Source organism: Nyctereutes procyonoides, unplaced genomic scaffold, assembly GCF_905146905.1.
Source record: "Nyctereutes procyonoides isolate TBG_1078 unplaced genomic scaffold, NYPRO_anot_genome, whole genome shotgun sequence".
Classification (NCBI taxonomy): domain Eukaryota; kingdom Metazoa; phylum Chordata; class Mammalia; order Carnivora; family Canidae; genus Nyctereutes; species Nyctereutes procyonoides.
Genome location: NW_026575140.1, coordinates 33,701,902 through 33,843,836, shown reverse-complemented (window position 1 = coordinate 33,843,836; position 141,935 = coordinate 33,701,902). Strand labels below are relative to the sequence as shown.

At 48.9% G+C, this 141,935-nt stretch overlaps 3 protein-coding genes and 1 long non-coding RNA gene across 8 annotated transcripts; 1 reads left to right on the top strand and 3 right to left on the bottom strand.

Annotated features, from left to right (window-relative positions):
• Nucleotides 1–2,832: 2,832 nt before the first annotated feature.
• Nucleotides 2,833–35,395, bottom strand: CPT2 (carnitine palmitoyltransferase 2). Of its 2 annotated transcripts, XM_055306553.1 has the most exons (6): nucleotides 35,110–35,395; nucleotides 24,023–24,103; nucleotides 22,406–22,512; nucleotides 17,267–18,571; nucleotides 16,714–16,822; nucleotides 3,335–3,468 (listed from the first exon to the last, which is right to left on the bottom strand). In XM_055306553.1, the coding sequence occupies exons 1-5, from the start codon at nucleotides 35,262–35,264 to the stop codon at nucleotides 16,716–16,718; spliced, it is 1,755 nt and encodes a 584-aa protein (XP_055162528.1). In that variant the 5' UTR covers nucleotides 35,265–35,395; the 3' UTR covers nucleotides 3,335–3,468; nucleotides 16,714–16,715. The 2 variants fall into 2 exon arrangements, with proteins under 2 accessions (XP_055162527.1, XP_055162528.1); XM_055306552.1 differs by lacking the exon at nucleotides 16,714–16,822 and having other exon boundaries at nucleotides 2,833–3,468.
• A 37,664-nt stretch (nucleotides 35,396–73,059) lies between these two features.
• SLC1A7 (solute carrier family 1 member 7) lies at nucleotides 73,060–115,768 on the top strand. Its single transcript, XM_055307142.1, has 11 exons — nucleotides 73,060–73,209; nucleotides 78,669–78,748; nucleotides 96,936–97,151; nucleotides 104,750–104,792; nucleotides 106,943–107,165; nucleotides 110,242–110,341; nucleotides 111,017–111,250; nucleotides 113,143–113,337; nucleotides 114,082–114,216; nucleotides 114,605–114,707; nucleotides 115,319–115,768. The coding sequence occupies exons 1-11, from the start codon at nucleotides 73,075–73,077 to the stop codon at nucleotides 115,535–115,537; spliced, it is 1,683 nt and encodes a 560-aa protein (XP_055163117.1). The 5' UTR covers nucleotides 73,060–73,074; the 3' UTR covers nucleotides 115,538–115,768.
• On the bottom strand, nucleotides 78,593–84,733 carry LOC129497903 (uncharacterized). Its single transcript, XR_008662008.1, has 3 exons — nucleotides 84,443–84,733; nucleotides 80,925–81,184; nucleotides 78,593–79,184 (listed from the first exon to the last, which is right to left on the bottom strand). It is a non-coding gene; the product is annotated as an uncharacterized LOC129497903 (long non-coding RNA).
• A 2,191-nt stretch (nucleotides 115,769–117,959) lies between the features above and the next one.
• Nucleotides 117,960–141,464, bottom strand: PODN (podocan). Of its 4 annotated transcripts, XM_055306537.1 has the most exons (12): nucleotides 140,997–141,127; nucleotides 138,028–138,100; nucleotides 134,123–134,439; nucleotides 132,143–132,236; nucleotides 130,752–130,816; nucleotides 128,962–129,071; nucleotides 127,691–127,847; nucleotides 127,292–127,407; nucleotides 126,084–126,741; nucleotides 122,920–123,068; nucleotides 121,348–121,558; nucleotides 117,960–118,911 (listed from the first exon to the last, which is right to left on the bottom strand). In XM_055306537.1, exons 3-11 carry the CDS (start codon nucleotides 134,432–134,434, stop codon nucleotides 121,375–121,377), a joined length of 1,845 nt encoding a protein of 614 aa, XP_055162512.1. In that variant the 5' UTR covers nucleotides 134,435–134,439; nucleotides 138,028–138,100; nucleotides 140,997–141,127; the 3' UTR covers nucleotides 117,960–118,911; nucleotides 121,348–121,374. The 4 variants fall into 4 exon arrangements, with proteins under 4 accessions (XP_055162512.1, XP_055162514.1, XP_055162513.1 ...); XM_055306539.1 differs by lacking the exons at nucleotides 138,028–138,100; nucleotides 140,997–141,127 and adding an exon at nucleotides 141,408–141,464; XM_055306538.1 differs by lacking the exons at nucleotides 138,028–138,100; nucleotides 140,997–141,127 and adding an exon at nucleotides 141,155–141,220.
• Between the last annotated feature and the right edge of the window lie 471 nt (nucleotides 141,465–141,935).

The window sequence follows — 141,935 nt, the reverse complement described above, 5'->3', positions numbered from 1 at the left end:
TTACATAAGTGGAATGTATAATATATGAAGTATATCTCAATAAAGCTTTCTTTTTTAAAAAACCATAAGCTACATGGTATCCATAAAACTCTCTTTGGGGGTCCTGGGGGCACCTCAATGAGAAGCAAATGATTTCCAGAGAGGCTGGTATGGCTGTGAATCTGGAGGTGTGCTACACTCGTTCTGGGGTTATGGACAGAGAAAGCCACCTGGACAAAACTTGCCGACTTCCCAAAGCCCACTCCTCACATGGGAGTCTCCATATGGGAGCTGCTTTAGGGTCAGGAGCAGCATGGATTCATTTAGCAAAGTCTGTTCTCCTGAGTTGGGAGGCCAGCTAGTTTAAGATGTAATTACTGGGGGCACCTGGGTGGCTCAGTGGTTGAGCCTTCGCCTTCAGCTCAGGTCATGATCCTGAGGTCCTGGAATCAAGTCCTGCATCACGCTCCCCACTGGGAGCCTGCCCCCCCCCCCCATCAATAAATAGATAAAGTCTTAAAAAAAAAAAAAAAAAGATGTAATTACTGGAAGCCTAGATGAACAGAAACATAATAGAGCCCTGGACAAGGAATCAAAAGAGCCTGTCCTGATCCTACCACTTACCAAGTGACCTCCCCAACTATCCATCTTCTGTAGATAAACTGGAAATAACTTCTGTGCATTCCAGAGTTGAGGGTATCAAATCAGCTGAATGCTTTACAAAGGTGCAAGACTTGAGTATGAGCCTCAAGTGGGTTGAGACTTCAGTGTTTTTGCCTTCCCAGGTACCACCGTAGAATCCTTCGCAGCAGGCATCCGGGACCAGGAGGAAGGGTGGGCAAGGTGTAAACAGGGATGTGGAACGCAGAGACAGACCACAGAAGAGATGCCTTTAAAGAACTTCATGTCCCCAGGGTGTACTGCCCGAGGGCACATTCACCCTGAAACATAGGCATGAAATATGACATCTTAGCCCTGCAAGTTTCCCTCAAGGCTTTCGTCTTAAGAGCTCATACTAGGGGAGATCCCTGGGTGGCGCAGCGGTTTGGCGCCTGCCTTTGGCCCAGGGCGCGATCCTGGAGACCCGGGATCGAGTCCCACGTCGGGCTCCCGGTGCATGGAGCCTGCTTCTCCCTCTGCTTGTGTCTCTGCCTCTCTCTCTTTCTGTGACTATCATAAATTAAAAAAAAAAAAAAAAAAAAAAAGAGCTCATACTAGGGGGCACTGGCTCTTCAAGTGAGGTCAGCGTTTCCATAAGCAATGGAACAGCCCCCGCACGGACATGTCCAGCAGCAAGAGAACACGGACTGAGCTTCAACTGCTTGCCAGGTGCTTTACCTACATCATCACAGCTACATCCCCATGTAGAGGCGCTGTCCTGGATTCCGGAGAGGAGCTCACACACCGGAGAGGGAATAACTGGCCTTTGGGTCATACAGGGAGGACATGACAGAACCAGGACACCAGGCGAGCTCGGGTATGGGGGGTCGGGGGGGGGGAGGGTTGTAAATAGTAATCACTATTTATGACAAATATATATTTTTTAAGATTTTACTTATTTATTCATGAGAGACTCAGAGAGAGAGAGGCAGAGAGACAGGCAGAGGGAGGAGCAGGCCTCACGCAGGGAGCCTGACGTGGGACTCGATCCCGGGACTCCAGGATCACGCCCTGGACTGAAGGTGGAACTAAACCGCTGAGCCACCCGGGCTGCCCTATTTATGACAAATATTGCACATCCACGATCCTCTCCTGTCCTAAGTTCTCTGAAATGATGCCATCGGCTTTGGCCAGAGACGCGGTCAGCTGACTCACCACGCAGCAAACAGCGCCACACATAGCATAGGTTTTACACTTGCTTTTGAACTTACCTGTCGCCCTGTCAACCATTTCCTCAGCCAGCACAGGTGCACGAACCCCCTGGTGCGACGCCCTTCCGCGGCCCGAGGCCGAGCACAGAGCACAAAGCGGCTACCACAAAGCGCCGGAGCCCAGGAAGCGACCCCGGTGGGGCGGGGCCTCCGCTAGTGCTTCCGGGTGACCTGCGCACGCGCACAGTTCACGTTTTCTTGGTGTTTTCGGAGAGAACGACATGATGTTCACGTGCGCTGGCAGTGATCAAGGTGTCACTCTCTGATCAAACCAAGGGCTGTAGGGGACCTGGTACCTGTTGGGGAGTCACTGAATGATGACTGAGTGAAGGACGGGGGAGTCCACTGAGAATATGTGGACTGTTCAGGAGAATGAAGGGGGATAATGCATTGGAAGTGGTTCGTGACTGGCTCCTCCCAGAATTCAAATCCCAGCTGTCCAGTAAGTCGCTGGGCAATCCACCGGGAATGCAGCTAAAATCAAACACAAACAAAACCCCTTCCTTTTCAAAACACAAGACAGAACAGGGCAAAATACCCTTCCTTTCATGTGATAGCAGTATTCTAACAATAGATTGTTAACAAAAAATGCTGTGTTCACTCAAAACCAGAGATTTCAAGTGCAAAATGTACAGAGTAGTCACATGTACATTAGGCCACAGGTAGCAGGCAAGATTCAACTGATTAAATACATACCAATTATAAATCGTCATTTGGCTGAAACAGCCAAATAATACTCCCCAAATCCATAGCAGCCCAGACTATCAGAATCAAGCAGACCACTTTCTAGAAAAATGAAGAAGATTTTTAAAGAGATGTCTCAGGAGACATATAAGTTTATAGGGAGGATGAAACAGCACTTCCCACCTCACCTGAAGAACCAGGAGGCAGTGGGAACTTACTGTTACTGAACTTAGTGTTGGAAAGTTCTTTGTGGAGATTAGGAAATTAAGTTCAACAACAACAACTAAAAAGAACCATCTCCAAGCAATAATTTTATTTCTCCTTCAACAATAAATACACCTAAGTTATCCTTCCAAATCCCATCTCCTGATTAAATGCCCTTAATATTGAAACTTCTCATTATCTTTACCTGTGATTTAGTCCCACTTGGCAATTATAAGGTTAGCTTTAAAACCATGACTTTGAAGCTCAAGCCTTACAGCACTGGCTGCTTAGGCACCTCGCAATTAGTTTCCTTTGTATACAGAATAGCACCTTTTGGCTACATACACCCCCAATTTTCATGTCAATGAAGCAATGGAGGCTTTTCACCCATCCAGAAGCTATGTTTTGATGCGTTTGCCTTCTATGGCATCAAATATGTCCTCTAAGGCCTTCTCCACACACTGGAGAAACTCCCGGGCATTGCGGCCTGGATAGGAGGAGACGTTGCAGCCTATCCACTTGTCATGAACAGCATACCCAATGCCAAAGCCATCAGGGACCACAGGGGCAAAGCCGCCAATGTTCACTGTTGAGCTGCTCAGTGTACTTGTGGACAGGATGTTGTGGTTTATCTGTCTGTATGCAGGGTCCAGGAAGAGCTCAGGCAGAGCAATCCCCTTGGCTGCTGCCAGGTACCGCAGAGCAAATAAGTGTCGGTCAAAGCCCTGGCCTGTTAGAGACAAAAGAGAAAACCAGTCTCAGAATCCCAGAACTAACTGAAAAGGGCCTTAGTAAAAACCCCCACCTGTGGTAGGAGGCCCCTTCACAGCATCTTTGAGAGTGGAAGAAGCGTCTGCCTGCTTATGCATGCACACCTCCAACTCACTAACCTCTACAGTTGAGCCTAAAATGAAAGCATGACTTTTTAAAAATTTTGACAATGGAGGAGAGAGGGGGCAAGATCGTGGAAGAGTAGGAGTCCTTGATTCATATGGTTCCCCAAACTTACCTGGAAAACTTTCAAAACATCCTGGACACCTATGAATTCAACCTGAGATGTAAAGAGAGAACAGCTGGAATGCTACAGAGAGAAAAGTGATGGCTTCTGACAAGGTAGGACGGCAGAAAAGAGGAAAGGTGGGGGCGGGGAGCCTCGGAAAGCCAGGGCAGGAAGGCAGAGCAGAGGAAAGCTGCAGAAGGAAAGCGGTACAACAGACAATCAGGAATGTCAGAAATCTGCACCTGAAAGAGCCTTCCCTGACTGAAAAGTGCTCAGTGGGGAAATAGGACAGAATCACAGGAGGGGCAGTGAAGTCTCAATATTCCTGGAGACACAATAAGGATAGGGGTGCCCAGGAGAAAGCTCACCACAAACCATAGTCATATCCGATAAAGGGCTGGAACCCTGCAACCCTCCTGGAGCATCTAGGAGAAGCTAGCCAGGGATGTGGGCCAGCTCCTGAGCTTCTTTACCCTAAAGCCCGGCAACAGATGGAGGCAGGCTGTCCTCCATTCCCTTTGGGAGAGGCAGACCCTGGGAGCGCAGGTCCTCAATCCAAGGGTGCTCCAGAGGACAATGCTGGCTATCTTCTCTTCCCTCTGGGACAGGCAGAACTGGGGAGGACCCAGGATGGCGAGAACTCTCCTGCTGCTGGGCGCCCTTCAATCTGTGCTCAGTGCCCCCACGCCTGCCCCTGGGAGCATGTAGGCCAGTGTGCACTGGGAGACTACAGTTTGGTACATGTGTGGAGCTCTGGGCTCTGGGGCTGGAGATCTGGCCACTGCCATTTTTATTTTCTTCTTTTCGCCTTTCACCTGGGTGAGGTGGCAGCCTCTAGGGAACAAAGGCCTCACAGGATAAACAGCTCACACTGAGCCAGGCCACCAGGCAAGGGGTGGGGCATCTCCCGCCAGGCATGGACACCTAAGAATCAGCCCAGCAGGCCACCCCCATCCCCCCAGAAGACCAGCTGGAAGAACAGGGGAAGAGCAAGTGTACTGAGCAAGTAGCACTGGAAAGCTCCAGGACTCAGGGAAAATAGTATATAGAACTTGAAGTTTTTTTTCTGATTCATGTATCTTTCAGGTTAAAAATTTCCAATATTTTTTCTCTTTTCCTGCCTTAACTACAATATTTTACCAACTCTTTGTTTTTAAGTTTTTTCCTTTTTGACTTTCATATTTCCATAATTATATGTCTTGGATATAGTCTTCATTTTTGGATTCCTTTCAATGAATTCAATTTAATTTTGGTAGATATATGAATTATGGGTTTTTGTTTTTTGTTTCTTGTTTTTTATAAAAGATTTTATTTATTCAGGAGAGACACACACAGATAGAGGAAGAGACACAGGCAGAGGGAGAAGCAGGCTCCCCACAGGGGACTCAATCCCCGGACTGGGATCACTCCCTGAGCCAAAGGCAGATGCTCAACTGCTAAGCCACTCAGGCATCCCTTGTTTTGTTTTACAGTGGTGGAAATTAGTGCTTTCTAACACAGAGACCAAAATACACCCAGAACCAAGTGGAACACCATGCTGATTCATTCTGTGAGACTATATTCTTTCTTCTTTCCCATTCTGCCCCCCTCTCTTATCTTGTTTCTGTTTTTGTGGTTGATGTTGGGTCTCTATATAAGTTTTGCTGGTTATGTAAATTTGGAATTTAGCATCTTCTAACATACAGAATAAAATACACCCAGAACCAAAAGGATCACCCTCACTCTGTGAGACTATATTCTCTCTCCACCACCACTTCCTCCCCACCCCAACCCCCTTTTAAAATTCTTACTATTTTTTTTATTTGTTTTTCACTTTCATGGTCCTTTTGTTTTATTTTGTTCTGTTTTTATTTTTATTTTATTTTCTAGTCGCTGACCTCTTTGGAATTGTCTAGGGTGTATTTTACTTAGGTCGTGGCTGATATTTTTGACTCTGCTCACTCATACAGCCATTCTACACTGGGCAAAATGTCTAGAAAGAAGAATTCACCACAGAAGAAGGAACCAGAAGTAATACTCTGTCACAGACCTACTTGATATGGATTTAAGTAGTATGTCAGAGATATAATTCAGAAATACAATTATAAAATTACTGATGGCTCTGGGAAAAAAAGCATAAAGGACTCTAGAGATTCTCTTACTGCAGAACTGAGATCTAATTGGGTTGAAATAAAAAATACTTTAACTGAGATGCACTCTAAACTGGATGCTCTAACTGCTAGGGTTAATGAGGTAGAAGAGAGAGTGAGTGACATAGAAGACAAGTTGATGGAAAGGAAGGAAGCTGAGGAAAAAAGAGAAAAACAATTAAGAGCCCACGAGGAATGCTTACGGAAATAAACAATAGCTTGAGAAGGAATAATATCTGTCTTATTGGAATCCCAGAAGAGAGAGAAAGAGAACTGGAATATATTTGAACAAATCATAGCTGAGAACTTCCCTAATCTGGGAAAGAAGACAGGCACTCAGATCCAAGAGACAGAGAGGGACCCCCCACTTCCAATCAACAAAAACTCATCAACACCCTGACATATAATAGTGAAGCTTGCAAATTTCAAAGATAAAGAGAATATTCTAAAAGCAGCTCAAGACAAGAGATTGTTAACTTATATGGGGAGAAATATCAGATTAACAGCAGACCTATCTATCCACAGAGACCTGGCAGGCCAGAAAGAGCTGGCATGATATATTCAGGGTACTAAATGAGAAAAACATGCAGCCATGAATATTTATCCAGCAAGGCTGTCATTCAGAATAGAAGGAGAGATGAAGAGCTTCTAGGATAGACAGAAACTGACAGAATATGTGACCACTAAACCCGCTCTGCAAGAAATATTAAAGGGGACCCTGTAAGAAAAAGAGGGAGCCCAAAGAAACAATCTGCAGAAATGGACTGTATAGGTAATACTATGACACTAAAGTCATATCTTTCAACAGTTACTCTGAAAGTGAATGGGCTAAATGATCCCATCAAAAGATGCAGGGTATCGGACTGGATAAAAAAGGAAGACCCATCTATATGCTGTCTACAAGAGACTCATTTTTGACCTAAGGACACCTCCAAACTGAAAATGAAGGAATGGAAAACCATTTACCATTCAAATGGCCCTCAAAAGAAAGCTGGGGTAGCAATCTTCATATCAGATAAATTAGATTTTAAACCAAATACTGGGGACACCTGGATGGCTCAGAGATTAAGCTCTGCTTTTGGTTCAGGGCACGATCCTGGAGTTCAGGGATCGAGTCCCACATCAGGCTCCCCTCAGGAAGCCTGCTTCTCCCTCTGCCTATGTCTCTGCCTTTCTCTCTCTCTCTCTCTCTCTCTCTCTCTCTGTCTCTCATGAACAAATAAAATCTTTTAAAAAATAAAAACACTGTACTAAGAGATGAAGAGGGACACTATAACATACTTAGAGGGTCTATCCCACAAGAAGACCTAACAATTATGAATATTTATGCTCCAATGTGGGAGCAGCCAAGTATATCAATCAACTAATAACCAAAGTCAAGAGATACATAGATAATAATACATTAGTAGTAGGAGACTTCAACACAGCACTCTCAGCAAAAGACAGATATAAGCAGAACATCACCAAAGAAAGAAGGGCCTTGAATGATACACTGGACCAAATAGATTTCACACACACACACACACACACACACACACACACACACACACACACACAGAATATGCAACTGAATCCTAATGAAACTGAATACACATTCTTCTCAAGTGCATGTGGAACTTTCTCCAGAATAGACCACATACTGGGTCACAAATCAGGTCTCAGCCAATACCAAAAGATTGGGATTATTCTCTGCATATTTTCAGACCACAATGCTTTGAACTCAATCACAAGAAGAAATTTGGAAGAAACTTAAACATTTGGAGGTTAAAGAGCACCCTACTAAAAGATGAATGGGTCAACCAGGAAATTAGAGAATTAACAAGATTCATGGAAACTAATGAAAATACAACCGTTCAAAATCTTTGGGATGGGCAGTCCGGGTGGCTCAGCGGCTTAGCACCGCCTTCAGCCCAGGGCATGATCCTGGAGACCCGGGATCGAGTCCCACGTCGGGCTCCCTGCATGGAGTCTGCTTCTCCCTCTGCCTGTGTCTCTGCCTCTCTCTCTCTGTGTTTTCATGAGTAAATACACAAAATCTTTAAAAAAAAAAATCTTTGGGATACTGCAAAAGTGGTCCTAAGAGGGAAATACATAGCAACACAAGCCTCCCTCAAAAAATTGGAAAAACTTCAAATATACAAGCTAACCTTGCTACCTAGAGGAACTGGAGAAAGAACAGAAAATAAAGCCTAAACCAACCAGATGAAGAAAGATAATAAAGTTTAGAGCAGAACTCAATGAAATAGAGACCAAAAGAACAGTAGAACAGATCAATAAAACTAGGAGCTGGTTCTTTAAAAGAATTAATTAGCTAAATCCCTAGCCAGTCTTATTAAAAAGAAAGACTCAAATTAATAAAATCACAAATAAAAGAGGAGAGATCACAACCAATACCAAGGAAGTACAAACAATTTAAAAAACATAAGCAACTATATGCCAACAAATTAGGTAATCTGGAAGAAATGGATGCATTTCTGGAAACCTATAAATTACCAAAACTGGAACAGGAAGAAATAGAAAACCTGAACCGGCCAATAACTGACGAGGAAATTGAAGCAGTTATCAAAAACCTCCCAAGACATGAAAGTCCAGGGCCAGATTCTATCAAACATTTTAAGAAGAAATAATACCGGGGGAGGGGCAAGATGGCGAGAGAGTAGGGTCCCCAAATCACCTGTCCCCACCAAATTACCTAGATAACCTTCAAATCATCCTGAAAATCTACGAATTCGGCCTGAGGTTTAAAGAGAGACCAGCTGGAACGCTACAGTGAGAAGAGTTCGCGCTTCTATCAAGGTAGGAAGACGGGGAAAAAGAAATAAAGAAGCAAAAGGCCTCCGAGGGGGAGGGGCCCCGCGAGGAGCCGGGCTGAGGCCGGGGCGAGTGTCCCCAGGACAGGAGAGCCCCGTCCCGGAGAAGCAGGAGCTGCACCAACCTTCCCGGGCGGCAAGGGGCCCGCAGGGAGTTGGAGCAGGACCCAGGAGGGCGGGGATGCCCTCGGGCTCCCGGGGACACTAACAGACACCTGCGCCCCGGGAGAGTGCGCCGAGCTCCCTAAGGGCTGCAGCGCGCACGGCGGGACCCCGAGCAGCTCGGAGGGGCTCGGGCGGCGGCTCCGCGGAGGGGGCTGCGGGGCGGGAGCGCGAATCCAACAGCGCAGGCCCCGGAGCACAGGGCGCCGGACACAGCCCAGGATCCGGCCTCCCCCGGGACAGGCAGAGGCCGGGAGGGCCCAGGACAGCAAGGACGCTCCTGCCCCGAGCTGAGCAGATCAGCGGCCCCGCCCCGGAGCCTCCAGGCCCTGCAGACGAGAGCCCCATAGTTCCTGCCGAGGCTGAATCCAGGCTTCCAGAGTTGCCATAGCAACTGCGGCAGTTCCTCCTGGGGCCTCACGGGGTAAATACCCCCCGCTGAGCCCCGCAGCAGGCAGGGGCAGAGCAGCTCCCCCAAGTGCTAACACCTGAAAATCAGCACAACAGGCCCCTCCCCCAGAAGACCAGCTGGATGGACCAGTTCCAGGGGAAGTCAAGGGACTTAAAGTCTACAGATTCAGAAGATACTCCCCCGTGGTTTTTTTTTTTTCTTTTTTCTTTTCTTTTTGATTTCTGATTGCTTCCCCCACCCCCCCTTTTTTTTTACCTTTCTTTTTCTTCTCTTTTTTTTTCCTTTTTTTTTTCTTCTTTTTCTTTTTTCTTTTTCTCTTTTCTTTCCTTCTCTCTCTTTCTCTCCTTTTCCCAATACAACTTGTTTTTGGCCACTCTGCACTGAGCAAAATGACTAGAAGGAAAACCTCACCTCAAAAGAAAGAATCAGAAACAGCCCTCTCTCCCACAGAGTTACAAAATCTGGATTACAATTCAATGTCAGAAAGCCAATTCAGAAGCACTATTCTACAGCTACTGGTGGCTCTAGAAAAAAGCATTAAGGACTCACGAGACTTCATGACTGCAGAATTTAGATCCAATCAAGCAGAAATTAAAAATCAATTGAATGAGATGCAATCCAAACTAGAAGTCCTAACGACGAGGGTTAACGAGGTGGAAGAACGAGTGAGTGACATAGAAGACAAGTTAATGGCAAAGAGGGAAACTGAGGAAAAAAGAGACAGACAATTAAAAGACCATGAAGACAGATTAAGGGAAATAAATGACAGCCTAAGGAAGAAAAACCTACATTTAATTGGGGTTCCCGAGGGCGCCGAAAGGGACAGAGGGCCAGAATATGTATTTGAACAAATCCTAGCTGAAAACTTTCCCAATCTGGGAAGGGAAACAGGCATTCAGATCCAGGAAATAGAGAGATCCCCCCCTAAAATCAATAAAAAACCGTTCAACACCTCGACATTTAATAGTGAAGCTTGCAAATTCCAAAGATAAAGAGAAGATCCTTAAAGCAGCAAGAGACAAGAAATCCCTGACTTTCATGGGGAGGAATATTAGGGTAACAGCAGACCTCTCCACAGAGACGTGGCAGGCCAGAAAGGGCTGGCAGGATATATTCAGGGTCCTAAATGAGAAGAACATGCAACCAAGAATACTTTATCCAGCAAGGCTCTCATTCAAAATGGAAGGAGAGATAAAGAGCTTCCAAGATAGGCAGGAACTGAAAGAATATGTGACCTCCAAACCAGCTCTGCAAGAAATTTTAAGGGGGACTCTTAAAATTCCCCTTTAAAGAAGTTCAGTGGAACAATCCACAAAAACAAGGACTAAATAGATATCATGATGACACTAAACTCATATCTGTCAATAGTAACTCTGAACGTGAACGGGCTTAATGACCCCATCAAAAGGCGCAGGGTTTCAGACTGGATAAAAAAGCAGGACCCATCTATTTGCTGTCTACAAGAGACTCATTTTAGACAGAAGGACACCTACAACCTGAAAATAAAAGGTTGGAGAACCATTTACCATTCAAATGGTTCTCAAAAGAAAGCAGGGGTAGCCATCCTTATATCAGATAAACTAAAATTTACCCCGAAGACTGTAGTGAGAGACGAAGAGGGACACTATATCATACTTAAAGGATCTATCCAGCAAGAGGACTTAACAATCCTCAATATATATGCCCCGAATGTGGGAGCTGCCAAATACTTAAACGAATTATTAACCAAAGTGAAGAAATACTTAGATAATAATACACTTATACTTGGTGACTTCAATCTAGCTCTTTCTACCCTCGATAGGTCTTCTAAGCACAACATCTCCAAAGAAACGAGAGCTTTAAATGATACACTGGACCAGATAGATTTCACAGATATCTACAGAACTTTACATCCAAACTCAACTGAATACACATTCTTCTCAAGTGCACATGGAACTTTCTCCAGAATAGACCACATACTGGGTCACAAATCGGGTCTGAACCGATACCAAAAGATTGGGATCGTCCCCTGCATATTCTCAGACCATAACGCCTTGAAATTAGAACTCAATCACAAGAAGAAGTTTGGAAGGACATCAAACACGTGGAGGTTAAGGACCATCCTGCTAAAAGATAAAAGGGTCAACCAGGAAATTAAGGAAGAATTAAAAAGATTCATGGAAACTAATGAGAATGAAGATACAACCGTTCAAAATCTTTGGGATGCAGCAAAAGCAGTCCTGAGGGGGAAATACATCGCAATATAAGCATCCATTCAAAAACTGGAAAGAACTCAAATACAAAAGCTAACCTTACACATAAAGGAGCTAGAGAAGAAGCAGCAAATCGACCCGACACCCAGCAGAAGAAGAGAGTTAATTAAAATTCGAGCGGAACTCAACGAAATTGAGACCAGAAGAACTGTGGAACAGATCAACAGAACCAGGAGTTGGTTCTTTGAAAGAATTAAAAGATAGATAAACCATTAGCCAACCTTATTAAAAAGAAGAGAGAGAAGACTCAAATTAATAAAATCATGAATGAGAAAGGAGAGATCACTACCAACACCAAGGAAATACAAACAATTTTTAAAACATATTATGAACAGCTCTATGCCAATAAATTAGGCAATCTAGAAGAAATGGACGCATTCCTGGAAAGCCACAAACTACCAAAACTGGAACAGGAAGAAATAGAAAACCTGAACAGGCCAATAACCAGGGAGGAAATTGAAGAAGTCATCAAAAACCTCCCAAGACACAAGAGTCCAGGGCCAGATGGCTTCCCAGGGGAATTCTATCAAACGTTTAAAGAAGAAATCATACCTATTCTACTAAAGCTGTTTGGAAAGATAGAAAGAGATGGAGTACTTCCAAATTCATTCTATGAGGCCAGCATCACCTTAATTCCAAAACCAGACAAAGACCCCACCAAAAAGGAGAATTACAGACCAATATCCCTGATGAACATGGATGCAAAAATTCTCAAGATACTAGCCAATAGGATCCAACAACACATTAAGAAAATTATTCACCATGACCAAGTAGGATTTATCCCGGGACACAAGGCTGGTTCAACACTCGTAAAACAATCAATGTGATTCATCATATCAGCAAGAGAAAAACCAGAACCATATGATCCTCTCATTAGATGCAGAGAAAGCATTTGACAAAATACAGCATCCATTCCTGATCAAAACTCTTCAGAGTGTAGGGATAGAGGGAACTTTCCTCGACATCTTAAAAGCCATCTACGAAAAGCCCACAGCAAATATCATTCTCAATGGGGAAGCACTGGGAGCCTTTCCCCTAAGATCAGGAACCAGACAGGGATGTCCACTCTCACCACTGCTATTCAACATAGTATTGGAAGTCCTAGCCTCAGCAATCAGACAACAAAAAGACATTAAAGGCATTCAAATTGGCAAAGAAGAAGTCAAACTCTCCCTCTTCGCCGATGACATGATACTCTACATAGAAAACCCAAAAGCCTCCACCCCAAGATTGCTAGAACTCATACAGCAATTTGGTAGCGTGGCAGGATACAAAATCAATGCCCAGAAATCAATGGCATTTCTATACACTAACAATGAGACTGAAGAAAGAGAAATTAAGGAGTCAATCCCATTTACAATTGCACCCAAAAGCATAAGATACCTAGGAATAAACCTAACCAAAGAGGTAAAGGATCTATACCCTAAAAACTAGAGAACACTTCTGAAAGAAACTGAGGAAGACACAAAGAGATGGAAAAATATTCCATGCTCGTGGATTGGCAGAATTAATATTGTGAAAATGTCAATGTTACCCAGGGCAATCTACACGTTTAATGCAATCCCTATCAAAATACCATGGACTTTCTTCAGAGAGTTAGAACAAATTATTTTAAGATTTGTGTGGAATCAGAAAAGTCCCCGAATAGCCAGGGGAATTTTAAAAAAGAAAACCATATCTGGGGGCATCACAATGCCAGATTTCAGGTTGTACTACAAAGCTGTGGTCATCAAGACAGTGTGGTACTGGCACAAAAACAGACACATAGATCAATGGAACAGAATAGAGAACCCAGAAGTGGACCCTGAACTTTATGGTCAACTAATATTCGATAAAGGAGGAAAGACGATCCACTGGAAGAAAGACAGTCTCTTCAATAAATGGTGCTGGGAAAATTGGACATCCACATGCAGAAGAATGAAACTAGACCACTCTCTTACACAAAGATAAACTCAAAATGGATGAAAGATCTAAAGGTGAGACAAGATTCCATCAAAATCCTAGAGGAGAACAAAGGCAACCACCCTTTTTGAACTTGGCCACAGTAACTTCTTGCAAGATACATCCACGAAAGCAAAAGAAACAAAAGCAAAAATGAACTATTGGGACTTCATCAAGATAAGAAGCTTTTGCACAGCAAAGGATACAGTCAACAGAACTAAAAGACAACCTACAGAATGGGAGAAGATATTTGCAAATAACATATCAGATAAAGGGCTAGTTTCCAAAATCTATAAAGAACTTATTAAACTCAACAGCAAAGAAACAAACAATCCAATCATGAAATGGGCAAAAGACATGAAGAGAAATCTCACAGAGGAAGACATAGACATGGCCAACATGCACATGAGAAAATGCTCTGCATCACTTGCCATCAGGGAAATACAAATCAAAACCACAATGAGATACCACCTCGCACCAGTGAGAATGGGGAAAATTAACAAGGCAGGAAACAACAAATGTTGGAGAGGATGAGGAGAAAAGGGAACACTCTTACACTGTTGGTGGGAATGTGAACTGGTGCAGCCACTCTGGAAAACTGTGTGGAGGTTCCTCAAAGAGTTAAAAATAGACCTGCCCTATGACCCAGTAATTGCACTGCTGGGTATTTACCCCAAAGATTCAGATGCAATGAAACGCCGGGACACCTGCACCCCGATGTTTCTAGCAGCAATGTCCACAATAGCCAAACTGTGGAAGGAGCCTCGGTGTCCATCGAAAGATGAATGGATAAAGAAGATGTGGTTTATGTATACAATGGAGTATTACTCAGCCATTAGAAACGACAAATACCCACCATTTGCTTCAGCGTGGATGGAACTGGAGGGTATTGTGCTGAGTGAAGTAGGTCAATCGGAGAAAGACAAACAGTGTATGTTCTCATTCATTTGGGGAATATGAATAATAGTGAGAGAGAATATAAGGGAAGGGAGAAGAAATGTGTGGGAAATATCAGAAGGGGACACAGAACATAAAGACTCCTAACTCTGGGAAACGAGCTGGGGTGGTGGAGGGGGAGGAGGGTGGGGGGTGGGGGTGAATGGGTGACGGGCACTGAGGGGGACACTTGACAGGATGAGCACTGGGTGTTATTCTGTATGTTGGTAAATTGAACACCAATAAAAATTAATTTATAAAAAAAAAAGAAGAAGGAATAATACCGACTCTACTAAAGTTGTTTCAAAGGATAGAAATAGAGGGAATACTTCCAAACTTGTTCTATGAGGCCAGCATTACCTCAATCCCAAAACTAAAGACCCCACCAAAAAGGAAAATTACAGATCAATATCCCTGACGAAAATGGATATAAAAATTCTCACCAAGATACTAGCCAATAGGATCCAACAGTACATTAAGAGGATTATTTACCATGACCAAGTAGGATTTAACCCCAGGATGCAAGGGCGGTTAAACATTTATAAAACAATCAACATGATAGATCACATCAATAAAAGAAAAGACAAAAACCATATGATCCTCTCAACAGATGCAGAGAAAGCATTGGACAAAATATAGCATCCATTCTTGATTAAAACTCTTCAAAGTGTAGGGATAGAGGGAACATTCCTCAATATCATGAAAGCCATGTATGAAAAGCCCACAGCAAATATCATTCTCAATGGGGAAAAACTGAGAGTCTTTCCTCTAAGATCAGGAACACAACAGGGATGTTTCCTCTCACCACTGTTATTCAACATAGCACTGGAAGTCCTAGCCTCAGCAATCAGACAACAAAAAGAAATAAAAGGCATTCATACTGGCAAAGAAATCAAATGCTCCCTCTTTGCAGATGACATGATATTGTATATAGAAAACCCAAAAGACTCCACCCCAAGATTGCTAGAACTCATACAGCAGTTCAGCAATGTGACAGGATACAAAATCAATGCACAGGTATCAGTGGCATTTTTGTAGACTAACAATGAGACTGAAGAAAGAGAAATAAGCAATCAATTCCATTTAGAACTGCACCCAAAACCGTAAGATATCTAGGAATAAACCTAGAACTACACTCTAGTATAGTTTGGAACTACACTCCAAAAAATTATAGAATGCTTATGAAAGAAATGGAAGAAGACATAAAAAGATGGAAAAACATCCTACGCTCATGGATGGGAAGAATAAATATTGTGAAAATGCCTATGCTACCCAGGACAATCTATATTCAGTGCAATCCCTATCAAAATACCATGGACTTTCTCCACAGAGTTGGAACAAATAAGCTTAAGATTTGTATGAAATCAGAAAAGACCCCAAATAGCCAGAGGAATGTTGAAAAAGAAAACCAAAGCTGGGGGCATCACAATGCCTGACTTTAAGCTGTATCACAAAGCTGTGATTATTAAGACAGCCACTCTGGAAAACAGTATGGAGGTTCCTTAAGAGATTAAAAACAGAACTACCCTATGACCCAGCAATTGCACTACTGGATATTTACCCCAAAGATACTGATGTAGTGAAACACCGGGACACCTGCACCCCAATGTTGACAGCAGCAATGTCCACAATAGCCAAACTGTGGAAGGAGCCACGATGTCCTTCGACAGATGAATGGATGAAGATGTGGTGTGTATACACACACACACACACACACACATACACAATAGAACATTACTCGGCCATCAGAAAGGACAAATACCATTTACACTGACATGGATGGAACTGGAAGGTATTATGCTGAGTGAAATAAGTCAATCAGAGAAGGATAATCATCATATGGTTTCACTTATATGTGGAATATAAGAAATAATGAAAGGGACTATAAGGGAAAGGAGAAAAACTGAGTGGGGAAAAATTCGAGAGAAAAACAAACCATGAGAGACTCTTAAAACTGGGAAACAAAGGGTTGTGAAAGGGGAGGCAGGTGGCGGGATAGGGTGACTGGGTGACAGGCACTAAGGAGGGCATGTGATGGGATGAGCACTGAGTGTTATACTATATGTTGGCAAATTGAATTTAAACAAAAGGAAAAAATAAAAATAAAAAAGTAAAAAATTCTGACAATGAATCAGTCTAGTCAAACAGTCCAGAAAAATACATGAAGAGAGCTATGGATTCAAAACCAAAAATAAAACCCAAAGTCTAAGTCCAGTGTAAAAGACAAGATTGAGGCCCTGGAACAAAATGGAAAAGGTCTTGACCAGGGTTCTGATCTCAGCTCTTCTTCTCATGTGTTGTGTAATGCTGAGTCAGTGGCCGCAGTTTCTTACCCCTAAAATGGTGAGTGAGACCAGAATGTCTTGGAGATCTCTTTTACTTCCAGGACTTTTGGCTGCATGAAAGGACAGAACTGTGTGATCCTCCAGGTCCTTTCCAGGTCTAGAATTTTACCACAGAGAGGCAAAGGAAGGGTGATGTTTAGATTTGCGAAGAGTTTTTGAGATGGCTTATTTATAGGAACCCAACATACTATACTGCAAGTGAGGTAAAGTAAGAGGGGGCTGCAGGATTAGAAATCCTGAACTGTCAAAAGTCAGTCAGATGACCGATAAATAACAGAAAGAGAATTGTGTGTCACAGCTGAAAGTGGCCTTAAATGAGGATGAAGTTAGACCCATTTCTCCATCCCTGCTAAGGAGGAATGAACATCCTGATCCCTAGTGGCTGATCTGGCTGTTCAGACTGCTAGGGCAGAAAATTAATAACCATCCAGGAATTGACAGATGGATTAAACAATGTGAAAATCACATGGAGCAGGATGTTTCTGAGGCTTAGCCCAGGGCTGAGGGCAACAAGGCCCAAGGGCCCCACCCCCCATCTCACCCATTGCTGCTTCCTTGGTCAGCTGGCCATGATACGTGGAGCACTCGACCATCATCTGGCAAAGCTCTCCAGCACTGTGTCTGGAGGGCTCCCTGACAAAAGCCTCGGAACACTTCTTTGTGAAGATGGAGGCTGGGCGGATGGTCTCAGTGCGGCCGTGCTTGAATGCTGCAGTGCTACACGACTCGTAGGTGGCCACTGTCCGCCCATACTGCCTCAGGAAGGCCATCTGGAAGGCCAACTGAGCTACTGCGTCAGGGCTCAGCTTCTGATTTTTCAAAAACTCTTTACCCCCTCTCTGAAATTGGATGAAGTCGATGGTGAGGGTTTTCACGATGGCATCAAACTTGTCCTTAGCAGCACCAATGCTGGCCTTCATGGCATCATCCAGCTTGAAGTTAAGTCTCCGCACGGCAGCAGAAGAGTCAGTGTGGGCCGGCTGGCTCTGTGGGGTGATAGCAGGGGCCTGAGTGCTATCTTTAAACACTTCATTAAAAAACCTGAGCACTGCCACACCATCACCCCAGGCATGCTCAAAGTGGACAGCCGCAGTGCCATCCTTGGCTAGAATGAGGTTAAAGGACTTATCAAACCAGCGGTTTGTGCCGTCACTGTGCAGCATGGTGTGAGACAGGTGGACAAGGTCCTTAATGGGGAAGTCATCTAGGCAGAGACAGAACACAGCAGTGTCCACTTTCCTCAGGGCCTCCTCATTGCCACCACTCACCAGCCTCTCCCTGAGCTCTGCCCAGACGTCTCGGTTCTCAGTGGTCAGATAGGCCAGGGGAAAGTCAGGGGTGGCGCTGCTGTCTGAGAGAATGTACTTCAGATGAGCCTGGATTTCAGAGGCGCTCACAATGTTTCCATCTTGATCTAGGACATCAAAAACATAGAAATGTCCTTTCCTTAGGACCAGAAGGTGCCTAGCGCTCTCATCAGTGACAAGTTCATCACGAACAGGCCTGGGTAAACGAGTTGAATTGAAAAGCCGAAAATACTGAGACATATCCAGGGGGTATGCGTTAACCAAGTAGGCGCCATACCAGGACAGAGAGGAAGGCACAAAGCGTATGAGTCTCTTGAAGGTGTCAGTGTCACTTTTGGCAGGGTTCAAATGGAAAACCTCTGGTTCCAAGAGACCGGTCCGGAGCGTCTTCAGAAACCGGATGGCCGAAATGGTCATGTTGGTCGCCCTGGTGAGCTGGTCATTATACTCCGACTTTGGGTCAGGGTGGAATGCCACGAATGGATTAAAGTTCAAGACGACGGGATCTCGAGCGGTTAGGTACATATCAAACCAGGGACCTGAAAGATAAAAGTGAACAAGAACATCACAAAAAGTTAATGTAGTCCCTAAAAATAAAATTTGAGAAGGAAAAATCATCAAGCATATGCAGGAAAAAATGATGTCAACCTCCAGAGGGTGAAAAGTCCCAATTATTTTTTCCATCTGCAGTAATTTGTGACATATAAATGGGATCACACAATATGTGGTATTTTGTATCTGGCTTCTATTACTATGTTTTTAAGGTTCAGCCATGTTGTAGCACATAAAAGACCACATATTGTGTCACTCTTTTGTATTGCTGAATAATGTTCCATTACATGGATAGACCACATTTTGTTTATGTATTCTTCCATTGGTAGACCTTTGGTTGTTTCCACTTTTTAGTTATTATGAATAATGCTGGTGTATATAGGTTTGTGTGTGGATGGTATTCTCAATTCTCTTGGAGAAACAGCTAGAAGTGGAATTGCTAGGTCATATGGGAAGTCTAAGTTTAGGCTTTTGGGGAACTGCAAGGTTGTCTTCCAAAGTGGCTGCACCATTACCACTGGCAGTGTGTGAGGGTTCTAATTTTTTGGCAACATTTATTATTGTTACAGTCTGTCTTTTTGACTGGAGCCATTCTGGTAGGTATATCATTGTGGTTTGGATTTGCATTTCCCTAAGTATATTTCTTTTTCTTTCTCATTCTGTTTCCTTTCTTGATTCTTAAAGAAGTACAGTAACACCTCACTTGCATTCCTGCTCGAACAAAACAGTTGTTAATTCCCACCCAATTTCCTTACGTTTTTCTTGTTTCATCTCCTTTCAGGGACAACATTCACATTTGGCTGTCTCCCTAACATGGGGGAAAGCATTCATCATCATTCTGTGTACTCTGTACATTTGCCCACTCACTTTTTAAAGAAATGTTTGAAAAGCAATTAGAAATAACAGTGCAGGGGATCCCTGGGTGGCTCAGCAGTTTACACCTGCCTTTGGCCCAGGGCGCAATCCTGGAGTCCCGGGATTGAGTCCCACGTCAGGCTCCCGGCATGGAGCCTGCTTCTCCCTCCTCCTGTGTCTCTGCCTCTCTCTCTCTCTGTCTATGATAAATAAATAAATCTAAAAAAAAAAAAAAAGAAAGAAAAAGAAATAACAGTGCATGTGGATCATCCAAACTAGCCTTCTAAATTCCTGGCTATTTTACCTGTAAAAATTCCAGAAGCAATGTTTTATCAGAAAATGTGTCTTCCAGGGAAGTTCCTGTTGAGATTAGCAAGTGTGGATAAAGTCTACAACTAAAAACCATTGCCCACTGGAGGGAATAATTTTCACATGTAAAGCACTGGAGGAAGGATTAGTCTATTATTCCTTTGTTGGTCCATTCACTCTATGTCATTCCTTGAGAACATGCTGCGCCATGCCCTGCCTAGTCTGGGGGTAGAGAGAGAAATGGGATGTGGACTCTGATCCAGATGAACTCTGGTGAAGGACACCAACAGAATTATAACAAGATGTGACACACTGAAATGGTAAGAGAAAAAGTATTATGGGTAAGATCCATTTGATGAAAGAAGACATGGATTTGTCTCTGATCCCTTCAATAAAAGAATTTTAAAGAGTACATAACCCAATAAGGCAAAGAGAATGAAACAGGAAACAAGAGAAATACTGAAAGTTGGAAAGCATTGAGACAACTGGTAATGACCAAAGCAGACTCAAGAATGCCAACTGTAAGCTGGTGGCTGAGAAAGCCAAGGGATAACATGACGTGCACAGCAGAACCCCCAGAGTGCTCAGTAATTGGCAGCCTTGATGTATCTGATTGAAACAATGTTTTTAATTGGACCCCATCTCCTACCCCCCAGATTCCCTCCCTGCTCTAGTAGATTTAAGATTTCCTCTCAGGAGAAAGTAAAACTGGGGAGCTGAAGTCACAGCTAAGATCTCAAGCCTTCTTCCCTGATCCTACTCCTTCAACAGTAGCAGCTGGACACATCCCTTTTGGCAGTTTAATGGAAAAGCCTTTTCGGGGAGTCTAACCCAGAGATATTAACATTAGGGGCCCCCCAAGGAAATGGTTTAGCCTGTGAAGTGAAGCTGTGAAGCTGTGATGGACCAGCTCCACCCTTATCCACAGAGCTTCCAACAGCTTTTTATTATCTCGCTTGAATCTAAGACAACAAAGATGGAATATGAAAGATCTGAAGAAAGGAAAGAGGGCAAAACAAACAGGAAAAAAGCACCTTGGAGACAGACTATGAAGGAAGATGAGAGGATAAAAAAAACTTCCCCAATAAATTATTAAACACATAGAAAACTAAACAAACGCATAAGAAATTATCAATGTCAGGAAAAAAACGTTCATACAGGAATAGGAACAATAATTTCAATATGCTCCACAACTCAGCTGACGATAGTGTTCATATGGTCCTAACAGTATAAACAGTAAGTATTGAGCAAACTAAAATGACAAGCACAGTGGTAACCATGGAATGGAATGTGTGCCTGTACACTTGGGCATGTGGAAGGGATATAGACACTGCCCAAATCTGGTCTTCCAGCTGAAAAAGTGAAGATGTAGGAGGATGGGGATATGGGTCAAAAGAAGGACTGGCTGAAAGTGAGGAGCAGGAAACTTAGAGGAGGGTCAGGAACTTGCTGTTTTTCCAAAGAAGCCCGGCACAACTATTTGATTCTTTAAACTATGTGCATGTATAACCTTATTAAAATATAAACTGAATTATAGGACGCCTGGGTGGCTCAGTGGTTTGGCGCCTGCCTTGCGCCCAGGGTGTGATCCTGGAGACCTGGGATCGAGTCCCACAACGGGCTCCCTGCATGGAGCCTGCTTCTCCCTCTGCCTGTGTCTCTGCCTCTCTCTCTCTGTATCTCTCATGAATAAATAAATAAAATCTTTAAAAATATATACATATATATAAACTGAATTAAAAGAAGTGCTGTGGGAACAGAGGTGGAAACAATCAACTGAATGGAGAGGGAGGAGGACTGCAAGTTTCCCTGGAAAAATCATGCCCACCTGTTTGTTTTTTTTCTTTTTGTTTTAAATTGAGATGTAACTGACAATGAAACATGATATTGCTTTCAGGTGTACAACCCAATGATTTGGTATCTGTATATATTGTATAATGATCAACACAATAGGTCTAGGTAACATGCATTACCCACTACTGTCACAAAATTGTCTTTTCTTGTGATGATAATTCTTAGGATCTATACTCTTAATGACTTTCAAATATACAATGGTATTATTAATTACAGTCACGATGCTATACATTATACCCCATGACTTCTTTCTTTTATAACTGGAAGTTAGTACCTTTCGACCCCCTTCAGTTTCCCCACCACCACCACCACCCCAACCCCCACCAACATTTATGGCAACCACATACTTGGGTCTTAAAGAAAGAATTTGCTAGGTTAAAAAATGGTAGTGGGAACAACATGGATAAAGACATAGAAGAACGAAAGACAAAAGGGTGAGAGAACAGTGAGCTGCCAAGTTTCGTTGAGGCATGAGAGTGTGGGTAACAAAAGAGATGAGGCTGGAAAGATCAGTTATGCCACATTGTGAAGGATCTAGGATGATATACACAGGGCATAGGACTTAATCCTGCATCCTTTTCACAGAATCAATGATTAGGCTCTTCAGCACAAACTCCAGGTGAGATCTTAGTAAAGGAGGAACTCATTTGGCCTTAATGTTACCTCAGAAAGAGTGGATGAGACATTACTCTGGTAAGCTGGTCTTACCAAAAATATTTTAAGACCAAAACAGGAGGAAAGATGCCTTACTTTCCATTGTGGAGGGCTCAGGGAATATCACACCCACAGTCCAGTCCACCTACCTGAAATGTAGCTCGTATGTTTATTCTGCTTGTCCTGAGCAACCAGCTGCTCATGCAGTTCTTTTCCAATCCCATTTTCAAAACTCTTGCAAAACTGTTCTGTTTTCCTGAAATGTTCAAGAAAAGACAGAATCAGTCCATGGCAGGGAATATGTGATTTCTGGACTCATGGCCAAGAACTCTTACAATGAAATTGGGTTCCTGGTAGTATATCCCTAGGCTAAGACCAGAAAATCTCTCTGATCAGAAGAATAGCAGTCAATCCAAAACAGATAAATTTAGGAAAGCTTCTTAAAATGACTGGTTGGGAAGATCAATCAACATCTCATAAAACAACCTGTAATCTAGGAGCTGAGCATCTCCAGTCAGCATGGAGAAAAGGACATAAGTAGGCTTTAGAGTCAAGAAGAGCTGAGTTTTTAATTCTAGCTTTGTCACTGTCAAACTAAGTGACCTTGGACATGTCACTTGATCTCTCTGAGTCTCAGTTTCTTTATGTGTAAAACTGAGATAATATACTACTTTATGAGAATAAAAAATATTTTTAAAGCTAAGGATTCAGGATAGTTTAAAACATAATACTTAGTAATTGGTAGCTATTAAATCATTACCATATCAAGAGAGGCTTCAAAAGTGACTAATATGAAATATTTAAAAGCAGAGGAATACATTGTGAACGATTCATCTACATCCTCCACCATTGTTCAGGGAAGGACTCCGGGATTCTAATGATAGTGCCAGTTATCTGCACAAAACCTTCCAATATGGAAAAGTGAACTGCACTGGGATACAAGAACTTAACACAACCCACTTTTGACAATATCCAGTATTATCATCCAATTCCATGCTGAAGTAACTTCCTAGGACTGCCACAACATCCACAAACTGCATGGCTTAAAACAATAGAAATTTATTCTCTCATAGTTCTTTGAAGTCCAAAATGTTGACAGAACCATGTTCTCAGGACTCTAGGGGAGACTCTGGTCTTTCTGGTGTTACCAGCTATCCTTGTCATTCCTTGGTTTATTTATTGATGCATTCCAATCTGCCTCTGTCATCAAGGTCTGTGTCTGTATCTCTTCTCCTCTTCTTATAAGGATACCAGATTAAGGACCAGTCATACCAGATTAAGGACCCATTCTACTCCAGTATGACCTTACCTTAACTAATTACACCTGCAACAATCCTATGTCCAAATAAAGTCACATACTAAGGTTCCAAGAAGGGAATGAATCTGGGGGGCATACTACCCAACTCATTACACATGCTCACCAAGCAAAATTCTGGCCTGCCATATGCTCTCCTCAAAGAACTTCCTATAGAGAGTACATGTACCAGCTGGCCTCCAGGCCCACCTGACAGGATATAGTACAAATTTGGCATTCTGGCTTACAAGCCATTGCCTGTTGAGTCTAGTCAGAGAGACTCTCGCTTCAGGGCTGGCTCAGCCCTTCCTGGGTGAAAATCTATTTCCTGAACTTGAAAATGTAAGGACTAGGTCCCAGGTTCCCAGAGATTCAACTAAATCACAGACATTTCCTGAAGCTAGGTCCACTACTAATTGCCAGCCTCTTTTGAACCACCCAACTATGGTCATTCATGGTTCTCAGCATATACCTGAACTGGCCATCGTCTAAGAGAGGTTTCTGTGCACGCAGGTATCTCTTAATGGTGTCTTCAAGTTTGGGAATAGGCAGCCTGGGAAGAAAATACGTTAAGTGTAAGGGTGACAATATGTGAAAGAAATCAGTTAGCTTCATAAACCCAAACTAATAAATAATTACTGGATAATTAATTTCCTTCCCCAAAAAACCAATAATGGAAAGCCACAGGCAAATCAGAATAGAAGGATTTACTAATGCAAGTGTCAATGGTAACTTTTTAAAAAGTATAATTAGAATTTTTTAATGTCTTAATGATGAATTTTATAAGCAAGCTAAATATTCAAATAATAGATTCAAAATGGTGAAATAGAAGCTATCCAAAGCATTCCTGTTTTCTGGTCACAATTCTGATACCTGTGCTAACCCTGTACTGGCAGTTTTTATTCTATCATTAGTTTGGACAACTGCTTTTTTCTCCCCTGAGATGGAGAAAAGAAAGTTCTATTTTTTAAAATTTCTTGTGCATTTTATGACAGAGAATCATACAGAAATGAAACACGGGTCTGTCCAAGGGCCAGCCAAATATGGAATGAGCATGAAGTCATGCCGAGCCGCCAAGAGTCCTATGCAGAGAATCAGATCTTCCTGTTGCCTCCTTACTCATTCTCTACCAGTGCATTCCCAATGACAGCTATGGTGATGAAGCTACTGGTTCACCGTGAAAGGAAAACACACAGACAGCACAGTGAGGTGTATCTGCTTTTTCATGTCAGTAATTTTATTGAATGATATATCCTGTAGTACCAAAACTTACTCATAGTTTGCCAAGTTAGCACTGCCAACTTAAAATTAATACTGATATATTCAAAATATCTAAATACAGCAGTCATTTAGGAAAACTGGAAAGTTATCCATCCATAAAACATAGTTTATGTTTAAAACCTTACTATAAGATACACTGTGATTCTTCAGTTTCTCTTTCAATGCATGTTTATCAAAAACATGATGTCAAAATTAACCTGAATAATTTAGAGCCATTATGGACTTAGGCTTCACTGAGTAATGATTCACACTTTAACACTGTGGAGTATGGTCTTTTTATTCATGAACTTACACAGAAAATCCCAAATACTACCTCAGATACCTCATAATTATAGTTACCTACTTACTTTTCTCAAGACTTTGTTTTAATATGGTAGGGACATTAACAAAAGTTCTTCACGTTAAACAAAATTCTAAATTCAAAGCAAAGGCAGTTTTATAAAAATAGTCCTTATTAAAAGCTCAAGTGTTAACTCTAGCCTGAACTTGTTCTAGTGGGGAAAAGCAAGTTTTTGGAATGATGATTTATTTGGAGGTTATTAATACAACAGAAACGGAATTTTCTCAATTTCCCTTCAGAACTAAATTAAGGAAGTATGGATAAAAAAATCATAAACTTTTTATCATGGATACCAGTTTTCTGTAAATTGCCTGTTTTTTATATAAAAATTTTAAAGATTTTATTTATTTAACAGAGTGAATGAGAGGGAGAGTGAGAGAGATTCTAAAGCAGAAGCTGCCCTGAGCACAGAGTCTGAAGCAGGGCTTGATCCCACAACCAAAGGTCATAACTTGAGCCGAAATCAAGTCAGATGCTTAACTGAGTGAGCCATCTAGGTGTTCCTCCATATAAAATTTGGTTTAAAAGACAATGATATGCCAAATTTACCAGGTGTTTTTTTTTTTTTTTGCCTTATATAAAATGCTTTCAGTGTAAATGCCAAATAGCAATATAGTCCACATCACCGGATTATCTAATACTTTAGCAAATGATGGCCATGGTTATGAAGTTACTGGTTCTCAGTGAAATGAAAAAACCAACAGTATAGTGAGCTTTCCACAAAGCTAAATGTGTTTCATTTAAAAGTCTGCCCTTGTGTGATGAGTACTGGGTGTTATACTGTATGTTGCCAAATTGGATTTAAGTAAAACTAAATAAAAGTCTGCCCTTAGTTCTGAGATTTTTTTGGTTGGGGGACAGAAGTCACTAAAAGTCCTTTAAAAAAAAGATTTTATATATTTGATAGCTCGAGAGAGAGAGAAAGAGACAGACAGAGAGAGTGCACATGCAGGGTGAGCTGCAGGCAGAGGGAGAGGACGAAGCAGACACCCTGCTGAGCAGGGAGCCTGATGTGGGGCTCCATCATCATGACCTGAGCTGAAGGTGGCCACCCAGAGGCCTCATAAAGATCCTTTCTTTTAGGAAATAATGTCAACAACAATATTTTTCCCCATAATTTTAATGATCTGTGAAATGTAAAAGTGTAAGAACTACTGCCACAGTGGAAAGAGAATGAGATGTAGAAGGAGACCTTGGCTTAAGTCCCAGCTCTGCTACTTCATTTCTAGTTATATGGTTACAGGTGGCAAATTTCTTGCTGTCCCTCAGATTCCATCCCCTGCCTATGGGTTAGAGGGAGGAACTGCCTCACAGAGAGGTCTAGAATGCTATCAAGTTCCAGCTCCATTTAGCCCATGTTTATCATCAACATGTCTAGTATACGGAGAGGTGAAGTTCGCAGTCTTTGGAATCCCACAGATCTGGGTTTGCCCCCTGGACTGTCACCTACTATTCATGTAATCTTTGGGAAATTTCTTATCTCTTTGCTCCCTCTTTCTCTATTTGTTAAATAATAGCTCACTGGCTACTATGAGGATCAAATGAAATAATATCAAGTACTTAGCAACATATTATCTATTTCTTTCCATCTACTCAGTGACATCCAGTTTGGCCCCAGCTAACTGTTATTCTTCATTGACTACTCCCACTAGATCTTCTAGGTATTTATTTTTAAAATTTTTTAAAGATTTATTTATTTATTTATTCAGAGAGAGAGAGAGAGAGGGAAGCAGGCCCCATGCAGGAAGCCCAACGTGGGACTAGATCCCGGGTCTCCAGGATCAGACTCCGGGCTGAAGGCGGCGCTAAACTGCTGTGCCACGGGGGCTGCCCTATTTTTTAATTAAAAAAAAAAATTGTTTAAGTAATCTCTACACCCAACATGGGGCTCAAATTCACAACCCCAAGATCAAGGGTCACATGCTCTTTAAACTCAGACAGCCTGGTGCCCCTCCACTAGATTTTAGAACCCTCATTCCAGGGGTACCAGGGTGGCTCAGTCAGTTAAGCATCTGCCTTTGGTTGAGGTCATGATCTCAGGGTCCTGAGATTGAGCCCCATATCTGGCTCTCTGCTCAGTGGGGAGTCTGCTTCTCCCTCTCCCTCTGTGATCTCTCTGGCTCTTTCTCTCAAATAAATAAATAAAACCTTAAAAAAAAAAAAAAAAAAAAGAACCCCCATTGCATTCTGAATAAACTACCCTATCTTCTATAACTTTTTCAGGACTTCTCTTACCTCCTCACCTTTCTTAAAATCTGACTATTTTGAAAATACCATTTGCTTTCAGATTTCTCTCCAAAGAAAGCCACTCCCCAACTTCTAGGAAGGACCGGGACCCTCCTTACCCCCACCAGCTGCCATCAACATTAAACAAGTCTCTTTCCTCTCAAAGCCAACTGTACCACCCCATCCTCATCTGTTTGCTACTCCAAGGGGTGGTGCGTTAGTAAACAAGCCCTTGGGTGGGCAGGGGGTGATGCCCTGATCTGTAGTATTTACCACTTTCTGAAAATCTCCTACCAGGCTAACTTCAAGGTGCCAACACGTCACTGAATGTGGAGCTGGGAAGAACTGGCTCTTATGATTACAGTGATACACACAGAGGGGAGCTTGCCACTAAGATCCTTCCTCGAAACCTCTTCTCTGACCTCCACTGGCATGTGGGCTGACAGAGAACAGACACTGATGACTTCTTCCCTTGCCCTCTATCCATCCCTGATTCTTCTCTTGCACCCTTAGTGGGTTATGTGTTATGTCCCTCTCACCATCAGATTGCAAACTGTGAGATCCTTAAGGATGTCAAAGATGGAGTTAGAAATTCTCCCTTCCTAGATGCCTGGAGGGCTCAGTGGTTGAGCGTCTGTCTTTGGCTCAGGTTGTGATCCTGGGGTCCTGGGATCGAATCCCTCATTGGGCTCCCAGAAGGGAGCCTGCTTCTCCCTCCGTGTCTCTCATGAATGAATAAGTAAAATCTTTAAAAAAAAAAAAAAAAAAGGAAAGGAAAGGAAGAAAAGAAATTCTCTCTTCCTGCCTGGTTGGTTTTTTTCATCATCTTTTTCTGAGTCTCTTTCCAAAATCTCATCATGTCCTCTTGCCCTTAAAGTGCAAGTTTAAAGTTTTCTCAAGATTTGGTCCTCTGCCCTCTCCTCACAGACTATATACTCTGTCACTAAGCCCCTCTGCTCAGATACTTTCATCTCTGACACTTACGCAGGCTCCTCTAAGCAGGTCCTGAGGGATAAAATGGAAGGTATGCAAGGGAGCATAACCCTGCCAACTGCAGATACATTCTGCCTAGGGTCAGTGTGGTATGCTGGCAAAGCATAAGCATCAAAGCCAGACAAAACTTTTAGTTACAAATAAGTCGCTTTTCAGAAGGTATGTCAATTGGGGTTGGAGGGGATGGGGAGTGACTGCTAATGTGTATGGGTGATTGGGGGCAGGGGTGGAGAAGGGACTGACATGAACTAGACAGTGGTGATAGTCACACAACTCTGGGATTATACAAAAAAATCTCTGAATTTGTACACTTTTATTTATTTTTAAAGATTTTATTTGTTTATTCATGAGAGACACAGAGAGAGGGAGAGATACAGGCAGGGGGAAAAGCTGGCTCCCTCTGGGGATCCCGATGCAGGACTCGATCCCAGGACCCCAGGATCACAACCCGAGCTGAAGGCAGATGCTTAACCACTGAGCCACCCAGGTGCCCCAATTTGTACACTTTAAAAAAGTGAACAATATCTCAATAAAGCTGTTAAAATTTTTTAAAAACAAGTTCCTTTTCATCTCTGGTGATCAGTTTTGTCTTCAGTGAGATGAAGGAACTGAAAGAGGTGGTCTCTAAGGCCTCTCCACAATTCTGTGACTGCTAACTCAGGAGTCACGTTGATTCCTCCCCCTGCAAGCCAGCACACTGCACAGTGGTTAATCTGGGTTCATCATTCACGACCATATGACTTTGGGCACACTACCCAGCCTACATCTAATTTCCCTCACCTATAAAATGGGGATACTATTAATATGTACCTCCAAGGGTTCTGTGCAGATTAAATGAGGCAATCTTTGTCAATGACTTAGAACAGTGCCTAAGACGTAGTAAGCACTTGATAAATATGAAGTTTTATTATCTACTCAGTCCTCAAATCTTATAGATCCAAACTCTGCCACTAGACTGTTCACGTCCCCAAGGAACTAGCACAGCGCCGGTCCCTCACAGCCTAGCAGAACATTTCACCAGTTCTGTTGTTCTGTCTGCCTTCCATGTATTCCTGCTGTTCTGGTAACAGCGCCCCTTCCTACTCAAGTCCCTTTGGTTCAGGTGGAGTGACTGACCAGTGGCCTTGGAGTTTACTGGTTCAGACCCAGTGAGACCCAGGAAGAACCTATAAAACTAAATTACAGGATTTTTTTTTTAACTGTTAGGGGAAATCCCTACTAGCTGAGGTCACTGAGAGATTAGAGTGTAAACGATGTTGTGATGGTGCCATTTTGTCACCATAAGGAGAAAGCCTGCCTAAGAATGGAATTACACAAATGCAAAGGGATGAGTGGAAAGGCAAAAGAGTCTCGATGACATCATTTGATTCCCCCCCCCTTTTTAAAGATTTTATTTATTTATTCATGAAAAACAGAGAGAGAGACAGAGAGAGAAGCACAGGCAGAGGGAGAAGCAGGCTCCATGTAGGGAGCCTGATATGGGACTTGATCCTGGAACCCCAGGATCACACCCTGGGCCAGGGCAGGCGCTCAACCACTGAGCTACACAGGTGTCCCTCATTTGAGCCCCTTAATCCAACCTGGATTTTTCAGGTCTGAGTCCCTATATTCCTGGTTGCATAAGCCAATTTAACTGGGGTCTCTATAACTTGTTACCACAAAGGCCAGTTACTGCTTTCCAATAAGTGTTCACTTACAGTCAACATTTATTCTCTATATTAGAAATCAAGTTGTGAGGTCACCCCTAGTCTCTCTGCAGTTCCTTAAAGAACAAGGGCAGCCCCGGTGGCGCAGCAGTTTAGCGCCGCCTGCAGCCCAAGGAGTGATCCTCGAGACCATGGATGAGTCCCACGTCAGGCTCTCTGTATGATGCCTGTTTCTCCCTCTGCCTGTGTCTCTGCCTCTCTCTCTGTCTCTATGAATAAATAAATAAAATCTTAAAAAAAACCAAAAAACACCAAAAGTGGTTCTGCATACACTACACTTCCTTGTGCCCCTGTAATGTGACTCACCAGGGGCCTTGAAAGAAGTAGAGTTAGGGCCTTGTGGGGTGCCTGGCAGGTCCATCCTAACCACGTGGGTTCCTCCCCACCTGCTATCTAGAAAATCCCTATCTAAACATGATCTGCTATAATAAAGGTGGAAGAAAAGTCAGCACCAAGCAGATTTATCTCCCTACTCATTCCCTCTGTTTAAGTATCATGCTACTTAAGTATCTTACTACTTAAGTATCATGCTACTTATTACCCAGAGCTGCCATGCAGCAGGCATATACTTCACTGTTCCTCCTGCCAAGAACACATCTAAACAGCCTTTCATATTTTTATACAATCTAGTTATCATTGGGATAAAGCTAATCTAAGGACATGCCTCTAGGGCCCTGTTATCCTTCAGACTCAGGAACTTCTGGCCTCACAAAACTAGTCTCCCATTTGAATTCTAGAGAACCTGCCCATTATGTCTGGATCACCAATTATAATCTAAAGTGATTAGGGATTAAAAGAAAAAAACAGATTGACATTTATTGAAAATCAATTATAGGCCTAAAATGGTGACCAATTTTTTTTTTAAAGACACATGGAGGGGGCGCCTGGGTGGCTCAGCTGATTGACTGTCTGCCTATGGCTCAGGTCATAATCCCGGGATCCTGGGATGGACCCTCTGTCAGGCTCTCTGCTCAGTGGGGAGCCTGCTTCTCCTTCTCCCTACCACTCCTCCTGCTTGTGTGTGCACTCTTTCCCTGTTAAATAAGTAAATAAAATCTTAAAAAAAAAAAAGACAAAATGGGTCTTCCCTAATTGCTATCTTAACACACACACACAGACACACACACACACACACACACACACACACACACACTCAGCCCAACTAATAACTTACAGCCCAAAACTTTGAGCTGGACCCTCCATAAACTTCTCAATATTTCTGAACATGCCATGTATTTTCAGGTTTCAGTTCCTGGGCACAAGCTGCTCTACCCTTTCCTCACTCCTCTCACTTGGTGATCTTCAAAGTCCTCAAATGCCACCTCCTCTATGAAGTTTTTCTTATTCAACCAGGCATTGTCACTCCGACCTCCACACAGACACAACACAATAATTGTCACCAACTATATCCTACACAGGCAACACATTTGCAGCTGTAGTACTTGTGAATATCTACTGAGTACTTGTTACTCTGTGCCAGATTCCTACTAAGTGCTTCATATCAGAGTATTTAATTCTAACAATCCTGAGGGAAAGAGAATATTATCGTTCCAGTGTTTAGGTTAGATGACCTGCTCACAGCCATGCAGCTAGTATGAAGGGGTGCTGAATTAAAAAATCAGACCTGACTCTTGCCTCATGATCTTGTGGAAAACTGACAGGACTAGAGCCATTTTAAAAGGGAGTTGGAGCAGCCATGGTAGAGAAACTGCCTTACTTGATTTTTTTTGAACTGGCCAAACCTTTTGGACAAAATGTCATTGTCTTAAACAATTGTTTGAAAAGTCAACAGAAGAACAGACACCCTGATCACATGACTGATGGTTATGGATTTTCTGGAAAAAAAAAAAAGTCAGCAGTTAATGTATAACTTGGAGTAGTTTGGCTTGTAAACATGCATAGGAACTGTTTTTTCCCCTCTTTTATTCAACTCAGCTGTCTCCTTCCTGTTCCTCATAAAAATCTGTTGCTTTCACCCTACAAGCAGGAATCCTATTTGGGTTTATTTACTTGAATCTGTGCTCCCCACAATGCAGTCCTTTCATCCCAAATAAACATTCATTTGGATCTCATTGCAGCTCTTTATTTTCAGGTTGACAATCTTAGCCACTACGAAATGCTGCTTCCCATTTATCACATTCTTATTTTAACTATCTGTCTACCTGTCAAATCTCCCCCACTGTATGGTATGCTCCCCACCATGGCTGATTGGTCTCCAAATCCATACCAATAAATGTTTCTCAAATTAATAATGTGAGTACATCAGGCTGATCCACTTTGTCCCCTTGAGACTTAGTTTGATATTCTGAGGCTAACTGTTCAGTGTATATAAATATGGAACTTAAAAATAACACCTAATGGGACGCCTGGGTGGCTCAGCGGTTGAGCATCTGCCTTCAGCTCAGGGCATGATCCCGAGGTCCTGGGATCAAGTCCCTCATTGGGCTCCCTGCATGGAGGCTGCTTCTCCCTCTGCTTATGTCTCTGCCTCTCTCTCTGCATCTCTCATGAATAAATAAACAAATAAAATCTTAAACAACAACAACAGCAAAAACTTTGGTTAAAATGTTAAATTTTATGTGATACATATTTGAGCACACTAAAAAGGAGCAAAGAAAAAATCATAACACCTAAATAAAAAACAAATGGCAGTGCAAAGGTACCTAGAGGAAAGTGGTCAGAAGGCAGCAATGATGGGGCACCTGGGTGGCTGTAGGTGAAGCGTCTGCCTTCGGCTCAGGTCATGATCTCAGGGTCCTGGGATCAAGCCCAGAGTTAAGCTCCCTGTTCAGCGGGGAGCCTGCTTCTCCCTCTACCTCTGCTGCCTCCACCCCTACTCCTGCTCTCTCTCTCTCAAATAAATAAATAAAATCTTAAAAAGAAAAAAAGGCAGCAGTGATATGACAGGGACAGGAAGAGAGAGGGAGACCCAGTTGGACTACCACAAAGGGACTTCCCCAGGAAAACTAATTAGGATATTTTTGGCATCTTACTTCACTCTGCCCTCACAATAACCCTCTGAAGCCTGTGTTCATTCCTACCTTGCACGTAAGAACTGTGGCTCAAAGAATTTAATGGAATTGCCTGAAGTTACAAAGTGTCACATCTAGAATCTGAAATCAAATTCTACCAGACTTCAAAGGTAGGGTTTTTCACCAAGGGGAACATCAAAATGAGTGCCAAAGATAATACATTTTACCAGTCTAGAATCTGAGATAAAAGGAATCTCATCTCATCTAACCACCCACTTACAGCGAAGGTACTGGAGGCCTGGTGGTCCTTGCTGGAAGTTATACATGGGTGATGACTCAGTGCTACTCTTTGTAACTCAATTCCTATAGATGTTTGCTCTGTAGGTTGGAGGAAATGATCTCAAGTGTTACTCCCAGCTTTCCAATTTGAAAAGGGAGAAAATCCCTTTGATCTTAGATCTGAGCGGAGCCCAGGCTTACAGAAAAGTCAAGTGCTACTGGGCCTGGCAAGTGAAGACAGGCTCTGTCATTCTTCACCTTTCCCCCACATATCGGCTCAGCTCACACACAGGAAGTTAAGGAGGAGGTTCTGTCCCAGGCTTCGCCCATGGGCATAAAGGCCATGTTTTCTTTTTCCCTTTCTCCTGACAAATTTAAGCAGTGGGGCTGGGGCTAGATAGTTTCATTTCAGTTTGCTTTAAATGTCTGCACACTGCTATTTCACAAGAACCACCTCAGATGCTATTCTTGAGAGCGTGGGGGAGGGAAAAGATAACAGTGGGTGATAAGGTTGCTGGATATGGAGAAAAACAGCAACCCAGTAGTTGGGGGTGACACCTGGGATACAATCTCTGTTTAAGGGGTGGGGAGACCTGGCCTCCAATCCCTGGGCTGGGAAGATCCCAGGTGGCAGTTTGGTGAGAAAGGAAGTGAGAAGGGTTTTTGAGACAAATTTGGGACTTGGCACCAAGAACTAACTGGTGAGTGAGCAGAGAAGTTAAAGTCTGGTCTTTGAGGGTAAATGAATTTCAGGAAATTTCTAACATTGGAAAAGGAGCCCTAGCAGGTCAGATTAAGGCTGGGAGTTCAAAGACTGGAAAAACTGGAAGTTGAATTAAAGAAAATACTGGGTGAAAAAAAAAAAGGCAAGAAAATAAATACTGGATGAGGGAAAGGGAGAGGTAGGTTTATTGGCATTGTTTTCATAGGGTAAGTAGACTCTGGGTGAAGTGTTTTAGAAGGTGGAGGGGGTAAGCTAAGGTGAGGAGGAACACAAAAATTTGGGTGTGTTCTAGATTTAAGCTGAATAAGAGTTTAAGATGGGCACTGAGGGTGTTGTCTAGAATTCTTCGAGGGTGCTAAAGCTGCAGAGGGTAATGTGGGTTAGGGAGGACATCTTAGGGAAAGAAACCTAGCAGGTAATCGAGGTCTGGAAGGGGTGAAGTCAGACTTAAAGGCTGAGGTTGGAGGAGAGTAGGTGAGCACGCGAGGAGTGTGCTGGGTGAAGATGGGCAGAGGACTGGAGGCATGCAGAGCCAGGGCTGAGCAACAGGCCTGAAGAAGGTGGAGCGCTGGGAAAAGTTGAGGAGGGTAACTATTATGTATCAGGAACTGGCCTGTCCATATTCTGGGCAGGAATACAGGGCAGTCGTGAAAGTACTTCAGGGGACACCCTAGTTGGAGGGGTAAGGGTGGTACTGGAGATATGCAGGGTGGACGTTTTTCAGGAAGAAATGTGAGGGACTCTTGGGTATCTGGATGGAAGCTGGGTTCCTGGAGAAGAGAATCAGAGAAGGGCTCAAAATGGAGAATCTGAGCGAGCAATGGGGGGAGGGGGGTGTCCTGGTAAGGAATGCGAACGTTCCGAGGGTCCGGTGCCAGGAGATTCTCAAAGTGACAGGATTTCCACATTTCGGGTTGCGACAGCGTCCCAGGTAGGAGTCTGGGGGTGGGAGCAGGTTAAGCAGAAGAGTCGTGAGTGACTGGAGCGAAGGCTGGGGCCGACCCCAGCGGGCGGCGGGGACCGGGAGGCCGGGCTCACCTGGGCAGGCTGTCCTGGAAGTGCATAGTGGGCACGATGCTGCGCTGCAGGTACTCGCGGGACCCCGAGCCTGCGCTAAGGCGCCGACGCACGGGTCCTGGGCCCCCTGCAGGGCGCCGCGGCCGGGCGCGCAGCAGTAGCAGGCGGGCCACCATCGTCCCGGGAGGCTGCGGCGGCGAGAAGGCGGAGGATGGGGAGTCCGCGAGGACTGGGGTGACGCCGCCACCCCCGGGGTAGCCGGGTCACTGAGTCAGCAGAGGCTCCCGTCCGCCCGCCGTCCGCCCGCCGAGCCACTTCCGGGCCCCGGCCCCGCCCACCGAAGCGCGCGCCCACCGAAGGCCCCGCCCACCGGCGCGCCCGGCGCGGGGGGGATGGCGCCACCGCCTCCGGGCTCTGAGGTCTCCCTGCGGGTGTCCCTTCAGCAACCAGGGCAGCCGGGGAGACGGGGATCCGAAGCTGCTCCTTGCTCCTGTTTCGGAGCAAATAGAAACCGGAGCTGAAGGAAAAGCAAAGCTGAAAACAGTGTTTAGAAATACGTGAGCTGGAGATCCCTGCGTGGCTTAGCGGTTTAGCGCCTGCTTTTGGCTCAGGGTGTGACCCTGGGGACCCCGGATCGAGTCCCACATCCGGCTCCCGGCATGGACCCTGGTTCTGTGTCTCTCACGAATAAACAAACAAACAAACAAAATCTGCTAAACCTAAATCTGGTGGAGGCTCCGTCCGTCCCTACGAGGTCCCTACGAGATCGTGGGCAGAACTTCTAAGCCTCTGTTTCCTCGTCTAAGAAATAGAGGTCTACGACCGATCAAAGTACTTTTCTCGATCCTAGATATGAAATAAGGTGATTTGGTTGGTACAGTGCCTGGCAGGAAATGGTGGCGACGGGGGTGGTTGTAACTGGTGACCCGTGACGTCTGCCCTATGAAGATGTCGCACGTAACCGCGGTCATCGCCGCCCAGCCGCCCTGCGGCCGCCCGCGAGGTGGTGGTAGAGAAAATGTGTGCAGGAGCGGGAGCCGGGGAGATGCCCGGCCGGCCTCCGGCTCCGGCTCGGGGGAGGTCTGCCGCTGGTTCTAGGGAGTCTTCCGTGCTCTGTGGACTACACGAAGCTGCCCGTCACCACACAGCACCCCCAAGTTTCCTTCCAACTCGGACTCTAAGAGCTTAGGCCTGGGACAGAGATCTGTTGGCTCTCACCCATCACAAAGCAAATAACCCCACCACACTCGGGTCCCTGCTCTCTGCTCCCATGTCATAGAAGAAAGAGAAGTTATCAAAAGACATAAAACCACGTTGGCTGGCTTGAGGTACAGAATTCCATTCTGGGAACTTGGATTTTTCTTAGCTTCAGCTCTCTTCGTCATGGCCCTCTGTGATGGAGGTACTGGGTGCATTTGGTCTGTCCCCTGGCTGGCCAAGCAGTGGCGGAAGCAGGAGCACATCAGAAAGTGCACTGGCCGGAAAGTCAGAAGACCTGAGTTTTGGTCTCTGCTCTGTCTTTAATCTAGTTAGGTACCCCTGGCTGAGCAGAAAGATCACAGACCAGCTCTGACACTTATACAGTGGTAACTACAAACCCTTAAGAACTGAACATAAAACTTAAAAATACTGAATATCTAATCTGCCTTCCCTGAGGGGAAAACAGACAAAGCTGACCCAAACCTAACAACATCAGTGCCATTTGCCTACAGTGTATAGGGCCAGAGAGAGAGAGTATGAAATCTTTCCTTAAATAGATTATTCCACCAGCGGTGCTTGGGTGGTTTGTTCGGCTAAACTACTGACTCTTGATCTCAGGTCAGGTCTTGATCTCAGGGTTGTGAATTCAAGCCCTGTGTTGGGCTCCAAGCTCACTATGGAGGCTACTTAAAAATTTAAAAAAAATCATTCCACCCAATTCAGACAGCTTTCAAAACCTTGAAGCCTGAAGCAAACGTTAGGAGCTATATAGAGCTAAGGGGATCAGAGGACACAGAGAAAACAGCAGACCCAGTAGAAGAACAGTATTATTTCTAGAAACAGAAGGCTAAGGAATAGTACTAATCCATCCAATATAACAGCTGGAAAAAGGGCTCAAAAGCCTTCCATGGGTGCATGACTGATAGGAACAAATCCAGCCCCTCATACCAGTGGCCAAGACCTTCCAATTCTGGCCCTCCTCTGCCTTTCCAATCCTCACTGTAGGGTTGAAGGCAGGCCACGCTGAGATAGGCCACTCTGACTTGAAGATTCTTTTGAGTTGAAAGCAGTCAAGACCCTGCAAGCTGGAGAGAAACTTTTGCCCATCCTTTAATTACATAAAAGAATCTAAATTGGGGGGGGGGGTGTTTCCCAGAATAAGGATTATTAGCAGAGATAAATTTTATCTGAGTGACCCACATGTATTGCAGGGCAAACATCTCATTTACCAAACATCTGCTCTTCTTCTTCTTCTTCTTCTTTTTTTTTTTTAAGATTTTATTTATTCATGAGAGACACAGAGAGGCAGAGACCTAGGCAGAGGGAGAAGCAGGCTCCCTACAGGGAGCCCAACACGGGACTCAATCCCAGGACCCCAGGATCACGACCTGAGTGGAAGACAGACACTTAACCACTGAGCCAGCCAGGCATCCCACCAAACATCTGCTCTTCTTACTGACCTATGAATTGTATTCCTTCCCTCTGAAGTCCCAGACTCCTATACCACTGCCCCTTAGTTCAGCATGATGCATATGCCTCATTTTGCTTGACTATCTTTGGAATGCCCATGTCCATATGGATTCCCTGTATGTACACTACTAAATCTGATTTTCCTCTGTTCCTCTGTCTCCTGTCAATTTGGTGTTTAGTCCAGCTAGAAGGACTCTTGCTCATCAACACCACCATGTCACCCCAGGGACCTATGCTGTAACACTGAACTACTCAGTATTCCCAGAAATTGTCCTTACTCCATGCCTTTTGTTTAGATGTGCATCCACCAAGAATGCTCTTTCCTTGCATCTCTGCCTTGTACACTCCAACATCCTTCAAACCCCACCTCAAAACCCACAACCTTGAGGAAGTCTTCCTCAGTCTTGTCTTTCCTCTTTCCCACAAGGACACATCTCCCCCTCTATGGCTCCACAGCACTCTGTCCTCCAATGTAAACTGTAAATAGATTATGATTGATTTAATTTATAATTCATATCACACAATGAACGTTAAGGTCCTCCGAGGCAGAGATCTTGTTTTTATTTATGTGCCCAGGTGTCTAACACAAGGTCTGTCATGGATAGCTGCTTTCCTTCTTTTTCTTTGGGATGGCCTTGGTGCCTGTATCACTTGGTTGGTAACCATGAGCAGGAAGACTGGAAACACCAACTTTTGCTGTGTAAAGGTCAAGAAAGCTCCTCTACTTAGAGAAAAATCCTGAAGAATACATTGTTTGTATCAAAGTAATCCCAGAATTCTGCTCTGCTACAAGTTCATATGAAAAAGCAGAACATGGTGATCAGGTTGTCAGGTTAAAGTTTTATATATATATATGTAGAGAGAGAGTCCCAGGATCTATATATAGTCCCGGGATCTATCTATCTATCTATCTATCTATCTATCTATCTATCTATCTATCTATAAATGTGTATATATACATATGTACATATATATATGTATTTTTTTTGAGAGAGAGAGTATGCACAGGGGAGAGAGGGGATAGGGAGAGAGAGAATCTTTTTTTAATATTTTTTTAATCTTTTTATTTATTTATGATAGTCACACACAGAGAGAGAGAGAGAGAGAGAGAGAGAGAGGCAGAGACATAGGCAGAGGGAGAAGCAGGCTCCATGCACCGGGAGCCCGATGTGGGATTCGATCCCGGGTCTCCAGGATCGCGCCCTGGGCCAAAGGCAGGCGCCAAACCATTGCGCCACCCAGGGATCTCAGGGAGAGAGAGAGAATCTTAAGCAGACTCTGTGCTGAGGCTGACTGAGCATGGAGCCTGACACAGAGCTCGATTCCATAGACTGAGATCATGACCTGAGCCAAAATCACGAGTCAGATGCTTAACTGACTGAGCCACCCAGATGCCCCTTACAGTAATGTTCTCATTCAAAACCAAAGTTCTTAGGGAAAATAAACTTCAAATAAACATCAGAAAATTTCACATTTCAATGAAAAAGAGACCCAGGTGTTTGAAGAAATTACAGGAACTAGCACATAGTATTGGCTTGGCAATCTCAAGTTCTTTGGTTCTATCAGCTCTTACCTGGATCAAATATTGCTTAAAATAAGGAAACTCATAGACCAGGACTCAAAAACTGATTTAGTGGGATTTGTTATATCAAACTCCAAATCTTTAAAGAGAAACAGCATGTGATAAAGTATGTAAATACAAAAAATTGAAACCCAAGTATAAAAAAATGTGCTCCCTGTCCCATTGTGATGGTTAATTTTATGCATCAGCTTGACTGGGCTAAGGGATGCTCAGGCTGGTGGTAAAAACATTACTTCTGGTGTGTCGGTGAGGGTGTTTTGGAAGAGATTGGCATTTGAATTGATAGACGAAGTAGAGAAGATTACCCTCACCAGTGCAGGGGGGCATCATCCAATCCACTGAGGATCTGGATAAAATGATAAGGCAGAGGAAGGGTAAACTTGTTCTCTGCTTGAACTGGACATCCATCATCTACTGCCCAACAACACCCATACCCCTGGTTCTCAGGCCTTCCGGTTTGGACTGGACCTACCTCACCAGCTCTCCTGGGTTTCCAGCTTGCAGACAGATTTCTCAGCCTCCGTAATCTTGTGAGCCAATTCCCCCTAATCAATCTCTTTCTTTACATCTATATATATTCTTTTGCTTTTGTTTCTCCAGGGAACCCTGACTGATACGCTGTTTAAAAAACTTTTTAAACTCATGTGTGGATACACTAGATATTTGATTAAACCAATGAATAAAGAATTTATGGTATGTGAAAAAAATCTGTCATTTTAACTTATAACTAATCTGACATTCACTTTTTTAAAAAAATTTATTTATTTATTTATTTATTTATTTATTTATTTATTCATGAGAGACAGAGACACAGGCAGAGGGAGAAGCAGGCTCCATGCAGGAAGCCTGATGTGGGACTCAACCCCGGGACTCTAGGATCACGCCCTGGGCCAAAGGCAGGCACCAAACCTCTGAGCCACCCAGGGATCCCAGTGACATTCACTTTCTGAAGCATTGTTCAGACCCTATGTGAAATGCTGGGATTTGGGAGTGAATGGTCAAGAAAGAATTCTTGAGGCATCTTTGGTGTTAAAGGGTGGTCTTATTAAAGCATGGGGACAGGACCCATGGGCGGAAAGAGCTGCACTGGGGTTGAGGAGTGACTGATTATATACTTTCAGGTTGGGAGGGGGTTAGGGATAGTGTACTCTCCAAGGAATTTGGAAACAAGGTTTCCAGGACTTGGAGGGGTCAGCTGTTGTTAGGAAAAGGTCATTTACTACTATCTAGTAAATGTTTAGTCATGAGACCCTTCAGATGTATCAGTGGGCCGTATGCTTGGGGGATGATTGCTAACATGTACCTTGGAGGGTGGGGGTGGAGATAAAGGAAGTTCCCAAGAGGATTTTTTACAGGATCCTGGCGGTGGGCTAATGTCAAGCTAATGAGCAAAGTGTTAACATCGAGGCAGCTAAACTCCTTGAGGAAGATCACTGTGCCTGTCTCCAGTACTTGGGAATAGGCTGTAAGTTATAAGGAAGTTTAATTTTTCCCTTTTGCCTTTGTTTTCCACACCAGAACTACTGGAGAAAGAGAACAGAGAGTCAGCACATAAAGATCTTACAGGGTCTCCAGGTGGTTTAGAAGGCGTACCTTCTGAGGTGTCCAGAGGACCCAGGTCAGGCAGCTCAGACAGGGGTTCTGGTCAGCTGAGCTGCCAGGCCGCTGGGTCCCTGGTTACCAGGAAGCAATGGACAAGGGGCTGTGAAGGCATCTATGCTGGGCTGGGGCGAGGGGAAACTGCACCCATAGTTGAGCACACCTCTGAGGAAGGCTCTGCCCCTCTCTGGACCCTGTGACAGTGGATTCCTGACTTCTGTTGTACCCCTGTGTGCACTGAGCTCTTCCAACATCAGAAAGGTTAAACTCACCTCCAGCCTCCTCCAAATGTGGCCATTTTTCCTTGTGGACTTCTCTGGGAGGAGCAGCCTCTCTGCCCATCGTCCCAAGTCAGCACCGGGCAGAAGGAGAGAAGGGACTCTCAAGACACGAAAATAATGGCTTTGTCCCACCAAGGTGTGATGGGATTATAATAAAAGACAATTTTCAGGGGTGCCTGGTGGCTCCTGGGATCAAGCCCTGCCTCAGGCTTTCTGCTTAGCATCGAGTTCTCTTCTCCCTCTGACTCTCCCTCTGTGATCTCTCTGGCTCTCACTTTCAAATAAATAATGTCGGGATCCCTGGGTGGCGCGGCAGTTTGGCGCCTGCCTTTGGCCCAGGGCGCGATCCTGGAGACCCGGGATCGAATCCCACGTCGGGCTACCGGTGCATGGAGCCTGCTTCTCCCTCTGCCTGTGTCTCTGCCTCTCTCTCTCTCTCTCTCTCTCTGTGACTATCATAAATAAATAAAAATTAAAAAAAAATCTCAAATAAATAATGTCTTTCCTAAAAAGAGAGAGGGAGAGACTATTTTCCAATGGAAAACTTTGTCCTCACTGGGTCCTTAGGCCCCTGTTCTTTTGTGCCCCTTTGCCAATTTCAGTGGGCAAGAACCTAAATGGGAGAGTGTGTGTATGTGTGTGTGTGTGTGTGTGTGTGCCTGCACATGCTCTGGCTTAAAAAACCTCACAGAATTTAACCACATAGAAACCTCCATCAGATGTTTTAAAAATTATATGAGAAAAGAACAAATAATGACAAATAATCCCGTCAGCTCATGTCAAGAATTTGGCATTTAAAAAGTCACACGCGACTTCCAGGTCTATGGTGAGATCAGTGCTTCCCAAGGGTGACCCAGAGGCAATGCAAAGGTGCCCATCAAAGATGATGAGTATCTGCAGACAGGCCAATAAAATGAAGGCCTCTAGAACAATTTAGGCTTGAATTGAAGAAAGAAATGACTGGCCAATATTCACATTCTATTGTTCACAGCTAACAGAGTTATCTGAGCTATAGACAGCTATTAGGATATGTGGGTGGATGACTGACAGATGGAGAGGGATGTGATATGCACAGAGTAATGCCACATGGAAGCTAAATGGTGGAGGCATTGGGTAGACAGATAAATGCAGATGCAGAGAATCAGAGAATGCATTTTGAAAAGAGCTCCAGGGGAGTCATAGGGACATTAGTGCTTGAGAAACGCTGGTCTCTTCTGTTGGACCCATACCACCTACCTCATTCTAACAGGGAACAATTGTCAATAATATTTGTATATTTATCACTTTGTAATTCACAAAGCACACTTCAAGTAGTAAAAGGAAAGGCAACACAAAAGCATTTACTGCATCCTGTGCTGTGCACTGTAGCTATATGATCTCATTAACCCTTACGACCATCCTTCAAGATAGGCAAGGTTCCCAACAGGTGCTCCCAGAACTCAAAGAGTTTGACCGATGAAATCCATCCAGCATGGATTCCCCAAATCAGACTTATTTAAAGACACCCTACTGAGCCAGAGCAAGCCTGTGACTATGACGAAATCCACATGATTAACATGTATCCCCTAAAGGGTCACAGTATTATCCAACACATTCTTGTTGGCCCAGAGATCCTAAAGTTCTTCGGTTTAATTTCAGAATGCTACTTTAAATCAATTTGTTTCCATATTTTTGAGGACCTTTCAGATGGGATGCAACCAAAGCCTCTCTCTGATGCACCGAATGTCAGGTTATCAGAATTTCCATCTATCTCATACAGTTTCTTTAATTAGCTGAACATGGCAGGAGGAACAATTTTGAACTGTGCTCTATGGGTCATCCACATTGTACTCTATCGGGTTCCTGATAATTTGAAATAGTGTAATATGAGATAACAATAAAGCCTGACTTTCTGTATACAACTTTAAAATAACGCAACTCACTGGAATTAAGAAAAAAAAATCAATCAGGACAGATTTCAAAGCTGGGGTAAACTGTGGCTGGTGTTCATATTCCTGCCACACGGTGGTGCCACTGTAGCTAGTGAACAGAAATCCCCACAGGGTCCTGTCAGTGCCACCTAACCAGTCTGTGGTTCACAGTCTTCTAGCAATCGTGTTGGTGGCTTTTATTTCATTTTTGTGGTTTAAATTCTCTTTAAGTATCTTTTAACGATGTCATCCAGACCTGCCATGAGCGGCAGTGCTCCTGAGAGAGCTGGAAAATCGATTATAATCAAGGGAGATCAGCTGTGTGTAACCCCCTGATACCCTCTGCTGTTCATTAGCAGAGACCACGCCACAAGATATTTGAGATAATATTGAGACTAGACAAAGCAAAAGTACGCTTCAGGGGCTGTTGACTGATGATTTCCTAGAATGCATTTCCCTAAGAAATACACTTAAGTGAAAATGAGCAGTGAGTGACGGGCACTTGGATTCCCACCCTGAGTTGACGGGTTTGTTTATTGCACGTTCTTACCCATATGCAGGCAGATCCCTGGTGACCAGAGTCTGGCTTGGCTGCTGGCTTCTCTAGCAGTTAGGCCCATGGACCATGGAGAGACAATCTGGGTTCAAGTCCTGCTCCCACTACTTCCCAGCAGCTTGTTTGGGGACAACTCGTTAACTCTGCATCTCATCAGAAAAATGGGCACTTGAGGTGCCCAGCTCACAGGGTTGCTGTGTGAGAACTAAATGTCCCAGTGCCTGGGACAGAGTACGTGCTCATTACATGTTAGCCCCGGCTCCGGCTCAGGGCTACTCCACATCCCCCAGAGAAGGAGAGTTTCCATCAGAGACAGGACTCTTCTTCATCTCTATTCATATCTGACACGAAACTAACCACACTCTTCTCGGAAAATCAGTGTGTTATTCAGCTCCCTGCCAATCTCATTTTGGAATCCGTGGGAAAACTGCTGAGTTTTCCTGAAACCGTAGGAGAGGCTGTGATAGCTTCATGAATCGATGCTGGCAAGATGTTGGCAGAGTCTTCAGGGACCCGTTCCTCCCTTTTGCCCTGTCCCCCGCTCCCACTTCTCTGGGCTTCTCTGGCCACTTCCTCACATCCCTGGACACAGCACCCCACCAGCCAGGCCCAGAGGTCTCCTGCCCCTCCCTCGAATCTCAGAGAGCTGCACTCCATTAGAAACATCCTTACTCCTCCTCTGGAGGCCTTCCTGCCATCTCTAGGGAACAGGCTACTTTAGGGACAAGTGCAACGGTGAGAAAGGAAAGAAGGGGGTGACAAGGACACTTCTCTCCCTCCTTCAGAATGGCATTTAGGTAGGAAGATTTAAAGGGGCCAATTTTGAGGGCTGGGAGTGGAGGTTGTTTCTGTTAGGGAGACTCTGACCCAGGACCCTCTAATGCAGCTGCAAAGGTCTGGAAAAGGGAGAGCAGGAGGGGATCCTTGGAGCTCCATCCCTGCCAGGGTTCAGAAGCTTTCTATTTTTTTCTCCATAGACCTGAAAGATTTTAGTTACCAAACTGTATTTGCATTTTTAAAAGAGTCTACTCACTTTTCCATTACACACACACACACATACTGAGTGTATAAACAAAAGAGGGGCCTCAGGGAGGATTGTTGGGATAAAAGCTAGAACAAGAGATACAAGCCTTCCAATGGTCTAGGATTCAGAGGTCCTCACTTTGATAAAGCTCTGGAAAGAGCCCCAGAGACCTGGACAATTGCCCTTAACTCAGCCACTAATTTGCTGTGTGACCTTGGGAAAGTCACTTTTTTCAGCCTTAGTTTCAAAAGTGAGGGCATCTGACAGCATGATCTCTGTGATCCTAGATGAGGGCTCCCCTCTCCATACCAGGCTCTAGTCCCTGAGAAATACCCAGTCTTTGTTTCTGCCATAGCTCCTTGCACAACTTCCAGCACAATATAGGTATTTGGTACATTAGATGTTTGATGAGTGAATAATAAAATCAGCTGTCATTGCTGGACATCTCCCATGTGCCCAGCACTGTACCAGGGACCTTTATGGATATTTGTATAATTCTGACAACACTTTGAGAGGGGGGATTTCTTTTTAGCTTCTGATGCAGGAAGTTGAGTTGGTCATGCCTCTTGGCTATAGGCCTGTTGTTGTCATTGGTCTGTGCAATGCTCTTTCTGCTTTAATCCCCCACTCCACCCCCACCCCCGCCACTAATCTCCACTCCTGTCCATCTCCTCTCATGGGCGTCTATTCTAACACCTTTGATACATCTGTAAATATGCATATATTCTTGTAAAATATGTTCTCTTTGTTTTGTGCATGCTTGTGTTTTGTGTTTATGTCCACAGTATTGTAATACATGTGCTCTGCTTCTTGTGTTTTTACCCAACACTGTTTTAAAGAGTTGCCCACATTGTGGTACGTGTCTAGTCCACGGCCTCTGCCTGCTGTCAGAATCCTCCAACTGCAGCCCCACAGCTTCCTTGTTCATTCCTCTGGCGGGGAAACCCTTCAGTGCCTTTGTGGTCTGCTACCTCAACACCTCCTTGACTATCCTCCTACACATCCCCTTCTGTGTCCCTTGTAAGTGAATTTCCCTGGGATATAATTCCCCCCCCCCCGCCCAGAAACCCCTATGGTCCCAATTTTAGAGCTGAAAAACAATGCTCACATCACACAAACAGAAATTGGGGATCTAAGATTAATTTCCAGAATTTCTGCCTCCAGATCCTGGTCTAGTTCCAAGGTGCCTCTATAAATAACTGGTCCAATCAGCTCAACAAGTAGTTCTCTGTTATGTGGATCTCAGTAATGAACTCAGATAAACTGACTGGGTTGTCTAGACATCTTGGCATTTGCTATTAAGGGCGTACTCCCCATGGTGGGTACATCGCCCTGAGACTGTGGCTTGAGGAACTCAGGCTTCTTTGAATTATGATCTCTTGTGCATTACAGCAAAAAGCAGTCAAAAGCATGTCCCACATGTATCGTCTTACTTCTCATAACAACCCTGTGAGGTAGGAACAGTCATTTCCATTTTATAGTGAAAGAAACTGAGGTTCAGCATCATTGAGCTGTACAGGGGCAGGGCTGAGAACCAACTCTAAGCCTCTGGGCCTGAGTCTAGTGTAATTTCTACCACCACTCCCACCACCACTGCCCCCTCACCCCACCATCCACCCCTGGAGCTGCTAGCCTAGGGAAACAAGCCTGCCCCCCACAGTCAGGCATTTGGATGAGATCACAAAAGCCCAGAACCTTGAGCCAGTTGTTTGCAAATCCTGTCTGCAGATGTCTGGCATCTAGCAGCGCCAGCTCCAGCCAGGAGAGACCCCAACTGGCACACAGAAGGGAGAGGGACAAGGCGCCAGGCAAAACTTCTTGCCTGGGCGATTCCGGAACTGCGGAGCTCTCCACAATTTGGGCTGGTGGCAGCAAGGGGCTGACCTGAACCAATGAGGGGACAATCCGGCTTCTCTCTCCTGCCCAAACCCCACCCTGCCCAGACAGTGAGAATGTTAGCTATGGCAGAAGAAAAACTAATAGCCTCTGCTTTCAAAGTCTTTCCTGATAAATATCTCCAGTTTACTTGATTCCATTCCATTCAGTTTGCAAAGCCGTGCACTTTGAAAAATGTACTGTAGGGATCCCTGGATGGCTCAGTGGTTGAGCATCAGCCTTCGGCCCAGGGTGTGATCCTGGAGTCCTGGGATCGAGTCCCACGTCAGGCTTCCTGCATGGAGCCTGCTTCTGTTTCTGCCTGTATCTCTTCCTCTCTCTCTCTGCATCTCTCATGAATAAATAAATAAAATCTTAAAAAGAGAGAGAGAGAGAGAGAAATGTGCTGTAGCTCCATCTGACAAACATTTGCCATCTACTCTGTGCCAGGAAGGGTGCTGAACACTGAGGTTTTAAATGATTAAGCTCATGAGTTATGGGACACTGAGCAAGGAACCTCACCCCTGTGAGGGGTCAGTGATTCACTAGTCCCTGTGACACAGGGTGGTTGCAGGGCGAGTGCCACTCAGCACAGAGTGAACACTTGACGAGTGGGTTTTGGTGGTGTTATTACTCCACGTGGTAAGTGAGGAAGGTGGTAAATATGAAATATTAGGGAGCCTTGGAGAGGAAGAGTGAATGCCCTCTGGAAAGAGCAGTGAGGCCACAGTGGGCTCTTCTGGGCAGAGATGATATGTAGCTGATACTGAACTGTGGGGCATCTTCCCTGGGGAAGAGGCATAGGCAGCAGAGGGAAGTGTGGGTGACATTATGATGTTCCTGCCCTCTGTGAAGTACCTATAGCCTGTGCGGGTCTCTTCCAGGCACCACAGGCAACCACAGGCCTGTGGTTGCATCTATGTCCTTCCAAGCCTGTCTTCCCCGAGACTAGAGTGCCTGAGGCCTGGACCTACGTGGTCAACCCTTAGCATGGGGGCATCCACAAGGGCAGTCCCCATTAGAGATTTGTTAGGTGACTGAAAAACACAGGAGCATAAAAAAGCATGAGCCATACAAGCAGTGGTAAAGATTTCTGCTAGCTGGCATATTGAGCAAACATTGGGAATGGCAGGGATCTAAGCTGGAAGTTAGCAGTGGTTAGGCTGTCAAGTGCCCTGTGTGGTGGGCAGGGGATTCCTCTGGATGGCTCAGACTAGAGTGATAGAAATGAGAGAGATGGAATGCAAAAGGGAAAAAAAAAAAAAAGATCAGTCCCTAAATGGATTTGTAGGGGTGAGGGGCGAGTGGAAAAAGTCAGAGATGGCATTCGGCTTCATCTTGAACTGGCTTCCTGCTTTGGAATAATTTACCATGTTTGGTAAATTTATCATGTTTAGTATATTTGCCAAGAGTTGACAAATATTTATTCAAATGGGGCCTCTGACATTTTGCTGTGGTTGGTTCCCATCTGGACTTCCTGGCAGGAAAGGTACTTGAATTGGTCAGGGTTCTTCAGAGAAACAGAACCAACAGGCTATGTATATACCACATGTATATATAGATATGGGTGTGTGTTTGTGTGTGTGTGTGTGTGTGTACAGAGAGGGATAGACAGAGAGACAGAAAGAGAGAGAGAGACAGAGACAGAGGAGACAGAGAGAGATGTATTTTAAGGAGTTGGCTCATATGATTATGGAGGTGCAAGTCTGAAATCTGCAGGGTAGACCAGCAGGCTGGAAACCCAGGCAAGAGTTACAGTTCAAGCCCAAAGGCCATCTGCTGGTAGAACTCCTTGATCAGGGGAGATCAGTCTTTCTTCTATTCAGGCCTTCAACTTATTAGATGAAGCTCACTCCCATTATGGAGGGCAATCTGCTTTACTCAAGTCCACCAATTTAAATGTTATTCTCATCCCAAAACACAGAAACATCCAGGATAATGTTTCAGCAAATATCTGGGCACCATGGCCTAGAAAAGTTGATGCACTAAATTAACCATCAGTACTCTAGGAATCAGCCATGTTCTTGACATGGGAAGGCCATCTACAGCAGTGATACTTTCTCTCTCTGTCTCTGTCTCTGTCTCTCTGTCTCTCTCTGTTATTTTCACTCCAACAGGGTCACTTTGGGGAAAATTTCAGGGGATGTCTCCAGCCCTGTTTTCCCACATAGGCTACGCCATCCATTATTATTCTCCCCTCAACCTAGAGGCCAGGATATATCTGTAAGGAAGCAATTTCTGTTGTCCTATCTTCAAGTTCACTTAACCTTTCTTCCACCTGCTCAAATCTGCCTTTGCATCCCTCTAGTGAATTTTTCATTTCAGTTGTTGCTTTTTGCAGCTCCAGACTTTCTTTTTGCTTGATTTTCAAGTTTTCTCTCTCTTTACTGACATTTTCATTTCATCCATCAGTTTCTTCACTTTCTCCACATCTTCCTTTAGTTCTTTGAGCATCTTTAAGACAGTTGTGTTAAAGTCTTTGTCCAGTATATTTACCATTAGGTCTTTCTCAGGAATTTATTTTTCTATTGATTTATTTTTTCCCCTTTGAAATGGCCATACTTTCTTTCCTTCAAATGCCTTGTGATTTTTTTTTTGTTGTTGTTGTTGAAAATTCGACATTTGAATCTAATAATCTGGTAGATTCTCAGATTCTCCTCCTTCCCCGGGGTTTGCTGGGTTTTGTTATTGCTTCTATTTACTGGTTTTGTTGTCTTGATTATTGTAGGCTATCTTTGTGCTGAGGATCAGCCTGAGGTATAAACTTAACATCTTCTCAGGTCTCCTCTGGGCATATGCTTTCATTTTCTAATTTCCCTTGAAAAAAGTTTTTTTTAACATCCTAGTCATTAATGTCTGTTTCCCAAAAGGGAAAATAAAAAGAGAGAAAAAGGAAGGGCAGTGGGAACCAGCCCAGAAAATTCCCAGCAAGTCACTTCAGCTGGAGGGGGAGGGGCTTGCAACAATGGCAGGAGGTGTGACAACAATGGCAGCCACCTCTTTGCACCTTCTGGGATCAGAAGCAGCAGTGTCAGAGCACAGATATTTGGAGGACGAGATTCTTTTTGCCTGCTCTGGTTCTTGCAAGTTGTGTGCAGTCTCCTCCAGGAACACATGCACAGCTGCCTGCCATGTGGCTGGGATAGGGGATGGGCAGCCGCTACTGTGCTAAGAACTAAAATTGATCAAAATTCACTACAATTTACTGTCCAAGTCTTCCCCCTTGGAATTTGCAAGCCTTAAACAGACTCCAGAGTTCCAAGATAGTTATATCAGACAGATTCTTCCAGTGCAATTGTTGCCTAGGTGGGAAGACAGATTCCTGGTGCTTCCTACCGCTCCATCTTCCCAGAATCCCCTCTTGTGTTTGGTCTTAAAGGATTGTTTGGCTCATTAGATGAGCTGAAAGAAGAGGGCATTCCAGGCGTTGGGAATAGCATGTGCAAAGACTGTGACAAGAATGAGTATGAGTCTGCTGGGGAAATGAAAAGAATTTTAGTATACACATGGGACAATGGGAAGATGGGGAAGGGGAGGGGAAGTAAAGAGAGATGGAAACGAGCAGTCTTTGGCTTTTGTGGTAAATAAATCCTCATGGCAGAGTTCCTGCTGATGTGAAATTCAAAATTGTATTCAAAACATAGGATATACAGTGATCAACCAAAAGCCCTGCATTTGAAGTGTTAAGTAAATTTAATTTGTTCAGCTTTTCTAAACACAGCTATAAACAGAAATAAACAGAGCTTGAAAAGGATGTTTTGAATTTTTTTTCTAAAGAGGGCAGAGTCAGAAAACTTTTCACTATTTTCAAGGAAATTGTCTTCTCTGTGCTTTGGAAATGGTGCCTACTACCTTGCATAGTTAACAGAAGTGGAGGGTCCTGTGGTCCCAGCATCTCATATATACAACAATCTCTTGGAAGCCTCTTCTGAGGCTTCTTCCTGCAGGCCCTCCGCTTTCCTCACCTTTGCTGCCTCCAACATTTCTCCTCAGTGACAACCAATAGCCTGTTTACCTACCATCTAAACAACCAAGAGAATCAAGGAACCCCATGGGGAAGGGGGGCAGTGGGTAATGAGAGCAGTTTGCATTCCATTTTACTGGCAATAAATGAGAACACAAGCTCCAGTTGGGCATTTAGTTCAACAAAAGTCTCCAAAGTGAGTGTAGCCCCACAGCCAGCACCATCCAACTTCTGCTCATTCTGTGTGGCACTTGAGACTTTTCACAGCGCTATCAATAAAACAATAGCATGCCAACTGCATCTTCATATTCAAGGAACATATTCAAGGGAATTTAGACCCTCTGATTTGGTCAACCAGAAAATTCTATTAACTAGAAAATTCCATTTTTCAAAGAATTCAGAGTAACCAAGAGTTCATTGGAATCTCCCTAAAATAAGTCTTCTGGATTTACTCCCCTAAACTTAATCTAAGGACTTGGGAGTTGTGGGGCACCTGGGTGGCTCAGTGGTTGAGCATCTGCCTTTGGCTTAGGTCATAATCCTGGGATCCTGGGATCGAGTCCCACATCAGGCTCCCCACAGCCTGGTTCTCTCTCTTCCTATGTCTCTGCCTCTCTCTCTGTGTCTCTTATGAATAAATAAATAACACTTAAAGAAAAGAAAAGAAAAGAAAAGAACTTGGAGTTGTAGCAATGCATTTCATCTTAACCTAGAGGGCTATTCATTCATTTGACAATAATTTATTTAGCATCTACTATGTGCTAGGCATTGTACTGGTTGTAGTGGTTTAACTTCATAGGGAATGCTCCATAATGAAGGAGTACGAGCCTACATGTCCTCAGTTGAGCAGATGGGGAGACTGCCCAATGGAAATAAAGACCCAAATGATAACAAACGGGGGCTATGGATTGAGAGCTTGCTGGAGTAGTTATCCCCCATCACTTGCATTTGGCAAAGACTCAAAGGCAGGCACTGGAGCCAGAAAGTTTTATAGTTAAATAAAGAGCCCCCAGGCTTCATGGGTCCTCTGCCTAGGTGCTGTTGCCAAAGAGAAGCCAGAAACAGCTGACTGGAAGCAGGGTGACTATGTGATTGGCTTGGGATGTCTTTGCTTTTCTCTGCCTAGTCCTGAATTAGAAGTGGTGGCAAAAAAAAAAAAAAAAAAAAGGAAAGTTGACTGCCATTGACCAAGTCCTGACTGTTTTGGGCTGATTACTGTAGAGGTTTGTGGTTTTCCTTCCCAAGCTGGTTGTTGCAGAGGTTGTGGGTCCGAGTTCCATTGTCATTATGGTCTGGCTGTTGTCTGTTTTTATATTAGGTGTCTCAGGACATACACATCCCTGATTTTCATTTTCAGATTACTTGAGATGTTCATCAGACAGGACACAAGCCAGAAGCAGAACTGGGTTAAAAAGTGAGGAGTAGGGATGCCTGGGTGGCTCAGTAGGTTAAGCATCTGCCTTCAGCTCAGGTCATGATCCTGGAGTCCCGGAATAGAGTCCTACATGGGGCTCCTTGCTCAGCAGGGAGTCTGCTTCTCCCTCTGCCCCTCCCCCTGCTCGTTCTCTCTCCCTTTCTCAAATAAATAAATGAAATATTAAAAATAAAAGAAGTGAGGATCAGAGTTGAGCAGTGATGGACAGACAGCAGACACGGGAGCCCATGGTGCTATCAGTGCAGCTGGGAGACAGTTCTGGGATGTTGGACTTCTATGATGGCTCATCCTCAGTTCCTTTCTATTCACTCTGTTTGCTCAACAAATATTTCTTTTTTTTAAATTTTTATTTATTTATGATAGTCACACACACAGAGAGAGAGAGAGAGGCAGAGACACAGGTAGAGGGAGAAGCAGGCTCCATGCACCGGGAGCCCGACATGGGATTCGATCCCGGGTCTCCAGGATCGCGCCCTGGGCCAAAGGCAGGCACTAAACCGCTGAGCCACCCAGGGATCCCTCAACAAATATTTCTATTTGTTATTTCTATGTGAAAGGTTGTCTTCTGTTTTCTCCATGATGCTTCCCTCAGTAACCACCACCTATTCTAATGTGTCAGCAGGCCTCCTTCCCTCAAGTTTCTGAATCTCCCTTCTTCCAGTTTCTGAATTCTCTTAAATGGGTTGAATGGTGTCCTCTAGACCACACACACACATAAAAAACAAAAAAAAAAGATATGTCTACATCCTAATCCCTGGCATCTGTGACTGTGACCTTATTTGGTAAAAGGGTCTTTGCAAATGTAATTAAGGATCTTAGGATGGGACCATTCTTAATTATCTGGGCAGGCCCTAAATCCAGTGACAAGAGTGTCCTTGTAAGAATGAGTCAGAGGGAGACCACACAGACACGAGGGAGAAAGTAATATGAATATGGAGGCAGAGACTGGAGGAATGAGGCCACAGAGTAAGGAGCACCAAAGATTGCTGTTAGTCACCAGAAGCTGGGAGAGAGGCATGAAATGGATTCCCCAGCAGAACCTCCGGAGGACTGTGGCCCTGCTGACACCCTTACTTAGGATTTCTGGCTTCCAGAACTGTGAGTGGCTAGATTTCTGTTGGTTTAAGCCACTGTGGTGATTTATTACAACAGCCACAGGAAAAGAATAGTCACCCATAGGAAAGAGTTACTTTTGTTCAGGTCACATAACTGTATGATTTTCAATGCTTAGTTTATAGAAACACAGTTAAAATCACCTAAATTTTTTTTCAAAAGAAACCAGCAATATAGCCATGATCCTCACCAGGCATACTGCTTATTTCTATTCATGTTCTCTTGCATTCATTATACTAATAAGTATTGTAGAGCTAGCATTTGCCGTGCTTCCTTTTCATGCAACTTTACAATGGAGATGTTGTCCCATGCAGCTTCCTTGTCTCCACTGTGATAGTCATGGTTGTGGCTCTAGAGCAGGACAGCAAGCTTTGATTATTTAATCACTTCTCTGTTGTTAGGTATCTAGGCTATTGTCAAACTTTTTTGTTACAGATAATGTTACAATGAAAAAATCAAAACAGTAATAACCACCATTGGTGGTGTGCCCACGATGCCTCATGCTCAGACATTTCACCTTATAAGGTTTTATTTAAGCCTCTCAATAAAGAATTATTTGAAGCAAAAACAGAAAAAGCTTCTTCGAGGGGGAGACAGGTATTACAGATTAAGAAAATGGGGCTCTGATAGGTCAATCCACAGGCCCCCAAGTCCCATAGAGCTAAGAAGCAATTTGATCTTTCTGACTCCAAAGCCCACATTTTGTCATTAGGCTATATTGCCTCCCAAAATTTAGCACAAATAAAAATTTTAACTTGCATCATATCTTCAAATTACATTTCCAAGAGTGAGATGAGAAAGTCAGAAGTTAAACACCTATCAGGTTCTGAATGTGCATCATTCAGATGGGCTGGGTATTTGCCATGGTGCCACCCCAGCTGCATCCATTCTGCATCCTTCTCTGCCCTGCTCTGTGACCCAGGAGGCCGACTCCTATAAACGCATCATGCAAGTGGCTTCAGGTTGTGTGGGAGGAGAGAGCGGTTGGATATTTCTTGCTCTGCCTCCTCTGCTTCTGAGGTTTGGACAGTGGCTGCGACCTTCACCCTCTAACCCACCCAGAGACTTTAGTCCTCTCTGTTTTCAGCAATGACAACTTCTTGCGTCTCCCCCTCCAGGCCCACGTAGGACTTGTTCTCCTGTTCTCCTGTTCTCCTGTTGCTGGTCCCAGAGTGCTTCACCATAACTAGTTGGCTCCCTTAACTCTGTCCACTCCTGCCTGAGCATCCTTATTCTCTCCCTTGAGTTAACCTTCTAAGTATACCATTCTTCCTGCAGAATGGTTATACTGTTCACAAATTTCTTGACAGTGAATGAGCCCATTGAAGCCTGAGATCTGGAAGTGGAAGAAAGAGTTGCAGGACAGGTATGGAATCCCTTTGGATGAACTTTCCTGTCAAGTCCTCTGGCCATGACTTCTGCATGAGGAGTGTGGGCTCAGCTTCCCTGACTCTTTCCCCAGGTAGACACCTTTTCTATATAGAGCCACCTTCTAGGAATTTGGAATTGTGACCCAGAGACTACTACTATTCCTCATGGTAGTGCTGTAGCAGAAAGTTCAGGTAGGTACTGCTGGGTCTGGGACCAGTGGTCCACCATGGCATATTGTAACCTGGCCTATACAGAAAGAGAAAAGATCTGAGACTCAGATCTACTGGGGGGAGTGTAGGTGGTAGAAGGCATGTAACCTGAGATTCAGATCTGCTGGGGGGAGTGTGGTGGGGGTGGATAATCCTAAAAGAATGACTTCACTTCTCTGTGACTTAAGTTCCTCATTAAATTGGAATGGTAATCTCTGACCACTTTACAGGATTATTGTGGGAGAAAATGAAAAAACGGATAATGAAAAGATGGAAGGAAAGGAGGGAGGGAAGGAGGAAGAAAGAGAGGGGAAAGGATGACAATGGAAAGAGATGGGGAGGGAGGGAAGCGAAGGAGGATGATGGACAAGAAAGGGAAAGGAGAAAGGGTTACAGACAATGCTAGGCGACCAGCTTTTTATAGAGCCAACTCCAGGGCACAACAATATCAGAAAAACAGAACAAAAACAAAAACAAAAGGCCAGAAGTCTACAGTCCTTGCCTGCATTCTCCAGAAACCCTCTAGGGGAAACAGTGGTAGAAATTAGTTTGATCAAGCATGTTAAACTTCACTGTCTCTGTTGGATCCCAGTGAGCCTATCCTAGCAACATAGGAGTATTGTAGCAGGAGATGCTTTCAAAGAGCTTTTTGTCTTGGGTTTTCATTGCAAAACTATTCCAAACTTCGGGTCTTTCAGTCTCATGCACCTAGTTTCACCATTGAAAATATAAACTCTAAAGAAAATTAGCATGATAGCCTTTATTGGGAATTGATCATTTTGAAGGGGGAAGGTAACTTTCTTGGCGAGTGACATGTCCATGTATATCCTGTATCTGAATTTTATTTGTCAGTGTTTTTCACCTCCACTTGAGCTACTCAAGAGCAAGGAACCCATCATATGCCCACATAGTAGATCCTCATCTCTATGCTAATTAGTTAACCAGTTAACAGACACCGAGAGTACTAGAAGTTGATAATGGATAATGAATGCCTCTATTGCCATATTCTTCCAATATTTCTTAGACGTCTGCCACCTGCCAGGCATTGTTCTAAGTGATGGGAGTACAGCAGGGCACAAATACTACAAAATGTAACCCCTCTGCCCCCCCACTATAAACTTGCAAAATCTTACCAGAAGCTGGGGCCATAGATTTACCAATTAGTAAAAAAAAAAAAGAAAGAAAGAAAGAAAGAAAGAAAGAAAGAAAGAAAGAAAGAAAGAAAGAAAAGGAGGAAGCAAGGAAAGACTGCACTGCCTTATAATGCAGATTAGGATGCAGAAGATGGGTTCATTTTGAGCTTTTAGTGGTATAACCTTGGTAGAGTCACTTGACCTCTCTGTCTCACTGTCCTCATCTGTAAAATAGGGATAACAGAAATATCTAATAAAATTGTTGTGAGGATTAAATTAATGAAGACATGTAATGTGCTTAGAATAATTCCTGGCACATGTTAAATACCCAATAAACGCTGGCCGTTTACTGCTGTTGCTGGTTTAACAACCCTGAATAGGTCATCACAGCTCTGCTTCAGTTCTTCCTCTATAAGATGGGGGATGATATTAACATCTCCCTCAAGGGTAAAATTCAGGTAAGAGAAGAAAGTGGAAGCACTTTATAAATGAGGGGTTTGAGCTAGGGACTCAAAGCCTCTAGTGGCTGGTTGGCCAGGCCAATGAGGGGTGACGAGGTGGAAAGTGGTAGAGAGTCATGGGGACTATGAGCCAGCACGACGCCAACACCAAGCTCCAGCGATTGTGGTCATGCAGATGTTTCCAATGAAGCCACAAATCCAGATTTTTATGTAAGATTCCTAGTTTCTAAATGTTGGCAATTAAGTCAGATTTTTGTTAAACACTTTGAGAGCCAATCAAAACAAAGGTGCAGGCTGCCAATCTGTGACTTGTTATAAACTTTTACAAATATTACTTAATAAACCAAGGAAGGGGGGACAACTCTGAAAACAGCTGATGCAATAAACCAGCTGAAAAGCCAAGAAATAATAACATTAATTGGGTGCCACGTGTTGTGCACATGGTAGCATTTGATTCTCTTAGCAATCCCAAGAGCTAGGCATAAGCATCCCCATTCTACAGTTGGGGAAACTGAGGGCCAGAGATCCCTAAGGTCACAGGCCTTATGAGTAGGGTTGGATGCCATATCTCTGTGACCCCCAAACCCAACTTCTTTCCACTCTGACAGTGTGGCAAGATATGCAGCACATCTCACCTGAGCCCACAAGTCCCCATCATGACTGCAGAACTAAAATGCTGAAGGGAAACCTACATGAAGATATTAAAGTTAACCATTTTCTAACATTTGGCACCTGAATTGACCCTCATCTAGAAGAGGGTCTTGGACATTAGGGTACCCATTCAGTGAGGCATCCGGTCTAGTATATACTGAGAGAACTAAGCAGATATTTCACTCATCCAACAACTATTCCTTGAGCACCTACTCTGTGCCAGGCATAATATTAGTGTTGGAAATATAGTAATCAATGGAAAAGCAACACCCTTACCCTAGTCTAGTGAGGGGAGAAAAAAGTAAACACAATAACATCATTTTAGATATAATTGTCAGAAAGAAAAATGAAACAGGTTAAGAGGATAGACAGTGAGGAACACATTATTTTATTGTACACATTTTTTTCATTAAGATTTTTTTGAGTAGGTAGTACATTCACATGTTTAAAATAATCAAAATGATTAAAAAAAAAAAAGATATACCTGGAGGGGCGCCTGGGTGGCTCAGTTGGTTAAGTGCCCAACTCTTGGTTTCAGTTCAGGTCATGATCTTGGGGCCATGGAATAGAGCCCCAAGTCAGACTCTGGGTTCAGTGTGGATCCTACTGGAGATCCTCCCTCTGAGTCTGCCCCTCCCCCTGCTCATGCGCTAAATAAATAAATAAATAAATAAATAAATAAATAAATAAATTCCTAAAAAAAAATACTGTATTTCTCCTATTTTGAACGAATTGACCGTCTTTGCATATGTTTAAGGGTCATTTGTGGCTTACCCATTCTGGTATTTTGCTCAGCTTTATCTGTTAGATTGATGGTCTTTTTCTCCTCTATTTCTAGAAGCTTTGCAAATATTAGGGGGATTCCAAACCACTGAGCCACCCAGGGATCCCCTCATTTCTAATTTTTAAAAGTAAACCTAACATTTAGCTTTTGAAAGTCTGAATTTTGTAACTCATCCAGAATCAATTACAAAACTCACTAGTGCCTGTCAGAAGCAGGTGACCAAGTCCTGATGAAGACAACTGAGATTCAGAAAAGATTAGTCCTTTGTCTACAACATTTGTATACAAACATTTACGTAGTATATATTCTGTGTCAGGACAAATAAAATGGTTTACTTTTTTCAGTTGTATTTTTTTCCTACATCATTTAATTACAAATATTTGCTGCTGTTTATACTAAGAGCCAATAAGATCCAACTGCTTAGCGGTTTAGCTCTGCCTTCCACCCAGGGTGTGATCCTGGAGACCCAAGATCCAGTCCCAAGTCAGGCTCCCTACATGGAGCCTGCTTCTCCCTCTGCCTGTGTCTCTGCCTCTCTCTCTCTCTCTGTGACTATCATAAATAAATAAAAATTAAAAAAAAAATATACAATACAGGGTAGAATTTTTTTATTCCCCCAAAGAACAATTGTTATTGTAAGAACGAAGCACTGATTTACAACTGAAATTCTGGAATGCAGCCCATTTGCAGTTTCCAAAAAAGTGGTTTGGTACATTTTATGTCTGCAACTCAATACTAAGCTTTGTGAAGGCAGAGACCAGGTTCCCCACAGTGCTCACTAAATACTTCTAAGGACAGCTTACTAATTGATTGATTATGGAAAAAGTGGCCTGGGTGCATCAGGTCTGTAAGGGCCCACACCTGTGTACAAGCTGTTCTTGGGGCCTGGAGTCCTTCTGTATACCTGTTCTCCAAAGCCTAGGCCTTGGGAAGTGGGGCCCTTGTCACTTCTGGGTCATGTCCCGCGCCCCCCCACCCCCGGACTGTTGGGCCTGGGAGGGACCATTTCCTGAAGTTGAGAAGTAGACAATTGGCCAGAGCCTGAGAACCAGTCTTGGAGTGCAGGGTTCATCACAATCTCGGTCAGCCCAGACCCTGAGGCTAGGAGGCCCCCTATGACCACAAACCCCCCTGTGAGCTCAAGATAACTCTTCTCTCAGGGAGCTTCTAGAAAGAGACAGAGGCAGAGAAAGAGAAAATAAACTAATATTTACTTTTTACATATTTGGTCTTCAAAACCATCTCACTGAAATTGTAGTATCAGTGAATCCCCATTGGTAGCCTAAGGAAACAGGCTAAGAAAGGAAACAGGCTCAGAAACAAGCTTGTTTATGGTCACAGAACTAATAGACACCTGGTCTAGAATAATGACATTATCAGTAACAGCTAACAGTTATTGGAAGTTTGCCCCAGACCTGAAACTGCCAAGCTGTTCTAAGAATGCGCATGTTGGATGCGGTTCTGGTAAAGTTGGTGTGGCCACAGCAGGAAACAACAGGACGTGAAAGTAAAACATTTTCCTCACAGATCCCAGAAGGAGGTCAGTGCCTGTCATGGGGCAGAGCCACAGGGGAAAGCACCAGTGCTGGTCAGGAGAGAGAAAAGAGTGAGGGAAAGTCTAGGCCAGAGCCTTTGTTGGGGTTTCTTCCAGAAAGATAAGGCAGGGCAGGGTAGAAAGTTGGAAGAATTCTGGCAGGCTTTGAGCTCTCGGGTGGTCTCTAGTACCAGCCCTGGGATGATTAGGGTTTGCTGTATGAGGGTTAGATAAGGAGGTGGGTGAGGCAGTATAGACTCAAGACTCACTGGTTTGCCTATAAAAGGCAAGGTCAGGGGTAGGTTGATATTGTCATTAGGAATTGCTGGCTCTGGGATGGTCAGCCTCTTCCTGGATCGATAAACCCAAGAAATGACAGTTAATGCAGTTGATTCTGTGGTGAATGGATGCCCAATAGACAAATCCAACATCTAAGGAAACACAGAACATAGTACTTTATGTATCAAATTATCTAATGCTCATGATTGTCCTCTTTTTTTAAAAAAGATTGTATTTATTTAATCATGAGAGACACACACACACACACACACTGAGAGGCAGAGACACAGGCAGAGGGAGAAGCAGGCTCCATGCAGGGAGCCTGACGTGGGAATCTATCCCGGGTCTCCAGGATCACGCCCTGGGCTGCAGGTGGCGCTAAACCTCTGAGCCACCAGGGCTGCCCTCCTGACTATCCTCTGAACAGGAACTGTTATTAACCCTGTCAGTTACTGATGAGGAAACTGAGTTCCTGAGAAGTTAAGTAACTTGCCCAGTGTCATCCAGCTGGTAGGTGGTACACCAGTGGGATTTACACCTAGGTTCCTAGCACTCCTGGCCCACAGTGCCACCCTGATATTTCCCCTGTACCAAGCACTAGTGCTCAGAAGGGAGGAGGAGGAAAGGTGCCCTCCTAACTGCTCCAGGTGGACTGAAAATTCTCCTCTGCAGAAGCCAGATGCTCTGGTTCTCCTTCAAACAAGAAGGTCAGAAGTGCTGGGATTCAAATCCTTGCTCTGCCACTTGCTGGCTGACTGTCCACTGGAAGTTCAATTTATACAGACCTAAGTGATCTCGCTTGTAAGATAATGATGATAATATCTTCCTCACAGGGTTGTTGTATAGAATGGATGAAATCAGGTAGGCCAAAGACTCAGCACAGAATAAGTGCTGAGTAAGTGGATTTTCCCTTGGAAAATCCAATACGGTTGAGACCAAGGCCTTCATCTACACTGGGGGAGGTTATTTCTCTCAGGATACAGATGTCTCCTCTCTAGCCCAAGAAAGTTATTTGGCTTCCACCGGTGAGGAGAAGGAGGTACTCTCTCCTTAGATGTGTGAGTGGTGAAGTCTGGGTGGGGAGAAGTCTTACTCCCATTTGCCTGACTTGTTCAACTGCTTCAGAGTCTGTTAAATATGGCAGTATAAGCCTTTCTGTTGAGTCCAGGTTGGATTGCAGGAGAAGATGGTAGGGCCACCAGTTTCTGTGCTTTATATTTCACATATGTGGAGATATTGTGCATCAGACAAGAAATCAAGAACCCAAAACATTTCACTTTCTTCTAGGACATAAACCTACTTCTCCTGGCATACTCAAGCTTCCTAGTTCTGTCTGGCTTTGAAGACAGAACCTTCTTCCTCTGTCGTGTTTGGCTTACTTATACCAAACAACAAATGATTTGAATGACTTGTTAAAATTGTTAGTGTTCTCTGGCATCCCAAGGGAAAGATGGTGCCTGTTCAACTAATATGCCATTTGTTAGTACAAGAATGTGAGCCTGGCTGGGAGGCAGGGAAGACAGGTGCTGTGCAAAGAAGCTATGTTTTAGGCAGAATTTATTATCTCACTGGGTCAAATCTTCCAAGTATATAGTCTGTGGAATGTCTTCCTAAAAGATATCAATATCAGACAAAATACACTTCAAGGCAAAAAATATTGCCAGGATAAAGAGGGTCACTGCCTTATGATAAAATGATCAGATCACAAGTTAATGAAAGTTAGTAACAGAGCCTTGAGATATATAAATTACAAATTGAAAGGACAAGAAGAAAAAGACAAATATCCTATCACATTAGTGGATTTTAACATAACTCAATCAGTAATTGATCAGACACTAAGAAATAAGTACAGATACAGAAGATTTGAACTAATGTACTCTCAAGTTTGATTTAATGGGTATACATATAACAATGCACCATAACCTGCAGAATGTGCATTTTGTCCAAGCACATGTTGAAACGCTTATGAACATCGAACATCTACTGGATCATAAAGTACATCTCTACAAACCTGAAAGGATTACTGTCATAAGTCTTTATTCTCTGTTCACAAAAGGGTTATTAAAAATCAACAAGTTTTTTCAACAAATGTTGCTGGAACAGTTGGATATCTACATGCAAAAAGATGAATTTAGACCCTTAACTCGTACCACACACAAAAATTAATTCAAAATATATCAGACCAAAATTTAAGGCTAAAGCTATAAAGCTTTTAGAAGAAAACACAGGAGAAAATCTTCTTGACTTTGGATTAGACAAAGTTATTAGATATGACACTAAAAGCATGATTCATAAAAGAAAAAATTGATGGATCAAACGTAATAAAATTTTGTACTTTAAAAGACACCATTAAAAAGATATAAAGAGGGATCCCTGGGTGGCTCAGCGGTTTAGCGCCACCTTCAGCCCAGGGCGTGATCCAGGAGACCCGGGATCGAATCCCACGTCGGGCTCCCTGCATGGTGCCTGCTTCTCCCTCTGCCTGTGTCTCTGCCTCTCTCTCTGTGTCTCACATGAATAAATAAAATCTTAAAAAAAAAACTATTTAAAAAAAAGTAAAAAAAAAAGGATATAAAGATAAGCCACAGACTAGGAGAAAATATTTGTAAATCCTAATTCTGATAAAGGTCTAATATTCAGAATATATAGAACTTTTATAACTCAAGAAGATAACCCAATTTTTTAAATAGGCAAAAGACCTAAATAGACATTTCACCAAAGAAGACATATAAATAGCTAATAAGCACATTAAGAGGTGCTCAGCCATTAGGAAAATGCAAATTAAAATCACAAGGAGATGTCACTTTGCACCTGCCAGGATGGCTATAATTAAAAAGACAAACAGTAATAACTGTGGGAGTAGATGTGAAGAAATCAGAACCCTCATACACTGCTGGCATTTTATAATTAATGAGAAACACAGACATGGGACTCGATCCCGGGTCTCCAGGATCACGCTCTGGGCTGAAGGCAGCGCTAAATCGCTAAGCCACCTGGGCTGCCCACATTGCTGGCATTTTAAAATGATACATCCACTTTAGAAAATAGTTTGGTAGTTTCTTAAAAGTTCAACGTAAATTTGTGTTTAATGACCTAGTAATTTGGCTCATAGATACCTACTAAAGATAAATGAAGGGCAGCCCCTGTGGCGCAGCGGTTTAGCGCCGCCTGCAGCCCAGGGTGTGATCCTGGAGACCCCAGATCGAGTCCCACGTCGGGCTCTCTGTATGGTGCCTGCTTCTCCCTCTGCCTGTGTCTCTGCCTCTCTCTCTCTCTCTCTCTCTCTCTCTCTCTCTCTCTCTCTCTCGGTCTCTATGAATAAATAAATGAAATCTTTAAAAAAAATAAAGATAAATGAAAACATGTGTCCACAGAAAGATGTCCGTGAGAGTTTATAGCAACATTATTTTGAAAAACAAACCATATGTTACCCATACAATGCAATGCTGTTCACCAATAAGAGGAATGAACTACTGATAACATGCTACTAACAAGGATAAACTTCAAAAATATTATGCTAAATGAGGGATCCCTGGGTGGCGCAGCGGTTTGGCGCCTGCCTTTGGCCCAGGGCGCGATCCTGGAGACCCGGGATGGAGTCCCACATCGGGCTCCCGGTGCACGGAGCCTGCTTCTCCCTCTGCCTGTGTCTCTGCCTCTCTCTCTCTCTCTCTCTCTCTCTCTGTGACTATCATAAATAAATAAAAAATTAAAAAAAGATATTATGCTAAATGAAAGAAACCAAATTTTAAAAAGTCCACATTGTATGATTCCACATACAATGGAATTTTCTGGACAGAAAATGTCCAGAAAAGGCAAATCTATGGAGACAGGCAGCACATTGGTGTTTGCCTGAGGATGGAGGAGGGAATAGGGATTGACTAAAGATGTGCATGACAAGTCTTTTGGGGATGGCGGAAATGTTCTACAATTGGATTTTGCTGATGATTGCACAACTCAGTACATTTACTAAAAACCATTGAATTGTATGCTTAGCAGGGGTGAATCATACAATATGTAAATTATACCTAAATAAAGCTTTTTAAAAAATGACAAAAGATAAATAGGAAAATCTTATGCTGGGAAGTTAAGAAACATACATATATATAAAAAAACAAAAAGTAAGGGCGCCTGAGTGGTTCAGTCAGTTAAGCGTCTGACTTGATTTTGGCTCAGGTCATGATCTCAGGGTCATGAGATTAAGCCCCACGTGGGGTTCTGTGCTGGGCATGGAGCCTGCTTGGGATTCTCTCTCTCTCTTTCCCTGTGCCCCTCCCCACTCACACTCTCTCTCTCTTTAAAAAGAAAGGAAAAATAAAAAGAAAAGAAATTAAAAAGTAGAAACCCTTTTAGCAAACTAAGAATGAAAGAGAACTCCCTTAATCTGATGAAGAACATCTACAAAAAAGCCTATAACAATAATAATACTTAATGGCAAAATGTTTAAAGCATTTCTCTTTAAGATGAAGAACAAGACATGGATGCCCGCAAATCATGATTTTTCATTCAGCTCTGTACTAGAGGTCATAGCCACCACAGTAGGAACACACACACACACACACACACACAGGCTATAAAATGTAGAAGGACTGAAATGGAAGAAGCAAAGCTGTCACTATTTGCTCATGATATGCCTGTGTACACAGAACACCTCAAAGTATAAGAAAATTTAGTAAATCAACAGGATATAAAATCCAGGTACAAAAATATATTTTATTTCTATACACCATAAACAGAAAATGCAGTAAAACAGGACACTATTTACAACAGCATCAAAATATATAAAGTATATAGGACTAGATCTAAAAAGAAGATACTCAATTACAGAGAAAAAATAATAAAACTCTGAAACAAGATCTAAATAAATGCAAATAAATAAAAATTTTAAAAAATGTTCACGAATTGGAAAAGTCAATATCATAAAGATGTCAAATCTATCAAATTGGTCAATAATTCCCACACAATTACAATAAAAATCAGAATTGTTTTCTTGGAACAAGTCTCTTTCTAAATTTTTGTGTGCCTTTATTGAAGACCTATACATTCCTGAAGAGGAAGAAAACATTAAGACTTGTCTGGCAAGGTATCAATAATTATTATAAACTTATAGTCATTAAGACAGAGTGGTGTTGACTAATATGTACAGAACCCAAATATATACAGAACTTGATTTTACTACAGAGAAGTCATTTTAGTTCAAAGTGAAAGAATAGATTTTTCAAGGTAGTACTGGGACAATTCACTAACTTTAAGGAAAACATAATTTTTGACTCTTACATTAGTCTTTAGCCAGGTTGGTCAGACCTGTACGAGAAAAGTATAAGTATACAAGTTTTAAAATTTACATAGAAAAATAACTTTATTAGAGTAGGGAAGATTTTTAAAAGAAGACAAAGACAAATCATAGAGAAAAAGATTGATACATTTGATTACATTAAAACTAAGATATATAGATAGGCCATAAACAAGGACACATATATAAATAATGTGTTGATATCCAGATTATATGAAGATCAATATGAAAAGACAAACAACCGAATTAAAAATGGGCAGAAGAAATGAATAGAAATTTCACTGAAGAGGAAACACAGATGGCTCACAAACACGTTAAAATGTATTTAATTTCATTAATCAGGGAAATGCAATATACACCATAAGGTAATACTATTTCACACCTACCAGATTGACAAGAGTTAAAAATCATTCCCAAATGTTGGAGCAAAATGAACTTTCACCCCTTGTGGATGAATGTATCAGTGAGTCAAAGTAATTTGGAAAACAGGTGGTATTACCTAGTAAAGTTGAACATCTGCATAACCTGTGACTAGTAACTCCACTGCCATATAAAACATTGCTTAATCTATATCAGAGTACTGGGTTCTTTCGAACACATACCTTCTGTTTAGAGGAACAGAAAAGTTTCACATTCCCAGAGGTAATGATGCGGATCTTACAGGGGAACATTCTCCCCTCCCCCAATCTTGGGAATATTCTTGGCTGCTGGGGTTAGGTAGAAACAGCTCCACTAGCCAAGATTTTGTTGAGCTTTTACTCTGTTGTTCATGGAGTCAAAAAAGAGAGGATTTGTATTTATTTTCCAAAAATAAAATTAGGATATTGACTATGCTTTTTAATTTTATTTTTTAAAATAGATTTTATTTATGTATTCATGAGAGACCTACAGAGAGAGGCAGAGACATAGGCAGAGGGAGAAGCGGGCTCCCTGCAGGGAGCCCGATGTGGGACTCGATCCCACGACCCCGGGATCACGCCCTGAGCCAAAGGCAGATGTTCAACCACTGAGCCCTCCAGGTGCCCCTTGACTATGCTTTTTGAAGAAAAACCTCCCCACCAAGGGATTGTGCTGCACCCCGTCCCTCCCAGAGCAGAGAATTATGTAATCAGATGACTGGTCTGTGTTTGTGCCCAGTTCTGATATGTGGTGTAGATGCCTGAGAAGGTCCAGGAGGGAAGGTCAATGAGCTGGTCTCCTGAGTTCTTCATTCCTGCCCTCGAGAAGGCTCATTTCTGGTCTAAGGATTCTCCGTGATCACTGCAGATCCCTTGTTAGCCAGGCTCTGACTGAGGGTTCCATTGGCCAGCCATCAGCACCAAATTTTCTTGTAGGATTGGCCCCCACCCCCAGCTCTAAGAAAGGGATATCACCCAAACACAGGCATGCATGGCGATGCGGAGGGTCCTGTGTATCATGGACTTTTCTGATGGACAGTTCTCCGTAGGATTTTCCTTAGTGTTGCCCAGATGAGAGTTTTCAGTGGTCACTGCCCATCCTGAAATCCGGGGATGGGTGGGCACTATGGGAGAGAGAGTCTGGAAAAGATCATTGAGGGCCTATAGCCTTGTGCCTTCCTCCCCTCACCTCCATCCCATCAACTGGTTGAAGCCCTTCTGCTGTGTGCCCCCAAGACATTATCTAGTTTTTGTTCGTTTTTCTCTGGGAACAAGGAGTTTACTACTTCCAGAGGGAGCCTGTTGTATCTTCAAACATTTATAGTTGTCAGTTTCCAAAGGGCTGAGAAGGTAGGCCTTAAAAATAGTGTTGTAGGGAGAGGGGGGAAGATGGAAGAGCTTTTGAATAAATTGTTCTTTCTGCTTGAGCTTTCTTAATTGAGATCTCGATAGCTTGCAACCATTTACTGAGCAGCTAGACATGCCAAGCTCATTAATTATTTTTCACATAAGGTTCTAAACTTCTCCAAACCCCATGAATTAGGTATAATTAATATTCTCATTTCATGGACAAGGAGATAGAGATTCAGAGCAGTGAGGTCTGTCCCACAGCCTCTTTGTAGCCTCATGAAGCAAGGAGTCATCTTTGAGTTGAGAAGGTAAAGGCTCAGGTAGGCCAAATGACTCCCTGGTTGCATTCCTTGGTGTCAGAACATGAACCTAAATCTTTGCCCTTCTCCTGACTCCATCACCCTCTGCCCAGAGCCTCCACATATTGATTGCTCTCATCTTGACTTTTTCCAGAAACCAAGACTCTGTCCATTTCTTATTCAATTCCTTAATCTGATTCCCAGCTGTGATCCCAGCTGCCCACGACCATCCTGTCACTGGCCGTCATGGCTCTGCAGACAGCTATTCCATGTCGCCCATCCCACCTCCCCCATTCATCAGCCACTAACCTCAGCACCTTCCCAAAGGACACGAGCACCTGGACCCCAGCAGCAGCAGGGAGCAATGTGGACATGGTTGCCCAGGAAGTGGTGGTAGTGGACAGTGTGTCTACAGCAGAGGGTCTACCCAGTTACCAGCACGCAGTGTAGGGGGTGGAGGCAATTCTGCACCATAAAGGAGATAGGAGCTGAAATCTAACAGCCAGTGACAGGATTCTTTTAGAAGTGTTTCTGGGTTTAGGGAGGACTTAGTGGAAAGAGAGAGACCCCAGTTCTGTTCCTGACTTGGCACCTGATTTCCAAGTGGCCCTGCCTGGGCTTCTTTCCTTCTCTGAGTCCCAGAAAGTGGAGCAAACATATCTCTGGGGCTCTAAACCTGGGTTTTGAACCCTGGATCTCTGACTCTTGGGGGCTGTGTAGATGCAAACAAGTGAGACACGGTGGGCTGAAAAGGAGTGAGAAATCACATGGATCAGACACGGCCTGCAGTCTCCTCTGTACCTGCTGTACAGGGCAGGGCAGGGGAGGGGAGGGGGGTGCAGGTACCTGATGCCTTGGAGGGAAGGGACATCAGAGAAGGCAGAGCAACAGGGTACCTCGAGCAGCTGGTCCTAAGTTCTGGAGCAGCGTTATAGGAGATGTTAGGCAATTTACACAAGAAGGAAAAGAAAGTCGAGGTTAGGCATGATTTGCTAAGAGGTGAGTGACTAGGACGATGTGCTAGGCATTTTCAGTGTCTGCACAGTATGTCCAGTTTTCTAACTGCTACCACATACGCTCCAGGATTATCACAGAGGTTGCAATTTTAAACAATGTGACCCTGTCCCCTGCCCCGACTGGCCACAGGTGATTGGCCCAAGCTGGGCGAATCATAACCTTCTCTGGGAATTTTGGATTTGGATCAAAACGGACCTGCTGGTAGCGATGGTTCCTTCATAAGGATTGGCACAGTAGCAAAAATGCTCCATTTCTTGATTAGAGAGAGAATTATATAGCAGAAATGTCATCACCTGAACATAGGCTCAATGAGAGCAGAGACTGTTGTCTATTTCTGTTTGTTGCTGTGTCCCTAGAATATGCCTGGCGCATAACAATAATGATAATAATAGGAACATGTATATAGTGCTCACTATGATCAGACAACGGTCCTCAGTGCTTCACACATGTAATTCATTCAATTCTCATAACAACCCTAAAAGATAGAACATCATTATCCCATATGAGAAACTGAGACACAGGGTGTCTTGTCTAAAGTCACACAAATAGTTGGTCTGGGGGCCAGGATTCAAACATGAGTCATCTAGTTCTGGAGTCTGTGCTCTTGATCACTAGTTGAACACAGAGAGGAGACAATGGCATTCTAAGAAAGGCAAATGATCAAGGAACCTTATGTCCTTTCTTGCTGGTATAACTTCCCTGTGTTTTCCAACCACCGATACTGAAAATGATATAGAAGAGAAAGGAAAGACAGGGCTACCCGTATAGTTCTGCTTTTCAGCCCTTCCTTGCTCACAGTAAACCAAAGGTAGAGAATGTACAGATAGAATGTATATGTATCAAGAGGTGAAACAAAGATTATTGAATTAGTTTTGTATGGTGTTTCCGCTGTTCTTGTTAAGAGCAAAATACATACATATGTATGGACTACTAAATATACATTGTATGATTTGGGTGATTCTGCATACAAGATAAATGCTCTTATATTTGCATTTAAAACTGGCACTGCTGGGGCACCTGGGCGGCTCAGTCAGTTAAGCATCCAACTCTTGATTTCGGCTCAGGCCATACTCACAATGAAAACAGCTTGCCTACAAACTTATTTCCATAGAATGATGCAGCTGCGCTTGGGATTTGCAATTCAGGGCTCATTTTTGACAAGACTGCTTATCTTCTCTGCCCGTAACATCTCACTCTATGCAGCTCAAGTCACCTGGGAAGCATCTCCAGGCTTCCTGCTGCCCATCAGTTTCAGCTGCTCTGGAGGGCAACTCCTAGCTCTTGGGGTGCCCCCCAGCCCCCCAGTATACCCTTGAGTTTTTTTTAAGGATTTTATTTATTTATTCATGAGAGACACACAGAAAGAGAGAGGCAGAGACACAGGCAGAAGGAGAAGCAGGCTCCACGCAGGGAGCCTGACATGGGACTCAATCCCGGGACTCCAGGATCATGCCCCAGGCCGAAGGCAGGTGCCAAACCGCTGAGCCACCCAGGGATCCCCAAATCCTTGAGTTTTGAAGGTGATCCATCAAGGTGTTTTCAAGTGACATGGTAACAGAGACTTCATTCTAGTCTCATAGATCTTTACTTCTTTGTCAGAGTCACTTACAAGGGAACCAGGATTAATGTGCAGGTGGTAATAGCAGAAGAGCCCCAGTGGGAGGAAGAGAAGGAATGCTGTATCTGGAATAGTTGGTAAAGGCTTCAAGAAAGGTGGGGCATTAACCTGTGCCTTTGGAGTCAGAGGGAAGGACATTCCAGGCAGTGGACACAGCATGGGCACAGGTGTGGTCAGAGAGAGGGGCAGGGCTAAGGAACTCGCAGTGGGCAGTGTTAGAGAAGCTCCAGGCCTGTCGAATGGGAGGAGGTGGTGTGCTAGAGAGGTGGGAAAATGGATGTCTCTGCTCCAGAAGAGGGCTGAGATTCTGTATCCCCACTTGGAGACTTCCTCCACCATATGTTGTTAGTATTGTAAAACTAAATGGTGAAACTAATAGTAACTCCCTGTGAGTACTGCAAGGCACCAGGCAAAGCTCTGAGCACTTAGCATCCATCACCACATTTGACTCACACAATCTTGTGAACTAGGTACTGTCGTATTATTCCTATTTTATAGAGAAGCTAAGAAATTTACCTAAGATCACAGAGCTAGTAAGCAATAGACCTAACATTTGAACTTGAACAGTCTGACTTTGAACTGTCCTGGAGTAAAGAACCTGCTTAACTTTGTTTCATCCAGCATTCCCCAACTTGTTTTTTTTTTTCAAGATTTTATTTATTTATTCATGAGATGCACAGAGAGAGAGTCAGAGACACAGACAGAGGGAGAAGCAGGCTTCCTGCAGGGAGCCCGATGCGGAACTCGATCCTAGGACCCCGGGAACACGTCCTGAGCCGAAGGCAGATGCTCAACTACTGAGCCACCCAGGCATCCCAACCCAACTTGTTTTTAATTAAAAATTGTGCATATCTGGTAATATTGTAAGGCAACTGATTCTGTGGGCAATAGGAAGTTATTAAAGGGTTCTTACCCAGGACCCTTTCGATTTGATTTCCTTAGTAAGCTAATCATCAGTCACTCACACTTTAGTATGAATTAGTCTTAGAGCCCCCTCAATTTTCTTACAAGCTTCCTAAGAGCAAGTACCATGTCACCTCATTGCTGTGTCCCCAGAACACAGGAGAGACGGCATAACATTGTACTCTAAAAAATGTTTGCTTGAATGAGTTGTAATTTTGCATGTTGACGACAGTGAGAGCAGTGGAAAGAAAGGCCTGGAGTCTGGGAGGCACAGGGTGAAATTGTCAGAGTGGGAGGGACAGGAGGCAGGAGCCATTGTGGGGCAGCATGGGAATCAGAGGCTTGGGGCTGAGGTGGACAGCTAGACTAATCTCCATCAATGGCATGGCTCAAGGCCAGGCCTGAACATTGATTGAAACGCAACTCCAGGAATGCCTGGGTGCCTCAGCAGTTGAGCGTCTGCCTTCAGCTCAGGGTGTGATCCCAGGGTCCTGGGATCGAGTCCCACGTTGGGCTCCCTGCAGGGAGTCTGCTTCTCCCTCTGCTTGTCTCTGCCTCTCTCTCTGTCACTCATGAATAAATAAATCTTAAAAAAAAAACCCACAAATCCAAATACTCAGAATATTTTGTCTTTTAGACAGTCACTAAACTCACTGGTTAATTGGAGAATGAGGATGCTTTGGAGTTGAAGGTATATCAGGAAATTCCTGGTTTTAAGAATCAGAGTTGGAGAAAAAAAACACATCTCAGACTTGAATCTACTCCACCCTCATTCCCCCAAAGTTCTGGCAAAGAGCAGGGCCTTTGGAGAGTTGGCTTGTTGAACTGAGGGGTCCTTAGAAAACACTGAGCTTGTTTTTCTTTTTTTTTTTTTTTTGAGACTTTTTATTTATTTATTTTTCAGTAGGCTCCATGCCCATCATGGAGCTCAAATTTATAACCCTGAGATCAAGAGTCATAAGCTCTACTGAATGAGCCAGTACCTACTCCTGCCCCCTTCTCTCATTCTAAGGAGAGGAAGACCGGGACCCAGAGGGTGAGGTCACAGAGCTGTTTAAGTTGGGACCAACGTCTAAGGGTTCCCTCCCAGTCGGGAGCTCTGTGCACAGCTTCAGAGCCTGCACCCAGGCCCCTCTGCCTGGCCCCAGCAGTTTCTTGGCCCCATCCTCTCCACCTTCCTCCTCCTCCCCTGTGTCAGGGGAGGCGGCCCTTGTGCACACCCGCCCCAGACCGCAGACTGCACTCCCTGCTGCCACCTGACTGCCCCTAATGAGATTACAGACTAGAGTTAATTCCCACTAGCTTTAAAGGGCAGGCCAGGCCACAAGAAATTGCAAAAAGAGAACCTTTCGCAAAAAATTGCTAACGTGGATGATGATCCTAACAGTCCTTTCCCCTTTCAGCATGGCACAGACCGCTGCTCTCACAAATCATCTCTGAACGGGATATTACACCAGCCCCAATGAAGTAGACGCTATTATGTTTGCCTTATAGATGGGGAAACTGAGGCACTGTGAGATTATATGGCTTGCCCAAGGTCACGCAGCTGGCAAGTGACAGAGCTGGGACTTGAATAGGTCCCTTGGACTGTGTCATTTTAAAAAAATAATAGGCCTTGAGCGCCTACAGGGTTCCCTGCTTCAGGGCAAAGTAACCCTGAAGGATGCACAGCAATGAATGGGAGACCCAGAGTCTGAACCAAGATCCACTGGACTCAAATCCTACACTCCCCACAATGCTGCTAAGCACTTTCAAATCCATCTATCTGTCACTGAGGCACCAATCAAACCCACACAGGCCTGAACTCCACTCTGCTACTGCAGACTCCGTGACCATGACCAAGGAACTCTGACTCCTGGGGTCTCAATCTCACTTTCAGGAAAATGAACAGGGGCACCTGGGTGGCTCAGTGGTTGAGCGTCTGTCTTTGCCTCAGGTTGTGATCCCGAGGTCCTGGGATTGAGTCCTGCATCGGGCTTCCTGCAGAGAGCCTGCCTCTCTCTCTGTGTCTCTCATGAATAAATAAATAAAATCTTTAATAAAAAAAAAAAGAAAGAAAAAAATGAACGTTGGGATTTTAGGGTTGTTGGGGGGACCCCTACACCTCACACAGGTCAAGCAGGTGAGTGGGTCTGGCACACAGCACATGCCTTTTGCCCTGGTTTCCTCATCTGTAAAATAATACTTATAGGACTCACTTCTAGGAATTGGTATGAGGATTAAATGCACTAATACAAGGAATGTGCTTCTAGAACAGCACCTGGTACATAGTAAATGCTTAATCAGTGTTAGTGACTGCTAGTATCTTCTTGTCTTCAGTTCTTTCTGGAATAAAGTCGGGGTAAAAATCAAACTAACCAAGTGAGTGTCTCTCTGTTCCTCCCCTGTTTGAGAGGTGCACTGGGCTTTGAGGTCCAAACTCCCAGACCACATGGCCTGCTCTAATTTCCCAGGCCCTAATCTGTCCCTGGCTCCTAATGATGCAGCTGGTAATAGGATTGTGGCTTCCCTCTGGGGCAGCTCAAAGGCCATGGCTGTGGGGCTGGTGACTGGTGCTTAGCAACTCTGCCCACCTGCCTGCTGAGCAGCTGGAGCCTCTGGCTGGGACCCTGTGCCCTCAGCTGGCCTCACGTGCATGGAATGGTGCTGTGCCCCGTGCCAGCAGGCTGGGCTCACCATGGTGCCAGGTGCCATCCTGGCACGAGGGAGGGACGTGTGCAAGCGAAATGGCCTGCTCATCCTGTCTGTGCTGTCCGTCACCGTGGGCTGCCTTCTTGGCTTCTTCCTCAGGACCCGTCGCCTCTCACCACAGGTCAGCCACCCAGAGCTTCTCGGGGGGGCTCCGTGGAGGAGGGGTATGTGGGCCCTAGGGATCTGGGAGTCACGGTCCCGCTCCATGGCTCATGGATGACATGATGGTGGGGAGCCACTTTGCCTCTCTGGGTCCTCGTCTTCTCATCTGTAGCAGGGGTGCAGGACTAGAGCGAGATCTGATAAAACGGTGGAGGAAGTGGTTACAGATGGCATCACCAGGTGAGCGAGAGGCCAGGACGTGGCGTTAGGATGACCACAGGGTGAAGAGGCACGGGAGCGGGAGCCGGGGCCTGGGAGAGCGTGGAGCAGGCATCAGAGAGTACCTCCTACAGCAGCCCACACAATAGAGACCCAGGAAGGTATTGGGGGCAGAAGAACAGCTGGAGCCAGACGCAGGCCCTTAAAAGGTTTGGGTGCATGTGGAGCAGGCTGTTCAGGGCAGCCAGAACACTCACTCAGGGCCCTGGGGAACTGGCACAAGCACGAGCGGCTTGGGCAGGGGCTGAAGGGGCCAGATCTCAGCCTGGAGAGATCATCTGGTGCTGAGTGCAGGATGAGGGAGTGGTGGGACAGGCAGGGGCCGGGTTAGGAGGTGGCTACGTGGGGGAGACCTGACAGCACCTGGGAGAACTGTCTCCAAAAGAGGAGTCTCCAGGATGTGGCAGCGGATTGGATGCGGGGCTGGGAATCAGGGCAGGTTTCCTCCCCAGTCCCCACCCCTGGGGTTCTGGCCTGGGCAAGGCTCCTTTCCCTCTTGGGACCAGTCTCCCACAGGACAGGGAGGGACGCTCACATGGCACTGAAGGAAAGATGATGCTGAGCCTTGTTAAAACAGTAAGGGTTGCCGGGATAGGTGTCAAGACCGTGGGAATAGGGGAAAGAGATCAGGCCCAAGTCTGAGACGACAATGACGGACAATGACGGCTGGGGACTCACAGCCAATGAGTCTGGGGGGGGGGGGCAACCAATAGACAATTGCTAAGAGGAGCCGTGGAGGGTGGGGAGCTTCTGCTGAAGTTAGCGAGGGGGTATCCCCCATCCTCCCTAAACTGATGTAGCACAAGTTTTGCTGTGACTGGGCCAGGCAGGCCAAAGACAAGGCCCACGGATGAGTCCTGGCCAAAAACAGGGCCCCCAGTAGCCAGCCTAATGTTTGTTCAAGGAGAAGTGTTTGTCAATGGGCTCCTGGAAGATCCCTTATTTCATAAAATTCCTCTTCCTGCAGCTCACCCACACCTAAAGTGATTGTCACCTGGGGCTCAAGGCATCCAATGTTGCCTTTCCTGAAAAGGGAAACAACCCCTCCCTGAGAACCCAGGCCCTATGACTAGAGTAACACTATTGAGGGCTGGCCCTAGGCAGGATCCTAGCTCCTTTCTGGGCCTCATTTTCCTCATCTGGAGTGTGGGGCACTAGATATCTACTAGAATTGTTGTGAGGATAAACAAGCACTCATCAATGCCTGGCACACAAGGCACTGAGGGGCTGGTACTTGCTCCTCCCTCCTTTATCTACCTGTCCAAGTCCTACCTGTGTCAAGAGCCAGCTCATATTCCATATCTTATAAAAGTTCTTCCAGATCTGCCCCCACCTGATATAATACTCTGCTCCCACGCTCGCCCCCTGCTCAGCCTTCCACCGTAACCAACTGCTGGCTGTCCTGCTTCAGAGGCATTTGTGCAGGTGTCCATCGCTCCCATCAGATTTTGACTTGCTGAATATCACATGTTTTTGCATGAGCCAAAATGTGAGTCTAGCTCAGTGTTTGTCACAGAGAGAAGCTGAATTAAACCGGCCACGGCACAAGCAATCTGCAATCTACTTTCTTTAATTTTCCTGAGCAACAAAAAATATATTTCCTGCAGGAAGATTATTTTGTGAAAACAAATTGGAATGCTTATTATTAAAAGCCAAGCTCATCTGGGGCCTCTTTTGCCAAAGCTGCCTGCCCCATCTGCTTGGAAATGCAAATGTGTTCAGGTCTGGATTAACCTGCCAGATAAACTGAAGAAGGGATGTGGAGTCTTAGAACAGTTATTTGGCAGGAATTGGCTTTCTCAGCATCTTACTTTGAAATCCAGGAGTTGTTTCTATGATCTTGGCCTGTGACTCAGAAACTAAACCCTTCTTATTTTATAAGCTTATGCAACAGGCAAAAGTCGTAAACAATTTGGAAAATGGAAGAATGTCCTACTTGTGAAAAGAATTTACAAAACCACAAATTTTATCTTTGGAAATAGTATCTCATTTAAAAATATAGATCATTTTGAGGGGCACCTGGGTGGCTCAGTCGGTTAAACATTCATTTCGGCTCAGGTCATGATCGCTGTGTTGTGAGATAGAGCACCATGTTGGGCTATGCACTGGGCATGGAGCCTGCTTCAGATTCTCTTTCTCTCTGTCTCCCTCCCCTCCCTTCACATGCACGTGCACTCTCTCTCTTTCCCCTTCTCTAAAAATAAATTTTAAAAAAAAGATAGTTTTAAAAAAGATTTTATTTATTTATTCATGACAGACACAGAGAGGCAGAGACATAGGCACAGGGAGAAGCAGTTCCTCTCAGGGAGCCCGATGTGGGACTCAATCCTGGGACTCAGGATCATGCCCTGAGTCAAAGCCAGACGCCCAACTGCTGAGCCACCCTGGCATTCTTGAAATAAATATCATTTTAAAGAGTTTCAGTGAAACCATAGTGAGTTTACAATTGCATTCATTTTCCTTTCCTTCCTGGAATTCCACTAAAATTATAGTAATGGGATTTTTTAAACATGTAAACTCCCAAGAGAATATAAAAGGAGACAATTGAGAAAAGAAGTTGAGGGAGTACCATAGGAAGTGGATAGAGTTGAATGATCTCTCTTAGTAGAGCATAGGAAACTAAAACTTGAATCTATAGAAGCAGATACCAGGTCAGTTTGGCTTGGAGAATTCCAGAAAGGTTCTGCCCTTGAAAGTGCACAGAGCTACAGGAGGCCACATGACATAAGGAGGTGAAGTCAGGGACATTGGTTGGAACTTTGAAATTGGAGCAGTTAGTTAAGCCTTCCAATTCATGTAATTAGGGGACTCCTCATCCATCCTTCTCTGCCTGCCCCAAGGAGCCAGAGAAGCGTGACCTAGGGAATAGGTGACCTGTGTGTGTTGGAGTCAGGGAGGTGATGAGGCACATGCATCCCACAAATTAGCGGACATCTGCATTCGAGGGTGGGATCCCCATAAGACTTGTCAGCTAGGCTTAGGCACAGCCTCACCCCCTAGTTGGGGCTAAGAAGAGACTTCTTACTGAGCCTCAGGGAAAAGATCTCCAAATTCTGCTATAAAGGGGATTCCTCACCCATCATATCCAGAGTAAAAAAGTCAGACTGTCACCCATCACTTTTCCTTGAGGGACGTCCCTTGACAAGTTCCACTCATGCACACAGAAATTTAGTGCCTCACACTTACATATGAGCAGAAAGCCAAAGTCAAAGCTTCTAACAGAAACACAGAGACTAAACAAACAGAAAAGATGGTCTCTAATGAAGCAGAGACAATGCAGGAAATAGAAGAATAATTTTAAAATCTTGCCTTAAGTTCTTCAGAGATGTGAGAGAAGATATAGTGGCCATAAAACAGAACAGGATGTGAGATAAAAATGTCAATAACTAGGATAAAGTTGCAAAAATCTCCCAGAAAGTAAAGCAAACTGAGATGAAAATAGAAGAAAATCAGAGGTGTCCAACATCCAAACTCTCTAATTATTTAGAGAGAGCTAACAGAAAAAAATGGAAAGAAAAATTTCCGAGAGCATATTTCACTTTTTTCAGAAGTGAAAAGTATGCACAGCACTCTGAATTTTCTTTTTAAAAGAAAGAAAGAAGAAAATCTCATGCTGTGGTACATCACCATGAAAATTACGGAAAACTGGAAATTCACTGATAGTCCTTAAACGGTTCTGAGGGAATAAAACAAGTCTCCACCAAGGAATAGGAAGAATGGCTCCAAACACATAAGTGACACTAGAATCTAGAAGACAAAGGTAAATGCCTTTGAAATTTGGAGGGAAATTTCTTTCAAACTAAGAATCTTAAATATGGCCAGACTACCAGAGGTAAGAGTAGAATAAAGGCATTTTTGCTCACGTGAGGACTCAAAAGTTTCTCTCCCATTCACCCTTATTTTGTAAAGATTTTCTGGAGCATTGGAAATGATAGTAGAATAGGACAAGGAGGCCTGATTTCTGGTCCTGCATTGTCACTGCTAAGTTCTCTCTGTCTCTTGGCTCAGCTGGACTAGAAGATCTTTAAAACCCCTTCTCAGTACCAAAATTCTATGAGTTGGGCTTTTCAAAGTATTAGATCATTAACCAAGTGTTTAGCTTTGGTTTCAAAAAAAAAAAAGAAAAAAAAAGATGGTTGCAAGTACAAAAATTTAACTTGGTTGGTGCTTGAAAGTCCCTGCAACTGGCCTCACCCCACATTACCCTCAGGAACATGACCTCAAGCTAGGTTTGCCAGAAATAGCAAAACTGAATTAAATTAAATTAAATTAAATTAAGAAATTTAAAACCCACAAAACAACAAAATTTGTTGTTTATCTGAAATTCAAATTTAACTGGACTTAGTGGCCTCTTCTACTTCAGCTGTAGGTTCTGGTCATGAGACTCTGGAGACAGCTGATGGGGGGCACAGACTGGGTTCCCTAATCTAAGGCCTCATGGATGGGCCTGTGAGGAAGTTGAATACAAGAACTTTGCCCGGTAGGAGCTCTTTATTCTGGGTGATGTCTTATCAGCTGCATCCGATTCTCTCTCCTTCAGCATTTTAAACGTGAGGATGCTGCTGGGGGCTGGCAAGAACCTGCGATGGTGTGGGGAGGGAGAGGGGAAGGCTCCAGAGAAGGGACCCGGTGCAGGAGGAGACACTGACTCAATGCTGTGCTGAGTCAGTCTCTTCGTAGACTGACTGAGACCTTCTCCAGGGCAGGAACCCTGCCTCATTCATTCATGATGCCTGGCCAGCGTGGGTTGAATAATGTGTGAACAGTATCCGGCTCTGCCCCCTTGCCGCTTCCTGTCGGCTCCAGGAGACACACTTCCAGCACAAGTGGGCAGGTGAGCAGTGCAGAGGTTAGGGAGGGGCGACATTAGGGTGATTACTGAGCCTTATTCTCATCCCCAGGCTCTGCAGGGTGCTTTATGTGCCTCCCTTCATGTAAGCCTCCCAACATCTTACAAAGTGAAAACTCAGAAAGGTCGAGTAACTGGCCTAAGGCCACACAGCTAATTCTAGGGGGTCAAGATCAGAAGAACCCAAGGCTGTTTGGCTCCAAAGCCGGCACTTCTTCCCGGACTCTGCAGTCCAAGTGCTACACAGGAGCGCTCGGGGGGGGGGGGGGGGGAACAGGGCTTTGAAGACCGTAAAGAAACTCTGAAGTCAGTGCCACCTGCTCTAACCCCAGTTCCTCCTGTATTTACAGGAAATTAGTTATTTCCAGTTTCCTGGAGAGCTCTTAATGAGGATGTTGAAGATGCTGATCCTACCACTGGTGGTCTCCAGGTGAGGAAGGGGCAGGTGTTTGTCTGGGAGGTCAGGGCTGGCAGGGGAGAGGGTTCTGTCCGGACTCGGTAGGCACCACGCTCTGGCTGTGGGGGGCTGGCCTGTGACCACAAGCCCTGGGAACAGTGTGACTGTGGGGTCTCTGTGGTCACTAGGATGTGGCACAGGCCATAAGTTGGTGGTCCCGCTTATTCCAGTGCCGTTCAATGGACTTTTCTGTGACTTGAACAAATGTTGTGGTATCATGGGACATGACCTGACTCCCGGATAGCTCAGGACCAGGGAGGGCAGGGATTGCTTCCCAGAGTGGGGCTCTCTATGGTCACTGCAGCAGTACGTGGGGAAAGACCAGGGAGGCGCTTGTGAGATGATATCTTGGCTCAGCTGTGCAACCTTGGGCAGGTTCCCAGACTCCCTTGAGCTTCAGTTTCCTCATCTGCCAAGTGAGAATAATAACGCCTTACTCCAAGTGGTTGTTGCAAGGACTGCCTGGGGCTATATAGATTTGCATGTGCTAGGTGTTGGGGGCGCAGGGGCCTGGGTCACAGGTGAAGCTGGGGGCAGGGTGTTCTTGCTCAAGCATGAAAGGCCTTGTAAGCAGGCTAAAGAATTCACACTTTACTCCCTGAGGGAAGACCCCTGGAAATCATTGTCCCCTGCCACTGACATGCTGGGCCACCTAGAGCCAGCCCCACCCCTCTCTGGGCCTCAGATTTCCCCATGTCTCAGGACCTGGCCGCTCCAGGAGTTGAGAGCCCTTCTTTGCTCTGAGGCTGCGGGTTGGGAATCCTCACCTCCTGGGACTTCTGTGCAGGGAGGCTTGTGGACACACCTCCGAGTCCTGTGTGTGTGTTGGTTGGGGGGTCGTGGGCTCTGTCCCCTGAGGCAGGGACATCCTGAGCAGTGAGCTGGCTCCTCCCCCGCTTTCCTTCCAGTGCAGGAAGGCCTGTTCATGGTCCCCTCTGCTCCGCTCCCTTGGGGGACAGGCGCTTTGTCAGGTACAGCTCAGCTTCACTTCCCACAGGCAGCACGTAGGGCTCTCAGGACTCAGCCTCCAAGGATCCTGCTTGAAAGGCTGCCTCTCTCCCTCCAAAAGCTTTCCCTGACTCCGCAACCCGCTCCAGTTGTTGTCTCTTTATGCATCTTTTGAGTCATTCACCGAGTCAATGAATCTGTGAGGATCACCAGTAGCTCTCATGTTGCTAAATCCAAAGGCCACTGGGTTCCTGCTCTCCGTGACTTTTCTCCACAGCAGCTGATGCACTTGACAGAGCAGCTGATCTCACTTTGGCTCTTGAAATCCTCCTCCAGCTGCCTCCTCCCCAGTCCCTCTTCCTCTACTCGACTTCTGCTGACTTCTGCTTGTGTGGTCACTTCTCAGGACTTCCCCGCCTCAGCTTTGACATTCCCCCTGCAGACCCAGAGCTCCCAGGTACAGACCCACCCACCGTGGGGGCCTCTCATCTGAGCACCACCTCTCCCCCATCTGACATCTCCCCTGGATGTTTAACAAGTGTCTCAAATAGTGTAAGCAATTTGAGATTATACCCTGCAAACCAGTTCCTTCTCCTGTTTCCGGCAGCATCATTCACCCAGCTCTTCGCACCCTTTCTTATTCGCTTCCCCCGCCCACTACCAGTCAGTGATCAGTAACTGCTCTGGCTCTTCCTCCGGAATCCAAGCCAGCTTCATCCCCTCCACGCAGGGCCCACACTCCGCAGTCACCTCAGTGGCCCTCTTGCTTCTGTTCTTGTTCTCCACCCACTCTCCCACTCTGACCTCTGGAAGGGCCCTCTGGGCTGTGCTTTTCATGAACCTAAAACCCACTGATGGCTGCGATAGCATTTAGAACAAACCCTTCCACCCTTACCTTGGTCTCGGAGGCCCTGCACCATCCTCCCCTTCCTGCACTGCACTTCATCCCAGGCCCCACTCACTCTGGTCCCGTTGGCCTGGTCGACCAGACCAACCCCTCCACCATCTCAGGGTCTCCACACATGCTGTTCCTTCTGCCTACAACACACTTCCCCACCATTTACGTCTCTTCCTCCTCTTCTTCCGTTAGATCTCCATTTCCACATCCCTGTCTTAGAAAGGCCTGCCCCACCCGTCCCCACTCAACACCACCCTCACTTGGCCTCACCAAGCCCTGCTCCCTTCTCTGCATAGCACTCACCATACTTTGTTATCCTGTGTGCATTCACTTGTTCCCTAGTTCCTTCAACTCCCACAGGCCTGCACACTCTGTAAAGGCAGGGACAGTCTTCCGTAGAGGTTCCACTCTAAGTCTGGCCGAGTGCCTGGTGCATAGTCAGTCTCCTTAACACTTGTCAGGTGAATTGGGGAAGCAATCAACAATCATGTGTTGTGTTCCCATGGTGCTTGGCCCTGGAGATACAGAGCCGGCTGAGGATCAGTCCCCGAGGAGCTCATGGGCTGTGAGGGAGATAGACGGGAAAACACAAGGTTACAGGACGTCTACACAAGTGTGTTCATGGAGGAAGCACAAGAGTCTTTTTCTCTCTACCACCCCCCACCCCCACCCCGGCCCCAGGTTTCTTCTGATATAAGTGCAGGACTCCTGTCAGGCAGCTTTGCTGACCTTGACTGTTGACCATCCTAAATGCCTGGGCATTGCTTCTTAGAACAGAAACACCTCACAGACAGAGGCTCTGGCATGGACCTGGAGTCACACAGGTCTGGGGTCCTGCCCTGGCCCTGCCATTGCCTGACTGTGTGGCCTTGAGCACATCATTTAACTTTTATTATTATTATTTTTTTCATTTAACTTTTAAAAAGTCCTGGAGTCAAGGATGCCTGGGTGGCTCAGTTCGATCGAGCATCCATTCTTGATCTCAGCTCAGGTCTTCATCTCAGTGTTGTGGGTTCAAGCTCCATGTTGGGAGACTACTTAAAAAAAAAAAAAAATCCTGGAGTCAGAGTCAAAAGCCAGGGTCCTGGACCTGCTTCTGCCACAATTATTACGTGATCTTAGGTAAGGCACCCTCACTCTGGGCCTTGGTTTATCCAGCTTACTTAGTGACTAAGGGCCTGTCTAGCTCTCCAAATCCTGGCTCTCAAACCCAGTCTTTCTCCACCAGATGAAAGTGCTTTCTCCTCGCCGGGAACGGAATGTGGTATTAACTTGAGAAAAGCCAGTGTGTGTTCACACATTTCCTTTGTTTATGATACAGTTTGGGCTGGTGCAGAGCAACCGTGTCACTGAAAAATGGAAGTGCTTTAACATTTTCCTGCTAAGGGAGAATTAAACCTTCTTGGGGTGGGGGGGTAGGAATTAGACATTTCTGAGTCCTCAATCCTCCATCCCTGACCTCGTCTTCCTTTGGCTTTAACTGGTTGGTAATCCATCCATCAGCCAACGGTCCCCCACAGTTTCCTTTCCTCCTGGCCAGTTCCGGGCTGGCGATCCCGGTCCTCAAGGAGCAACCACTCTGGTGTGGCGGTCATCACTTAGGGCAGAGCAAAATCTCCAGAGCTGCTTTGATAATTCAGATGTCAGGCTTCATACCGGGCTTACTAAACCAGACCTGCCAAAGGGGCCCAGGCAGGGGTTTGCTTTAAACTTTCCACAAGTGTTCTAATGGTTCAACAAAACGAAATGAAACAACCCTAATTTCTTGGAATCAAGCATTTGGGTGGATGGCTAAAGAGCTTGGTGTGAGGGCTACTGCTCCTCAGTCTCTGGGAGCTCCAGGCTGTAACCCCAGGGCACAGGGATTTTTCTGCAGTATAATCGCTCCAGGGCAGCAGGAGGATCCATATTAAGGCACACTTGCTTCTAGTTCCAATAACTGGCAATTCTGAGGCCCAAAGGCCGGCACCCATGATTCTAGATGCTCCCACCTCTTTTCCAGCAGAACCTGCCACCCTATTCTTACTCCAGGTCCCTGGAATCAGGCTGGTTACCTCATTGGTCCCTTAGTGTGCCACCTGCTTTTCTTCTTCATGCCTTTGCTCATGTTGTCCCTTCTTCCTTGAAAGACCTCTTCTCTTCCTAAAGTCCCGCTCTGCATTCAAGGCCTAGCTCAAGATTCTTTTGAAGTCCTCCCAGCTTTTCTATGGATGATGACCTGTCCGCACCGTGGATGCTGCCCATACCCTGGATGTACTCAGTATTGTTAGTGAAATGAATTCACAGTCACAGCTGGCATACTGCATGACAGGGTACAGACCCCCTGTTTTTATATAGTAGTGACATAGAAATAAATCAGCATTCTGATCTGGACTAGCCACTCCTACTGCTGGCTAAGAATTCCCTCTGCCAAGATCACCAGTCACCACGGCCCCTCTGAGGAGAAGGACTAGATACATCCTGGTGTTGTTCTGTGAGATCCTGGGAGGGGCGTCAGGTTCATTTTCTCCCTTGCCAATGGTGGTGGTCAAGGTAACAGATTTTTGCAGGAGATGAAAAACTAATAGACAAGCAAAGAGGGATGATGAGATGTAAAGAAGTCTGGGTAGTAATGGTGGAAAGGTGACACAAAGGATGAAAAGACCCTGTGCCAGCCTTAAAGGGTCTCACCATCTGGCAGGGGCACAGTCACAGAGACACTTTGTTTTAGAGAAAGTAGGCCCAGCTAGAGGGAGTTAAGGCCAGCAGCTTGGGTTGGAGCCCAGCTCAGGCAGTCTGCCCACAGTCCTGCATCTTCCAGCTCTTGGACATCTTTTCTCTAGAATCCACTCCAAAATGGCACTGGCCTAAGCCCCCTCCTCAGAGGGCACATGACAGTCCCACTGAGGGCCACCTCCCATGGGCCTGGTGTGGCTTCATAATCCCCAATGAGTGTGGTGAGGCCCCAGTGCCGGCAGGCATGGCTGAGAATCTTCAGGACACTCCAGGGGAAGAACTGGGGCTTTGGAGTCACTCACTGGGAGTGTGAACCTAACCAAGTCTCTCAGCTTCTGAGGCTTAGTGACCTTCCCTATGAAATAGGAAGAACACCCATCTCCCTTCTGAGAATGAAATAAGATGTCCTTGGAGCACCCAGTGTAGCTCCTGATACATGATAAATGCCACCTGTTTTTTTCTGACTCATGAAAGCTTCATCAGGCTTCTCCCAAGGTGCAGATGAGATGTTTCATGAAACCCTCCACCTCGGTTTCTGCTCTCAGGCAATCCCTTCAGGTGACCCCTGCCTTCTTCATGCTTTTATTTAGTACCTGCAGCGTACTCGTCACTCCCTCTGGGAAGCCTCTCTGGGCTCAGGCACACTTGGGAACACTGATACACACCTGTGTGCTGCAGTCCTGCATCTCAGTCCTGCACACCTGTGTTCTCAGCGGCCTTCGCAGGAGGATAGACTAGGTACCCTGTGTGTCCATGTGACACACACATGTTGCCTGTGCCCAGAGCCATCCCCCATGCTAGGGCTGTCAAAATCGCCTCATCCTCCAGGAATGCCTAGTGCTCACTGCCTCTTGCTTTCCTCTGCCCTCACATTTCTGCCACTAGTCAGAGGATAGCCTTTGCCTGTCTCCCATCCACACACATATCCCTTGCTTCAAACAGGGCACAAATGTAGCAATTTCACTGACAGTCGGGAGCAAGATCATGCTCGAGGATTATACTGAGAAGTATAAGCCCTTCAGCCATCTCTTGGTTCCGTCTCTCTGTATATTAGTTACCGATTACTGTGGATCAAATTACCACAAACTTAGCTCTATCTTACCTACCACTTTCCATAGGTCAGAAGCCCAGGCCTGGCTCAGTTGGATCCTCTGCTTGGGGTCTCAGGAGGCCGCAATCCAAGTGTAAGCTGAGCTGTGTTCTTATCTGAAGGCTTGGCCAGGGAAGCATCTATTTCCAAGCTCATCTGGGTCATTGGCAGAAGTCATTTCCTTGTGGCTATTTGTCTGAAGGCCCTGCTTCTTAACGGCTATGAGCTGGAGGCCACCCTCAGGTCCTAGAGGCTACCGGCAGTTCCCTGCCTTCTGGCTCCTTCCAAAGGCAATTCCCCAAATGGCTTTCTGCTTCCTAAGGCCAAGAGGAGGATCTCTCACTCTCCAGCCTTCTGAGACAGTCATGTACCATAACATGGGAGTGACGTCCCATCACCTCTGTCATATTCTATTGGTTAGAGGCAAGTCACAGATTCCATCTACACTTAGGGAGGGAGATTATGCAAGGGTATGGATCACTGGAGGATCAACACAGGGTATCCATCTCTTTCTTTCTCTCTCCCTATCTTCCTTCTCTCTACCCCTATTCCAAGACCAGCCAGAAATTCTATCCTCCTTGTCTTACAAAAGTGACCTCTAGTCATGCCCTGTTCCTGGCAGGGGGTGGGGTGGAGGTGCTGCTCAGCTTCTGGACCATATGCCTCATCAAGGAGTTTCTTTCAAACATGGACCACTCTCTTATCATAAATGAATTCTGAAGAAAATGAATTCATTCCTCTAACCCTTTTACAGGGCCATCACAGGGTCTGCTATACAGTAGGTGCCTAATAAATGAGTTTTAAATGAGTAAAGAGCAGGGGAAGGGGAGCTAAGGCAGGATTCAGGGAAGTTTCATGACCAACATTTGAACTGACCCTCGGAGGGTGGTTAGGAGTTGCCTTTTAAAGATGTTTTTGTACTTTAAAAAATTCTATAATTATAAACATTTTAGACAATCAAAAAAGATCCTCCCATCCTCCCACAATCTTAATTCTGCTACTGTTATTTTTTCCCTCTAAATATTTGCTCTTATCATTCTTAGTAGTGAATCACCAGGCCCAGAATGTAGTCCTTGGTAGACTGGTTCAGAAGCTTACCCTCATCTGAGCCTCTGCTGGTCAGGATAGTCCTCTGATGCTGGGAAGAAGCAACCAAAAAACAAGATGCCAATTCATTCGTTCACAGAGATGAATACAATTGCCAGGGAGGACAGGTGCACACAGTCTCTGGCCAGAGCATTTCTCCCTGTAGGCTCACCACCTGGGGAACCCACTGGTTAAATGTTTGCTGGCAGGACAATCTAATTTTTTAATTATACAGCCAGTGGGACTCTGGGTCTGCATTTTAACTCATTCCTGGGTCCCACCCGGTGGAATCCCATCGTATGTGCATTTAACTTAAGCAAATTTGATTACACATGCTGTGGAAAACAAAGGAAAAGAATGTAAAGGAGACAAATACCATTTGCTTCAACGTGGATGGAACTGGAGGGTATTATGCTGAGTGAAGTAAGTCAATCGGAGAAGGACAAACAGTGTATGTTCTCATTCATTTGGGGAATATGAATAATAGTGAAAGGGAATATAAGGGAAGGGAGAAGAAATGTGTGGGAAATATCAGAAAGGGAGACAGAACATAAAGACTCCTAACTCTGGGAAATGAACTAGGGGTGGTGGAGGGGGAGGAGGGTGGGGGGTGGGGGTGAATGAGTGACGGGCACTGAAGGAGACACTTGACGGGATGAGCACTGGGTGTTATTCTGTATGTTGGTAAATCGAACACCAATAAAAATTAATTTATTAAAAAAATAAAAAATAAAAAAATAAAAAATAATAATAATAAAAAAAGAATGTAAAGGAGGCAGGAGGCTGCCCCCATTCAGAGAACTGTGCTCCTGAGCGAGCTGCCATTAGGAGCGGTGGCCACGCTTCGCACTAAGCCAGTCTCTCTGTTCCCATGTGCCTCTCAAGGTGCGAGCATCTCCCTGCAGCAGTTGTGATGCTAGGCCTTGCAGAGAAAGGTTGGGGATTTTTTTCTTTACATCGTGGCTTCTGAGTGTGTGCTGACTGCTCCTGCTGGGGTTCACCTCAAGAAACAGCAACCTATTTCACAGCCAGGAAGAAAACTGTCTTGAGTGAACTTAAATAAAATTTTACCTACTCAACTTATGGTTGATTTATAGGATCTCCAAGGCAAATTTTACTAAACTTGGCTTTTCCTTTCTGTACTGACTTCAGAATTGAATATGCCAAATAAGGGCCTGCTCCGCTATATAGCGGGAAGCCTAACATCTTCCTCTTTTGAGGCTTGTACTGATGCACTTTCCATAACTCTACATGAAGATTTTTTTTTCCCATGAGAGACACAGAAAAAGAGGCAGAGACACAGGCAGAGGGAGAAGCAGGTTGTTGCAGGGAGCCTGATGCGGAACTCGATCCCAGGACCCTGGGATCATGACCTGAGCCAAAGGCAGGTACTCAATCACTGAGCCACCCAGTGTCCCTGCATGCAGATCTTAGGGTCTCAAGGTCTTAAGGTGTCTCCATCAAACCACAGAAGTCTCTCCTTTCCCTTGAACTAACTGTGCCTTCTTACCTTATATTTTCCATTTGAAAAAAATTTTTGAAGATTTTATTTATTTGAGAAAGAGAGAGCACAAGCAGGGGGAACGGGAGAGGGAGAAGCGGGCTCTCCGCCGAGCACGAGCAGGGAGCCCGAAGCAGGGCTCAATCCTGAGATCCTGGGTTCATGACCTGAGCCACAGGCAGACACTTAACCCACCAAGCCATTCAGGCATCCCTGAAAATGTTTTCTAAAAATGAAATTAGCTGCAAGATTAGCTGTCTTTACCCATGGACATAGAAGCCTCAGACAAAATTTAGAAAATCCTGCCTCCCCTTGCATAGGAAGAGTCTGATGGTTAGGACCTGTTGCAGCACAGTCATGTCCTTGAACTAGGCCCCTCTCCCATGGGTGGTGCTTGGGAGGGTCCCGAGTCATGTCCTTGAACTAGGTCCCTCTCCCATGGGAGTGCTTTGCCGCTCTCAGCTCTCCATGCCCCACTGCTGACTGATCCCATGCTAATCACTCCTCTTCCACTAGAAAAGTCAAATCTTTGGAGCCTTGGGGGCCTTCCTTTCCCATTTTCTCTCAGCAATAGCACCTGTCACTACCCTGATCCCTTTTGCTTTTAATTTATTGTTTATCCCAAAGGGCATTGGCAACGTTCTGTTCCTTTAAGATCTCGGAGGAGACATTACTGTAACTTCTGCAAAAATAAGTCTATGTGTTTCTTCTTTTTTTTTTCCTTTTACATTTAATGTGATGTTATAAGAATTGCCCACGCTGCACCTCCTCTCTATAATCTTGTTTTCATCTTCCACTCAGGCCGGAGTAGAGGTTGGGAAATGCTTTTTCTTTCCCAGGACATTTAGGGTGTTGCTGGATGTCCTCCTGGAGCATCACTGTGTCTCACAACTCTGGAGTTCCCTCAAGTTCTGTTATTGACCACACTCTTGGCCTCAGCCATAGAATAGACACAATGGTATCAGCTGACTTACAAAGTCATTCCCAGCAGGTGCTTTTTTATTTTTATTTTTTGGTGGCCCATCAAGCCCTGAAATGGGCTGGAGTTTGCTTCTAAGCTTGGGAAGTCAACTGCGCCTTGTTTTCACTTACCCCCAGACAAGCGACACCAGGAAGCAGGGGTAGGTCAGACCAGCATCTGGATCCAGCGAGGGCCTCCAATTCTCCGCTTGTTCTTTGCCAAACCCTCCTCTCCCCTCATTCTTCAATTTCTAAAACCAGGCATCATTCAAGGGAAACTAAATCCATGTGTTTGTGATTCACCGATGCCGAACATGGCAGAGTGTTTTGTAAGCTTCACATCATAGCAAAGAAATCCAAGTGCGTGTGTGGATTCCTGGGGGACTGCGTGGTGCGTGTCTTTACCTGTGTGTGGTGTGCACGTACGTGTGTGTACATGCATTCCTGCGTATGTGTTGTTTTCCTTTCTGTTCCTTGTAAGAATTTTAAGCTGATTTTTCTTAGAATCAGGAAATCATGTTTGGCCAAAGAAACCTAATACTCCCTTCTCCCCCTTCCAAAGGAACTCTAGCTTGGCAGAAAACACCCAAACACCCACGGTCTAACTTATTGGAGAAAGTCCTGGGCCGAGCAGCCATTGGAGTCTGGTTCAGGAGCCAGGTGGGGGTGGAGGCAGCTGCCCGGGCTCCCCAGCACACAGTGAGTGGGAGACATGAGGAATGGGCAGCCTGTGCCCTGGCTCTGCCCTCCCGCCATGGGGCAACTTCTCTTAGCAGAGCTCTGCTGGCCTCTCTGATGGGAGCCCTGGGATCTGTCCTTGGCCCTCTTGCCCTGTCAGCTGACCGCCTTACTCATCAGGAGGGGGAACATGGCCCAGCTGTGGCCTATGGGTGGGGTCAGATCATCAGCCTGGTGACTCCAAAAACCTCCCTGGTTTTATCACCCATCAGGACTCCCGTGCTCTTTCCCCTACCCAGGTAGAGAATTCTTACTCAGCCTGCAAGGATCCATTTGGCAGCCACCTCCTCTGGGAAACCTAGATTCCCAGGCAGGGGCTAGACCTTGCTTCTGGCCTCTCCCAATCATGGCCATGACCCACGGTCTGTGTGGTCTAGTGCAGGTCTCCCCACCAACTGGATGGAGCTCCTTGAGGACCATGAGCCCACCTCGTTCATTTCTGGGACCCACAGCACCCAGAGCAAGTGTGCAACATGGGTCAGGCTAGGAACATATCAGAATTTGGGGAGGTGGGGAGGTTTTGAAAAGCTCCCACTTCCCTTCTCCTTAGAGAACCACTGCACTGGAGGGTCTCATTTGACCTGGAGAAAGCATCACTTGGGCAGCCCAGCCCAAGCCCTCAGTGGAGAGACACCAGGAGCCCCACTGGTGGAGGGAGAGGAGGCAGGAGACCAATGTTCCCTTAGACTCTGGGGGAGGGGGTGGTTGCTCCTTCCTCTGGCATGGGGCTCCTAACCATGGCGTGGTGGCACTGGTCATAACCAGGCATCCCAGGAACTTGTTCCTAATAGTAGAGATGACAGTCTGCACCTGTAGAGCAGAGCGGTGGTCCTCCGGGGGAACACTCTGGCTCCCTCGCACCTGATAGTCTTTGCTTTGTGGGAAAGAAAGGGGTAGGGCTTCAGCTCTCGCGGAGTTAGCAACTGGACTGGACCCTTATTACACTTGGGAGCACAGCCTTCCTGGGGCAAAGTGGTTGAGAATAGCCAATGATCAGACCATGAGCTCTGAGGGCTGCAGCATCAGCTTCTCCAGCTTTTACTTCTGATTCAGTTCAAGCTTGGTAATTGCACATTACATGGGAGCTTGTTATTTGCAAACCCCAATGAAGCATCGTTCTGGGGCCCAGGGGTCTGCCTGGGAGGTAGGGACCTTCAGAGGGCAGTTGGGGATGAGAAGGCAGCGGAGTCCCACTAGCCCCATGCCTGGCTCTGTGCCCGCTGCCCACCCCGCCCTCCTCCTCTCCCACCCCACCTCTGCACCCTGCGCCCCACGGCATCTGAAGGGGAACCAAAGAGCTTCGGTCCTTGTAGCTCCAGAGGACAGGGCTGGGCTCAGAGTGGGGAATTCTCTTTCCTGGAGGTGGATTTTGTTCTGGCAGCGGAAAGGACTCTCTAATAAGCATAGCCAGCCCATATGGAGGGGCTGACAGAGGGTAGTGAGTTCTCTGTCCTCTGAAGTGTGCACGCAGAGGCGGTAGAGAAATGTGTGCCCTTGCTACGAGGTGCTGGGACCAGATGACCCTGACTTTAGCCAAGTGGGAGTCTGGGCATCCTGCCTCAGGTCTTAGAAGGAGTTGGCTTGAGGGTGCGGGTGTGGCAGAGCCATCTGGGAAGAGTAACGTGCACTAACGTGGCACTTGCTGTCAGCTGTGGGGCCTCTCATCTGCTCTGGGGAAGAAAGCAAGCCGTGAGGCTTAGAAGGGCAGAAGGGGTTCCGTGGACCCCCAGATACCTTCTTCCAGCTGCCTTTCTGGTGGGCTCTCCGCAGCTGCAGCCCTGGGCCTGCCTGGAGGAGCCTCCCTGACGGGTCAGCTGAGGCCAGAGCCTCGGGGCTCAGGGCTCCTTCCTGCCTCTGGCATCCCAGTGCCAGGATGCGGTGACTATGAATGTCGTCATGCTAATAAACCAGGGTTTGAATCTTATCTGGTGGCCTCAGCAAGTTGCTTGCACACCTACAGGCACCAGGAGCTCACTACTGCTCAGGGTGGCCCGTTCCAGGGCAGAAAGTTATTCCTGGTGCTGAGCTGAGCACTCCTTCCCTGCTGCTTTGCCCAGCAATCCCAGCAATCTCCAGGTCTACTGTGCCCCCTCCTCCACAGCCCCTGCCCCTCGGCTGCTCCCCAGGCCTGCATCCCTGTCACCACTGCCTACAGTGCAGCAAGATGCACGCCTCCCTCCCCTGTCCTTTTCCCAGCAGGTCCCAATGTCAGGGTGGGTCCCTCCTGGCCTCCTCGACAAGCTCCCCAGGTTTCTGACCCCACAGGCAGGGCCACCAGTCCTTTGGCAGCCCCATTCCCCGGGTGACTCAGCAAGCTGCCAGCAAACAAACCCCAAAGTCCCCTTCCCATGTGCTGCTGTGGTGGCTCAGCAACCCCCCCGCCCCCCGCCCGTGCTCTCCCAGTTGTGGAAGCTAGGTCTGGCCCAACACATATCCGGGCTCAGTTTTATCTTGTCAGAATTGGCCCTGCCGGGATCTGCCTAAGTCCCAGCTTCCTTGTCCAGCACACAAGCTGTTCCTACCAGCTTCCTGTCCTCTGTAAATCTGACTGCATGCTGTCGTGGCCTTGGCCGAGCCATTAATAAAAATGACCAGGAAGGAGAGGCTGAAAGAATCATCTGGAAGCACACACCTCCAGGGACCCTCTCAGATTGTCCTCACTCAGGACAGGGCACTGCCTGGGACGGTCCCTTCCAAAAGTTCCCGTCTCCTCCCAAAAGTCCTGGTGCCACCTGCCTCAGCATCACACAGACATATGGTGCCAGGGTTATTTTCCGAAACCTGGCAAGGGGACCAAAGCTGGTCTAGGTGACTTGTCCTCAGAGAGCCCACCATAGACAATTACGGTCGTTAGAGCTAAGCTGACCTTTTAACAGTGTCATCTAGAATTACACTGTGGTTTAACATCACATACCTGTACCCCTGCACCCAGGCTGGACCAGGCCCTGGGCTCTGAGGGCTGGGAACTGAGCCAGAGTCAGCCCTCCATCCACAGGGGCAGGCAGTCACAGAAGGGACAAAACATCATGACATTGGAGAGCAAATGCTAATAATTGGAAGGTATTGAATATTATGAGGTACCAGGCACTGTTCTAAACCTAGGTTAACCCTCATAACGAACCATCATTACCTCTAGTCTATCCTCCAGTGGAAACGGATGCAAGCAGAGGTTCAGGAACTCGGCCTAGGGGTCCCAGTCATTGAGGGATACAGGTGGGGCCTCCAGGAGCTGCCTAGACCAGCCAGTGGGCTCCAAGGGGCCTTCGGAGGGAGGTGGTGCCCCAGCGGAGCCACAAAAGATGAGCAGCAGTAGGAAGGGGGGGAAGGCAGGCAGGAGGAGCAGGGACAGGGGACTGGGCTCCTGTGAGGACAGTGGGGAGCCTCCAAGGACTGGAGGTGGGTGGGGGCGGGGGGGTGGCCCGCAGTACAAGGAGTCTGTCCATGGCCACAGTGAGGTGCACAGGCAGCAGTGGGTGCCTCCCAGCATCGGGTGGGGTCAGTGGCTGGTGTGGGGTGAGGTGGACCGTGAGGGTCAGGAAACAGCATCTTTGTCCCTCCTTGGGGAGCCTGGCAGCCACAGCCCCCCCACTTCCACTCCCTCACGCCCACCCTCACATGTGGAGCGGTTACCAGATGGAGCTGAGCCCCCTCCCCAGTCACTGCAGTCTCTTAGTCCACAACCCCTGGGCTCTGGGTGGTGGCCGTACGACTCAGGAGGGAGTCTCAGACCTCTCAGTCCCTGAGGCTCTTCCCCAGGGCCCTGAAGGACCATGGTGGCTCCAAGGAGCCCCAGCCAGATTGGGAGCAGGGGAGGGAAGGTTACCTATTCTCTCCCCTCACCATAAATTATGTGCCAGAAGGGGCATTGGAGGTCATCCTCATGGAACCTTCCACTCAGTCTAGAAGCCTCCATCTAGCATCTGAACAGGTGGCTGGCCATCCAGGCTCCACTTGGATACTTCCAAAGACGGGGAGCTCACCACCACAGATCCATCATGGGACAAGTTGTCATCTCTGAGAGTTGAACTCTAAAGGCATTACGTGGACTCTGTCACATTAGAATCGTGGTCAGCCAAAACTAGAAGACACTCTTCTTCCATAGCAGTTAAGCCAGCTCAGGATCATGGAGGGGCCCGGGAACAGGGGAACCCCGCAGGGTTCTGAGTCAGAGACCCCTACAGCTGACCCTACAGCTACTAGCTCTGGGGCTCAGCCAATTATCTCCACCTCCCTGAACTCTCAGTTTCCTTCTGTAACTCAAACTGTGTAGTCCCATAAGGTAGCTACTAGTCACAAGTGGGTTATTGAACCCTTGAAATGTGCCTAGTGCAACTGAGGGGCTTAACTTTTTAAAAAATTAATTTAAAGTAGATTTAACACCTGAAGCAGTGTAAAAATGTTTATATTGATCACACACTGAAATGATAGTATTGTGGATATACTGGGTTAAATAAAGTATTATTAAAATGAATTTCCCTCCCAAAATGAATTTCACTTTTTTTTTTTCACTTTTTAAAATGTGACTACTAGGGACATTTAATATTTTACAGTTGTGGCCAACATTGTAATTCCATAAGGCAGCACGACTTACGATATTTTTCAAGGATCAAATGAGATGGATGTTCTGGTGTTTGGGGATATCTAAGCTCCAGACAAATTATGGTTTCTGTGGCTGCCAGGTCCTCAAGAGATTGTGTTTTCCACAATGCTCATTCTAGAAATAATAATGTGGATAATCAGTAAAAGAGGATTAAAAATTACCATTTACCCCACCACCCAAACATAGCTACTGTAACCTCTCTAGTGTTTTCTCCTGTGCACTTTCATGCGAGTTCACACAAGCCACCCTGCTCCTGGGGTCCTCACAAAGTCACTTCAACAGTGTGGCCGGAAAGCCTGAAACTTTGACCCCACTGGTCAATGGCAAGAACTTGAACCTCCTTTCTTGTTACTCTGAGTCCCTGGAGCGGCCCAGGTGCACAGGGTCCAGGCTCTCCTCTGAGCAGCTCCCCGCTGCAGAGCCCCGGCCAACACCTGCGTCCCTAGCTACTGGACTAGACAGGCGGCTCACCTCCCTCCCAGCTGCTCACCTCCCTCCTGCCTGCTCACCTCCCTCCCAGCTGCTCACCTCCCTCTCTGCTACTCACCTCCCTCCCAGCTGCTCACCTCCCTCTCCAGCTGCTCACCTCCCTCCCAGCTGCTCACCTCCCTCTCTGCTGTTCACCTCCCTCCCAGCTGCTCACCTCCCTCTCCAGCTGCTCACCTCCCTCCCAGCTGCTCACCTCCCTCTCTGCTACTCACCTCCCTCTCCAGCTGCTCACCTCCCTCCCAGCTGCTCACCTCCCTCTCTGCTGTTCACCTCCTTCCCAGCTGCTCACCTCCCTCCCAGCTGCTCACCTCCCTCCCAGATGCTCACCTCCCTCTCCAGCCAGTAGGAAAACCCCTCCCATTTTGGAGGTTCCAGAGGGGAACTGATTCAGGCCCCGGTGATAGAATTCCTTCCATGTTTCCCATCAGCCCTCTCCCTTCCAGAGTTCCTGGGTCAGGGCTCCCTTGCTGTATCTGGAACCTACTCTCCTTCACTTCCCACATCTGGGTCTGTCCCGGAGCTGGTAGTGCCCCTATGTTAGACCTCTTCTTCCGGGTGTCTTGGAGGGGCCCTTTGCCCCTGTCTGTGTGCACCTGATGGGCGCTCTGTCGTGGAGGCTCTCGCTCCCCCACCCCCCGCAGAGCTGTGGACCCTCTCTCGTACCCTGCTTTCTCCACCTAACGACAAATATGAACATCTTTCCAAAGCACCATCGCTTCGAAGGGCTGCTCAGAGCCCTGGGTGGGTGTGCTCACATTCTGTCTAATTCTGCTTTGGCAGATTCTTAGGGCAACCTAAGATGCTTGAGATGAGAGATGCTTGCTCTCACAGCTCCCAGTGTCTTACCCTTCCCGTACACCTCACCTCGATGTGGACTAAGGAGTTCTTAGGTCTCTCTTTTCCCACAGCCAGCAAATTCGGCTGGATGAATGGTACTGGACCCTGCTTTTCCCTCTGCCCCCCTTGGCCTGCACTCGAGGCCACCCCCACTCCCAAGCACATCTTATCTATCAGCCCCCATATCACCATTCCTCTATTATGACCTGAGCTCTGGCCCCATAAAACAGCACATACTTTCCAGCCTCTCTGTGGGCTTACTGCTGTCTTATTGCCTGGGATATCTGCTCTACCTCCTCATCCTCCTCACCCTCCCAAGGACCAACCCAATGCCTCCTCCTCCAGGAAGCCCTTCCTGACTCTTTTAGCTGAATAAAGGTAGCGCATCCTACGCTCTCATTTATGGTACTCATATGACCACCTTGTTGCGGGGCTACTTGAGTCCATGTAGACCTGAGCGTCTGACTCTGTCTCCTTCTTGCCCTCCTGCCACACACCAGGAGCAACATGAGGTTGGAGAGTGATTTGGATTTCCTCCTCTGGATGCAGGGGATGGCACAGAGTGGGCCCGCACTAAAGCTTTAAACAAATACATAAAGGGAAGAGGATAGGCCTGGCATCAGGGCCTGAATTCTGGTCCAGCTGGCCACCAGTGCTCTGTGTGACCTCGGGCAGGTCCTCCTTTCTGGGCCCGGCTTCCCAATGAGCTGAAGCAGTGGGATTCGGCTGTGGGGGGTTCTGTTGTGTCAGAGAGCTGTTTGGCCCTGGGCTGATGTGCTGGCCCCTCCAGGGATAATCTCTCTCGTGGGTGATAAATGCAGGGCAGCCCCCATTTCCCCTTGCTGACACAATCCCATTATGAGCCCTTCGGGATTTATGTCTGAGACCCACCCCAAGCCCATCGCTAACATATGGCACACTGGCAGACAAGGGATGAACGGAGATTGTAAACATTCATTCATTCATTCACTCCTTCATCAGCAAACTGCTACCAGACTGCATGCTGGCTGGGCTCTGTGCCTGGCTCTGTGGACCCAGCACTGAATTCAGACCCAGGCCCAGTCCCAGAGGCACTTTCAGTAAATAGGAACTCGGTGAGGTGGGGGCTAGGACAGAGAACAGTGTGGAAGCCTAGAGAAGGAGACTTTGCCCCAGTCGGTGGTCAGAGAAGGCTTCTTGGAGGAGGGGACCCTCCAATTATGTCTTAACAACCCAGGGAAGAGCAGGGTACTCAAGGCAGCAGCTACAGCCTAGGTGGGGAGAAGCTTGCCATGCTCAGCTTGAGGCTGGATGCTGCCTGCGTGCAGTCTAATGATAAGAGGAGCAGGATGGGGAGGGATTATCCACTTCTGTTTACATGATTAAAACCAGACAAATACTTCCTTTATCTGAAAGAATGAAAGGGCTTTGGGGAAAAATCCTTTTGGCAGCAAAGCAAAGCACAAGCCTCTCCTTCACTAATCTCTCCACCCCACCCAACCAACAGCCATGACAAGAGTAGCTCTGGGGCTGACCCTCACCCAGTAGGCAAGGCTGGCAGGGGTGGGGAGGAGCCAAGGGCAGAGAGACCCACAATGCCCCTCAATACAACCTCCCAGACAAAGGAGAATCTGGGCCCAGGTGGCCACAGAGTGGCACCTCTCAGAGAAACCACAGCCCCATTTCAGAGATGGGCCCAAAGGTGTCCCACAAGCAGTGGGCAGAGCCGGGACCAGGGCCAGCCCAGGGCTATGACTCATTCACATTCAGTAATTCACTCAGTAAGTCTGCAGTAACCGCCTACTGGGTGGCGGCTCCGAGAGCTCCTGCTGCACGTGCACTGGGGACGCACAGAGAAGTCACACCTGCCCCTCTTGTCTCGTGTCCTCAGTCTGATGAGAGAGACTGGTAGACAGTGACAGAAGCCAGGGGCTGTGGAAGCCCCAAAATGGGCTCCTAACCCGGGCGGAGAGGCAGGTGGCCCAAGGAGACTTCACCAGAGAGGTGACAGTGAGCTTGCTCTTACCTAGTGAGTAGCATGTAGTCCAAGTGGAGGAACCTGGTAATAAGACACCAGACACGGAAACGGCACTGGCAAAGGCCTGGAGGTGTGAAAGGCACGACTGGGGGCTGGGGCGTGGGCCAGAGGACAGAGCAGGAAACCAGGCTAGAGGGGCCAGAGGACGGGATTGCTGGGGGCGGGGGACTACATGCCTGCACGGGCACTGTGAGGGTGCAGGGCAGAGTCGGGAGGGGTGTGAGTGGGTCCACCCGAGTGCCCCCCCCCACCCCAGACTCTGACCCACATTGCTCTCCCAGCCTGATGTCCGGCCTCGCCTCCCTGGACGCCAAGACCTCCAGCCGCCTGGGCATCCTCACCGTGGCGTACTACCTGTGGACCACCTTCGTGGCCGTCATCGTGGGCATCATCATGGTCTCCATCATCCACCCGGGCGGGGCGGCCCAGAAGGAGACGATGGAGCAGAGCGGGAAGGCCATAATGAGCTCAGCCGACGCCCTGCTGGACCTCATCCGGTAACTCCTGCCACTGACACCTGGTTGGGGACACCATGCCTGGGCTGGGGCCACCGGCCCCGTGTGCCTACCAGAGGCAGCCTAGGGCACGGGGAGGGGGTGCCCAGGGTCCGCTCCTGCTGACTTGTGGCACCTAGAGAGGCCGCCCTGTGCCCTCGCCCCTGTGCTGCCCGTCGGGTTCACACCGCGCTGTCTGCCTCCGTCAGACCGGGAGCACCTGGAGGGCAGGGCACGGGCAAGTTCACCTGGGAGCCAAGCCCCAGCGCACGGCCTGGCACCGAGTCGGCATTAGCGGGTTTTTGCTGACTACCCAGCTGCTACTGGGGGAGGCCAGCGGTCACCCGCCCGCCTCTAACCGTCTGTCTTTTCCTGATTGATCCTCTTCTTGGTCCTCTTCGTGCAGACAAGGGAGTGAGGCTCATAGAGCTGACTTTTCCAGGGCCATCCAGCGGGCAGGTCATGGAGCCAGGGCTCCACCTGGGCCTGACTCCAAGGGCTGCGATTTTTGCCCTGTGGTGCCCCTGCCTAAGCCGCATGGACGCTGTAACCATCTGTTTTGGGGATCTGAGCCCTGTTCCCAGGAAAGGGCTGTAGACCCAGCAATGCATTCAAGTCCGAACCCCTTTTCCCAAGACTCTGTACAGGCCATGCCCCTCTTCTCCATCACTCATTCACTCTCTTCCCAAGGCCACCCTGTGCCACGCACTCGAGCTTGGCCCTAGTCCCAGAGGAGGGAAAGGTACATGGACAGACACAACAACACGGGGGTGGGAGCCCCGATGTGGGAAGCGGGGCTGTGGTGAGTGCAGAGAGCAGGCTCAGGGGAGGCCGAGCTGCCCCAGGTAAAGGGGGTGGTGAGTGGCAGGGCTGGGGAGCCAGGAACCCATTCTTCATGAAGGCAAAGATGTGCCAAGGTCCTGAGCTGAGAGGGAAGGTAGGGGGAGAAATCCTCACCCACTCAATCTGACTGAGGTGCTGGGGAGGGGAGAGTGGACAGCCACTGCTGGGGAAGTGAGGGGGTCATATCATGAAAGACAATGTGACCCAGGCTGAAAATTTGGTTTTATCCTAAAGGGCACAGAAAATGGGCTTGAAACACAGAAGTGGATGATCCCTTTCAAAAGGCTCACTCTGGCTGCAGAGTGTTGGGGGGCATGGGTAGGAGGGGAGAATGGCAGGGATGGGACCCCGATGGTGGCCAGGGCACAGGAAGAGGGCAGATGAAGGCTGCTCAGAAGACAAACCCAGCAGGGGACAGGCAGGGGCAGAAGGGAGGAGGGGCTGGAGGAGGTGAGGGTACCGATCCCAATGGCCAGGACGCCCCCCTGGATCACAACATGGCCACCGAGTCACAGAACAATGCCAGAGCAGGTGTGGGCAACCTGAGGAAGGTATCCATTGGTGGCTGGCTGGTGGATCTGAGTCTGGGAGAGTCTGAGTTAGAGACAGAGGTTGGGAGGCTGCCCACCATGGGCCACCATCACTCATTCTCTTATCCAGCATCCAATTTGTTGGCAAATTCAAAATAATATCCCAAACCTGTCCCTTCTGTCCCCCTGTGCCACTCTCACCATCTTCCAGACCACTATCACCTCTCACTAGAGTTGTCCAACCCCATCACTCTACTTTCTCTCCACTTCCCTACGGCCTATTCTCAGCACAGTCGCCACAGGGGTCCCGCTCATGACTCACCACATGTCAGCACACTCCACGGCACTCACTATGGCCTACAGGCCCTTCCCTCTTGATGCCTCCACCACACACACGCACTGGCCTGTGACCTCCAACTCTCCCTCTCACCCTCCAGCCACGCTGGCCTCCTGCTGCTCCCCAAATGTGCTTAAGATCCTGTCCTAGTGCCTTGTCCTCATCACCGCCTCTGGCTGGATGGACCTTCCCACAGGTGTGCATGGCTCCTCCCCTCGTTCCACCTCTGCTCTGTGTCACCTCTTCAGAGGGACCTCCCAACCTCTGTTACTCTCTCTTCATAGCCTTTATTATTACCTGATATTATCCTGTTGTTTCTTTTTATTTCTTTTGTGACTCTGCAACTGGAATAACATATGTTCCACGAGGGCCAGATCTTTAAAAATCTGTTCCCTGCTGCATCCTGGAGCCTAGAACAGCTCAGAGGAGGTGCTCAGTGTTTGCTGTATGCAGATCTGGGATACAGGGCCACCGATGCGGTTGGGGTCTGAGCCGTGAGAGGAGACACACTTGCACGGGGGAAGGTGCCCGGGGTGAGCCTTGTCCCACAGCCACGTTGGAGGTTTGCTTGGATCTGACAGAGCAGCAGCAAGCAGAGGGCCAGGAGGAGAACTGGGACAGCAGACATCCTGGAGGCCAAGGGAAGAGGAATATTGAGAAGCTTCATTTCTAAGATCCATTATTTCTAAGATTTGGTGGTTATGATTCATCCTTTCTTGGATTCTATGATTCAAAACAGTCTTTCCTCGTGGTGGAAGGAGCTGGTGCCCAGGGAGTCCCCGCCCTCCCCACCAAGGCCTCCCCTGCTGAGGGGCTGAGGGCTCTGGATCTGACACACGTGTCAGAGTCAAATGTTCCAGGAGTGGCTCCTGCTCTTGGTTGCTTTTCACGTGGTGAAAGTTGATCCTTCTGGTTTCAGGCTTTTCCCCAGTTGCTCTCAACCCCAAGGCAAGTTGTTTTGCAAAGCTGAGTGAGTGGTTGAACATCACCGTTCCTTAGTCAGAGAGTGCGGCTGCAGAGAGAGGTCACATGCTTCCTGGGACAGGGAACGAGATCCTTGAGGATATGAGGTCTTGTTACAGTTCTGCCAATAAGGCACAGTGTGGCCCTTCCAGGCCTCAGTTTCCCCAGTGGTTTTCAAGATCCCTTCTAGCTCTGTGCTGAAACACAAAGGCCGACAAACCAGTGAGGAAGCTGCAGGGCATGAGCAGAAGCTCCTAGAAGTGGGTTCTAGGAGATGAGGTTGGGTGGACAGTACAGAACCCAACCTTGAAGATCTTGCACCCAGGCTGAGGGGATTGGCTGCTATGCTTTAGAAATAGGAAGCTGGTGAGTTTGGGAAGGATGGATTGGAGCAGGGCAGAGTGGTCAGGATGTGACTGGAGGCAGGAGGATGCCCCATTTGGGGTGCAGTCACTTCTCCATTCACAACCTGCCCCCCTTTTTAAAAGATTTTATTTATTTATTCATGAGACACAGAGAGAGAGAGAGAGAGAGAGAGAGAGAGAGGCAGAGACACAGGCAGAGGGAGAAGCAGGCTCCACGCAGGGAGTCCGATGTGGAACTTGATCCTGGATCTCCAGGATCACACCCTGAGCCAAAGGCAGGCTCTAAACCACTGAGACACCCAGGCTGCCCTGCCCCATTTTTATAAGGCACCTGCTCTGGGTGAAGACATTGTGCCGAGAGGCGGCAAACGTAAGTCCTAACCCAAATTGTCCTCTGTCTTAGGACAGACAGATGTCCAATGCATTGGACAGAATTTCCTAGATGCTCTGACATTCTGAGAGGCTGTGCAGAAAATGAAAACACGAGGATGGCAGGTTCCAGGGGCACCTCACCCTCTCTGTGGCCCAGAGCAGGTGGCTAGCATGTGTGATAACTGAGTGAGGACAGGGATGGCCCAGGCAGGGGACTTGGAAGTGCAGGCAGGTGTGATACATGAAAGGTCAGAAAGACATAGGGGCCAACCGAAGAGAGGAATGAGGCGGTAGGCATACCTCAGGTCCAGGAAGATAGGCTCTTCCAGAATCATCTCTCAAAGATGATTCTGGAGGAACACAACAGGCCATGCCCCCAGACGACTCATGGAGACATGAATTCATTTCCAGGGCTAATTCGAGCTGGGCCCCTTCTTTTTTTCAAATCTTATTAAAACACCAGAGAGATGAGGTAATGAGTTGGCCCTATTTATAGCTTCCAGTTACCCTCTCAGGGATGGGATGCAGCTCTCAGGAGCCATGCTTGGGAAGGAACAACCCCCACCTAGGGGGTGGGAACATGGGATGAGGAGCAGGTGTGGAACGTCACAGAGGGGACTCAGGACGGGTATGGAGAGGAGTGGCACCATGGCCCTGCCCAAAGTGACGTGTAGGAACGCCCAGGCCAGAGGGTGTGTGTGCTTGATGGGCATGGCTATTATCGTCTCCCAAGCACATTCCATCCACATTTAGGCCACCGGGAGTACAGGCTTCATGGGGCAAACAGGAGGACTTCCCGTGGGCATTCAGAGTCAAAAGAAAATGTTGTACATTTTCCTGTTTAATAGTCAAAAGTATAATTCTTCATTAAAGTCTGCAGGATAAGTTAGTTGATTATTAATATGAGCACATGTATGAGTCAGGAGTTGCTGTTGGCCGCTAGTTAAGAGAAACCCGGAGCAGCAGAAGCTGAACTACGGTAAAGGCTTTCATTTTCTTGAAATCAGCAGTCCAGCAGTGGGCAGCTCATGGGCAGCAGACTCCCATGGCCCCCCTACCATGCTTAGCACTTGGCTTTTATTATCAGTATGTCCCATGGTCCAAGAAGGTTGCTGAAGCTCTAGCTATTGCACCCATGTTCCAGGCAGAAAGAAGGCAGTTGGAGGAAAGGACCAAAGGGTCCTGACTGAGTGGGCACCTTTTCAAGAGTTTTCCAGAAGCACCACCCAATAAGTCCCATTCATCTCCTGGGCCAACCCTTTGGCCAAAGAGGCTGGGAAACAGGGTTTGATGGCAGAGCCCCGTAACAGGCCGGGGCTCCTATTGGTAAGGAAGGAGGAGAGATAGAAACCTGGAAGGCAACTAGCTGTCCCTGCCACAGCCACAGCCCATGTTTTAAATCATTCTAATTTTCAAGGAGATCGTAAAGAGATGTACCTCCTAGGTGTAAGCTCCATCTGATCTCCTACAACTTGAATGTTCCTAGTTTCTGCTCCGGCTAAAGCAGACTTCCCTCCAAGTCTCATCAGAAAATCACCTTGTAAATCCCTCACACCTCTGGGGTTGTGCCCAGGAGAGATTTTCAAACTATGAACCTCTGGCATCATCCTCTCTGGTCATGATTTCCTGGGGTCTGATGGACTGGTGCGTCCTGGCAGCATGTGCCTGGCGAGCCCCCACCGCTAACCCTGGCTGTGGTGTTTCGGGTCTGCTTGATGTCAAACGCTCTTGCAGACAGGTTCTATTCGGGTGGCAGGAATCTGCTTATAACTAGAGGGGGAAACGCCTCATTTGAGCTTATGAGATCCCAGTCCCTGATCCCTGACAGCTTCTTCTCTTTCTTGTGATAAAGCTGAAATGAATGGGAAGAGCCACGACCACTCTTTCCCAGTTTTCTGCCTTGGTGGCTCATTCTAAGCACTCTTCCTCCTGCCATTTGCTTAGACTGAACCTATACGTTAGCAACAGTGAAAAAAAATTATAGTTTACACTTTCCAACAGTGGCTGCTGGGGTATAAGGTTAAGAAATAACACACACCCACACTCTTGTATAGAATTCCAGGTATGTACGAGCTGAGTCTTAAAAGAGATATGCCAAGAACAAGAGTGAGTGGTAAGGCTGGTCCATGTGGCCTGTTTAAGAAAATACAAGCACATGAACAAAATATTTGTCAGTGTCTCTAAATTAGAAAAGATTCCTAGAAGTGGATCCTAAAGACAAAGTTGCAATGGTTTTAATGGTTTTAACTCCTCAATAAGAATTGCAAATTGCCTTACAGAAAAGTTGCTGCCATGAGGTGGGAGAGGGGCAGGGGAAAGGGGGGAGGTTGTCACCAAACATCCTCAGCATTGAGCATTGTCATCTAAAAATTCTTTACCAATTTGGTAGGTGAAAATGTCTAATTTATTGATGAAGATGAACATCTTTTAAAAAGCTTTTTTCCATTACTTACGTTCCTTCCTTTGCTAGGTGAATTGCCTGGCTATGACTTTTCAATCATTTTTCTATTTTGGTTCTAATGCTTTTGTGGTCCAATTATTTATGGAGCAAATATACACTGAGTCCCTGTTATGTGTCAGGCACCCTTCCAGTTGTTGGGGACACAGTAGTGAACAAAATAGAGATCTCTGCCTTCCAGGAAGCTGATGTTTTGGAGAGAAGAGACAGTGAAGGAGACAAAGATGACTTGTAAAAGCTCTTTATAGATTTAGGACAACAACACTCTGTCACATAGTTCCCCTTGTTTGTCATTTGCTTTATAATTTTATTTGTATTTGGAACTGTCTAAAGAACCTTTCAATTTGTTTAACTTCTTATTTTGGCATAATTTTAAGTTTACAGAAAAGTTGCAAACATCATAGAGAGAGTTCCCATATACCTTTCTCCTAGCTTCCCTGATGTTAGCAGCATACGTAACGATGGCACAGATGTCAAAACTAAGAAATTAAATTAGTACAACACTGTTAACTAAATTACAGACCTAGTTTGGATTTCACTGGTTTTTCCACTACTGTCTTTTTTTCTACCCCCAAATCTAACCCAGGATACTATGCTGCACTTAAGAAATTCTTAATTTCTACATAGTAAAATCTATTGATTTGTTTATTGCTCATTTTTTAGAGGATCCTTCCATATTCTAAGATTTGAAAAATATTAACCTATATTTTCTTCTAACTTTTTATGGTTTCATTTTTTATATTATTTATTTCTTTAATGGAATTTATTTTGATGCAAAGTATAAATAAGAATTTTTAAAAAAATAGTTGGTTTGGCTTCATTATAGTACTCTATAATGAATTCTTCCTTTGCTCACTGATCTGTGACACAGCTTTAATCAAAAATGAAATACTTAGGGGTGCCTGGCTGGCTCAGTCAGAAAAGCGTGGGACTCTTGATCTCAGGTCATGGGTTTGGGCCCCATGTTGGGTATAGAGATTACTAAAACAAGAAAATACATTTTATTTTTTTTTTAAATGAAGTACTTAGATGTACTAGGTTCTGTTTTTGGGCTACAGGTTCTGTTCTCTTGATTTTTCTGTTGACAGCTATGTCAATATTGCATTTTATTTTATTTATTTATTTTTCAATATTGCATTTTAAATTGTATCTTTATAGTTTATGTTCTTATCTGGTGGGATAAGACCCCTCCTCCCTTAGCTTTATGAAAATAATGTTAATAAGAATTATGATCTCATTTACGTGCCAGGTCATGTGTTGGGCATCCAGATAAGATAGGACCAACTGAGTTTTCAAGGAGGCCAGTGTGTGGGGAGGCAGACCCGTGAGCCCATGCCACACTGCAGCACACTGGAGCATAGGTGACTCCCAAGGGGACGGTCACAGAGTCGACCATCAATCAGAGAAAGTGTGGCCTCCAACTGACTGGAGTAGGAGTCAGAGAAGCAGGAAGGACCTTCTAGGCAGAAGGAACAGTGTGGACAAAGGCCTGGGTGCTGGAAAAGTATGCAGTATCTCTAGGGAACTGTATGCAACTAATGTTGGAGTGTTGAGTACTAAGGGTCAGGAGGTGGGGCGGGGAGTGGGTGGTGTTAGGAAGAGAGAAAGCCACGGAGGGAGGTGGGCTAGGTCATGGAAGGCCTTGACTGGCTGCCAGGGGAGGTGTTCAGATGACCCCACAGGCCCTCCTGTCCTGGGCTGGGGAATTCTTCAGTTACTGACTCTCTTCCCAGGAACATGTTCCCTGCCAACCTGGTGGAAGCCACATTCAAACAGGTGAGTGGGGTCCTGGGGCCAGGGGGGTGGGCCAGGCTGAGAAGTGTCAACTTTACCCAGCAAGTCTCCCTGCCTCCTGGAGAGGAGGAGAGTTGGGGAGACCTAGACCCTTACAGTCTCCCATGGCCACACCCCTGCCCAGGGTTCTAGCTTCTCAAGAAGAGAAGCGACAATGGAGCGAAGCCCCCCCTGCTCTAGGGGCAACACCCACGCTCACGGACACCACCTCACTGGGGGCTCAGGTAACCCTGCCCTCAGTGGACAGCCCCTGTCTCCAGTGAGGAAACCTAGACTCAAGGCTCAGGAGGACTAACGGATCTGCCCAAGATCATACTGCTAGTAAATGACGGCGCTGGTAGGAAAACCCAGGCCTGTCTGGCATCTAAGCCTGTTTTTCCTTTAAAATAACACTTTTTTCCCCATAATAAGAATAGCAATAATATTCAGGGTAAAATATTAGGAAAATGCTAGAAAATATGAAGCAGAGAATAAAAATCATCTCTTGTTCCAGGACCACACAACAGTGGTTGTAGTGGGTACACTTCTAATCTTTTTTCTTTGCCTAAGTATGTTTTGAAAAAATACTATTAGAATAGTAGTACATAGACAGTATATATCTTGCTTTTCTCCCCACTCCCATTATATCATGAGCATTTGCCCTGGTTATTAAGTGTTTTTTAAAAATACAATATTTGCGGTGATGTAAGAGCCCATGCTGCACGGGGAGAGAGGGGCTGTAATTTATTACCATCCCCTCCTTTCAGTGGGCCTCTAGGTTGTTTTCAGTTTTTCCTTTTTGGAAATTATGGTAAATATCCCTGTGTGCCAATTTTTGTCTGCCCTTCTAATAACTTCTAATTCTTTTCCCCGCATAAAATGTCGACTGGTTGGTTGACAATCCAGCAAGCACTTCCCGATCCCCTTGCTGGGCCCTGACTGGGACTGAGGACGCAAAGGAGGAGGTCGAGGGTTGGAGAGGAGGATCCAAAATAAGGAGCTGTGAAACTTTGAGCTAATCACTGTATCTTTCCTTACCACCTGGGCCTTTATCTATGAAATGAGCCAGATGGTGATGGGCCCCGAGGACTAGGCTAGAGAGTTCTGATTTTATTCCAGTAGTGATGGAGAACTATTGAAGGTGTGAGAGAAAAGACTGAATGTTGCTCTACTTCATACTTACCTGGAATGTCCTTTGCCTTTGGTGAACTCCTACCCACCCTTCAAGATCCAACTCAAATGTCCCTTTCTTTGTGAAGCCGTCTGACCCCCTGAGGCAAAGTAAATCCCTCCCTCCCCAAAGCTCTCAGAGCAGATTCACGTCTGGTTCATCTTTGTGTCTCTGGCATCCACCAGAGCATGTTCAATGTTGGAACAGTGATGACAGTGGTAGTGGCATGGTAACAGTGGTAATGGCCACATCAGGCATGCCACACACCTGGTGCTGTTGTAAACATTTCATGTATGTTGTCTCCTTTAATCTAATGAGCTAGATACTATTGTTACCCCATTTTACAGATGAAGAAACTGAAGCACAAAAACTTGAGGTCCCATATATCTCCTGAATGGTTACCCCACTCCACTGCACACCCCAAAGGCTTACCTTATTGACACCATGGTGTTGGGAGGATAGAAGACTCCCTTGTTTGGGCTCCTAGTGTCCGAGAAATGAGAGGGAAAGACCCAGGGACACCCTGGGGCAGAGAAGGGAAGGGAGACAGTGTGAATACTCAGTTCCTCCCAGCTGGGTCCTCTTCTCCTCAAGAAGGCTTGGGGCAAGTTGAACTTTTCAAAGAGAAGGTCCAAGGTTCCACCAGTGGCAGGCAGGGCTGGCTGGGGAAATGGATGCTTGGAAGGGATAGATGGGTGAATGGAAAAATCATCTGGGTAGAAGAGGAGATGGGTAGAGGGGAACCCAGTGATGCAGAGAAGGAAGAAGAGGGAAGAAGGGTTGGAGAGGCCCATGGCTGGGTAGTGTGTCCATAGATGAAGAAATCTCAATTTTCTTTTTTCTTTCTGGTAAACACTATTGTCAATCAAGTAGTTCTTGACCACATACAAATACGCCTCCAGGATGTTATTATTGTTGTTGTTGATGATATTAAGAACAACATTTGGCCCTGACTCCTTCCTGGTTGGGTGTTACCCACTAGTACCGCACCAAGACCACCCCCATCATCAAATCCCCCAAGATGGCGTCGGAGGAGGCCGCTCCCCGGCAGATCCTCATCTATGGGGTCCAGGAAGAGAACGGCTCTCGTGTTCAGAACTTCGCCCTGGACCTGACACCACCACCTGAGATTGTTTACAAGTCAGAGCCTGACACCATCGATGGCATGAACGTGCTGGGCATCGTCATCTTCTCTGCCACCATGGGTACGTGCTGCCCTGCCCACCCTGGCAGGGGCCTGGAACCAGTCCCTCTCTGCATCTGTCCTTCTCTACAACCCTGTGTCCACTAACATGAATAACCTGGAGTCTCTCATGTTCCAGGTTTCTTTCCTATCCAGGGGAGTGGCTCAAGTCCCCCCTCCACGGCCAAGGGGTGTCTCCAGCCCTGCCCCAGCTGGCGCCCATGTTGTTCACTCTGAATTCTCCATCCCTGGATGCTCATTTGCCTCCAGGGGCCCCTTGCCCTTCTCCCAGCAGTCTGTTCCATTTCACTGAGGTCTGGGGGTACTGGGGCAGGGTGGGGGGGTACAGTAAAGAACAGGAAAAATCTAAGACTCATCAGTCAGCACCATCTGTCTCCCTCAACCTCCCACAGGGGCTTCTCACCGGCCATTCTCTCCTCAGGCATGTCTGTGTCATTTCTCCACCCACAGTTGGCCTCCCTGACCTCACCCTCCCTTTTACTACTTTTCTCGAGGTGCTGAGACCCCCAACCATAGGCTAGTACCATGAAGCTGGTAAAGCTTAACTTGCAAAGACCCTTTTATACCTTTTTACAAAAAGAGAAAAAGGAAGTGAGAGAGAGAGAGAGAGAATTCTTTTTCTTAAAGAGGGCCCCAAACTATGTAAGTTTCAGATCCCACAAAAGCTTCAGATGCCTCTGCCAGCAGTGCCCCCTCCACCATCACCGACACACCCACAAAACCCTTCTCCTACTTGGGGACAAGCCATCCAGAACATTCCAGCTCATCAGTCCCCCTGTCTTTCTAGACCATGCCAGAGGTCACTGTGAGTTTTATTCTAAAATTGGCATCAACCTCTTCGTCTCCACCCTAGGCCAAGGGCCTGGAAGGACCTCTTATGCCTCCCTGACTTCACAAGGTTTTCCCACCATCCTCCTGGTTGCTGACTCAGGAAATCCGGGCGTTGTTTTCTGCCTCGGCCTCTGCCCCAGCCTGCATCCAAATCTGTCAGGTCTACCCCAGAAACCTCTCTCGGAGCCCGCATTTCCCTCTGCCCTCCGCCACCACCGCAGGGCCACCATCATCTCTTGCCTGGTTTCTGCAAGAGCCTCCTGAAGAGCCCCTGTCATTTGCGTCCCCCTCAGCCGCTCACAAAGTCTGCCCAGGGCCTCGGGGCTCTCCAGTGCACTTGGAAGGGGCCCGAGCACTGTATGCGGCCTGCAGAGCTCTGCATGATCTGGCCCAGCCTGCCCCGCAAGCTCCTCTGCTCCTGCTCTCTTCACCCAGCCACACTGCCTTTTGGTTTCTGGAAGGTGCCTCCCCAAAGTCCTTCCCCACAGCCTGGCTGCTCCTGACCCTTCCTCTCCCCTGCACCTTTCCCATCCTCGCCAGGGGACAGAGGTCTATCTACATAAGCATCTCATCCTCAGCAAAGTCTTCCCGGCCGGCTGCCCAGACAGGTCAGGTGCCCCATGTTCCTTCTTAAACATTTGACCCTCCTGCAGTTAACGATTTGTTTCTGGGTCTAAGTTGCACAGAAGCAGGTGTAAGCTCCATGCAGGCAGAGACAGGAAGAGACCCTTGGACTCAGTTCACTAAGTGCTTACTGAACGTGTGCAACTGTCCATGTCGGCATAGATGTGTCCAAACAGGTCTGTAGGTCTGTACGTGTGTCCAAATCAGCGTGTGCCTGCATGTGCCTCAGTGGATGCCCGCATCTGAGTGTGAGCGAGCACACTTGCCCAGCTGCTCTAAATGGGGCTTTCTCTGGTCCCTTCCACGTAGCCTCCTCTCTCATCTCCTCCCTAGTGTTGAACGTAGCTGATGCTAAGGCCTCGTTGGCCTTGACTATTGCAGGAGGCCTACAGCCACACCCTGAGGTGCCTCCTGGGAAACTAAGTGGAGACTGCTTCAGGCAGGACTAGCTCGAGAGGGGTTGGCACTGATAGGGGACTGGGGGATCCGAGCTCAGCAGGGCTTCCACAGGCCAGGTGGATGGGGCTAGGCTATGTTACCTCCAGCGTGGGCCTCTCCAACCCACACCAGCAGGGCTCCTGTGCCATCCTGTCACCATGTGGTAGCTATTCTGTGGATGGTGTGGGTCTGGGGTTTCCTGGAACAGGGAAAGAGCCTCTCTCTGGAGTCTCATAAGCCAGGGTTCAAATCCCTACCCTCTTCTTCCTGGCTGAGTCAGGTGATGAGTCCCCGAAGCACCCTGCCAGGAAGCTTTCCAAGGGCAGCCACAGAGTGGGGACAGCTGTCACTCATCACTGTTTCAGAAGTGGCCTAAGGGCACTCACTTGCATACAGCTCACCATGGACACAAATGAACCCCCCACATAGGAGAATGACAGAGGCTCTAGGAAAGCCTTTATTATTCATTCCTTTTTTCTTTCATTGATTAGGTGCTTATCATTGAGCACCTACAACATGCCAGCTAAGGAGATACCTTTGTAGCCCTCTCGGAGCTAACCTCTGGGAGGAAATGTAAAGAACAACAGACAACTGGAAAATAATAGTTATAAGTTGTAATAAGTGATATAAAGGGATCAGAAATAGATGAGACAGAGAAGAACAAAAGGGGAGTGTGCCAAGGGGAGGGGCGATGGGTCTCCAGGCCGTGTGGGCAGCTGGGCAGCCAGTGTTTCAGGCACCAGTACCTACATGGGCAAAGGCCCTGAGGCAGCAAAAAGCTTAATATCTTCTGGGAAGGTAAAGAAGGCCAGTGATGCTAGAGTGTAGTGAGGAGGTGAAAAGCTGGGCCAGAGGGAGGTGGAGGTGTAGAGGGTCAGGTCACTGGGAACCTGAAGCAGTGGGGAACTGGGCTATGGTCTGAGTGCCCGGGAAGCCAGTGAGGGGTGTTCGGCAGGGAGCATTTTCATGGATTGGACAGAAGGAGATGACAGCCCTTGTGGGGCGGTGGAAGCCAAGGAGGAGGCAAGGGGAGGGTGTAAGCACAGGCGCATCGAAACTGCTGGGAAGGCAGCCAAGGCCCAAGGTCTCCAGTGCACATGGCTCTGTCCCCATTTGGCCACCAGTGTGTGCTGGCACGTGCTGATTTGTGGCATCCATGACATTCTTGTGTCCCTGCCCCGCAGGCATCATGCTGGGCCGCATGGGTGACAGTGGAACCCCTCTAGTCAGCTTTTGCCAGTGCCTCAACGAGTCGGTCATGAAGATTGTGGCAGTGGCTGTGTGGTAAGCGTCACTGGAGCCAGGAGTGTCCTCCTCTACCCTCATCCTGCACACCCTTTCAGCCCTGCCCTGGCTCCGTTTGCTCCCCTTGAGTGAGCAGAAAGCTGCACAGAGGCTCAGCCCTGCCCTGGGGCCTCCAGAGCTGCACATTTTCCCCTGGATCCAGCCCCCTCACCTCCCCAGCCCTGACTTAGCCTCGTTCCAGCCCTGGGCCCGCTGTTTCCCTGCCAGGTCAGGCCCCTGGGAGGAAAGTTATGAGCTAAGCATAGCTCTGCTTGCCCGGCCCAGGTCCCCTATCACATGGAGTCTCATCAGCTCAGCGTTTGGAAAAGGCAAACACTGGATTGGGAACCAGCTGCCACGCTTGGTTTGGAGCTCAGGCCTTAGGAATCTTAGGAATCACATGTAGTGTGTGGCCCTGCTGGGGCAATAGAAAGGCTGGCTAAGGGCAGGACATTCTTCCCAGGCCTGGACAGGCAAGCACAGGGACCAGAGGTTGCACAGGGCTGGGCTGGTTGAGGGTCATGTTATTAACGATGCCATGTGTTGGGCACCTTGGTACAGTCCCCCCGGGAGCGCAGGAAGGCTCGGGGGGCATGAGGCCAGGCAGCAATGCAGTGCCTGGGACACTTGCCTGCCTGGCACTGAGCTAACTGCTGGTCCCCATACTGCCCTCAGGTACTTCCCCTTTGGCATTGTGTTCCTCATTGCCGGCAAGATCCTGGAGATGGATGACCCCACAGCTGTCAGAAAAAAGCTGGGCTTCTACGCAGTCACCGTGGTGTGTGGGCTGGTGGTCCACGGCCTCTTCATCCTGCCCCTGCTCTACTTCTTCATTACCAAAAAGAACCCCATTGTCTTCATCCGTGGTGTCCTCCAGGCCCTGCTCATTGCATTGGCCACCTCCTCCAGGTAGCCCTGGGTGATGGACAGGGTGGGGTGATGGTGGTGGCTGAATTTTGTTCACCGGTCCAGTCATCATGCGTCCACAGCCGTAGAACCATGGCAGGTGTCAGTAGGGCCCACTGCACAAACCTGGGCGTAGCTATAGTAATGAGACCTATTTCTGAAATGGTCTAAATGGCAGAAAGATCTCGTTGCATCTTAAAGCCTCCCCTCCCCTATTGCCAGCATCCTTAAGGGGCACTCAGTCCACATGGGGGTGGCTTCTGTATACCTGGGGTCAGGACAGCTGACCAAGGATAAATCTGCAATTGATTGCTGTCACCTTTCACCACCACATGGTGATCTGTTGGAGTCAGGCCCAGCATTGGTCAGGGACTTGGTCTGATAAAGGCCACAGGCACATCCTGGCTGGATGCCCTGTCTCGACTTTGGCAGCTTTACTAGCCAGTGGGGATTTGAATCACGGTTCCCTCACCTACTGGCTGTGTGACTATGGGCAAGTCACTAGACCTCCCTGCGCATCAGTTTCCTCATACACAGATTGGAGATCATGGTGGCCTCAGCCTCAGAGGGTTGCCATGGGAACGAGTGGAGATGACCCTCTAAGGGCAGGAAGGCCGTCTGGGCTGGATGAGGCGGCACCCGGTCTCCAGGACCCCAGCCCACTGCGGAGCCCAGGGGAGCCCAGGGGGTTGGAGTCATGCAGGCCTGACCGTCTATCAAGGGGAAGAAAGTGCTCTTTACTCTGTGAAGAAAGGATGGCTCTCCCCTTAGCAAGTGCTCAAGCTCCACATGGAAGAAGTCACCTGAGCTCAGGCCCATGTCTGTCTGGAGCCAAAGCCTGGCTCATCCTCCAGCCCTTACTGCCTTCTCTTCTTTGGGCCTCACCTTCCTGATCTGTCAAATGGGAATGAGGGCCATCACCGAGCTCCTTCCTCACAGCCCCACAGCCCCACCCCTCATAGCCGAAGCACCTCAGGAAGGACTGAGGGGGAGCAGAACCCCAGGGAAGCAAATCCCCAGATGCCTCATCCTGGAACCTCCACGAGGGCAGGGCCAGGACATGGACAGGACAGACAGTCCCAAGTGGCTGCTGGCCCCCTCGCCGCAGGCCAGCCCCGCCAGAGCCAGCAGCGTGGCAGGAACCACAGCCTGGGGGCCCAGCACACGGGGGCTCATTGGAGGCTCTGAAAGTGGGCCCGGGCCCCCAGGCTCTGGCCTGTGGGAAAGGAGAGGCACTGCGGCCACAGCAACCTGAGCCAGAGTCTCAGCACTGACGCCAAGAGCTCTGGTAGCAAACCGAGTAACAGGAGCGGCTCCCGCTGCCTGCGTGCTCGCCACCGCCAGACACTGTGCGAGGCGCTTCCTCGTTGAACCACCTCTGCAGTCAAGGTATTGTGTGGGGCCAGGAACCTGAGGCACACAGGGACTGCCAGAGTCCCTTGGCTAGTGGGACGCTGGAATCGAAATCCAGCAAGTCGGCCCCAGCGTCCTGAGGTTAGCACTTCGCTGAAGCTGGGCACAGCCTGTGACTGGGTCAGGCCCTCGTCCCCTCGGGCTTCGGGTTCTCCATCTGTCAAACAGACTCAAACCACTGCCCCTCGCGGGAAGGAGAAGTGTGTAAAGCACAACGCCCGGCACATAGCAGGCGCTCTGTGGGTGGTGGCGTCCCCCTCCCCAACCGTGTGCTTGGTGGGGTGTCTCAGGCCTTGGCCTGGGCGGGTCTGGATGGGCCTCTGAGAACACACTGCCCGAGGACGGCACTTGAGACCATTTCGAAGCTCCTTCAGCCCGTTCTCCCCCGTGGTGGCTAGGCCGCCCGGGGAGGGGGCCGGCTTCCTGCTCCAGGAGGCCCCCAGCAGCGGGTGGGAGGCAGACACTGGCCCCTCTGCCCGCAGCTCAGCCACGCTGCCCATCACCTTCAAGTGCCTACTGGAAAACAACCACATCGACCGGCGCATTGCCCGCTTTGTGCTGCCCGTGGGCGCCACCATCAACATGGACGGCACAGCTCTCTACGAGGCGGTGGCCGCCATCTTCATCGCCCAGGTCAACAACTACGAGCTGGACTTTGGCCAGATCATCACCATCAGGTACACACCCGACACCCCACACCCAGAGTAGATTGGCTGGGAGGGAAGGAGGGCACTGGAAGCGCCTTTGGGGTTCTTGAGACCCAGATCTAAGGGGGTTTCTGAGGTGCTGAGGAGGCAAGGGGCTTGTTCCAGGCCACACGGCAAGTCAGTGGCACAGCTGGGACTCGACCTAGTGTCTACCTCGGGGCTCCTTCCCCAGCGGCACCCTGCAGAGGGGGAGCTCCGAGCAGGCCAGCAAGGGCCGCAGGCAGGCACACGCAGAGCAGAGGCGGGGCGGGGGGGGGATGACGAGGGACGAAGGCGGGTGGCCAGTGTGGCTAGAGCGGAGGGAAGGGTGCTGGAGTGAGGGGCAGAGGCCGTGGGAAGGCCTTGCATGCCAGCTGGAGGAAGAAGTCAGGCCTTAGGAGCCAGGCCCCAGAGAGGAGCTGGGCAGGCTGAGGGGTGGATGACCTGAACCTCTGGTTGGCTTCCGGGAACCCTATGGAGGCAGAGGCTCCAGGCACAGTCTTTCCCACAAACTCTCAGGAGGTTCTGCTAAGGCCAGGGACAGAGACCATGGGGCCAGAGGACCTTGAGCAGAGGCCTGCCCCCCCACCACCATGAGAACTTTCCCAACAACCCCTGCCCCATAGGGCTGTCCCCAGAGGCCCCGGCAATCTGGCTTCCTTCTTGGAACCCGGACCCCAACAGTGAGGCCTGCCCCTCCTGCTCCTCCTCTTCCTCTCCCTGCCCCTCTTGCAGCATCACGGCCACTGCAGCCAGCATCGGGGCAGCTGGCATCCCCCAGGCTGGGCTCGTCACCATGGTTATCGTGCTTACCTCCGTGGGACTTCCCACTGACGACATCACCCTCATCATCGCTGTCGACTGGGCTCTGTGAGTGGGGTTCGCCCCCCCACCTGCCCTACCCCTCAGGCAGCAGGCTGTGGGGGTGGCTGGGGGTCCCTGCCTTCCTCATGGACACCAGCCTGGCTGCATAATGTGTGGGGCCCAGTGTTCAAAAATGAAAATGTGCCTACCTTTGTTCAAAAATTATAAAGAACTTCAGGAAGGTGAGAGCAGAGCCTTAGACCAAGCCCAGGCCCTTCTACGGTTGGGCAGAGTCACGTGCCCATGAAGCCAGCTGTGCATCAAACCTGTTTTGGCCTTGCCAGGGTGGGGGGTGGTAGGCTCAGGAGGACCAGAAAGGCCTTGCTGCAGGCGCTGCTGGGGTGAGCGCTGCCCTCTGCCTGCCCCTTACCCACTGCCCACCGTGGCTCACCAGGGACCGGTTCCGCACCATGATTAACGTGCTGGGTGATGCGCTGGCGGCGGGGATCATGGCCCACATCTGCCGGAAGGACTTTGCTCAGGATACAGGCACTGAGGTGAGAGCAGTGCCCCCTTGCTGGCCTGGCCCCTCCGTTGAGTGGGTGGAGCTGGGGTGGGAGTGGGGGCAGCAGGTCCTCTCACCCGCTGGGTACCTGCCCATCCCTCCCTGCCTCTGGCCTTGGTCTCCTCACCTGTAGGGGGCTGACTGATGCCCCTAATGGCTAGTTGTTGAGCACTTACCGTGGCTGTCGATCCGGGGATGGGCACTGGTGAACAGGGTAAGATGAACCCCTGCCCTCAGGGTGCCTGTACCCTGTGTGGAGGTGGTATCTGTCCTGACTACCACAACGCAAACATCTGTATGTCTGCATGGGGCTTCGTGGTCTTCAGGGCTCCTCCAATAACTGTGCAGCAGGCCATCCCACTCTGTGGGGAGGACAGGCCGGATAGCCACCAATTCCCTCACCAGAGGGTGTGGTCCCTCCTCCACTAAGAGCCTCAGAAGGAAGCAGGGTTGAATGTGGGGCCCAGAGAGGCCCTGGGTGACCTATCAAGGTCCCACAACGCCTCTAGAGGAAAACCCACTACATGGTTTGCTCGTTCAGTCCCCCCTAGTGTCTAACCTCACCCACTCCTGCTGCTACCAAGGTCTGTCTCCCCTCCCCAGAAACTGCCACCCTGTGAGACCAAGCCAGTAAGCCTCCAGGAGATCGTGGCAACCCAGCAGAATGGCTGTGTGAAGAGTGTGGCTGAGGCCTCGGAGCTGACCCTGGGCCCGGCCTGTCCCCACCACATCCCCATCCAAGTGGAGCAAGATGAGGAGTCAGCTGCCACACATCTGGACCACTGCACCATTGAGATTAGTGAGCTGGAGACCAATGTCTGAGCCCGCAGAGCCGCCGGGGGCAGGGGGGCCCCCAGCATTAGGGCCCAAGGACAGGATCTCCACTCACCTACTTTCCTAAGCACTGGACAGGAGCCAGGCTCACATTGTCTTCCCACCCTTGAGAGGCCAGAATCAGCCCCACTTGTCAGACAGTGGAGTCTCAGAAAGGGAAACACTGCCCGTGGGAGCCCCAGCTGGAGAATAATGAGCTCGCAGCCCAAGCTCCGGCTGTGACAGCTCTACTGTGATGGCCTCTGAGGGTGGCCTCTGAGTATGGTCCTACTTTTTGGATCACAGAGTTGAGGCTCTGTGAGCTGAAAACACTTGCCCCAGGGCTCAGAGCAAGTAATGTCAGGGCCGAGACTCTAACTCAAGTCTTCAAGCCTTGGCCACTCCTTCCTGAAGGACAGAGGCCTACAGGGCCAGATGCCAAGGGTCCCTGCCCCCTTCCAGGAGCTCTGCAGCCACCACTGCCTTCAGTTTATGAAGACATAACAACATCCTGGTTCTGCCCCAGCTGTGTCCCTGCCCAGCCAGTCCCCCCTCCCTGCCCTATAAGATGTGGCCTCAGACAAACAGCTCTCCCCAAGGATGGCCCAGCCCAAGGTCAAGGCCCATGCCTGCCACGTGCCACAGCCCATCCCATCAGCTGTATCTCACAAAGCCTAGCCGATGTGGAGAGGGGATGTCTTCAGAAGAGCTGCAGGGACCCTTAGAGACATCTGGGCCAGGACTGGGTTGGCAGGCTTGCCTAGGATGCTTGGGTCAAGCTGCCCATGGAGGCCTGGGGTCAGCACTGTCCACAAGCCTGAGTGATGAAGTGGTGTTAGATTTTCTACTTCCTTTTGTGTTTGCAACTTCAGTGATAACTCAATAAAAGTATTTTGTTTTTCAAGTCTTGTAGGCGTAGCAACCAGACCCTGGCCAGCATTTCTTTATCAGGCTAATCTAGGCTGTTACAGTACAGACTTGCCCGACTGGGCAGACAGCATTCGGTCAGGCCTGCCCAGGTGGCCAGAAATACAGGCTTGTCCGTGCAGCCGGAGTAGAGACAGGCGTAGCTGGCCTGTCGGTGTATGGACAGGCCTGCCTGGACAGGGTGAATGACGACAGGCCTGCCTGAGCTGTCACAGGTAGGAGGCAGGGTACAAACTGGCTTCCCCGGAGGACTGCCTTACAGCCACAGCATCAACAGACTCCTTGAGATCAGTCCCCACAAAAGAGACTAATTTCCTCAATAGTCTGGCTCCCATTAGTGAACGCTTTGCTTTAAGGAGGGGACGTGCCCACACATATTTCCAGACCCTCTCATTCTCCACAGCCCCGGGGTGCCTCCAGGAGGCTGGCAGGGACACAGAAGAGCCCTGGCCACACAGCCTGCTCTGAACGTGCCTTCGGACGAGGCTCTTGGGTCTTGCACAGAGAAGCCCATGAAGACACTGAGGATGGGTGAGGGGATGAGCTTCCCAAAGTCACTCAGAATCAGGAGGACACCTGCCCTCCCAGCCCTCACTCCTGAACGACTTCCTATCCTCCTCCCAGGGCCGTAGCCTGGGAATCCAGGAAGGGCCCTGATCCATGACTCCCGTTCCACCGCAGGGCCAGGGACTCCAGGGCCTACTATGGGAGCATCCTTCTTTCATTAAGGCCTAATCACTGAAGAGAGGCCAGAGGTCAAGCTATCCATCATTCCTGTGACCGTGAGGACTGGCTTAAACATCCCTTCCCTGTGTCACATCCCTAGGCCTTTTGAGCAATGGAGCCTGGAATCTGCTCTTTATCGGGCTTGACAGGAGGAGTGCTGACACACACCTCCAGCAGTGGGAGGGCACTGCTTCCTGGGCGTCTCACCCACCGTGGAGCCGCTCTGCTTGTCAGGGGTTCTTCTTTGCCCCTGAGCCGGGTGCTGCCCTTCCCGGTGCCAGCTCTGGCCCTGTTGGGGTGGTGGGAGCACTAGGCAGAGACCTGGGCCCCCCCAGGTAGACTGCTCTCTCAGGTGTGCCTCCAGGCTCTGTCCCATCCCTGCCATCCTGGGGACACACCCTATCCATAACGCTCACTCCGTGCACAGGTGATCCTCCAGGTGAGCCGGAGCAGCCCAAAGCCGGTAGGTGTTCTGCTCAGATGCTCAGCCTTTGAAGTGCAGAGCGAGCTCACCGGCCCGGTGTGGTGGTCCTGGCCGGGCCTGCTGACCCCCACGAAGTGACGGGCTGCACAGGCCTCCAGGTCTCCTTACTTGTGACTAAACCCCCACAGCCCGGACCTCTGCCTTTGTGATTACTCCGTGGGTCCAACGACTGAACTTTGTGCCAACTCCTGCTGGTCTGGACAGGCCCTGAGGTGCTTGTACCCTGCCCCCACTCAGCCGGGCACCAACCCAGCCAGCACCCGGCAGGAAGCACACACAGACACGGCCATGGGCTGCCAGAAAGGGGTAATGCTTTTATATTAGCTTTTCTGTAACAAGAAAAATCAGCTTTGAGTTCTTTATCATTTTTTTCTTAAAAAGAATTCAAAGTTCAAAGGTACCCAGAACTCCCCACAGGCCCAAAGGGAAACAAAAGATATGTCATTAGGGCAGCTAGGCCCTTCCTCCCTGCCTGGCCCTGCCCCTCCACCTCACTCCTGAGGTGCCCAAGGCCTCAGCAGCCCCAGGAGACTTTCCCTCTGGCCTCAGTGGGACTTCCATCAAAGACATGCCTGTGGCCGGCCAGGACCTGGCAGGGAGTGACCCTGGGGGCCAGGGCAACAGTCCCACAGGGAGAAAAAGGAACAAAAATCAGCTTCTGTGGGTTCCAGGGGGTGGCAGGCACCCGGCCACAGAGAGCACCAAGATAATTCTGTCTTCTCCAGTGGACGGACGGACAGACGGATGAGCAGATGGCAAGCTGTTCTGGCCAGTTCTGGCTGGGGCAAGATATGTAGGTGGCAGAGGCCACAGAAGGCTGTTTGCATGTGACTTGGCTATGTGTGTGCACACGTGTTTGTGTGTGTGTCTTTGTGCACGCGTGTGTACACATGTGGGTCCAGGGCAAAGGGAGTAGGCACCTGTGAGTGCCAGGGCAGGGTCAGACCCTCCCGAGTCTGCATGAGTCCAATGACATGATGGCAACAGAGGGCGTGGGGTGGAGAGTAGAGCTGTGTGGCGGGTGCCATGCAGCCGGCAGGGTGTGGGTGTGTCGTGGTGCCTGCACATGTCTGGCTGTGGGTGCTGCAGGAACAGGGTGGGGATGGGAGGCTGTGTCTGGCCTATGTTGTGGTGGCAGGTCACAGGGGCTGGAGGGGGCGGCACTGGGTATGTCTGTGAACATGGCCGACTGGGGCTCACAGGGCACAGGTACGTGCTGCAGAAAGGGGTCTGGTGCTCCGTTGTCCTGCAGAACACGTGGAAGAGTCAGGAAGGCCAGGGAAGACCTGCCAGCTTTGGGGAGGTGGATTAAAGCTAGGGGGCCCACATGAGGGGACTCTGGGAGAGCCAGGCAACCACAGGCCAGAGGGCAAGTGGCCCCTGGGAGCCCAGAACCAGCAGGCCACCTGCTGGGGGTGTTCTTGCTGACGAGGCCAGGCCCAGCATCCACCAGAGGGCCTCTGGGTCCCTCTAGCTACTCCCCAGGGTCCCTCCCAGTGCCCCCGCTCAACAGACCCACCCGAGGCCAATGTCCCTCAGAGAGGGCAGGTTCTCTCCCATCCCAGGACCCCAGAGCCCCCTCTGAGGACCACAGCGTCCTCACTGACATCACTGAGCCCTGGCTCTGCCCCAGCACAAAGCCTAGAGAGGTCGCCTCCACCTTCATATCCCCGGGCCCTGGCGGCAAAGGACAGGGACTCCTGAGCACAGCCTCTGGGCCTGTTCTCCAAGCTAGGGTGACCACCCCATGCAGTCTTCTGGCAGCCCCCTCACCCTCTGTCACTCACCCACGGGGTCCTCACCACCACTCTGCCGTCTCCTCTCTACCCCAGGCCCCTGCTCTAATTCAGGGCCATAACAGTGGCCCAGAGGCCCCTTCCCATGGCCACAGCCTGAGCCTGTGACCCCCCCAGTGCAGCTCATTCTGACAGTCCCTTCCAACCACACCTCTCCTCCTGGCTGCTCCCACACTGCGCCCACCCTCCACCGACCTTCCACTGAGGCCCTGCCCGCCCACCCTCTGGTCCATACCTCCTTCCTTTCCCAGACTGGCCCCTGGCATCCCCAATGACTACAGCCATTCTCTTGCTAACACCCTCAACATCCTCATTCCTTACCCTTCTGTCCCACACACCTGGCCAAAAACCCCGCCACGGATGGATCCAATGGTCCATCTTCTCCACACCCACCCCGGTCTGCTGAGCACTTCCTGCTGCACAGAGAAAACAGAAGGCTGAAGGCATCAGGCTGATGTGACATCACGTCCGGCCACCAAGCCCCTAGCCTGTGTGTGACGGCAGCCACTTGGTCCCCCATCCCTCCTGCCACCATGGAAGGAGCATGGCCCCTCCTGCCAGAGCCAGTCCCTGCCACTGTCCCCACAGGGCTAGCTCCTCCCTGCTCCTCTCCTCTTGCATGTCTTTAACCCCCATCCAGGCCAGCGCCCCCAAACACCAGCATTCCAACAGCTCTGTTTCTGACAAGGGCACAAGGTAGATGGAGCTGGGGGGGACCTTCTCACCCCCTTCCCTCCTGCCACCCTCTCATCTCATCTCTTCACAGCTAAACTTCTTGATAGGGTTGTGTCGGCTCCTTGGGTCCACCGCACTGTCCCTGACGGCCCTCCCCATGAGGTCACGGCGAGGTGGGGCAGGGAGCTCCTCGTGGATAAATCTGGTGGGTCCTTGAAGGGCTCACCTCTACCTGTCTGTCAGCAGTACTGACACAGCTGCTCTCTCCACAAGGGCCTATGTGCCTGGGGATGCACGTGTGTAGTCACACACACACACACACACACACACACACACACATCCTCCAAGTATGTGCAAGCATGTACATGTTCTGCACCATGAATGTACCGTGAAACACCTGTGTGTGTGTCCACATGCACTATGTGTCCTGCAAGTGTGTGCTCTGAGTGTATGCACATTTAGACACGTGTGTGAGTGTGGGTACACATGTGTTGGTGCCCCATGTGCACGTGGGTGCTCGTGTGGCATATGTGCATGATTCCCCCTCTGTCTTTGGCTGCCTTTCCTGCCTCCTTACCTCGCTGCTCCCCTCCAGTGCCTTCTGCAGGCTTCCCTGCCGCAGCCATGGCCTCTCGCTCTCCCCAAGCCTGCTCCCCCAGCCTGTTGCAGCCTAGTACTATTTCCAGGCTGATGATGTCTGGACCCCCATCTCCAGCCCAATCCTACATATCTGGCCCTACCCCCAGCCCCACACATCCAGCCCCCTCCCCATCTAACCCAACATTCCTACCACCTCCACAGATCTGCTCCCCCAGCACTTTCACCCACCTGGGACCCCAAGAGCTCACTCTGGGGGCTTGTCTTCTCCCTCACCTCATGCCCAGTGGGACCACTGTGACCTCTGGAGTCCGCTTGTTCCTCCCCAACCCCCTGAAGTCCCTGCTTGTCTGTATCCTTGCTGCCTCCCCTATCACCTGCAGCTTGGCTCACAGCAGTAGCCTCCTCCTAGGCCTCACATCCATTCCCTGCTCCCACCATCCCAGCCCCTGTGCCTGTCCCATCAGGGCACTCATCGCCCTCGGGAGTCCCCCCTGCCCCCGCCCCCGTGCTGGCTTCCCACAGCCTTGCCAGGCCTTCACCCAGGATCTGTCCTGGGGTCAGGGACAGGACACATGGGGAGAGGTTAACGTACCCCCACGCAGATCACCTACCTATATCAAATCTGGTTCATCCTGTCACTATCGCCTCTCCTCTTCCTCCTCCTCGTCATCCTCATCTTCCTCATCCTCTTCCTCCTCCACCTGGCCCCGGTCCTTGGAAACGTCACCAAACTCAAAGTTGCCTTCTATGTCCAAGACCTGCAGGTGCTTCAGCCTCCGGAAGGCACTTTCCATCACAGAGCCCACAGCCAGCTTGTTGAACCTGTGTAGTCAGTGCGGTCAGTGCCAGAGGCCCAACCTCGAGTCCCCACACTCACCCACTTGAGAATGGGAACAGGAGGGAATAAGCTTTCCAGGAAGATGGCATAGAAGGCACAAAAGGGGTGCAGGGCGGGGGGTATGTGGGGGCAGGGAATGTAGGGGGGCGTGAGGGTAGGGGGTGCAGGGGATGTGGGGGCAGGGGGCTTCAGGGGCTGTGCTGAGAAGCAAGGGCATCATGAAGAGTCCCGGCTGTTCCCATTCCATATAACTATAGCTTGGGCGGGGGGTGGGGGGGCAGGGGAGGACCCTGGGCCACTCATCTCATACAGTGAGGGGCAGGCCCCCACCTACCTAGCTCTCAGGTCTGGGGTGGCAGTCACGGGGGCCTCCTCTCTGCCTGGGATTAGCTCCCTCTGGGATTAATCCCAAACCTGAGGCTGCAGGGTGGCACCAAGGCAAGGACAGGGTCAAGCTGGACCAGGCACGTGCTCGGGTTGAGTGGAGGCAGAGGCTGGGCTCTGATATCCGGCCCCCTCATCTCTTTGGGCCTTAGTCCCCACATGAGCCAAGGCACAGGTCACCCTCCTCCCCAACCCAGCCTGGGGCCTGCTGGGCCACCAGTCCCCCGGAGGTGCACACTCTGCCCCTTTAAGTGCAAGGGCTGGTTAGGGAGGGTATTGGGCAGAACCACACTGACTCTGCTGTACCCAAGCTCCTCATTTCCTGGGGAGTTGGCTCCCCCATTAGAATAATTCTAAGGTGCATCTGACTCTAGGGTGGCTCAGTCGCTTAAGCATTGGACTCTTGATTTCAGCTCAGATCATGATCTTCAGGGTTGTGCGATTGAGCCCCGGCTCCAGCTCCACGCTGGGCTTAGAGCCTGCTTGAGATTCTCTCTCTCCCTCTGCCCCTCTGCCCCCTCCTCTTTCTCTCTTAAAAAAAAAAAGTAGAAGAATCATTCTAAACCTCCAGAGCTCGGTGAGGACCTGAACATCTGCCACCTGCTCAGGTACAGCCCAGCCGGCTGTGGACACAACAATCACCTGCGCCCTCTGATACCCCTTCCTGCCACATTAACATCAATAATGTCCACATGCACTGCTTTTTAAAGTTTCTGAAGACCTTCTATAAATCTATAAACCTCACCAGGCCTGGCTAGGACTGTCCCCACCCTTGGGAGCTGAGGAAACAGAGGCTGAGGGGGGTTCTGGGATATACCCAGGGTCATGCAGCCAGTCAGCATGAAGCCAGGCTTCAAACACTGCCCTCTAGCTGGGAGCTGTTCCCCTCTGCCTCAGCTATCCTGCTGGAGCCAGGCTGACCCCAGAGGGGCCTGTGCAGCACCCCCAGGGGACCTCCTACCTGAGAAAGATTCCTTTGAGGTTGGGTGTGGAATCGAAGGCATTGGCAGGCACGGTGCTAATCTTGTTGTTCTGCAGGTACAGGTACTCGAGTGACTCGGGGAGCCCCTCAGGGATCTCTGTGAGTTGGTTCCCAGCAATGTCCAGCAGCTGTATGAGTGACCAGGGGAGTAAAAGCATTTAACATCTTGCAAAGATCCCACCAGCCCCTTTGCCTATCTAAATCTTATGATAACCCTGTGAGGTGGGATCTCTAATTATTCCATTTTCCAGGAGAGGAAACAGAGGCTCAGAGAGGTTAAGAGATCTAAGGCCACACAGCCCATTTGAGGCTGGAACCCAAACCCTTGTTCTGATATATGTCCTACCCAGCTCCTTCTGCCTTTCCACATGAATTCACAGCCAAGATATCTGGGTGGCAAAGTCCTTCCTCCTGAGCACACCTGTCACCCCCATCAGACCAAAGGGCCTAAAAGGGCAGAGGCCAGGGATCCTCCAGTCTTTGAATATTCCCACACCAGATGAGGGTGGGGGTGGGGTGAGGGTCCATATGAGTGTGGCTGCTCATTCATGGACTTCAAGGCCATGTGGGCAGGAACGAGGAGCAAGCGTTTGAGGCTCACAGCAACCCTGGCATGGCAGCCAGTCCTAGGCTGGTCAGTTTCTGGGTCACCACATGCCTAGAATGCAGGAAGCAGGTGGCCAGGGAAAATGGGGTGGTTTTCCCAGGGAGGAACAAACATGCAGTAGGCAGGAGATGTGTGCATGGGTCCAGCTCACTGCCTTCCCCTCAGGCCATCAGCATACACTCGCTCACACACACCTGTGCAAGCACAGGTGGATTCCATCATCTCTAATCTCCCTTCCTCACCCTGACAGGTGGGGGCTCAGGGTCAGGAAACTGGGGCCATGAATCTAGATTCAAGATTCAAGGGGAAAACAAGCTTTACACCTTAGGGAGCCTCCCTGTCATCTCTCTTACCCAGCAGGTCTCCCTGCTCCCCACTATGTTCCCTCCACACAGCTCTAGCACTTCCTCATTCATTCCAAACATCCTCGGTGCCCAGGGCTGCTGGGGATATGGAATCCACTGAGAGGCTGCCTCTGCACTGGAGATTAGGGTGGGGGAGATGGACACAAAATCTGATGACAACAACTGGTGGAACTGGGCTGTGCTGAGGGAGCCCAAGAAGCGGCCTGACCCAGCCTTGGGCCAGGGGAGCACAGCAGCCAGCATCAGCGGGGCTCTGAAGCAGGGTGGGGGCAGCTGCTTATAGAAAGATCCAACAGTGTGAAGAAGAACCCCCAACCTCTGCAGATACCTCATCCCTGACTGAATCCACCCAGACTGCACCTGCCCATGACTGAGGGCTTCCTGAAAGAGATGGAATGGGAGCTAAGTCCTAAGTATATTATAAACTCTAGGAGGGTAGTGACCCTTCATCTGTCTTACTCCCTGCCGGGTCCTCAGTTCTAGAGCTGTGTCTGCACATAGGGGAGGCCTGGGACAGGCTGTGGGAAGAACAAGTGAGCAGGTGTTCCCAGGATGCTGTGCTTCAGCAGCAGGGCCAGTATAAATAAAGCCCAGTATGCCTAGGAGACTAGGGAGCTCGACTGGGAGCAGAGGCAGACCAGCCCTGAGAGCTGTGGCAAGGATTCTGATCTGGGTTCTAAGAGCAACAGGGAGCCATAGAAGGGTTCTGAGCAGGAGTGTAGGTGAATGAGTGTTTTTTAAAGATACCCACCAAGTGCACATGGTATAGGGGAGTGGAGAGTCCTACGGAGCTGGGGTTCAGGTGAGAAGTGGGGGTGTCTCGGCTTGGAGTACAGGCAGAAGGGATGGAAAATAGTGAGTTGAGAGATGTGATGATAGAATTAGCAGAATTTAGTTAACGATGGGTACCAGGGGTGGGGGCAGGTGGTGTGACAAAGGGGTTTCGGGTCAGCATCCAGGTCTCCCGTGGGCACCCCCTACAGAGAGTTAGAAAATGCAGAAGGAGGAGCAGATGTGGAGGAGAAGACGCTGGGATCTGGACTCCTGAGGAAAACTCAAGAGGGAGCGGCCCAGGCAGCTGGATCCTGGCATCTGGCCCTCAGCAGGGCCCTCTGGGTGAGGAGACCACAGCCAGCTGCTCCTACAGGGCCAGCTGCTGCCCCTGGCTCCCATGTTGATCTCCCCTCACCCATCTGCCCCCTACTCTGGGGGCTCTCCCCTGCACTCCCCTCAGATAGCCTCATCCTGACAGCTCTCCCAAAATACATGTACTGAGAGCCTAGCACGCAGAGGTCCCTGGGTCCAGCAGTGAATACAACAGACGAAAATGCCTGCCCCTCATTCTAGCAGAGGAGCAGGCAACGAACCAGCAGACAGATGACCTAATGCCTAGAACAGATGAGGATTATGAAGAAAAACAAAGCAGAGGAGGGTGATGGGTGGTGAAGGAAGACCTCCCAAGGAGGTGACATGTGAGTAAAGCCCTGAGAGAGAGGGAGGAGCAAGCTATTGGGAAGAAGGCCCCCCCTCTGCCCCCACCCCGTCCAGGGCAGCAGAGTGGGGGAGTGGGGGCATTTCCTGACCTTGCAGTACTGAGGCCCTGCCTCCCAGATCTCTCTACTCAAGTTCCCTCTGGGCCCTCACTGAGTGGGAGCTGTCACCTACAGCCAGCTATCCCTGCTGACTGACCACAGCAGTCACACCCACTCAGCAGCCCCAGTATGCCTCCGGTAGCCTCCCCTAGCCCTCCGCACCAGGTGAGGGCAGCCTCCCTTCCAGGCCAAGCTGCCCTCCCCTCACTCAAGCCCAGCCACCTGTTTCGGAGCCTTCAGATGGATGAGCTTGACTCTCCAGTGCCAACCAAACTGGCCCTACCCCCCAGTCTTCCTGGAGGGTGAGCCCCCTACCTGCAGCCATGACCTCCCCTCATCTCCACAGCCCTCCTCAAGTCTGCAGGTGCTGAGATCAGCCTGGCCACACTAGGCCTTCCTGCTGCACCCAGGCATGCCAGTCGTACCTTCCCTTTCCTCAGTCTAGCAGGTCACCCCACACCCCGCCAGGCCCTCCTACCCACCCCTCACCTGAGCCAAGATGCGTGGGCTCAGCTATGCCAGCAGCCCCTCACGCGGGCATGAGCCGGCCCCAATCCTCTCCCGCCCCTTTCCCCTCACCTGCAGACGGGCCAGGTCGGCCCAGGCACGGGGACCCAGAGCCCGGCTGCGCAGCCGGTTGCCGGTGAGGTAGAGCTCACGCAGCTGGGCCATGCCAGCCAGCGCCCCGCGTGCCAGGGCGGCCAGCTCATTGCGCTTGACCTTCAGCACGTGCACGTTGCGCGGCAGCCCAGGGGGCAAGGTGTGCAGCCGGTTACCGGACAGGTCCAGCGAGCGCAGCAGGCGCAGCTTGCGGAAGGCGTCGCGGTGCACCTGCGGGCTGGTGATGCGGTTGTAGCTGAGGTTGAGCTCCTCCAGGAAGTAGGTGGTGGCGAAGTCGTCGCGGCCGATGCCGGTGATCTGGTTGTGCAAGATCATGAGTGTGCGCACGCGGCGGGGCAGGCCGCTGGGCACGCGCTCCAGCGCGTTGTTGTACAGGTGTACCGTGTGCAGCCGCTTGAGGCCCTGGAAGGCCCGCGGGTGGATGCCGCGCGCGTGTAGCTGGTTGCTATGCAGCAGCAGGTACTCGAGGCTGCGGATGGGCGTCAGCACGTTGGCGTCCACGCTGCGGATGGCGTTCTTCTCCAGGTGCAGGAGCACAAGGCTGCGCGGCAGCCCTGCCGGGACCCGAGACAGGTTGTTGCTGGACAGATCCAGGTATTCCAGGCTGGAGAGCTTCCTGCGGCGGGTGGGAATAAGGATGGTTGGCAGAGGCCCACAGGGTGCTTGTGTCCACCCTTAGTCCCGAGGCAGGGGGAGGGGCAGGGGCACTGGTCTAACACGTCCCAGCTGGGCGCCTGTCTGGTCCACTGGCGGACCTCTGTCCTCTCCAGACTCTCCCTGGGTTTATTCAATGCCCTATTGGTGGAGGAAGGATCTAGCATGGCTTCTGTCATGAAGGAGCTTCTTTGAAGACCGTCTAAGGCCTTTTGTAGCTACCCTGGACCTAAAACATGAGAATATATTTGCCTTTAACAAGTATATTCGTTTCAACTTTGTACCACGAAGCCAGCCTCTGAAGATGCCTCACTGGAATTCTGGCCTTGTCCATACACATCACTCATGCTGGGGGACAGACCTGTCAGCAGAGGCACAAGCCCCATGGTGCCCTCTCTGGGAAGCTGGCCAAGGCCCGGGGGCTGGGTGTGTATGAGAGGACCTGGCTGCGTGGGCCCCAGGAGCAGCTTCCCCGGCACGGAGCTCACATGGACGGCCCAGCCGGGGCTCACCAGAAGGTCTCATTGTCCAGGCCCTCGTCGGTCAGGTAGTTGTTCTGCAGGTACAACTCACGCAAGTGGCTCAGCTCACTGAAGGCGCCTGGTGGGATCTTCTCCAGCTTGTTGTTCTGAGGGACGGGATGGTTGGGAGGGCAGCATGAGGGATGGCCAAGGGGCCAGGGCAGAGCCTCGGAATGAGAGGGGGCAGGGGAGCCAGGGGAAGGGCCTGTGGCTTGGAGCACCCTGCATGTGATAGGGACAGCCAGCTCCCCAGGCTTCTGCCTCGTTCTCCACAGCAGACACTGTGCCCGAGGCCCCACAGCCTCCCCACTGTGCCTCAGTGGACCTGGGCTCTTCCCCCACTGCAGGTCCCTGCTTTTCGGCTGCCCCTCCACACACTCTTCCTCCCACCTTGAGGTGCAGCTTATAGAGCGCAGGCGGCAGGTGCTTGGGCACGTGGCGCAGGAAGTTGCTGGACAGAATGAGGATCTCGACATTGCTGGAGCCATTGAACATGTTGTCCGGCAGCCCAGCATCCGCCAGCTTGTTGTTGTGTAGGTACACGGACCTGGGGGATGAGGCACAAGTCCTCAAGCCCCCGTACCAGCTCACCTGATCAGCCTTCAGACCTTGCTCAGGTCAGGGCTGGGGCCCAGGGTACCGTCCTCCCATTTGAAGAACCTCAGACCCCCCTGATCCGGTCCCCCTTGCACAGCCAAGGAGACTAAGGACCCACCAGAGGCTGCCCCACACATCTGTGGCAGAAAGGGGATTTCCCACCCCCCTGTCTGTGCCCCTCCATACCCTTCAAGGTCCTCAGTCACGCCCTGACTGTTGCAGCCCCAGAATCCCTGCCTGTCAGCCCCACGCAGCTGGTTCTGAGTTCTGTGGGTCTTCCCGTACATGGGGATTCTCCCTGCCACCTCTTCATCTCAAGTGTCCAGTCCAGGGCCTGGCTCAGAGGACGTAACCTCTCATTCATTCAGCACATATATAGTGAGTGCTCCTACGTGCCAGGACTCTTCTAGACTCTAAAGATAAAAGCAGTGGACACAACCAACAAGACCCTGCTGTCATGCAGCTCACATATTAGAGGGACCAAGGTCAGAAATAAGAGAAATGTAAGATGTTTCAACACAAGATATTCTAAACAGAAGATATAACTCATTCTTGCTGTGTTATATCTTGGGCCTCAGCCCTCTCATCTGCAGGATGGAACCACATACAGCCACCCCAGCTCCTTCAGGGTATGGAAAGAATTGAGTGGGGTGACAGATTTGGGGAGAGAAGCAGCACTGGGGGTTGTCAGTATCTCCTCTGCCCCCCGCCCCGCACCACCCTGCCCTGCTCACATTCCTCCCAAAGCAGCTCTCACTAAGGGCCAGCTGTGCCTGTTGGAAGATGCTTCCTTCCCCCAGGGACCGGAGGAGGAGGGGAAAAACTCTCACCCAGCTCCTCATAATTCCACAGACATCTCTCTCTGTCCTTGCCTCCCGGACAGATTCCTCCCAGCCTGCAGGTCCTGCAGCCCTGGGCATTCCTTGCCAGAGCCCCGAGCCGGGGGCATGATGCCCACCCAGCATGGCTTCCTCCACAGCCTGGCCGGGCTTGCTCTGGGAGCGTCTGTCTCAGCTCTTTCTCCTTCCCCAGCCAGGGCCCAGGGCCCCTGTCTGACTTCTCACCTCAAGTTTGGCTTCTGGCCAAAGGTGAGCCCATAGATCTTGGTGAGATAGTTGGCAGCAAAGTCCACACTGATCAGGGTGTTTGGCAGGAATCGGGGTGCCAAGGTCAGCTGGAAAGGGAAAAGTTGGGATAGAGGCCAGCTCTGGGTCCCACTGCCTGCTACTCATCCGGGCCCCTTCAATTTGTCACCTCCTTATAACCAGAGCCATATTTCTAAACTGGAAACCCAGGGTGCCTGGTGGCTCAGTTGGTTAAGTGTCTGCCTTTAGCTCAGGTCATGATCCCAGGGTCCTTGGATTGAATCCTGCATCAGGCTCCCTGCTCAGCAGGGAGCCTGCTTCTCCCTCTCCCTCTGTTGCTCCCCTCTGCTCATGCTCTCTCTCTCTCAAATGAATAAAATCTTTTAAAAAATAAAGTAAATAAACTGGGAACCCATCCCACTCCCCTGATAACACAAAAACCAAACCTCCATGGCTTTCCGCATCCCTGAACATTCCAAGCCGTCTAGGCCTGTCCCTGGCCCTGCCTGTCCTCCTGCCCCCTCCCCTCACTGCAGGCCTGGGTCCAGGTGCTAGACATGTCCTGGGGAACAAAACAGAGAAATGCCCCCATTCCTACCCCCCAAAGCTTACATCTTAGTGGAGAAGACAAGAAACAAGGAACAAAAGCATCTGATAGTGTTAACAAGCTAAAACAGACTGGAGACAGAATAACTGGGTTGGGTGCTCAGGAACCAGGTGACACTTTGGGCATGAAGGCCTCCCGCTCATGCCATCTGAGGGGCAAGCACCTGTGGCAACAGGGGTGGTGAGTGCAGGTCCCACTTGGGGGTTGCCACGTTTGGGAGCTGGAGGAGAGGGAGGGAGTGGGAAGGGTGTTGTGAGGTCCACACAGAGGCCCTCCGACCACAGGTCCTCTGACCACAGCCATGGGGAGGAGCGTGGTTTTCATTCTGGGTGGAAAGTGAAGCCTCAAGTATCTGAGCTGGCAGGGGGTGGGGATGGAGGGTGGAAGCAGGCATGATTTTAAAAGATCACTCTGGCCACTCTGAGAAGGAGCTGCAAATGAGGAAGCAGGGCTGTCCCGGTGCGTTGCAGGTGCGGTTGGTGGACCAGGCCGAGAGGGGAGTGCAGGCTTGCTGCGGGTGACCAAGGCACCCCGGGGTTTGTGGCTCAGATGAGTGGTGCTTTGGTGGTTGCAGATATAGAGCGGGGTGCTTATAGAGGTGGGGGGGGGCACGCAGGAGGGAAGCAGAGTCCCACTTCCATTGGACATCTAGGGCAGGCATCAAGGAGTCTCAAGTGGGAGGAGTGGGATGGGTGGGGATGGCCACTGGACACGGCCATGATGCAGATGGGTGCTAATGCCCTGGGGAGGGGACGAGGCACCTCAAGAGAGCTCTGAGAGAAGTGGCCGGGCCAGAGCCCTGGGGCACACCAGCTATTTTGAAGTTGAGTGCCTCTGCCTTTCCTCATGTTGCCTCTTCCGCGGTGCCTCCCCCATGGGGCCCCCGGCTGAAATCCTGTTAGCCTTCATGGCCTGCTCAACTGTCACCTCCTCCGAGAAGCACTCCATGGACTCCCTCCCTGGTGGGAATGAGCTGTCACCCCCCACACTTCTGGAAGGCCTAGGCCTCTGTTTTCATTCTGGCCATTCTGATACCCTGCATTAAGGTGTGGGGTCTCACCAGGTCCACGTGTGAACAGTAGTTGGGACCCAGTGGCCACCCTAGAAAAGGCCCTGGTGAAAGTTCCCAGAGCTCAGCCCCAGACACCGGGGGTCCCCTTACCTTGTTATTGGCCAAGTACAGGTAATTGAGATTGGTCAGATGCTCAAACGCCTCCTCCGGGAGCCCTTCAAAGGACAGGCATCGGTCAGAGCCCTGGATGAAGGAGATGCTACAGGGGAGCACGCCACCACCAACCCCCCCACCCAGTGCCCACCCCACTTGCCAGGACTGGGGAGCCGCCCCCGCCCCGAGACAGGTTGGATTCTGATCCCTTCCCAACCAGTCCCAGCAGGCCTGCCCAGCCCCCTTTTTCCCTTGCTCACCACCCCCACCGCTGCTCAGAGGAGCAAGTGGAAAGGGCTCAGAAATGACCAATCCTTTACTCGCTCAGAGCCACCTCGGTGGGAATGGGTCTTCATAAGGTCAGGCCACAGGGCAGAGGACCCAGGCCCATCCTTTCCCATCAGGAAGGAGTGCTCCCCTGAGGTATGGCCCTAAAGGGTCTCTCTGACCCTCCTGATACCCAGCTCAGGGCAGCACAGAGCTGTGGCCCTGGCACCTCCCAACCCCCGAGCCCACCCCTGCCCCAGCTGGCAGATGTAGTGTCAGGACTCAGCTGTTACTGGGAGCCCAACCAAACTGGCCCTCCTCCAGGCCAGAGGCCGGCCTCTGACACTCAGTTCCGGGCTCCTGGACCCTCAGATGCTGGGACTCACCCAAATATCTAAGGAGAGGGAACAGTTATATAAACTGTGCAGCGTCTCTGCCGCTGTGTAAAATGATGGCCACTGAGAGTTTTTAGGAACCTGAAAAACGCTGCTGTGCTAACTGCTATATGGTGGTTATGGTATAGTATCTATCTTATAAGTTCAGCTATGAATTTAAAAAAAAAACAAAGAAAAAAGACTAGATTGGATTGTGGTGATGGTTGTACAACTGTATAAACTTACCCAAACTCATCAAATTGTACTTTTACATTGGATAAATCTCACAGTATAGAAGTTATACCTCAATAAAGCTGTTTTTTTAAAAAGTGGATAGACCAATAGACCAGTTCATCAATAGTGATGAACTCCGTGTGTCAGAATTATGAGTGGATTTCTTCTTTTCCATTTCATTTTCTACATTTCCAAATTTTCTATTATAAATTATTTTCATATCAGAAAAAATATAACCTTTTACAATTAGAGGATTCTACAGCTCTTTGATTCTGAAGGCCTTCTGTAAACATACTGGTCCATGACAAAGGCCCTGGCAATCCAAGCTTCTCTGAAGTCTGTCCCCTGATCCAACACCCAGCTCAGGGACACCTGGGGGTGTGGTGGCTCTCAGGCAGCCGCCAGCCCAGCCCTCTGTTTTCCATATCCTAGGGTCTGCAGGGTGGATCTCTTCCCATGGGCACCTGGTCCCCCGCCTGGCATCCCTGTCCCAGGCTCTGGGTGATCCCTCACCTCGGGAAGTCAGACGGTTGTTCTGGAGGTTCAGAGTTTCCAGTCGATGCAACCTGGAGAGCTCCTGGGGGTAGATCTTCTCCAGCTGGTTGTTCTGGGGAGTGGGGGACGGGGTGGTGAGGAAGCATCCTCACCAGAGGCCCACCCCCACTCCTGTCCCAGGAGCCAGTCCCTCTGTTGGGGTTCACACAGACAGACCTGGGGCTGGGCCAGGCCTGGGCCTCAGTATGGGAGGCATGCAGGTCCTGCCTTCTAGGAGCCCATACATGGGCATCTACAGACAGTTCAAACTTGGGAGTGCCATCTCCCCTGCTCCCTCCATGTTCCTATGTGGTGACAGGCATCCCCAGCCCATTCTCCCCAACCTAAGCCAGAAACTACTTTGGGTTGCCTTTCCTGAGGGGGGGGGAACCAGTGGTCCTCACTCCTTCTGCAATGCTTTAAAACACTGGGTGGGGGGATCCCTGGGTGGCGCAGCGGTTTAGCGCCTGCCTTTGGCCCGGGGCGCAGTCCTGGAGACCAGGGATCGAATCCCACGTCAGGCTCCCGGTGCATGAAGCCTGCTTCTCCCTCTGCCTGTGTCTCTGCCTCTCTCTCTCTCTCTCTCTCTCTGTGCGCGACTATCATAAATAAATAAAAAATAAAATATTAAAAATAAATAAATAAAACACTGGGTGGGGGATCCCTAGGTGGCTCAGTGGTTTAGCGCCTGCCTTCGGCCCAGGGTGTGATCCTGGAGACCAGGGATTGAGTCCTGCATGGGCCTCCCTGCATGGAGCCTGCTTCTCCCTCTGCCTGTGTTTCTGCCTCTCTCTCTCTCTCTAATAAATAAATAGATAAAATCTTTTAAAAAATAAAATAAAAAAATAAAATAAAATGCCAGTAATGTGTGCAGCCCAGGTGGCTCCATGGTTTAGCGCCGCCTTCAGCCCAGGGTGTGATCCCGGAGATCCGGGATCGAATTCCACGTCGGGCTCCCTGCATGGAGCCTGCTTCTCCCTCTGCCTGTGTCTCTGCCTCTCTCTCTATCTCTCATGCATAAATAAATAAAATATTTAAAAATAAAATAAAATAAAATTTAAATAAATAAATAAATAAATAAATAAATAAATAAATAAATAAATAAATAAAAAAATACTGGGTGGGGTATCACCTCCTCCAGAAGCCTTCCTGAATTGGATTGAGGGCTGGATTAGGAGCTGCTCTGGGCCCTACCACACTAGTCCTCTGTCTCCATCTGTTATCTTCATCTGTTTAGATCTCTGCCTTCCCCCAGACTGTCCTCCCTCCAGGCCCAGCCCCTGACGCAACACCTGAGGTGTAGACCAGGTACCCAGGGGACATGAATGAACCAACAGTAAGTGTTGCCTTAACTTGTCCCTTTCTTCCACAGGTCACCCTGGCCTTGAACTCCCTCTGCCCTCAACCTGGACGCATCAGTTTGGGTGACCACGGGCAGGTCCCTTTCCTTCACTGGGCTTGACCTCTTGAGATGAGTAGAACAGCCTCTCCCTCTGCCCCAGGGCCGCACAAAACCGTACATGGGTGCACCCACTGCCCCAGAATCCCCGTCTGGAACACTGTGTCCCGATTCTCACAATCTCGCCTGTACCCCAGCCAGAGAGTGGACTCTATCTTCTGAGCCCGCAGAGCACCCTATCAGATCCACTTTCTCTTATTTTCCTGGCCTGGGTGTCCAGGGCATCCTGCCCATTCAGAGGGTCAGCCGCTGGGCAGATCTGTGTCCATTTTTCACAGGGTCTGACTCTATTTATGGGTCTCAGCCCAGACTCCTCCAAGCAAAACAAAGCAGTTGTAATAGCACAGTACTCTGTGACCAGGACGTTGGAGCAGGGAGTGCCCTAGCGCCCTGTGTCTGGGGGTCTGGACAAGCAGGGGGCTATGAGCATTGTGGGTGGGGACAGGAGCCACGAGCTTAGGGGCCCACCCCTGTGACCGTGACTGTAGTGCCCATGTCACCTGCAGAGACAGGTGGTTGGTGTGCTCAGGAAGGTCCCCTGGGAATTCGCGCAGGTCTATGCCACCACAGTCCACGACACCTTCCTGGGAGCAGGCACAGTCGCGGGGGCAGTTGATGGTGGCAGGGCCGGGCCCCAGCTCCTCGGGACTCAGAACCAACACTGGCTCCTCCTCCACAAATTCATTCTCTTCAGGGCTCAGGCTGTGGGCCCCACTTCGGCCAAAGCCCGGCGACCTCGCCATGCCTACTGGTCCCAGCTGCAGCTGCGGTGGCAGCAGCAAGAGGATCAACAGCACCCCGCTCCAGGCCATGGTACCTGTGGGAGGACTTAAGTCAGGCCTCACCTGGCAGGTGCAGTGGACACAGGGCTGGGGGACCCACATTGTTCACACTGGGGCCTGCCTGGGCACAAGACAGAGCCTACTAGAGGCTTCTGGGCACGCATCTGATCTGCTCACTGCTACACTTCTGCTCCACCCGCCTCCCCGTCATCAGAGCTGCCCTCTGGAGGGATGAGGTGAAGCCCTGTCCTCAGGCAAGTCAGCACCCTTACCAGGCCTGGCCCCAAGGCATCTTTACCCCCACTTCATAGAAGGGGAAGCTGAGCCTGGGGACAAACTGTGACTGGCAGGACTTTGCCAAGCTCTTGCTGCCCCGGCATGGGCAGCACTGGGAGGCTCTTACTTCCTCCAGAGCCATGGAGCCAGCACCAGCAGGGTGCATCTGGTCTCTTCAGCTTACTATTCTAGGATGTTCAGGACTTGACCCTGTCTCTCTTCTAATACCCCCACCCTAGTTAGGTCTACCCAGGAGATCCTGTCTCTAGGCCTTTGCACATGCTGTTCCTTCTGCCTGGAACTCCCTGCCCCTTTTTGTGCAGGCAGCAACTTCTCTAAGAATCAGTGTAGCCATTGCACCCCCTGGAATACCCTGAAAGACCCTGAGCTGACCCAGGGCTCTCATGGGGCATGGCATGAGTTGGGTCAGGCTGTGAATACGCGAAGTTATCTTTCTCCCGCAGAGGACTGTGAGCCTCTCAGTGTCCGGGTGGAGGCCCAGCGCAGAGCCAGGCACAGAGCAGGCCTCCACTGAAAAGCTGCTGCCATTCTCCAGGACCTTCTAAGCCTCTTCCTGATGTTCACAACCTCAGCTGGCCTCACCAGAGCCTACTGAGCTCACCTGACTGCTACCTGCAAAAGACCACCCCTCAGCATGGTCCCCTAGGGCAGCAGGGGAGGAGGAGTGGGGATGGCCTCAGGCCACAAGGAAGATGCAAGGGTCCCTATCTTCTAGGCAGCGCAGGGGACTAGCTTGGCTCCGAGCCAGTCCCTGGAGTTCTTTTTACAGAAACTCACTTAGCAAACATCTCTGGGAAATGCTAAGTTGTGAGAGGCCACAGCTCAGGTGCATGGACTCTAGAATCCCACAGACCCCAGTGGGAGTCCCTCTCCAGCACTTAGCATCTCTGACCTCCCTGAGCCTCTCTCTTCATCTGACAATGCAATGATACATCCCAAACCACAGCATCTACAAGGAGTCACCAAGGTAAGAGATGTGCAGCGCCTGGCACCTCCTAGGTGATGAGGTGTGGTCACCACAAATGCAGGTACATGGCAAGCACTTGGCCCTGGGTGGTGGTGGTGGGGGCTGGGGGGGGGTGGAGGTATGCCTCAGTCTGAGGCTCTCGTGCTGGCACTGGATTAAGAACCACACCTCGGCAGATACAAAGGTCTGAGTTGCTGGGCCTGAGGAGACGGGAAGCTTGCCACTGCTGCTGAGGTCTGGTTAGGAAGGCGGGCGCTGGAGCCAGATGCTGGGGCTGCAGTCAGCTCGGGCTCTCGGTTGACCTTGGGCAAGTCACCCACTAAACCTCGGCTTCCTCACCCATCCACAGAGGTTACCAGAGCTGCCCTCGTGGGGAGACTGGGAGAGTCAGAGAGGCGCATACTGTGCACCGTGAGTGCTCACTAAATGTTCGCTCTTTGTACCACTAATATCACAGGCCCTGCCCACTCCAGAGCCCCCCTGAGGCTTCCCCTTCTCTTGCCTAGATCCTGCCTGGTGTTTGCAGTCTAGCCCCAGGCCCACCTCCCCACAGCTTTGCAGACTCTGGCCTCCTATGAATTCTGGCTGCCCTGAGGCTGTAATGGCATTTCAGACAATGCTTTGTCTCACTCGCTGCCCAGCCCCCTCTCCAAGGTGAAGTCCCCTCTGCCCTCAGCCCTGTGCTGGTGCAAGAGACACATGCAAGCTGGCAAATTGCCCTGCCCTCAGACTAGAGGGGGCAGCAGAGCCAGGACAGTAACGCCTGCCCCACCCTCCACCCCAGATGGAGTGAGTCCTGTGAGGCCCCAGAGAGAAAGGTGTGAGTAGTAGAAGAGGGGCAGCATCCTTGAATCCATCTAGGTCCGTGAGGCCTAAAGCAGACTAGGCCTCAGCCACTGGCCTGGCAGGAAACCAGGGACCTAGTACATGCACAGCTCCCGGGCCCCAGGGAACAGTTGGCAGGGAACACCCTGGCCCTATGCCCACGCTGTCACTCCCCTGCTGCCCCATCCCCTGACCAAATGGGCAATTCAGCCTCCAACGGTCTACAGACCATCATTCCCACGTACATTATAACCCTTCCCTCCCCGCCCCCCAACTAGCTCAACAACAGCCTTCAGCTCCTAGAAACATTAGACCAGAGTCCCCCTCTCTGCCTGTCTGTGTGACCCCAGACCAGGGTTCTGGGAGGGGGAGTGTGGGCACAGGCCTAAGCCCCAAATCAACAAGGGCAGGAGGCCAGGGAGAAGGGTCCTCCCCACATTATCTTGTGTACTCACTAGACCAGCTAGTTTTCCTCCCTCCCCTTTAATTTGTAACTTAAAAATACTTTATATTAACATTATGAACCATATTGAAATGTTACCACCATCACTTTATAGTCAAGGGAGCTGCAGCCCAACGGGATTGGCCAGTGGGACACAGCTGTTAAGTGGTGATGCTGAGCTCCAGCCAAGGGCCTTAACCATGATGCCCCTGGGCTCTCCCCTGGGCCAAGCACAGCTGGGCACTAGAGACCCACAGAGACCATTGAAGTTTGACTCTTGCCCTTAAAAAGTTCATACCTGCCCTATCCAATGTGGTGGCCATATGCAGCTACCCAGCACTTGAAATGTGGCTAGTCTAAGTTGAAAGGTACTGTAAGTATAAAACGCAGTGTGCACGGATTCCAAAGACTAGTACAAAAGAGGATGTAAGGGCAGCCCAGGTGGCTCAGCGGTTTAGCGCCGCCTTCGGCCCAAGGCATGATCCTGGAGACCCGGGATCGAGTCCCACGTCGGGCTCCCTGCATGGAGCCTGCTTCTCCCTCTGCCTCTCTCTCTCTCTCTCTCTCTCTGGTTTCTCATGAATAAATAAATAAAATGAGGATGTAAAATATATTATTAATATTAATACTATCTCATAAATATTAATTTTATAGTAATATATTTCAAATAATTGAGTTAAATAAATTACTAAAATTAATTTTATCTGTTTCATTTTATTTTTTAAAGTATTTTATTTATTCATAGACACACACACACACACACACACACACACAGAGAGAGGCAGAGACATAGGCAGAAGGAGAAGCAGACTCCACGCAGGAAGCCCAGTGCGGGACTCAATCCCGGGTCTCTGGGATCACGCCCTGGACGGAAGACAGTGCCAAACTGCTGAGCCATCTGGGCTGCCCTCATTTTATTTTTTTAATGTAGCTTCACATTGCCTACATGGCTTGCATTCACTGCTCACATTATATTTCTATCAGGCAGTGATGGCATGGACGCTAGATGTACAATGAGCATTATAGGCCCAGTGTCATCAGAGGTATGATGGAGGGAAGCTAGAGTCCACAGGGGGCCAGAGGAGAGCTAACCTTGCCTGAGGTCAAGAAGACTTCTCCGAAGAAATGATGCCTTATCTAGTCATGAAGGCTGAATATCGGGAGGCTGAAAAAGGGAGAGGGTGACATAAGCAAGGAGGGAAGAACCTACAAAGACACAGGTGCAAGAGAGCCCATTGGTGACCTCCACAGAGCTTGCTAGAGTGTCTGCCAGGTATTGGGGACTGGGAAGGATGCAGGTGGGTAGTCCAGCTAAGAAGGGACTTGGAAGCCAGGTTAGGGAGAGCGATCCTTATCTCAAGATCTCAGGACGAATGAGGAGCCACTGCAGAGCAGGAGTGTGCCATAGGCAGGTTTATGGATGGAGCAGTGGGGAGTTCTCCAAGGCTGTGCAATAGTATGGGCAATGGTTAGTAAGCCTGGTCTGGGCAGAGAGAGGTGCTGGGATGGTGAGGAGGAGCTGGATTCACAGGAGAGGGAGGAAGATCAGACAGGGCTTGGAGAGTCCTGTCTCCTCCTCTGGACCTTGGGATCCTGGGCAGCCTCAGCTCCACCACCTGCTTTTCTGTATGACCTTGGCTACATCATGGCCCTTCTGAGTCTCAACCTGTTGTTGCTGTTGTTCTAATAATGTTGAGCGAGATTAGCCCCTAAAGACCCTCTGTGTGCTCGGCCAAGTTGGGAGCTGTGTGTGGAAGAGCAGTGGAAAGAGCAGGCCCCTTGGCTCTAGGAGTCCTAAGTGAGGGGCCCCCTGGTGACGAACAACTCACACCACTGGGACAGCAAGTGGACAGCAAGTGGCTACTGAGAGGGGCAGCTCGGCCTGCCCTGAGCTCTTTCTCAGGGGGAGTGCTTTTGCAACAGCAGGATTGGGTTCCCCTCCTGACTGCTGTGTGAGTCTGGACAAAGCACTTCACCACCTGAGCCTCTACAAGTCTGGACAATCCTCATGAGGGTTAAATGAAATGACATGTCCATCTGACGTTGGTGTTGAGCAAGTGCGACACACGGGGTTACTATTCCCAAGGAGGTCCCTGTGACCTGCTGCCTCTCACCCCACCTAGCACCCCTGAGGAACCAAACCTCAAGGCCCAGAAGGGCTTACATGGGGGATTAAGGCAAGACTAGAAGAAGGAAAGGGAAGGGAAACCCAAACCAGAACACAGATCCTCAGTCTCTAGTGGTAGCTTCCTCCTCCACTCAAATATAGTAAAAATTCACTAATCACCTGCTTTGTGCCGGGCCCCAGACAGCTGCATCTTATCATCTCTACTAGAAATCCCCAAACTAAGAGTCTTCCTACTCTGGAGATAGGAAACTCAAGCCCCAAAGGGCTCCCATTACTGCCCATCCCCAGCAAACTCCTACTCAAATGCCCCTGCTCTGAGAAGCTGTTGCCCCTTCCTTGACCGGGTTAGGAAGTTCTTTAGTGCTTGCACAGCACCCCTGGCCCGCTGCAGCTTGCATGATTCAGGGAAGCCTTTCCAGACTCCCCAGGCATAGAGTGGGTGCTCAGGAAAGGTTTGCTGAGTGCAGAGATGAATTTGTGAAAGGTAGAGTTGGAAACGATTTGCATCATTATCGGTCTGTCCCGCCCCCGCCCAGTTTACAGATTAGTATGTTGAGGTTACAGCCAGAACTAGAATCTGTGTCTTCTGACTCCTGCCCAGAACCTTGAACTGCTCCTGGAGGCCGAGTAGGAGCTCTCCAGGCAGACAAAGGGGAGGAAGAGTACTCCAGACAGAGGGAAGGGCATGAGCAAAGGCACAGTGTTGGGGGGTGGGGGGGAAGGAGGTGCCTTTAAAGAAGGGATGAGGCAGGGGATGAGGTTAGGGCTGGAGGACCAAGTCTCCAAGGGTGTCAGCCTCTAGGCTAAGGTGCCGGTGATAGGGAGCTGTCAAGGGTACCAGGCAGCTCATGGTCAGAGGTCTTATGTATGACTCTACAGCACCTTTAGGCCACTATTAGTCACCCATTCCCAAAGATTCAGATTAAAAAGAACAAAGTATGTTCCCGCAAGATTTCGCGAACACAGTCATGTGAATCTAACACTTCTTAACTTGCACTCACGCTGGAGCAGTGGGCCCGGAGCCCTAAAAGGGGCCGTGCGCCTCCTCCGCAGGGGGCTGCGGCGGTTCCCAGCAGGGGTGCCTCGGAGCCGCTGGGCCACGGTTCCACTGCCCTCCCACCCCCGCCCCCGCGCGCCCGCAGCCCGAGAGCAGCAGCTCGGGGGTGCGGGCCTCAACAGGTCGGCGATGGCCTCCCGGCGCCAGGCGCGCATCCCTCCGCGCCTTGGGGACCAGGGACGGTCCGAGCCCCCGCACCTCGTCCGGCGCCTGCTCAAGCTCCGGCTGCCACTGCCCGCGCCCCGCGCCCCAGGGGCTGCCAGGGGCTCGCCCCGCCGCCACCCCGTCTTCCACCCCGCGGCGCATCAGGTATCCCAGCCCCCGCCCCAGCCTGGCGGTTCTGGGACCTGAACCCCGGCCTTCCGCCCCCTGTCCCCGCGGGGAGGCCGCCGCGCAGACCGACAGACGGACACCAGGTGCGGGCCGAGAGCTCCGGCCCGGGGAGTGCGCGGCTCAGCCCCCTCCGGGCCTCAGTTTCTCTGCCTGTAACCGGGTCGAAGGGAGGGCTGGCTGGCGAGCTGGGGCGGGGGTCCACGCCCCTCGCCGCTGCCACCTGCCCCCGCGTTCCCTGCGCCGCCCGGTCCTCTCACTCCGCCTCCCATCCGCCCTCAGATTCCTTCCAGATGTGCGCAGCGGGGGGGGGGGCAGTCTCGGGCCGGCGAGGAGGGAAGGCCCCCGCCCCGGCCGCGAGCGCGGAGGGGCCGCGGGGCCGCGGGGGGCTGCCGGGCGCGCGGGGCGCAGGGCTGCCCCGGGGGCGAGTGCGGCGGCCGGCCCGGGGCAGCTGCTGCGGGAGCCGAGCCCACCGCGGGGGCCGCGCCCCGGCCGCCGCCCCCGCCCGGCGCCGCCCCGGCCCACCCGGCCGCCCGCGCCGAGTACCTGCCGCGGCCCCGCGCCCCGCCTGCCGGCCGCGCTGTCCCGGGTCCCCGCGGCGCTCCGCGGGCGCGGGCTCCTTCCATTCAAGCCGAGCCCGGAGCTCGGCGACGCGTCTAGCTGTGGGCTTTCTCCTCCCCGCCTCTCCCCCGCCCCCTCCGCACCGCGTGCATCTGCTGGACGCCGGCCTCCTCCGGACACGCGCGTCGGGTCCCCGCGGGCGTGGGGGTGGGGTGGGGTGGGGGTGGGGTGGGGGCCCCTCCCCGGGAGGGAGAGCCCCCGCGCCGACCCTCTCCCCTCCTCCGCCCCGGCGGGGCCGCCCCCCACCGAGAGGCGGGGGAGGCGGGGGTCCAGCCGGCACCGCGTCCTGGTTCCCGCCTTCCGCAGGGCAGCCGCACCCCCTCTAGGCCCCAGCACCTGAGAGGAGGGCAGGGCGGAGGCCCCTTCCCCCAGGTGCCTCTGAGCCCACTTTCTTCCCCGTGACTGAGGAGTTTGCAACCGCTCCAGGCACGAGTACCTCTCGGTTCACTCTCCCACCCTGGGGTCCTGGGCCGTGGCTAACGGGGCCTCCAGCCAAGACCCCGCTGGGCCCCTTCCCGGAAAAGCTCCCCGCCCTCCCCCCCCAACTCCCCCCCCCCGCCCACGCCCACGTTGACCCTGCGCCCAGAGCCTCGTGAGCCTTGAAGGACGGTAAATTGGGCTGGGAGTAGGGTGCATGCGGATCTCAGTCGCCGGGAGACAAGGGGCGGTGAGTAGGGAGTCCTCGCGGCACCATGTTGCTCCCAGGAGCTGAGACCGGTTCCAAGTAAAGGAGCACTAACTACTAGCAGCTGAAGCAACACTGGCGCCAGGGGCTTTGGCGGTAGACCGCAGTGGGGCTGGGTTTAGGTGGTACTTGGCACTTCCACTGCCTCTAGGACGCTCTCCCCATACCTGCTCTCGCCT

Coding starts and splice junctions, on each gene's coding strand:
- CPT2 (XM_055306552.1), bottom strand. CDS start 35,264: ATGGTGGCCCGCCTGCTACTGCTGCGCGCCCGGCCGCGGCGCCCTGCA. Junction 22,513..24,022: donor TTAGACGATGGCCAGTTCAG/GTATATGCTGAG, acceptor TGAACATTTCAG/GAAAACAGAACAGTTTTGCA. Junction 18,572..22,405: donor ACATACGAGCTACATTTCAG/GTAGGTGGACTG, acceptor TTTATCTTTCAG/GTCCCTGGTTTGATATGTAC.
- SLC1A7 (XM_055307142.1), top strand. CDS start 73,075: ATGGTGCCAGGTGCCATCCTGGCACGAGGGAGGGACGTGTGCAAGCGA. Junction 104,793..106,942: donor TGGAAGCCACATTCAAACAG/GTGAGTGGGGTC, acceptor GTTACCCACTAG/TACCGCACCAAGACCACCCC. Junction 107,166..110,241: donor CATCTTCTCTGCCACCATGG/GTACGTGCTGCC, acceptor CCTGCCCCGCAG/GCATCATGCTGGGCCGCATG.
- PODN (XM_055306539.1), bottom strand. CDS start 134,434: ATGGCCTGGAGCGGGGTGCTGTTGATCCTCTTGCTGCTGCCACCGCAG. Junction 127,408..127,690: donor TCTATAAGCTGCACCTCAAG/GTGGGAGGAAGA, acceptor CCCGTCCCTCAG/AACAACAAGCTGGAGAAGAT. Junction 123,069..126,083: donor CCGACCTGGCCCGTCTGCAG/GTGAGGGGAAAG, acceptor TCACTCATACAG/CTGCTGGACATTGCTGGGAA.